Source organism: Pangasianodon hypophthalmus, chromosome 14 (genome assembly GCF_027358585.1).
Source record: "Pangasianodon hypophthalmus isolate fPanHyp1 chromosome 14, fPanHyp1.pri, whole genome shotgun sequence".
NCBI classification, from domain to species: Eukaryota; Metazoa; Chordata; class Actinopteri; order Siluriformes; family Pangasiidae; genus Pangasianodon; species Pangasianodon hypophthalmus.
The window spans coordinates 540,001-660,000 of NC_069723.1; the positions used below are offsets into that span (position 1 = coordinate 540,001).

Below are 120,000 nucleotides of genomic sequence, written 5' to 3' on the forward strand. Positions count from 1 at the left end.
CTGTTGTGCCATGATTATTAAAATTATATATAAAAATATTTCAGTGAAATAACTAATGTGTTCTATTAACTACTTTATTTACTACTTTTGTGTTTACGTTGAAGACAGAGCCTGGCGGAGTAGGGTGGGGTGGAAGGCCCCTAATATAAGCTTTCCTTAGAGCAGCCCACATGTCTAGCATCACCCTTTCCTGTGACACCTGTTGCATATACTTTATGCCATTTCAACATTGCTTCATAACTTCCCTTCTTTTCTTTTTTTTTTTACACTCTTGGACCAGAAAGTAATGTAAGAAGTTCAGCCAATCACTTTACTCATTGCCTGGCCCCAGGAGACGATTGCTTTCACACATGGTGCTGTGTGTGTCCGAGTTCTCCTGCAGTGGGTCAGAGATCGGTTCCATGGACCGAGTGCCAGCGTGAAAACGCCCTTTGAGTGAACTAATGAAACAGCAACATATTAAAAATAAATCGCAAAAATAGTATTTGTGTGCAGCTTCAAATCACGTTATGTTGTAAATGAGCCAAAAATAAAAAAAAAGATCTGATCAGTCTGATCAAAACTTTTTTCCCAAAAAAGGTATTAAAACTTCACTTTAGGTTTTGTCCTTGTGATGCCACTAAAGAGTTAAATACACTTAGCCCATTTAGTTCTTCTTCTTGTATGTCAACAGGCACACCGGATGTGTTACCATAACAACAGAGGCAGTCCAGTTAAAGCAAATAAGTAGCCACTGGATGTATTCTGCTCCAGCGGACAAGGGCTCTTATTGTGCCTGACAGGGTAAACACACACAGCTGTTTTATGGTTCCTTAAAGCTGTGTCTCAAAGACATAATAACAGTGAGCAGACCATAGAGCTCACTGAATTTTGCCCCTGTATACTGCTGTGTATGTTAACATCGTAGACTGGAGATCCATTGCCATTCAGTATAGAGCATTTGAAACACCAGGTTTGATTAAATGCAGTTTGCTTTATTGCAGTTCAGCTTAATCCAGAACTCTGAGAGAAGATAACATGCTTGCTAAGTGTAGTTAAGTCTTTAAAGTGTCTGAATCATTTACATTTCATGTATCCTCAAACGAAAGGAAAATATTGTTGTTCCCATCAGTGCCCCATCTTAAAGTATAGTATTCAATAACTACCATGAATTACGGTGATCTACTCGGACAGGAGTTTAAGTTTAAGCTCTAATCTCAAACTGAACTAAGCTGTGACAGATATGAGAGAGAGAACATTTGTTTTACACACACAGTGATCATTTCACTTCCATCAAACAAGTTTATATTAGATTATATATAAAATAATCAATGTATAGAAATATGTATAGGATTCTTTATTAGTTTTTACAATGATTAAATGTATTGTAATAACATTGACCATTTCATCCATATCACATGATACCTGATGACTAAACCACATGACACAGCTGTTTTTTGTTTTTTTTCTCGAATACACGCTGAGATAAGTTCAGCTTCAGTGGTCAGTCTTCTCTTCCCCAATAATTTTTATTAATGTTTAACTGTCTAGAGCCTCTTGTGTTGCACTTTGACCCCACTTGTCTGTTCATAAACCTTTATCTACATACACTATAAAGCAAACAAGTACAGTGATTGATATATAACTGGTGTGCTGTAATACTGTAATGAACAGCAGTGCTGAAAGAGGAAGAAATAGGAAACTATGAGAACATTTATTTGGTCCACTATAAGAAATATTTTGCTTCTCAGCAAGTTAAATGCTTGATTAAATACAAAGGTATAAAACAAACCGTACTGGTCCAGTTGGTCAGTATATTCTGTTATAGTTAAAATTATGCTCCTTTAAATGCTTTTCCTTTTTTCCACTGAAGTGGAGCATGAAAAAGTGGAAGTAGGTCTCATGCTTAAATGGCATAAAGGAGAATTGCGCAAAGAGCAGAGCGTCATGGAAACACGTCTGCTTTCTGTTCTGCCTGCGCAAGGTGCTGTTAAGGCCTGTCAAAGTGCTCGACTGCCAAGAACAACACAACCGCAGAGAATGTGGAGGACGATGCGGTCAAAAGTATGAGAAAAATAGGGGGAGATGGCTTAAATAAGAGTCCAGCGCTGCCAAATCCATTGCATGTGTTGTGAAGTATTCTCAGTGTGGGTAAGAGGAGCGGTTTCCATCCAAAAGGTTACAATCCCATTTAAGCTTCCTGTAAAATTTGAACTATTTTAGGGATAGTTGCTTGATAGTCACATGATTTTCACTATATCCCAGTCCATAGCAGATGCGTACTCAAACACCCAGATTGAGAAGATTCTGTGAATAATTTGTTGTTTATTGAAAGGCCTTGATTCATGAATTTTCCCCGAGATCATTATGTAACTGCATTTTAAAATTCTGTTCTTTTTCCAGTCAAAAGCAAGGCCGTAGATAAAATCTTTACTCTCCTATACACTCGGGATATATTTATAACTTTTACTTTTCAGAATAAAAGTAAAAGTATGAGGGTTTAGTGGGGGATTTTTCCCTCTTCCACTCTGCTAGGCTACCTCTCTCACAGTGTTTGCGTCATGATCAGGGAGGCCCTCTCTATCCCAGCCTGCTACGACGAGTCCCACTGGAGGAAAAAAATGCACCACAGAGTGAGCGTGGCTATAAAAGGAAATTACTTCCACTGCTATGCATTTGACGTCAGAAGCCAACTATTTCCCATTTTTTCTTTGCAGTTCCTTCTGCTGCCCTGCACTGAGAGAAATGGACATTGCTTGTTCCTTTTTCTTTCGCACATGCTGTTCTCTTTATACATTATAATTACATTAAACAGTGTAGCGATGTATATTTTTTCTTTTCCTTTAAAGGAAATTGATTATGTCTATCCAAGGGTGGTATTAGGTCAATTTCTGTAAAGTTACACATTTATATATTTATATGATATATAAACATGCCAAAACAGCCATATGTGGTTCTTCTCCAAACTGTTTCCACAAAGTCAGAAGCACACAGTTGTATAGAACGTCTCTGTGTGCTGTAGCTTTACAGTTTCCCTTCACTGGAACTAAGAGACTCAAACCTGTTCCAGCATGACAATGCCCCTGTGCACAGAGCGAGCTCCATGAAGACATGGTGTGTGAAGGTTGGAGTGGAAGAACTCGAGTGTCCTGCACAGAGCCCTGACCTCAACCCCACTGAACACCTTTGGGATGAACTGGAACACCGACTGAACCCCAGACCTCCTCGACATCCCAACATCAGCGCCTGACCTCACTAATGCTCTTGTAGCTGAATGAATACTTATCTGCATAGCCACTTGCTGTGGTCTCTATTCTGAACACACACAGCAGACAGAGCAGGCTAGCATGCTAACACTATACAAGCGCATATGCAGTAAATGCATTTAATTAACAATAGGGGAGAGCGGGGTCAGTTGTAATAGGGATTGATTGTAACCAGGTGGAAAGAAACTACATGTACTCTCATTACAGTACTCTAAATCATGGTTCACTGTAATGGTGCATTTTTAAGTATAATTCAATTATAGTGTGTAAAAATATCACCTTTAGTAAAAATAAAAGTGCATTTAACCCTGGAACACTGTAAGCCCATTAATTATGTGCAAATTTAAAATAACTGAATTTCGATGTTTAGTCAGCACCAGTGTGTGAGACGGTGAAGACAGATGAACATTCCAGGGCCAATGGATCAGGTTTCTTCAGTTTTAAATGCTTCACAGATAATTATCTGTATATAATTATGCGAGCCAGAACCTGTGGAGATTTCAGCGTTCACAGCTTAACATCCAACCTGTGGAAACATACACAGGTGAGCCATTAGCTAACGGAGTGAGCTAGACTAGCTAGCTAGATCTTTAGATGTTTTACAGCATGAAAGCTCTGTATTAAGATGCTTAAGATGTCACTTCAGTGTTCAGTAGCGATTGCCTGTTGCTGCTACAGCCTGTAGGTGACACTCAGGTTAATATTAAATGGCATCATTGCTAGATAGCTAACTATGTACCTGGAAAAATGTTTAAAATAACATGAACTAGCTAGCTAACAAATGTAGCAAGCTATTGAACCTGCAACAGTATTTGGCTAAGTTAGCTAGCTAGCTAAGTTACTTCTCTTAATGTTCTGTTGATAATCGAGGTGGTGTTCACTTCAGCATAGCTCACTTGCTTACTTAACATGAGAACAGAATCAAAATAGACCATTTTCACATTAGTTGTGTCAACTGTAGACAAATGAAATAGTAATTTGTAAAGTAATTCCTCAAACAGTTTTTCACCAGCTGACTTATTTACTCTTACTTGTGTGATTTTCTTGATTTCTTGAATTATTGAGTGAATTATTATTGAGTTAATGAGGTATGAAGGTAATATTCTTCAAGAACAATTTGAAGTGCGTGCTCATTTTGTCAATATAGACTCGTTCTGATCTCTGTCTTGTTGACTATCAGGTAGTGTGATTGTTGACAATGCTGAGCTGGTTCAATAGCATATCACCCTTCAAGATGGCTGATCGCATGGAGTCAGTAACAATGCTACTAATACAAGCATTCAGGATATTTAACAAAACACAGAAGAGATTCCACTTCCTTGCAAAATGGCTTTCTTCCTGGAAAACCCCATGGCATAAGGAAGACAAAAACGTGTACCCTTGCATAAAGAAAGTGATTCATCTGGTGCAAACACTGTACAATTACAAACACATTCTTTACCGCATGATGAAATAATTTGCCAAAACATACTCATATCTCTCAAAGACATAATGAATTGAGATGGTACAACTGACCCCTAAGGGACGTTTAAATGAAGCATTGTACAGTTGTTTCAGAAGCTTACAATGATACAAGTGCTGCAGAAGTAAGTGCAAGCAAGTAAGAACAGAAGGATCAACAACAAAACACAATAGTTCATGATTAATTGCTAGTGCAGATAGAAGCTACATACTGTACATTGATCATTATGTAGTCAGTGAAACTTATATGTTTGTTACAGTGAAACAAATAATACCTAATTATACACACTAATAACAACAGTACAGTATTTAATGTTAAAAATGAAATAGCTCATGCCTGGCTAGACACACACTCGGTATATTCAGGTGCTCCGAGAAGAGGTGCGACTTGTTCCTTGAAATATGCAGTGTGAACAATGTTGGGTAGAACCATATTGTAGAACCATATTGTAGAACCATGTTTGAAAAGTGTACAGTTTTAGACTAAAGCCATGGTGGTACTGCCTGGTGCCACTCACTCACTAACCCTTATGTGATTATGATAATGTATTCACAAAGGATGCATTCAACAGTAGTGATTGCTGATAGACAGCAGCGGTTTGTGACCACTGGGGCAGGACAACATTAATAAAGACATAAACGAAATTAACTCAACAGGCTTTTGACTTGCGCTATAGACTACTAGCTACCTGTGTTCTATACAGTGCTTCTCATTGCCAGGGTACGAGGCACACACAGAAGAGATAATATCATTAACCATTCCATAATCCCCCTTTCCTCTCAAAATCTTTCTAATATATCTCACAATACATTCTGTACATCACAGACATGCCATCTGTACGTACAATTTAATATCAATTATTTGCTATAAAACAAGATCTTGGAAGACAAAGAGTATTTTTAAACTAGCAGCCCTGTAAATCCTGTCATATTCTATAATCAGATTTCTGTGAAGCCGCTTTGTGACAATGTCCACTGGTGAAACCTCTATATAAATAAAATTGAACTGGATTAACTGTCCTGTCTGCTGCTCGTCCCCGTGGCCCTGTCCCTGGGCCTCTATTAGTGCTTGCTGTAGTTCCCATTTTGAGCACTAATTTCATAAATCCTGTGGAAGCTAAGCTGAGCAGTACTTTATCAGTCGTTAGTAGTAATTTATAAGCAGAATTGTTTTTTCAGTAAATGTTGTGATGATAAAATACAGGTAATATGGTCAGAATGTCATGTCTGGTTGTTCTAAGGAGGCTAGTTGCTGAATTCTGGACTAGCTGAAGCTTGTTTATACACCTATTGGAATATCTGGAGAGCAAGAGGTAAGAATAGTAGAGGTGACAAAGGCATGAGCTAGTTTTTCTGCTCTAACATAGACATGAACTTTTTTCTGTATCCTATAATGAGACATGTTTCTGAAATGGAAAGACTAGTCCTAGTAATGAGCCTCAAACAAAAGACTAGCATCAATATGTCATGCAATGCAGGAGGAGGGGATGCAATTGCAGACTTTATCTAAGAAACATGCAGCATGAAATCAAAACCATGAAAACAGGAATTAGAACTAGCCCAGAGACCATACAAACAATAACCAGAGCTGGGGAATATATGACAAAGCATGAAGATGACAAGAACAGAAGCTAGACCTTAAATAGGGGTGCAGATTATAGGTAACACGAAACAGGTGTGAGTGCTTGGTAAGCCATGTGACAGGGTCATGTGACATGCTAGGGCTGATGGGTGATGTAGTTCAGCGCCGATTTCGGCATAACCATGACACAATAATTATCCCAAAGTCTTTAACTGCTGCACATGATGCAACTGAAAGGCCATCAAAAGTTACTACATAATTGGAAAGCTTATTTCTAGCTGTCTGTTGGAATAACAGAAATACCCAAGTGCAATGGACACCATCCTGCCCTAAAAGACCAGACTTGCCCTCAAAGGTAGCCCAATTCTCTATGAAGCCCACATTGTTTCGTAAGCACCACTGGCACATCCAGCTCTTCAATGACAATAACCTGCTGCAAGCTACACTGTACCCACAATGCACTGGGATGTTGAGTACGTCGCCTTTGCTAATTTACAAACCTCTGCAATATTACCAATAGTTAGCTCTCACTGATAAGGTGTTCATTATTAGCACATACACAGATGACTATTTTAGAAAACCTGAGCTTGCCTAATACCCTAGGATTACTTAAAATATCAGGCACTCTGGCTCCCAGTATATAGCTAACTATAGCTCCTGTTGGCCCTAAAGGCCTGGCTGGTTTCATGTGTTATAAAATAGGGTCTCATATAACTTCTTCCTAATCTTCCTCTAACTCCACTGAGTGGAGTGGTGCTCCCATGGGGAGCCGCAGCTTTAGACTCCTCCAATAAGCTGTCACCCATTTGTCCTGGTGTGATGGTCCTAATGCAGAGTTGGTGGCTCACTGTCCCTGCCAAAGGCAACCAGAACTTCCTCTACTGAAGCTAGACTTCTCTCACTATCACTGTCTACTAAAATCCTATTCATTAGTGTTAGTATTAGTATTCATTAGTATATTCCTTATTTCAGGCAGGGCTGAATGGGCAGGTGAAAGGGGTCATCACTCAGGGTTCTGTCCTTTGGGGTGGGCCTGCGCTGACTATGCATCAGATAATAACGTGACTGCAGCACAATGCATATTATCATGCAGATACTGATCAAATCTGATGATGCAGTCACTGAACTGCAGAATGTTTTTGTTTTCTTCACATCCATGGCAAATGACAGGAATTCCTCTCTTGGGTTCAAAAAAATCATTTCCTCCCACTGCTTCTTGAAAGCCATGGGAAAGTGCAAATCGCCATGCTTGGAGTCCGTGTCACTCCACAGTTTTGCAGATGAGCATGTGCGTAGTAGATACAGGTTATATGGCTGATGGCAACCTGATCTAGCATGTCAGCAAGAGCAATGTTCAGTTCTATTGATGCTAGCTGCTCACGAAGTATCACCGAAACTTGCCATAGAAGTACAAAATCGAGCCATGCAGTCCCGTGGAATTTGTCTGCTTTCCAGGTAGTTACGCAAAACATCAAACATTGCTTGTGCTGTCTAATTCCCAGGAAGTTGCAGGGAATACACAATAGGCTGGGGATTGCTGACGGTGATCACTGAGGGTGCAGTCTTGAATGAAAGCAATAGAATCGTTTCTCCATTTCACTGCACTACTTGATAATATTTCTGTCTTCACCTTTTGAACTTCAGCCTCCCTACACGTCATTTTAATACGTCATTTGGACACCTGACCATCACACCCATATATGGGTCTGTTGCCACAAAGTCTGAAGCACACAATTGTACAGAACGTCTCTGTGTGCTGTGGCTTTACAGTTTCCCTTCACTGGAACTAAGAGACTCAAACCTGTTCCAGCATGACAATGCCCCTGTGCACAAAGCCAGCTCCATGAAGACATGGTGTGTGAAGGTTGGAGTGGAAGAACTCGAGTGTCCTGCACAGAGCCCTGACCTCAACCCCACTGAACACCTTTGGGATGAACTGGAACACTGACTGAACCCCAGACCTCCTCGACATCCCAACATCAGCGCCTGACCTCACTAATGCTCTTGTAGCTGAATGAACACAAATCCCCACAGCCACGCTCCAACATCTAGTGGAACCCTTCCCAGAAGAGTGAAGGCTGTTACAGCAGCAAAAGCGGAATAAATCTGAAGTGGGATTTCCAACATGCACACATGGGTGTGATGGTCACACGCTCACTAGCTAGGAAAGATCTCAAGGCCCTTTTGTTAACTGTCATGGCTTTTCTAAACTACGTGTTCTGCCTATACGGCTTGTCACATTTTCTTTCTGCTTGCCCAAATGGAATGGTCTCAAAGTGTCTATTGAGTTGTTTGGCTTCATATGGAGAGTACATCAACACACGGCAGACACTTTGGTTATTCTTCCTTGTTTTGCATGATACTTGTAAATCCATACTGAAGAAATGGCCATCATTATTTCTGTGCTTGTTCACACTTTGGGCTTTCTACACTTGTCTCATTGGAGGATGGCACCACTGGGGTGGAGGAAGATAGACAAAACTCTTCATTTCTCTGTCCTATTTTAAGCTAAAATGGCTAAGTATTCTTTACTTACACTAAAGGGTGTGAAGTAAAGTGCTGTTGGATTTGCTGGACTTGCTGATTTAGTCCTTGTCATGTGGTACATTTCATGTAATATCTTCATAAGTGTGAAAGAAGCTCCATAAACATATACAGTGTACACACATACACTCACTCTTTAACAGGAACACCTGTACCTCTGCTCATTCACGCATTTGTTAAATTAGCCAATCATGTGGCAGCAGTGCAATGCATAAAATCAGAATGGGGAAAATGGGATCTCAGTTATTTTGACCATGAAATGGTTGTTGATGCCACAGAGGCTGGTTTGACTGCTTATTGCCCGGGATTTTTACACACAAGAGTCTATAGATATTTCACAGAATGATGCACAAAAAAAAAAAAACATCTAGTGAGCGGCAGTTATGCAAGCAGAGATGCCTTGATGATGAGAGCGGTCTGAGGAGAAGGCTGATTTAAGCTGATAGGAATGCAACAGTAATTAAAAAAAAAACTACTCTTTATGCCCACGGGGAGCAGTAAAACATCTCACAATGCACATCACAGTCAGCACAACGGAATGCGAACCTTGAGGTGGACGGGCTAGTCGAGCGGCAGTCAACGCTCTCCACTGTTCTCTTGAGCAGCTTGTAGCAGGGCGGCAGTCCAGTCTTTGGCTTTGTCCAGAGAGGTGTGACGGGTTAGGTGACCATATAAGGCTAGCGTGTGGCGCCCGATGATGGTGAGGAGTGGTTCTTGCTTCTCAGTCTCAGCCATGAGCTTCCAGATCTCGCACCCGTACAAGAGAATGGAAACCACCAATAACCTGAAGAGCCTGATTTTCATTGGCCAGTTGATGTTGTTGCAATTCCAGATGGAGTTTAGTCTTGTCATGGCAGAGGAAGCTAGGCTAAGACTGTTTTTGGTCTCTTTCACAGACAGTCTTTGGTGAGAGTGGACCTCAAGCCCCTGTCCGTACATTGTGATGTTTAATTGTGTTGAACTTATATATTATTAAATATTGGGGGAAATATATGCTAGTCATGTATACACCTATAAACTCTTATGCTCTGGGCTTTTCACTGTTTTTAATTAAAATGGTTTGCAGTTACGATTTGAGATTCTACACTCAAACATTTCTACAACATTTCTGCAAGAGTTGTTCATATTTCCAAATCAATCACAGATACACATTTTTATTTACTATTTAAGCCTGTGATAGAGATGGCAGCCATATTTATTGTCTGTGTGTTTTAATTTCCTATGTGCCCACTGTTTAATGCTGCTTTGGCTGCTAAACCTGAGTGGAAGATCTGGTGCAGCAGTTAGGTGGGATAGCTCTTCCATGGTGTGCAGATTCTATCTATCAGCACACTGCAAGCAAACACAGGCTCAGTAATGGAGCATATTTATTCTCTCACACTGTGGGACTGTTACAGAGAGGGAGTCTTATGACACTGAGACATTCGAGGCATGAACTCTGCATCGTTACAGAAATAAACCCTTGTAAACAGCTATGGCAACTGACGTCCTTAATTGTTCAACTATTTATTCTTATTTTGCTATGCAGTAGTTTGTGCATTGGTTATGTTTGGTCTAATAGCTTATTAGTATTCACACACCACATACAAGCTACATTCCCCTAGTTCAGTCCTCGCAATTATAAATAAATAAATAAATTCCTCGCTGGGCCCCGCATACTACTTGAGATGGTCGTGGTTTCAGAACAGTGCCAAATGGCCAGTCTTCAAACAAATAATTATAATTATGTTTTTGTTGAGTCTGAAATAATTTCTGACTGGTGTAGACACAGCAGTGTACAGCAAGTAACAATCCCTCTTTTAAGACCTGTGTGGTCAAGTTGGATATTTGAACAGGTGTGTGAATTTTGAGAGGGAAGTACGAATAGAAGTGTGGTTTGAGTAGACCACTTGGACCTCCTCCCCAGATGTACCAGGCATTTTTGGAAATCTACGTTAGCAAATTTTTCATGTCTTGAGTGCAAAACAAGCCATCCTTTAAAACAAGAAGACAGGATGAATTTGAACTATTGACAATACCGTGTAAAATGACATACTACACAATAGATTTGAACACTCAAGAAAAATGGAAAACATCATTTGACTTGGTTTTGATTTAGTCTGACTTTTTAGTTGTTTAACTTCTGGGACTACTAAAACATAACATAAGTGGCTGCTAATCTTGCTTGTGGCTAACTCATCATAGAGATTAGATAGATGGACAGCATGAAACTGACAGGAAGGAACTGTTTAACTTTCATTTTGTAGTGTAAACATAAATACACTCTACATATTTTTCCAAAAATAGCTTATTGTTTGGTGCTGCCTGTCCAAATGCTATTACATATTACACAAAAAATTAATATGCTTATATTATTATAAATCTTTTAGAAATTAAGATTATTTTGGGGAGCTAGCTGCACTATACTTAGGCTTTGTTCTTTGTTTGGACCATTTACTGTCTACACAAATGACAAGGCAAATGCACAACCTTACACATATAAGTCTTCATAGGAAATTTAGATCATAGTGAGAATACCTCTGTTATGAGAATGAAGTAATATTGGTTTAAAGAAATATGTCTATTAAAAAAACTTCTGAAAGGAGTGAGTGAACCTTTGAGGTCATTGGAAAATAAAGGGAAACAATCACTTCTTAAAATATTTTCACTTCTTAAAATATTCTTACCTCTATTTCCATCTGAGGTCTCACTACAGTGTAAACAACAACAACTCTTATTCTAACCAAATACACTGTTCCATTATGGAGTTCAGTGGTTGCATGGCTGTAACCACTTCTGTAACCACTGTGAGCCTGCTTGTCTCATTTGTTTCCATCTCAGTGTAGCAGAAGCATTTCATTCTAGCATTTACCTCAAAAATGACACAGGAGACTAACGTAAGAGAAAAGTATGTCTGCTAACTCATTTTAGTGCATACTTATTTTTAAAGCAAATAAGTATAAGCTCACTTAAAATGCTCATGAACAGACTGAACACAGAATCTGTGAACACAGCCACACAGAAGGAACTTGAACATTTATTTTTAGTCTTTTTCTGTAGCTACTTCCTACTTAAGCATACGCAGTAGAATTCAAATCATGACGCAATTATAACATGTAATGCTGACTACACAACAGTCATTTTCCATGAACTGGGTGATTCAGTCCTTCACCCCCAGAAGCCGATGGGATTCTGGTTTAATCCGTTGGAATGGAACGAGGAGGATAACCTGCCACTGACTCTAGGTTTAAGTGTACTGCTCCTGTGACTTGAGCAAGGCTCTTAATCCAACATCATTCGTATTGTCACAACATCAACATGTGGTCAAAAATACATAAATAGTTTCCACTCACCTTTTAAAGATACAAAATACAGCTGCCCACACAATGCACTAATGTGTGAAACTCAGTTTAGTGTTGACTAGTTGAAAGTTATAGAGTCAGCTCCAGAATTATTGACACCCTTAAAGAAAATGAGAAAAAATGAACATATGAAATAACACAAATAATGCAATGAGTCTAGACATACAGTATAAATAAATCTGGAGAATGAAATGGCTTTCGCACAACATTGATTTTGTGTTCCTTCAGTAATTTCTCTGTTGATTCAATAAGTTTAGACAGAAGCAATAAGATTTTAGCCTAAAATATCCTGGTATTTAGCGGGAATTGTGGTGGCATCAAACGAGACCCCTTTTAATCTTAAATACTTAAAGGATGTAAATTATTTGCCCCAATTTTCATTTATATTATCTTCATATTTTTGTATTTTTCACATATATTAATTCTAGTGAGAATTTTTTTAAATGAAAGTTTAAAAGAAAAGTTTCTCCAGTTGTTTGAGTGGAGTATCAGATCATACTGTACAGTACGTTCATTCTGTACAATAATTTTGATCCTTTTCATGAAGGGTGCCAATAGTTCTCAAGTTAATTGTGTATGCAGATATTCTAATGCAAAGAGATTGCGAATATATTTTTTTTCTTCCAAAGACGAACCCCTTCAGGGCTTGAACTGATATGAGTAATATCTAGACAACGCACTCAGTTCAAGACATATGACTGTTATTCATTGTCATTTTCCACAAGAAAAGGCAAAAAAAGAGTCAGTGAGTCTGTGAGATTGTGGTCTGGTCCACGTCAGGAAGGCCAAATCCATGCTGACATCAGGTGTAAAGTCGCACTTCTGACTTTGTGTTTACAGAAGCAGTCAAAACAGCCTCCACATCGCTACCATTGCTAAGCAGCAAGATATTGCTTGCATCACAATTTCGAATGCTTATGCAATTCCCCCAAGGAAAAAAAAAAGGGCCGTCCCTGGTTTCAGAGTCTTTCAAGATTCCAGTGTTGTGAAAGCGTTATAGGGTCAGTAAAAAGTCAGGAATTAGATAGTGGTCATGTTTAATAATTAACATATATACTGCTTCTATTGTTACGTTGGTTTCATGACAGTGAGCTTATATTGTGGTTTACTTGTACTTACAGTGGATATCACTACCAAAGAAACAAAAAACAAGTATTTCTATCTACCGTGTTGCAGCATGAAATTAAACTCGAAGGTAATCCTTGAGAAAATCTGTGCTGTATGTTTTCTTGTTGCCATGGATGTCTCTGAGCTACAGTACAATACAAACCTGCTGAATTAATTCACTAATCCTTTTATAATCCACTAATAATCACACAACCACTGGTGCCTCACACGTTTTGTGTTTGACACAATCATGGACCTGACAGTGTAGAGCATTTTATTATTCATGCTCACAGTAAGAGTGTTTGAGGTTTAATAATAATAGTAAAGCCTGGAACGGTTAACTAGTGCCACATTTCTCTGGAATCCTGACATAAAAGTTTGAAGATGAACTTATCTAAAGTCCAAATACCATTAGTCTGCTCCGTCAGCTAAGCAGTTTTGCATAGCTATGTCTTATGTTTACATTTCTGAGTAGAAAAGAATGTCCTCTCTCTCCCTCGCTAAACCCCTCTCTCGCTTTTATACACACAGGCGGAGACGATCGTGTACACAAAAAGCCCAAAAGGTAACAGGTTTTAACATTAAGACAATATGCGTGCATTATGAAAACCATGTTTTCCCCACTCTGCATTTGGGGAACACAATTGTGCAATTCCTTCGTGTGCTTTTCAGAATGCCCCAGGCTTCTGGACAAATCTGCACATGCAGACAGAAGAGGAACCGAGAGAGGCAAGAGCCAGAAAATACAGCCACTCCCTCTTTCCTTCCTCTAGGGAGGGGATACGTCGGGGCTGAGACATATGCGGGAAGTGGAGGCGCTGTGCGAGAAATACAAAGGTTGCCATTCAGCTCCAACAGGATCTGAAACCAAACCCCTCCGCCCTCCCCGCCCGCCTCCACCTTCCTGTCCCCTCCATCTGTACACCCACTTCCTTTAAGCAAGGATCTAAAAAAAAATCTAAAAAAAAATCTAAAAACGTTTAACGATTGGGAACAGTAATCTGAATAATTGTCTCATCTCTGTTTCGAAATTTAGTGGATATTAATTGTTTGTGGTTTTATTGCTGGGGGATTTAAGGAACGACTCTCTGTTACGTTGTGTGCATTCTGTTCATTTTTAGGCCCAAAGGGGAGGGAAGAGAAAAGCTCGTAAAGTTCACAGCAAAACGTCATCGAGGAAGCATTGCGCAGTTTCTCAAACTTAACAGCAAATTCCAGGCAAACACTGCATTATTCTTTAGAAGTGCTTAATCGGCAATATTGACTAAGGGCACTTTAATTATTTTGGGAATATACGATTTACATATTATAATAGAATTTGTGTTAAATCAGCTTATTTTTGTTGCTGATGAATAAAGTGTTTCTGACACTACATAAAACACTGAAAGGAGTTACATATTAAACATTAATCTATTAAAAACAAAAACAAACAAAAAAAAAACCATGGCAGAACAGCCAGTCACTTAAGTAAACTCATAGCTGTGTTGAATGTCAGGTCAATCTGAAGTCCAGCTTGAACTGAAGGTCATTTCGGTTTGAACACATCTCTCTGTCCATTATCTGAGATTTCCTGGGATTTCCAGCACACAGTATTTATAAAGTACGGGAACACATTTCAACATATATGCATGAACATGCGTGAGGCCTTTCCTGTGCCTCAGACACCCTGCAAAAACAATGTGAAGCCTGAGTTTGACAGTAAACTTCACTAAAAGCTCTCTTTCACTGGTTCAGTGTGACCTATTATGGCTTTTATAAACCATTAAACTTTCTCATCTATTACCATTAATATTAAACCCAGTCTGAAATCCTGCAAGAGGACAAATTAAGAAACATAAAAGTGATGATGCTGATGTGAGCTCGCATGTAGAAGTAGCTGTGTGTTGTAAAGGTTATAACTTCCTCTTTCGGGGTCTGCTGGTGTGTACGTACACAGGGGAGGAAATTAAGGGAAAGGAAGTGAAACTGGGCACTTGTGGCTAAAAAGGAAGCTCTTGGCCAAACAAACATTTCAGTGAGGCTTCATACTGACGTGGGCACAGACAGCGCTGATGCCAGCTACAGTATTAGTGGTAATCTGCTAGTACTGCTAATCTAGCAAGTTAGACTTGTTTATCTAGTACTTTGGTTGGTTGATGCAAAATTTTCACTCTATCTCCACCAATGACAACTATATGCTGTGATAGTTTTCTTACTAGTATTAATGCTCTTAAATCAGAAGCTACATTATTAGTAGAATGTTTTCATGCACATGCTAAATGTTTTCCCTCCCATATTTCCTACATCATAAAGCTTTCTGTAAGGACTTCACATGAGGAAATATTCCAGTGTATAAAGAAGAAAGACACAGAGTATTTAAAGTTTAAAAATTCATGATATTTCAGTATAGTGAGTTTCTTCTGGTTTAACCACACCTCAAAACAACATGCTGGTAGATGGACTAGCTACAGTAACTTGTCCCTTGGTGTGAATATGTGTGTGTGTGTGTGTGTGTGTGTGTGTGTGTGTGTGTGTGTGTGTGTGTGGTGCCCTCTGATGGACTGGCGTCCAGGGTGTGTTACTTCCTCATACCCCATGTTCCTGGCATAGGCTCTGAATGCACCACAATCCTGACCAGGATTTACTGAAAATGAATGTTTTGAAATACTTTCAAACTTGACACAAGAACCCAAAATAAATATATATCAAATATGATCATATCATGCACACAGCATTTTCATGTTTTCTCATCAGATTAATAAAACGTGGTAGTGTGTACACACCGAGGTGCATCATATTGTGACTGTAAAGTTTCTAATAGATGAAAATTTATTTTTATTTTGGGTTATAGCTATGAGATTACTGTTAGGCTACAGTTTAGCTCTTAATAATAATAATAATAATAAATGAATGTCATTTAATTTCATTCTATGTTTTAAATATATACAGTATTAAAATCAGTGTGTTTACAGTAGAGGCTTTGTTAGTCTGATTCACCAAATTTATTTATCTTTCAAATTTAGATCAGACATTTATGTTCTGTGTGACCTTCCATATGGGTTAATTCCTACACCTCAGTTCCTGTGTCTTAAACATGAGAAATGAGTAAATATTCATCTCACCTTCTAACCTTTTGGAATATTGGACATCTGATTGTGCACCACACACACACACACACACACACACACACACACACACACACAAAACCGTGGCAGCCTGTTGTGCAGTCCTGAAAGCAATTCAGAAGTTCCCATGCCTAGTAACATTTGCTAGGCCACAATTGCTGAATTGCTGCTCATGGGCGGAGTTTTAGTAAAGATTCAATACAGCTCCTCAAGTGAAGCATTTCAAGTTGCCAATCACATGAATCAATGGGTGTACTTTTAACTATGACTTTGTGGTTGAAGTGTCTAATCAGTTCCTTTAAAAACTTGTTTGTTTAAAGATCAGGTGACTGAAGTGAAATGTACACACTTAGAGTTTTACATATTGCATAATTTCTCAGATTTCGCAAGAAGCAGTAGATAGCCCTGCTTCCAGTGACTAACGGAGAGAACATTGCACAACAGCAGAGGAGAACACTTACAGAGGGGGTGACGTTCACAGTTATTATTTTTTTCCTTTTATGATAAATACTTAGAGCCGCGATGCCGTGGGTATCGTTGCTGTCTCACACCTCCAGTGTTTGAGCCTGAGCTCAGGTGTGTGTGGAGTTTCTCACGTCCAAGGTTCAAGGTTCTTTATTTGTCACATACATTACATACATGTAATACAGTGAAATGTTTTAACTTAGTGCCTCATGTAACTGTGATACATAATAAAACCGAATATAATAAAAACTGAATATAATAAAAGCAGAATATAATGAATAAAATAGAAAAATAAAATAGAATAGAATAGAATCTATTAGACAAGTTATAGATGTTATATGTAAAAATATGTAAAAACATGTTTAGCAGCTTGGAGGAATCTTTTAGAGGATGTAGTTTGCTAAAGAGTGTGAGAGTTTTTGTTGGTGTCTTGTGTGGGTTTCCTCAGGGTTCTCCGGTTTCCTCCCACCTCCACAAATCATGTCAGTAGATGAATTAGTGACTCTAACTGGGTGTGAATGAGTGTGTGTCTTGTGCGCTGTGACAGACTGCCATCCCATCCAGTGTTCACACCCAGTGTTCCTGTAAATCCACCTCCACCCTGACCAGGATAAAGCGGTTACTGGAGATGGATGAATAATGAATAAATCAGTGATACTCATTTGTTCTTAAATAAAGGCTGGTATGTAAGATTTCCCCTAATCACTCATACTATTGCACAGGAATCCACAACCCAATTGCTTTTGTCTTGATTTTGCTGCGCAGATTTTCTCCTTTTACAAATAAGATTCTGCTGTCCTCTGGTGGTAAACACACCTTACTACCTCCCACTGGAAATTAGAAATGCACGACAAAGGTCACAGCAACTGTTGAGAACAGCCGTGTCATTAATCATTCATTCATCTCCAGTAAGCGCTTTGTCCTGGTCAGGGTCAGGGTGAATCCACAGCCTATCCCTGGCTGCACGGCGGGAGAATTCACCCCAGATGGGATGCCAGAACATCGCAGGGGACCACGCACACACTCATTCACACCTATGCGGAATTCAGCATAGCCAGTCCACTGACCTGCATGTTTTTGGACAGTGGGAGGAAACCGGAGAACCTGGAGGAAACTCACGAGGACACTGTGTGAAACTCCACACAGACAGTAAGCCTCAGGATCGAACCCGGGAACCCCGGAGCTGTGAGGCAGCGATGCTAGTCCAGCTATTTTTTCATAAGTAATTTTTATTTTTATTGTATAATACTCCACAGAAAGCAGGCTGATAGAAAAATACTTGTGTATATTGTATGTTGTATGAGTATGAGGTTGAATAATCAATTCCAAATCAATCAATAATCAATTCCTTCAAAAGCTGTGCATGTAAAGGTCAAATGTACACTCGTAGTGTTTTACATAACATCGCACTACAGCAGAGAGCACTAACCTAAATATTTTTGTAGATCATTTCTTATCTCACAGGGACTCATTTCTTTCTTGTTTCTTTGTTGTTCAGTTTTGACTCCTTTTATCTCCTCTGTGAGGAACTGATCCGTTACGCAGGAATTATTGTATACTGTGTCTCTTTTTGCTTTACAGTACCAATATGTCTCCACCCCATCTCTCTCTCTCTCTCACACACACACACACACACACACTCGACTCTGAGAGATTCCATTGTATCCGCAAGGCTGGAGAGCATATGTTTGACCTGAAGTCTCGGTGAATGCTGCCATCTGCTCGGGATTCCACATGATCTGGGTCCTGTGTGAGAATGCGGCCGGCCTTTGTGCAGGCTCACTAGGCAATGTGGGAGAATCTTCCTCGTGCACAATAGGGAACAGTATAGCCGTTTAACCCTTTCGCTGTCCCACCTTTTTCAAAAGGCAAGCCTTACCAAAGGGATTGTTTCTCCTGACAAGCCAATGATGAACTGAGTCAGTTGCTTGTTTTGTGAGAATTCAATTTGAGCTCACCATTTCTGCTGTCTGAGATGTCTCATGTGTTGTAGGAGAAGAAAGATGTTACTTTATCATTTAATTAAATTTGGGGGTAGGAGGGCGGTGTATAATCCCTGAAACACTGCAGTTGTAGGAACTGGGAGACATGCAGTGGGAAATGTCTATTACATTCAGTTCACATTTATGATTCAAAGAGCTGTGTAACAAAATGCAGCTTATGTTGTCTGTATGAGATTTACACCAGTGTGTTCATTTATATAGTGTCATTTTGTTTCTGAATTGTTAATTATTTAGCAGGAATGATATTGTTAGAATAGTGCCAGGTCATCATATTTTCTTTTCCAGTCAATCTTTAACACCTCCAAATAACATTTAAGCCTTTAGCATTAACTTTTCTTTTTTAAACTGATCTATTGAAACATTTTCCACCATTATGATTTCGTGGCCCACAGAAAAGTGTTTTGTCCAGACTTGTAAAGAAACAAGCTTAATGTAGAAAAGAAAAAGAAATTGCGTAAATGACTCTGCTGAGTTAAGGCAACGCATCACCAAGCACGTAACGGTTAGACGTAGGAGGGAGAGTAAACTTTGACACAAAAGCTCCATCATTTCCATGCAAGATTAGATTGGCCAACACCACAACCCCCAACACCACGTTAAGAATAACAAAAGGCATCCACATCAACTTCACAGAAGGGTGTCGTTCAGTCTCCGAGCTAAGCCACACCAACCACATCCTCAATACCACAAATACTGAAATTCTACAGTTCAATAAGACTAATCTGTAAACTTACATAAAATGAGGTTCGGTTCGATATGGTGTATTCTGCATTTTTTCTGATGTATCACTCGACAAAAAGCTCAAAATACTTGTAAAAAGTTTTATTTTCAGTACAAAACTGGAGAGAAAAAATATATTAAACTTAACACAAAACATGAAACATTTTCTATAAATACAATAAAATAAATAAAAAAAAAAAAAAGTCAAGCTGCTGGAGATTCATCAACTCTACATGTAACATGGAAGCCTTGAAAACCATCAGAACCATGTCCAAAAAGAAAAAAGAAAAATGAGGAGGAGTCACACAAACACACAAATAGGCCTAATCACAATTTCAGATCTAACAGGTTAAAAAAACCTACAGAATCACAATACTGACTTTAGTCTGAAAATAAACTGAGTGAGAAGGAACAACTCTCATCCCTTTAATAATCCTCTGCTGCCCAACAGTATTCAAAGAACACACAAAAACATAGTTTTTTAACCGCAGCAGTTTCTAGAAGAAACATGTCCAAAACAGTTCTGCACAGGCAACATGAGCAAGAGATTAATCTCAGTATAGAAAGAGAAACACTGAATCTATGGAACATTCATACAAAAAAGGTTAAAGAGTCATGAATTCTTTGGCTTTTTTCTTTTTTTTTTTTAAATATCATCCTTTTAACCGGTAACCAATTTAAATACTGATTACATACAGTGTTTCAGTCCAAGCTCACAATTCAACTTCGCTCTTTTTCAAAGTCATCAATTTTAACATAAAAGGGAGAAGAGTTTAAAAAAAAAAAAACACCATTCCTCCACTTCTTTCTGTATGGCGCATGTACAATTCTTCTTCACAACATCAAGTATTTGGCAAAGATAGTAAAATCTTTAATCACGGTCAGGAGCTGTGTGAGAACGAGAACTCTGGCTCTAAAGGAAGAAACTTGAACTGCCTTCACTGCAGAAACCATCAGGCACAGACAGCTGACTGAAGATTGGCAGCCTCTTGGCAGCGCTGTCGTGAGCCGAAGACACGTCAGAGCCACTCAGACTGCTGGCCGAGCTGCTGCAACGTCCCTCGTGGTCCGAGAGCGATGTGAGCGACAGACTCCGCGGGCCCAGTGACAGGCTGAAACTCCGGTCAGGTGCACCAGGCGCCATCTGAGAGGGCGAGGCGGTAGGAGTCGGCTCGCCGCTGGAGCAGCCGGAGTCGTGTGAGGGTAGGAACTCTGGGAATGCCATGGCCAGGAGGTCAGAGATGGTGCCCGAGGAAGGTGGCGAGGCAGACGGCATGCCGAGGAAGGACGACTGAGAAAAGGGAGGATCGAGAGGTGGAGGGTTGGAAGGAAAGCCAGCGAAGCTAAAGCTGTGTTTTAGGAGGGGAGGACGCTGGGTAGCTGTGGGAACAGACGGCTGTTGAGGGCGGAGGTGGGCATCGTCATCGTTGTTGTGCACAAAGTGGCAGCGGATGCCGTACGGGCAGAACCCGATTGAATGGAACGTGCGACACGGTTCAGTCTTGTACTTGGGGTGGCGGTTGATGCCGCGTAGCTCCTCGTGTCCGTGGGCGAACTGGCACTTGCTTCCGTATTTGCACGTGCCTCTTTCTGTGAAGGTGCGACACAGTTCAGTCTTGTAACGTGAAGAAGTGGTGCTGGAAGACAGCGAGGACGTGGAGCTGGTGAAAGATGTAGTGCTCAGCATGGACCCGGGCTTGTCAGATGCCCAGCCCAGACCTCCCGTGTCACCCTCCACCATACTGACGGCACGCTCCGACCAGAAGCCCATCCTGTTCCACCGCGATGGCAGAGAGATTTCTTTGGTTTGTGCCCAGTGGTTAGAGGTGACTGATCCGGGCTTTTGATAGCCAACAGCTGATGAAGGAGGTGAAGAAGTCTTTGGCAGCTCACACATGTCTAATTTTAAAAGTTGCTGTAGGCAAAGAAAGAAAAAATATGTTGGTGGGCTGGTAAAATGGATGTGAGTGTTTCATGAGTTGCAAAAATCCTTTAATACTAATAGTAAGTTTGGAAGTGGGTTTGAGCAGTTGGCGCATGCGCACACGAGCTCAAACTCAGCTCAATAGACAGGCAACCATTTTTCTAAACAACGCTGTAGCTCAGTTTTCTGATCCAAAGTTTCACAAACCGCTTGAAAAGTCTGCAAAAGTCTGTTTTCCCCTCAATTTCACACTGAGTCGCTTCGCACCTGAAGTTGTTTACATTCAAACTCCAATACTGAGAGTTAGTAACTTTAACAACTTTTAAAAAAATCAAATCAGATCAGATTGTACAGTTCACATGCAAGCTGCAAAAAGCCACGCAGAGGAATGCATCTGAGTTTAAAACCCAGTTTCACCCTCTGCACGACTGAGAGGTCCAGATGCATTTCCCCGCCCGCAGAGCACACCATTCACACACACACACACACACACACACACACACACACACACACTAACTAACACACATTAACTAACACACTCACATTAACCCACTCACACACACACACACACACACACTCAATAACTAACTAAACACACTCACATTAACCCACTCACACTCACACACACTCACTAACTAACACACACATTAACCCACACACACACACACACACACACACACACAGGGAGCTCACGCGCTCATGTCCACTGAGAGCACACAACACTTCTGCTAAAAGTTTGTGCACTTGTCTAGGCTCTGACTTTTGCATGCATATCTGCTTTTCATAATCACACCAAAGTAGCATGACATGAATCACGTGCTGCACTCCAAACACACACACACACACACACACACACACTTAAGGCAAAGCTGCATGCCACAGATACAGCATTTTTACCTTGCACAAAATGTCATCTCTGTCGATAAACTGATTAAAGGCGTACGACGGCATGTTCCTGTCTTCCTTCCTTCCTTCCGTCCAAGCAGGGGTGTACTTACTTCTGCGCTCTCTCTCTCTTTTTCTCTCTTTCTCTCTTTCTTTGCACTCAAAACTTCTCACCTCTCACACCACGTATTTTTAAGCTCGTGCGCTGCACACAGCCACACCTCCACTCCTCCCATTCCCAAACACACCCGGCTGCATCCCAATCAGCTTCCGCTCTCTGCACTGAGCCCCTGCGGCGCTCGCGACTGCAGCCTTCCTGCAGCCTACATAGTGCACTTCATCCCCAACATGCAGCCGTTTCAGACTGTGCGTGACGTAGCGCGCACACACACACACACACACACACACTCACACACGCACAGAAACACACACAGACACACACACACACTCACGCACAGAAACACACACAGACACACACACACACTCACACACACACACAGACACACACGCACTCACGCACAGAAACACACACACACACACTCACACACACACAGACACACACACACTCACGCACAGAAACACACACACACACTCACGCACAGAAACACACACAGACACACACACACAAACACTCACACACACTCACACTCAGAAACACACACACTCACTCACACAGACACACACTCACACACACACACACACACACAGACACAGACACTCACTCAGACACTCACACCCACGCACATACACAACACTGGGCTGAAAAGTTGCACAGAAACACACACAGACACACACACACACTCACACACACACACACACACACTCACGCACAGAAACACACACACACACACACACACACTCACACACACACAGACACACACACACTCACGCACAGAAACACACACACACACACTCACGCACAGAAACACACACAGACACACACACACACACACACACAAACACTCACACACACTCACACTCAGAAACACACACACTCACACACAGACACACTCACTCACACAGACACACACTCACACACACACACACACACACACAGACACTCACTCAGACACTCACACCCACGCACATACACAACACTGGGCTGAAAAGTTGGGATATGTGTGTGTTTGTGTTAGTGTATCTTTATTTATTAATTAATTCATCTACTTTTAATCGAATAATTTAACTGTCGAAGACTCTCTACTTTGTCCCTTCAGTACAGATTTATTTATGAACATGATTTAAAAGTGTACATTAATCTTTTATCTATTAATTAAAGCTTTTATTCCTGAACCTTCCACCAACAAAACACATTAAGTAATACCATTACCTACAGTTTCATTTAGAGTTAAGTGACCAGTCAAACAGGCTAATAACTACTTTAAAAAATAATAAACAAATAAATAAACTCTGATTTAGTGCCTCACATTTCAAATCAAAGCCCCTAAATCAATTATTATTATTTAAATGAAAGCATGTATTTGAGAGTATAGTTACACATCATGCACTGATTCATTATTCTCATCAGTCAAAATATTCTGTGCTTATATCAGCTTTTGTAATATTTTTATTTTCACCAAATTTGCCACCGTCTTCACAAAACCTGGAACCCAGAGAAAGCTAGTCTGCATGCTGTCTGATCAGATTCAGATAAATCACCTCCTGATTGCTTAACAAGCTGCGGCTGTCAGAAGCCAGAGCCGAGGAAACCCCAGAGCGTCTTTGATATGACCGGCTGAAGGTGTTGAAATTTTCACCGACTGGTTAAAGGACTGACATTAAAGGCGTTTTATATCCCTCATGATGGTGACAGCAGACAGGCCCTCTGTGGCCCCACTGTGACAGGAGACAGCGTTGTCTCCGCGTGTCCACACCGGTGACTGTACATATGCAGCTCTGCGTAGGAGAAGTGGCTAGAGGAGACGTGATGGGGCAAAATTAAAGCAGAGAAAAGCAGCATTTGAATCTTGAGTCTGTCTTTATGCGATTCTAAAGCCAACACCTCGGGCTGTGTATATTATAGCTCACAGAACATAATTGTAATGTAACTATCTAAAGGAAGCTGGTGTGCCAGTGCGCTTTGAAAGATGAGCTATGACTTACCTAAAGTCATTATTTACTTGTGTTCGCTCCATAGATTTTGAAGTACACACACACACAGACACAGACACACAACACACAGACACACACATTGGAGACTGTAATTTTACCCTCTTGCATTGAAGTGCTCCACACTAACAAGGTTCCCTCCATTGTTCCCAAAAACAGACAAAAGAAAGAGGGTTAGACTGGGCCAAGATGTCAGCTTACCAGGGCATGTTGAAACATAAGGGTTCTTGTTGTGCGCCGGCTAACCCAAGTCCAGTCCAGCTCCAAACCCCCTGTAACCTGATCTCAGATGAGGACGCATTTAAATGAGAAACCCTAACCCTGCATATGAAGAACAACAAAAGCACACGAAGCTATACTTTAAAAGAGTAAACTTTTCACACTTGATTATAGCTCACATTACACGTAGCTAAACTGTCTTCATGTGTATGCTCGAAATGTTTGATGCTTAACGCTTGTAATGTGTCATTGTGTTTATTCTTTTCAGCACTGTTTGTTAAAACTGGGACTTGTAAGGCATACACATGCTAATAAAGCATATCAATATAATGACACTGTCTTATGTGATGATTAACAGCTTGGTTAAATGTTGCTGAATCTTAATAGCCTGAGATATTTGACTTGTCCTCTTTGGACTAAAAGAAATATCAAATTGAAGCCACAGAATTCAAGATGGATTTTATTGTAGTACACTTTTACGTCACGGTATTCATCACGTGATTCTGTTCTAGTAGAAGCACTTTCGAACAGCTGAGTAACCTTATGTACATTTTTATATTTATAGATAATTTTGTTATTATTACATTATGATTATATAAATGTGTGTTTTTAAATTTATTACTTTATTTATTTATTTTTGCAGCAAAACCTGAGGGCAGTTTAAAACCTTTTTTATCCCCTAGAAAATGCATATCTTTTATATAAACAGGTAAACTAACTTTAAGCAATTCCGCTGTAGTTTGTTTTGGGTACAGGACATTAATTCACTATAGCAGTGGATACAAGATTGTTGCTAATCAGGCAAGTGAGGGCAGGGTGTGTGGTTATGGTGGAGGAGGAAAGGGGGAGATTTGATTGTGTGTGTGTGTGTGTGTGTGTGTGTGTGAGGGCATGGGAGAGCTCTGCCTTCTCCTCCACTGATTGAGCAAAAGGGTATTAGAACATAATGAGTAAAAAGTTCTTGGGCTAACAATGCTTCCACCCCCATCTGAGGGTGAGGGCTCAGGGGTTTTTAGTTAGAAGGGCGAGATGGGGAGGGGCGATTGTTTAGGAAAGAGCAAAGATGGCTGAAGGCCCTCTCTGCTCTAATCCTTAATCACAACAGTGTCATGGGGCAAAGAGGAATGCTGCCCTAAAATACACCCCCACTCACAAAATCACTCATCCTAAATGACTGCACAGACAAACCCCAGAGTGCCTGCCACTCGTTTTTTTGCATGTGGGTGTTTAGGAATTCCTGTCAGGCCAAAATCACAATCTTAAAAAGCATCCAAAATCATGGATCATTGTCTTGTTAGAGAACTTGTCATAAAATGCCAATCATACTAATATGATGTTCAGTTCACGCTGTTCTTTCATTCGCTACATCTCAATGAGACAATATGATCAAGTGCATTCACACACCATCTGAATCCATTCACACATCCAGCACTCTGACATTCCATTGCAAATGATCTGTAAACCTACAGAGAATGATGTCAATCAACTTTTAATGGGTACTGCAGCTGTGCAGTCCTGCTCTTGCTATTGGAAACCATTACCAGACGTTAGGTATTAAACCCGATCCCTCTTTAGCACGCACTGGAGTCAGAGCTTCTGCGCTCTGTGCCATAACAGCACATGAAAAGGATATTTCACACTCGCCTCACAGAACTCTTCTTATGCTAATTGAGAGTGCAGGGAACCGATGTAAGAAAGGCACATGGGTGATGTGACAAAAGGCTTTTCAAAAGCCATTATACACTCCGTATATAGATTTTAAAAAAAGGAAGTCTTATGCATATGATTCATGTAGCTGGTGACTTCTGATGACCTGAACTGTCATATAAGTTACTCTTACATTCCCTGTGCACACTGATGTGATGTCCCAATAACATGTTCCATGTGGTTTTTTTTTAGCAAAAGTTATGATGGAATTTAAAAAAGCTTTCTCCTGAATAATCTATCAACATCTCACCAAGAAAGTAGATTCCATATCCATCTGAAAATCACCCACAATCCTTTACTTACAAAAGACAGCTAGTGGTGTTGTATTAGAGGTACTCGGTTTCCTTCTTGCAGTTATCTTAATGTGAGTCTGGAAAGCCTTCTGAGAAACGTCTCGTAGAAGTGTGTGTTGGTGCTGTTACTCAGGCGCGGAGATGTTCACCTTCTCAAAAAAATAAAAAAACACACACAAAAAAAACAGCCATTCATATATTAAATGTTATACACTGACACCAGTATAGTCTAGAAGCCTTAATTAAAATCCTGAATAAATAAAACAGTGTTTGTCATTTAGACTGTATGTTGTTTAGAATCACATGGTTTGTGGAATTTGCACAGAAATAGAAAGTTATTTATATTATGTATATTTATGTATTTTTATAGTAAGGGAGCCTATTACCTGAAATACACACATGCACATGTGCATGAGAATCCAAAAAAAGCCAGAAAAATGAGGCCTTCAACACATTTAACCCACTTTCTTGCAGTAAAGATGATGCTCATGGAGTTTCTCTTTGTTAATGACTTTTTTTTTTTTAACTTTCCTATTTTTATACTATAAAATCTGGTAGTGGTTTTTACTTTTATTAAATGTTTATTAAAAAGCTCATTCATCTTGTTTTTTTTATAGTTTAATTGCTTAATCAAATAAAAATGATCATGATCTAATGCATATATTTCATACTTTAAACATTTTTTAACACTCACTCACTTTAAATATCTAGCGCAGTCGTGTTAAGATGATGTTTGCGGAGGCATCTGTGTTGTTGTTCCACTTCACACGTCGATTGTGCCGAGGTGGGAACTGGCGTCATTACGACTTGCAGAGTAGCACTTATAAGGCATTACGCACGCAGCATATTAGTAGCCACTTTAGCTGAACTATACTTATGTATCTGTGAATATTTTATCCATTTTAAGCCAACTATAATACATTTTTTAATTCACACCCAGCGTCCTTTAAAGCTGCCATAGCCACCATGTTATTTTAAGAATTGATTACAGAATATTTCATTTACTTGAACAATTAAACATTTGCACGGTGTTCCACCAGGAGGTGCTGCATCACCCTCAGCACCCCCCTTCCATTTTCCAATGCCGCTGGACAGCAGTGATATTTACTGTGTTTAACCTTTTGGTGTGGAGAAGAACCATCAATCTTACAGGTCCTGACACAGCTAGGAGCAGGCGATGCAGCCACACTTAGACAAGTCAAAACGTTCTGGACTTACGACAACCTGAAAGGTAAACCTTCCACATTGTTTTGCCTTTGCCTGAGGTTAAGTGCCTAAGTGTGTGTGTTTGTGTTCGAAGATTGAGAGTGTGTGTTTAGGAGATAGGGGCCAGCAATCCAAGTCCTAGGGGCAACAGGTGTCCAGTTACCTTAAAGGAAACAAGGCCTCCAAAGATCATGGCAAGTTCTCACAAAACAACCACGTAGGTGCAATGAACACCTTATCGTAGGAAACTGTAAAGTTGTGAAGAACACGTCACTAAAACCTCAAGAAATAAACTGGCCACATGTTCCTCACGCTGTACTGGCACACAGACAGGAATCAGACCGGAGCAGCGTTTCATGAGGACTTCAGCTGGTGTCCATAACAATGCTGATATGATCTCAACGCCAAAATGTAGAAAGAAAAGTCACACAGCATGTGTTTGTGTGGATGGAATTAAACAAAATGGACAAAATTAAACTTTGATTAAAGATTAAAATGAAACATAAAATCAAATAACAGTTTCAAAGTGCCCTCACCTTTTATAAAATAAATCAAGCATCCTTTAACTGTGTTAATTACCTAACGTACGGAATAAAAAATAACAAGGCATGCTGTTGGAAATTAATCAATGACGGGGAGGTGTGTTGAGTTACTGTTTCCAATAACAGAACGTCCAAAGTGTTTTATTCCTCTTATGCCACAGGGATTTGCCAAGGATTACAATGTTTAATTTAATAATGAATGACACTTTGAGCTTTTTAACCATTTATGGTTACATCTAACGATATGGAACGAGACAAGTTAATTCCTGTTATCGCTTATATAATAGCAGTTTTAAACAGCCATTTCCCTCTCTTTTGTTTTCTTTCTTTTGAAGTTAATAAGACAAAAACACCTCAGCTTGTCATGTTACTGAGAAGTTTGTGCCGAAAGCGTATAAATACATGGCAAAGAACTTTCTCTCAGCTCCGCAATGCAAGCAGCAAACCCTAGAAATGCCTTAACACGTTTTCCTTATTATTATTATTAACAAAATGTTGCTGACTTTCCCTCATTAAGATAAACACGTTGCTTGAAGCTTTAGAATAGAAAGTGATTTTAGACAGGAGGGTGATTGTCAGTCTCGCATGTGGTTGAAGGAGGTTTGGATCTCATTGAGCATCTGGTCAAAGCCAAGAGCATTTCATTCCACACACAACTTTCATCATTAAACAAGATGCAGATACCATAAGACAGCTGAAGCTGGGATGAAAAACGTTCTAAGAAGTGCTTTAGGTGTTGTATGTAGACTATGTGGCAAACCTGAAGTAGCCTAGCTAAGACTAAACTCTGAAAAGACAAGATTGTATTGATTAAAGCCAGAAGAACTGTGAATTCAACCGGGGGGATTTTTTTTTTTAAATTTAAAGCCCTGGTCCCACAGGAAGTTTATTAGGGCTGCATATTGTGTGCCGTTGTCAGACTCCCTACCAAGGGCCCAATCTTATCCTGGATCGTACAGATTTCCTTTCAAAGTCTGCTCCTTGCTGGCCCCCTTTATAGCTGGGTCTTTAATGGCTATTCAGAAGCATGGAAATGTGTACTTATATGGGGTAGGTGGTGGGTGGGTAGGTGGGTAGGTAGTGGGTGGGGGTGAGTGCACTAGAATAGCTGGAAAAACCCTACACATCCCTCATGTGCGGAGTCTCATTGAGGGTGTATTTGGGTATTGCAACGTTTAATGCCTCACTTAGTGCCTGGAGCTGTTTGGTCCTAGCAGAACATCTGCTTGCTGTAAAGGAATGGAGAACTGCCCCCACCACCATCCCAACACACACACACACACACACACACACACACACACACAGGGAGCTCACCCCCAACTTGTAGAGCTCTCTTCCTTCACTTCCACCAGGTCCATCCACTCATAATAAACTTTAGAAACTCCTCTAATGAGATATGGGGTCAGCCCTGGAGATCTGGCTTCCAGTCCCTGCCTGAGCACCGGCATTGTATTTTTTTTCACTTGCTGAACAAAGCAAGCACAGCTTTCCTCCTGCAGACTCTCCCATAAAGGGTGGGTTTGAACTGCAGGGCAACCCTTTTGAGCCTAGCTTAAAGAAAGATGGAGAAGGACACAAAGATGTATGTTTTAATTGATGCCATTACATTTTCTGCTAAAAGCACTATGAGCCTGTAGCTAATTAGAAAGCTTGTTTATAAAGAACTACAGATTCATTCACAACACAAAAACATGCAGCATTCTCTTTTTACAAAGGGACGCAACATTGGAAATAATCCAAAATGTTTATTAACTAAAAGCTCATTAAAAGTAAAAGTACTTTTGCCTTATTTTTGAGTTTTAGCTTAGCTCACCCAGTGCAGTTTCTCATTTCATATGTGAGAAAGAGAGCAAAAAGTCTTAGGTGGATAATTAAGGAGTGTATGAGTCTTCCGTAATTGTATACAGAACAAAATGGCGGAATATTACTATAAATATGAAACTTGACCACCGTTTGCCTCAAGAAAAGCACTAACTGCTGAATGAGTAATATGAGTAATACCATTATCAGCAAATATGTGATATAGTTAAAATTAAATTTAACAGATTCCATATATTTAATATAAAATATTTAAAACTGAAATAGATGGTCAGATCATGACAGTCAGATTTCCAAACTCATACAATCATTCATTCTTTCTTCAGTAGCCTGATCAGGGTCGCGGTGAATCCGGAGTCAATCCCGGATAATAACACTCTGTGGAAGGCTGGAGAATTCTCCCCAGATGGGACTCAGGGCAACTTTCATCCACTCACTCACACCTAGGGGCAATTCAGCACAGCAAATCCACTGACCTGCAGGGTTTTTTTGGACAGTACAAGGCAACTTTTAGGAAGTCAAAACAAGCCTAACCTACACTCCTGGGCAAAAAAAAAAAAAATGAGCCAAGCCCAAGATGGCAAATATGAAGCTTTTAATGGTCTTAAGAACAAATCACTGGTGAGGAAATGAGCAGGAATGAAGCAGATGCTCCTGAGAGCTCCTGTGCCTCCATTCACTGGTTTCCTTTCGCTGTTTGGGGAAAAGCTAGAAACAGGGAAATTCACTTCTATAGGCTTCTTGTACACAAAATCATGATAATGATTAAAATGTTTGATGTAAAATTCAGACTAACACATGTCTGGGTGTACAAACTTTTCCAAAAATATCTTCCGCAATGTTTTTTTTCTTAAAAGATTAGTGATTATTCGGTTTTCTGCTGCACCTGATGCAGCTCATCAAGAGCCACAAGACTTAAACATTTACAGAAATCAAAGGGAAAAGCTCCCATACTGAGCTCCTTTATCTCTCTGTTTCATTCCTGATCATTTCCTGATCAGTGATTTGTTGTTAAGACCATTAAAAGAATAATATTTTGCCATTTTGGGCTTGACCTGTTTTTTTTGCTCAGGAGTGTACATGGACAATATAGAGTACATTGTGCATTGGCTTTGAGCATATAGTTGTTTTGATGCTCCATAGAACATGGTGTAACTATGAAAATAAATAAAATGGATGAAATACGGGAGAATTCTGAGTCCAGGAGAAGACCAGAAGACATGCTGAATAGTCAGAAGTGTTGTAGTTACTGATATATTTATAGTTCAAAAGTACAAAATTTACCGTAAATTGCTTAACAAGATTAGTGTTTTCTTCTCTTGTTTAATATGAAATGATTCTCTCTTCAGGATGTCTTAAAATGTGCCCTCCTGTTTTTCTTCCACCATTTAACTTCAGCAGCTTGGCCTGCAGATGACATCTGAATCCAGACCAGGCCCAGGTTACGCAGGCTTATCATCACGTTGTTTATTCCTCCTTAAGAAGACTTGACAGATAGTCTGGATATTGCTCTGATTTGTGACTCCTGAGGTGAAAGAAGCGAGTGGGGGCTGGGTGGACATTAAGGGCAGCACTTCATCCGAAACCTCCAGTTGCCCCTCAGCTTGAGTTAAGGCAGATGAGCTATGGCTCGAAACATATGGAGACGTTTAGGTGCTACTGCTCTCTACTTCTCTACACTGCTTCCTATCTGCAGTAACATCTATTTCCCTAGGAGCTGTTTTTCTTTCTCATTATTATTTTTTTTTCTCAGTGGTGATATAAAGCAAAATTGCATTCCTAACATTATGCTGAGCAGGAGGTATAGTTACTGGTGCTGTAAATCTTTCTGGATGATCAAAAATACCGCAGTTTCATCAGAAGTGAGATGACAAGCTCTTTTTATAGTTTAAATGTTGCACTGAGTGTTATCAAGGGTCTACGTCTCACAGCAACTAAGATATTGCTGTATATAAAATAATATTTCAAAGGTCCGGTATCATGCTGCCTGCAGTTCGGTTTGTGAAACTTCTGAAATAGTAGAAGCAGAAAATAGCTGTGATTGCAAAATTTAAATGTCATACACAGCGCTTTGTAACAGTCAGTATGTTTTCCACCATGGGAACATGACAAGCTCCTCTTTTTGTCTCATGACATTCAAAAGAGAGAGAAAAAAAAGGCTGATGAGGGAACAATGTTTATAGCTGCAATAACGAAAATGATCACAAGAACTAAGTTGTCTTGCGGAATTTCCGTAATAAATGAAATGTAATCATTGGTAAATTGCTGTCATATAAGAGAAATAAAAATACTTTAGGATACTCTGGTATTGGAAAACACTCAACTTCTGCTTTGCATCACTGCCGTCTTGTCCTTGATTATTTTCACGTCCTGAAAATTTTAATCCTTATTTATTTAGATGAGATCCCAGTTTTGGTCCAGAAGCACACACACATTGCACACACTACAAAATACCTTATACTCCTACATAAACCTAACTCTCACACTAACTCCTACTGAACAGTGTTTCATTCTTAGATCATATCCTGTTTGTACTAGTGTCAGGACATATTTTCTGACAGAGACTTGAATGAATGCTGTTGAAGTCTCGGGATTCGCTCTATCACTCTTGATAAGATGCTGTAAATGTAAATCTGTTACGCCTCAGTCTAGCACACTGCTTATGATGCACTGGGGGAAAAAAGCAGGTTTTCTTGAGGACTAGGAGTAAGAAAATAATTAAGATACCTAACAAAGTTTTACAAACTCCTCTAAATAAGTAAAAAGTGTTTTGTTGCCTCTAAGCCTTGATCTTTCTGCATGGCTGAGATTAGGTGATGTGAAATCATAGCTGGCAGAACAAAGTCTCTGTGTTCTCTGTGTTTTAATTGGTTCACAGATAGATCAGCTTCTCCCCCTTAGATCCAGCTGGGATCCATTAAAAACACAACTTCTGATTCAGTCAAGATCCTCCGAGGGCTGGACACACATGGGTCATACCCAGCAGGTAACGCCACAGGGTCAGAGGTCACTACTCCCCCCTCCGGCCTCTGCCAGACCCTGCCGCTGTTACGCTCTCCCTAACAGCAAGCCTGTTGATTCATTCAGAATTGGGGAAGGACACACAAAAGGGTCCTGAGCTCCAGGCTGGGTCGAGCAGGAGAGAGTGAAGATGAGGCAAAAGGGGGGACATCACACTGTCCGTCACTACACAAATGCCCCATTGCCATGGAGATGCCAAATGGGACAAGAGGGGAAAAGAGAAGAAAAAAGGAGGGAGGGAGGGAAGGAGGGAGGGGGTCTGCAGTGACTAAGGAGGTGAACAAAGAAAGTTTTTTTCCTCAAGAAGTCCCATTGGCCTGCAGTGGCAGTGACATAATGTGAATCAGCTGTGAAGGACTCTGTGAGCTTGAGTGAGTGCCAGCGTGAGGATTAGCACTGACGCAGCATTTCATTAGGTAAACAGCGATGGATTAGGCAAGAGTTACTAATGCTGTCCTTTCATGCAGAGGTCATGTGTATTTTGAGAACTGGAGCTTCCCTTGAGAACATCTGACTTTTTATTTGTGTACGAACTTTGTAGGAAGTGAATGTACAGTCAGAGTATTTAGTGTTATTACACAGAAAGCCATGACTCAATATTACAGAACTGACTACTTAGGAGACTAAGCATTTTTAGATAGATATGCCCTCGCATAGTCTATTCCTAACAGACTCTAACTCGCAAATCCTTTCGATATCCCCCTACAGTCTCTCTCCTTCTTTTAATCAAGAGCAGGCATTAACAGGGGAAGTGATTAGGTACAAGTCTTTGGTATTTCCCCAACTCCTTTTCAAATTCCTAATCCTTTCACTGACTGCACAAAAGTCCACAGACATCCTGCTATTGCCGTCCACTCTTGCTCTCTAACAAAGAGACTGGCCCTTTTGAAATAAGAGTGACAAATCAGAAGTTATTATTTCCGACTTTGAAATGCAACATTAGCTGCCTGCCCTCCACACAGGTTCCCAGTCTCAGGCTTCCAGTCTTTTCTGCTAAAGATCTTAAAACTGATGGTGAAAACAATAGGAGGAAATCCGCCACACTTCCTCACTTACCTTGGAAAACATGTCGAATTGTCGGTCAGATGAGTTAGTAACGCAAATATTTACAAGTCTTTCTAGTAAACTGGCATAACACGTAAAATGAAATCATTTATCGAGCTGGATAAAAACAAATTTACTATATCAGATATGTTACGGAGCATTTACACGAGGTATTTCTGAAAATTCAGTTCGTTTAGAAAATGTTTGTATACTCTTGAGTTGTGATAAATTTAATGCATAGATTCACTTGTGTACTTTGATTTATCGACTTCAAACCATATCATTGGTCTGTTTTTTAATATTTTTATATACGGATTAAGCTGATTCAGCTGCACACAAGTTATTAATAACTTGAAAGGAAGCAATCCGAAACAAATCCATAATGTAAGACAAGACCAGCCATTCAATAAGGACAAAAGAAATGGCACCCTACCAAAGGAGCACAATATAGCTGAAGCGATGTATAGCGGTGTATAGCTGAAGCGATGCAGTGGCTGAGCTGCGTTACTGGAAAATCTAGCACATGCTGCGTTTAGTTGCTTTTTCACCGTTTAGTCATCATTTTAATGTTTTCATTTTTCTGTGAGATTTGCTTTTTATAGTTTTTTGTGCTTAACTAATGTAAATCACTTGTGCTATAAACATGCTTGGAAATTTAGAGGTGACTCACATTTATCCAGATATGTACAGCGTACAAAGGAAATCAGCATTAAAGAAACTTTCATACATCCGCTTTTATTTCAGCTTGGCCTATAAATTATTTACACACATCTTTACTAAAGGATTGATAAATGAGGCCCATTATTTGGTGTGTCAATCATTTGCCTTTAACACTGTATCACTTCATTAATTAATTAATAAAATCAGATGTTCCACACATCTACAAAGCTTTGGTCTCACTTGTTTCTGGCCCTGCAAGTGCCAGACTGTCTCTAGGAGGAAAACTATTTTCTTAAACACCATAAAAAAAATTCCCTGTATATTTATTTCCTTTTTTTATTAACACACCAATGCAGAAAACATTAAAATCTAAGACATAATTTGTATTTATAAAATAGTTTTCTTACAGCGCTATACACAACATACCAGATCTCACGTATATGATACTGATTCAGCATCGACACCTTCGCAGTTTTGCAGAACAAACAACAAAATCATGTGCTGTATGTACAGCATCTACTGATTATACAAAATGTACAGATTGAAGAGTAAAGTCTTGTAATTGTAATATGTGAATATTTCACAGTATGTAAAGAACACAAAGATCTAAGCTTATTGAAAGTTGAAGTCTAATTGCACTTAAAATATGTTTTCCAACTTCTAAGGTGAAAAACTCTTGGAGTTTATAAGCACTCCCTAAATGGCTTAGATTAGTCCTGACTCCAGTGCACTCAGGAATGCTGAATGGAGAAAGGTTGTGAAGGCAGCACAGTAAAACTGCAGCACTTAGGCCAGTGGATTGTAATGGAGGGGATTTGGTGTTCTGTTCACTGCATTGATGGACCAGCTGCAGCTCGTCTGCTCCTCAAGTTCCCATACTTCCATTAATCCTGCTCTGATGCTACAGGAGACAGCGAGAGAGAGAGAGAGAGAGAGAGAGAGAGAGAGAGAGAGACAGAGAGAGAGAGAGAGAGAGAGAGGACTGAGCCCTGAACTTTGTCCTAACAACCCAACCAAAGTTTCAGTTTCATTCCTTAATAGTGGGGCAGATTTCCGTTATTGAAGTCTTGCTTGAAAGGACTTTGTTATTCATTTCTTTGGGAACAGGCGATTTGCCTACACCAAGGGTTTGCGGCCCCCTTGTGGTCCGTGCCATAGTTACAGGGTGTCTGTGGGATTGTTTCTCCAAATATTTAAATGTTGTAGAAGTGGTATTTTTGCTAAATATTTCAAAATATACTTTAAACATATTCTTTTTTAATGAACCTATATGCTTAGTAATGCAGAGTCACAGCTCTCTCACTAGCGTAGATTAGCTTGCTCATTCTGGAGTGCCTTCGAAGGTTTGCACTGTGTCCAATATTGAGGAGTTAAATAAACAAATGATGATACAGTGATAATCAAATTAAGTGAAATGTTAGCAATAAAGTGTGTGAACATGTTACTGTTCCTCCCTGGCTGCAAAAACTTCGGTTTCAGGTTTAACAGTTAAAATGAAACGTGTACGTTAATGTTAATGTGTAATGTTAAAGCAATGTTAATGTGAATAGCAGGCAGTATATCAAATCTAACTCTGAACTGAAAATTCAGTAAATCTGACACTTGCTGGTTTATGAAAACATGTAGTGTACGCTTCTTATATACTATTATTATTATTATTATCCTACATTATATACACATTATAATTATATAGTGTTTTATATATATATATATATATATTACGTGGGGGTGTGTGAGGATCAGGCTGAATACTCTAGGTGTCCAGGGATGACAGAGGGTTGAGAACCAGCAGCCGTACACCGAGGATTTGGACAATATAAACACAGTTAATACTGTCCAGAGTTAAACAACTGGCAAATGTTCAGTGGCTAAACCACAAACAAGCTGGCATGATCATTCAACAAACTGCTTGTGTCTGTCTTGAGCATCAGATAGCTGAGATAGATAACGGGAGATGGAGACTTTATCACTTCAGCATCAATCAACAGCATGAATGCGCAGGACAGAACAGAGTCTGACCTCATGCCTTTTTATATCATTATTTTATATCAAAACATTAATTTCTCATTAAAGACATACTTGTTAATGATACCCAGAGTGACTACTGTGAATAAAACAAACAAACAAACAAACTTCATGGATTTGTTTGCATTGTATGTCCAGTGGAAAATTAAGAACTGTGATATTCGTGTGTGTCTAAAACTGCTGTTATTTATTTTTTTAACAATAGAAAAAGTCACTTTCACTTATACAAGTTGCATAGATCCAAAGGGGACAGATACAATCCAGAAGAAAAATACATCTAAAACCAACACAGAAACACTTATCAAACAGAAACACTTAAGAAAGATTAATCTAACACAGCAAATGGCAATTACAAGCAGTGAAAAGTTCCGAAATGATACGAAAATAATCCAAACTCTTTAATGGCTTTACAGAGGAGTGACAGCTGGAGCTCTGGCTGAAACACACACTTCACAAAGAGCTCGCACATCGTGCAGCTTGCGTGCCCCAGAACACACTCATTTACACAGGTGCTTCTTGTTTCTTATATCGACAAAAGATTGTAAAAGAAATGAACGTACCTGGAATAATTTAGCATATGATTGAAAACAAATAATCGTCTTTTAAATGTAGCTACACTGTGTTTGCTGAAGGATAAGAAATCCAAAATGTGAGTCATCACAGCGTGCTTACAGACTTTCAGGATTTCTACATCCCTCAATAAAGACGGAATAAATCATGCCACTTGTGTAATTATACATGAAATTCTGATTGTTTAATAAATAATTGCCATAATTTTGTTTAATTTAAACAATGTAAACTCTGAGTGTTAGTAAACTCTGCAGTATTTTGGCTGCACATTTGTTTTTGATAATTTTGTGGAAAAGAGGTAGATAAGACTACATTATAAACGTTATGGTGAGAAGCTGCGTGTTCAGTAAAGACCATCAGGCTGAGGTGGTGAACATCAGTAGAACTTCTGAGCACTTAATAGTACCGATATAACAGTACCTCTTACAGCTGTAGTTTACCACTTCCTGCAGTTCCCGAGTCAGAATATAAACGCAGCACAAACGGCCACTTGCTTTGCGTTTCGTTATTTCCTTCTGCAAAATCAAAGCTCTATATTTGATGAGCAAGCTTCATGTTCACTTTTTCTTACATCAGCTCATCTGATTACCAGCTTTACTGTTCTACCTGCACGCATCTGACTGCATCTGTTTGTGTAAGAAACCTGACTGTAACTTCTGGCTTCTGTCTGTAGGAACACGTGCTGTAAACATCCGGTTCTTCGTAAACATTAAGGATCCGTATTATTACATTCATAGCATTCAGACAGAGCGGACAGGTGTTTTTGTCCGTTTTAACTTTTCTGGATTACAACTTGAAATTTGCCTGAAAGCAAAAAATAAAAATAATACAGTTAAATTCAATTTAAATAGAAGTAAAACTACCAAAATGTAGTAATTTAATTTATAGTAATATAACATATATGTAATTTAAAAAATAAGTGACATAATATACCAAATGTAATACAATTTAATTAAAAAATTGTTATTATAGACATTTTTAATCATTGTTACAGAGAAAACTGCAACTGATAAATTACAAAATAATATTTTGGTATTTAGTTTGAATGATTATATATTTATTAGCCCCAGTTTAACACAAGTACAAGCTGATACTCACATGATGGCATTAACGAAACCTCAGCAGTCACCACGCTCTCCAAGCCCAGGTTAGATAACGCTCCTCTAATTAAACCACATGTGTAGGCCAAATACTAAACACACACACACACACACACACACACACACACACATATATATATATATATATTTAAATCCACCAGTAGGTTTATTGATCATTCTCGTCTTTCCAGCTAAAGACCACAACATTTTGCAGTTTATATGCTACACCTGTAGACTCACTTTAGAGGATTCTTCAAGCTGCTGCTGCTCCTTTCTGCAGGAAACTTGAGTCAACAGAGCAAACTTGTTGTCCTGTAGGACGTACGTTCCCTGTAGACCGACACAAATCACGGTTAGTTTAAACACTTTAAAGAAAGCCACACGTACAGTATGTGTTTACTTCCTCATCCAGTTACACGTCAGACCTGATGGTTCGTCCTCAGGTTGTCAATCTGTTTTCTGAAGATACCGCTCCAGAAGTCTTTACAGAGGAACTTCATAATGTCCAGGTCATCTTTAAAGGTGGGACAATCTTTTGTAAACCTTCAACAGACAGTCAAAGATCATTTCAGAAAAAAATAATGTATTTCTCCAGATACATCATCTGTTGAATATCACACATGCACAGCTGAGCTGAGACAGAAAACAGCACCATCCACCATCATATTATATAATTATAATACAATTTATTTCACATGAACAAGCTCTAATCTAATGGAGAAACAGGAGCTCCATCTTGGCCGAGTCTCATTCTTATGTCATGTCGCCACCTGCTGGACAAAATGTATTTTACTTTGCTAACTTTTTTTAATGGCTACAGAAAATGTGCATGTAAGTGTGTTTTACCTCTCGATTAGACCCTGTCCCACTCTGAAGCCCATTCCCTCCAACACCGACACACACGTTACTCTCTCCTTTAAAAATAATAAACAAATAAAATAAATGTAAGGAAGAAATAACAGGAAACCTGAGCTACACCTTAATTGCTTTATTATACTATTTATAGTATCGTTAAAAAAAAAAGCATGCTGTGTTTTATTGTTTCACAAATGAAATTTACTTTCATTACCACAAGCAACACAAAGTGTTAAATATGTTCCGCTGTATTAATAATGAAGAAAATCTAAACCATGTCGGTTCAGAGTTAGGACTGTGTGTACTCAAATCAGATCTGGAGGCCAAAAGACGCGGCGCAAACTATTTTTCTTTTGTTTTTTCTTTATGTGTTGGATTGTTGTTACATACACATTTCATTTCTGAAGAAATCCTTTAAATCCTTCATTTTGTAGATAAACTATAAAACAGATTTCTTCCTTTCTCCCCACCCACGCTGTAGAAAACTTTTGCACTGAACTAGAAGACCAGAGGTGAGGTATTTCATAATCCGCTTGTTTTGTACCTGTGGCTGGATTCATGAGACTGTCTGATTATTGAAACTTCTCTTGTAGTCTCTCCTGGGTTTTTTTTTTTTTTTTTTTTTTTTTTTTTTTAAATCAGCAGTTTTATAATTATTTTGAATTTGTATTAAATATTTTGTTTAAAAAATACTTAAATACAGTAATATAGGATAAGGTTTCAGGGAGTGGGCTTTGATACACACACTGCTCACTACAACATACTCTTACACCTTAAGTGTTCAGTGAGGTAAACTTCAAGGGCCACAATTTCCTTCAACCCGACATTTTCCACAAAACTCAACCATATCAAGGTGAATTACAAAAAAAATAATAATAAAAACGCTGTATTTGGATGAGTTTTCTACTGTCTCGCTCATCATCTCTGAATTCACAAGAAAAACTGGAGGCAGCTGAATAGAAATGTCACACAGGCTTCCTTCTGATCAGCAGCAGAGAACCGTTTCCAAAGCTCTGGTGCAAATGTTAGAGTTAGCTAACAAACTGTACCTTTTCTACATCTTCCCGAGTCATCTGCTCCGTGTAAATATGAGAGACCATCTCCATGTGAAGAAACTCGAACAGAATGTCGTCTGCCATCATTACTGGACCTCTTCCCAGTTTCTGCAGAAATGGGATTTATTACACAGGCATTAGGGGGGATTTATCCTTGCAAAACTTTCCAGACACTGACTCCTCTAGCAGTGAAACAATGATGATTAGTGGACATATTAGACCAAAAAAAAAAACAAAAAAAACAAAATGTCAGTATTTATCCATAAGTTCAGTTACTTTCTCTTATTACGAACATCAGATGACAAGAAGAGTCACGACCTCCCATCACAACATTTCCAACTGGACACAGCTGGACACACATCCCCTCTAACCACACTACTGTACACATTTAAATAATGTGCCTAAGAGTTTTGTGTAAAATAAATCTGTCCTGACAGGTCTGTGAGATTTTATATATATAAGCTGCACTGCACTGTGTGTTCTGACTCCTTTCTATCAGAGCAGCATTAACTTTTCAGCAGTTTGTGCTACAGCAGCTCTTCTGTGGAATCGGAGCAGACGGGCCTTCACTCCCCACGTGCGTCAGTGAGCCTTGGACGTCCATGACCCTGTCACCGGTTCACCGCTTGTCCTTCCTTCCTTCCTTCTGGTAGGTTCTAACCACTGCACACCGGGAACACCCCACAACACCTGCTGCTTTGGAGAAGCTCTGACCCAGTCATCCAGCCGTCACAGTCTGGCCGTTGTGAAAGTCACTCAGATCCTTACGCTTGCCCATTTTTCCTGCTTCCAACACATCAACTTCGAGAACCAACTGTTCACCTGCTGCCTAATAAATCCCTCACCTTTACAGGAGCCACTGTTAATCAACATTATTCACTTCACCTGTCAAAACTATGAGTCCAAATTCTATAAATCAAATAGAAATTAATCTTTTTTTTTTGCTAGGTAGATTTTATGCAGCTGAAATGACATTTGATCATGCCTTAAAAACATTTCAGTGATATGCACTGAAAGGTGAAACATGCAGAAATATACAACAGGTTTATATACAGTGAGAGTAAAGATGGAGGTGTAGGAAGGTGCTGTACAGAGAGAAACCTGGACATGAACACCTGGATCTCAACACCTGGATCTCAACACCTGGATCTCAACACTGTAACATGGCTAAGCTGCTCCTTCTCCTTCTCTGTTAGCAACTGCTTGTAGTTTAAAAGCAAATCTCAAAGTCCTGAATATTTAAAATTAGCCCAACATTGTTTCAGGGCAAAAGTTAAGGCTATATATATATATATATATATATATATATATATATATATATAAAGAAATACAAAGAGTTTTAAAATGCACGCGTTGTTATTTTACTTACACTGGACATGTAGTAATTAACTAGCTCGCATGCTAGCTTAACAGCATCTATCCAAAACACAACAGCAGGAAACCGCCCCTTCCACTTCGTTGGTTTTTAACGGCGGTTGGAAAACCACTTTTTGTGCATTACTGCCACCTGGTGGTCTGGGGTGAACTCGATCACTTTATCTTCTGACTGCTTCCTTTTGTCTGTATTCTTCATAAAAAGAAAGTAGAGTATTTTGTAAATGTGCAAAAGTTTACTTTCTGGTGTGTCATGACCAAATAAGACTTCCTTCTAGAAGAAATAAATTATTATTTAAGTTCATACATCATAGTATGCTGAATTAAGGCACACTTATTACCCATCATTCCTCACGCCTCACTGCAGGAGTAGTTTACTGTCTTTCCTGCAGCACCTTCACACCATCAGGATGAAGATTTCTCCTTTCCAGTGGCATATAGTTCATTTCCATTAGTGCTTTAAGTTCTGTGAGCAGGTTGCCAGATCTTTTGCAATGTGAAATGTCTGTATATTGTAAAGTGATTGCAAAAAATTAAAAATATGCACCAAAAAAAAGAAAACTATATCTACCTTTTCCTAGGTCTGAACATTTCATGCTAGTTTTAAGTCTTTTGTGATTTAAGTCCTTTTTAAATTTTGCTGAAACCTGGCAACCCTCCCTACAATCTTCCGCAAACTGGCCTTTACAGTAAGAAACCTTTTTTTGTTTGTTTGTTTCATCTTGCAGGATCCACACATATTTTGAAGCTTTTTGGCTAGCTTTCTACTCAAAAAAAATTATTGTTATTGTTTTTGTTATTGTTCTTGTAATCATATTTGTATAAGCCACCTTATCTGCTCAACCTAAATGATTAATTCATATTCAATTATATTTAATTATATCTCTAATATAGCTACATTTTCTTTCCCCACTATCTTCACAGGAAATGATTGACTGGATCAGACTATCTGTTTGAAGCTTTAGACCACAAGATGTTCTTCAAGGAGGTGAAAATACTCGTACCACCAAACTGGACTACAGGAAAGGGCCCTCATCCTTCATTTGGTGATGATCCCTACACAAAGCAAAGGCTGTGGAAGTGAGGCTGAATACGTTCATTTCACCATTCATCATTCATTTTCATTTTTAAAACGTAATTGCATTCATAACTGTGATAAAAGACAACAGGTGTTGACTGATGAGGCTGATTGACATCTCTCTGTTTACTTTCAGGAAGGGTTTTTCAGATGGGGGTATTTGATGAATATAATAAGAAAGAGCCCTTCTATGATTCTGCTCAGATTCTACCAAAAAGGTTTTTATCATCACCTTTCTACACATGATCATAAATTATTGAATGTTAATGGACTTTATACTAATATTTGTCACTCATGTGCTACATTTCCTTTTCACAAGGTGGCCCTGATCTGGATAAAGCAGCTACTGATGGGGAATGAATGAATTTTCTTTTCAGGTGTACTGAAGAGATTTCTAGCCAGTGGTATGAAATTATTAATCAGAGTCTTCGACCTTGCCGGAGTGATGAAGCTGGCAAACCCAAATCCAGCTGCAAATTCTTTCCAGATGCAGTGCAAAAAGAAAGGCTTCAATAATGTACATGCAAAGCGTAGATTCTGTGAGTATAGCAGCTGTTAAAATAGTTTCAAATCAATTTTTAACAAAAGCCCAAATAGTAGTGGAGTTATGAGCACTAATACAAGCAGGAATGTAGTATGTAGTCATCACTTTGATTTGAGCAATTTCTTAAACGTTGAGAGGAATGAATTTTTTTTGCTTGATCCTCTTCTTTTGTCATATGTGCTGTGATTATTTTGTAGGTAAGAGCATTTCGTCAAGAAGAGGAACACAACACTGAAGCCCCCAGTGAGCAGAATGAAAAGTGTTCAAGGAAAGCAGCACGTACAGTAATCTTTCAGGACTCAGTAGACAAAGATTCCCTTCGCAGTCTAAAGCCTCTGACATCCACACCGCCAGCTCCAACATTCAAACTCATACAGAGGGGACGTCGAGTCGTCTGTCTCATCCTTGATCCATTTAAAAATAGCCTCCCAATGCAAAACTCGCTGCTAATATCTGTAGAACGTGCTCACGATGTAGCAGATTTTATCCTTATTTCAAAATAGAATAGGTCGGAAAAATATATCGTTCCCAAAATAATTCCTTCCTACAAAAAAATGAGGCAAACACTGTAACACAGATATTATGATAGTAAATGATCAGAGTAATAGTTCATTCTACTTCAGTAACCATTTTATCCTAGTCGGAGTCAAAATGGCGCTTATCCAGGGAACCCTGGGCACAAGGCAGCAATACGCCCTGATGGGACTCTGAGAACCTCTGAGAACCATTCACACATATTCACAGCAAGGGGCAATCTAGAGTAACCAATCCACCTCGAGGCTTCAGGGTCCCTGGTTCAATCCTGAGCTCAGGTTACTGTCTGTGTAGTGCTTCACATGGTCTCCTTGCATCAGCATGGGTTTCCTCCCATCTCCTAAAAACATTCAGGTAGATGGATTGGCTTCTGTAAATCATGATCATAAGTGTGAATGTGTGTGCATGATGCCCTGAAATGGACCGGTTTCCCATCTGGGGTGTACTCCCACCTCACTTCCCTGATCAGGATAAATCATTTACTGAAGATGAATGAAAGATTTCAACTACCAGCATGTTGGTGGGAGTTTGGAGGACACCCATGTGGGGTACATGTGGAACCCGTGAGGTGTGAGGCAGCAGTACTACCCCTGTGCCACTGAGATGCCTCTAATGGCAGTAAGAGATCTAATAAATAAAATCAAGCCTACAATATATTTTTGTGGTTTTGATCTGTTCAGTAATTTATTATAAGTGAAAATACTTTTCAGTTACTGAGAAAGGGAAGGGTGCGCTTAAAATAGATAACGTGATGATGAAGGAGGATTATCTAGAAATACTAAAACACTTTCTCAAGACATCAGCCAGAAAGTTAAAACACGGTTGCAACTGGCCCTTCCAGCAGGACAATGATCCTAAGCATAACCGTGAAAGGTGTAAAAAAAGAAAGTACACCCTCCTAAAATCCTATATTTTATTTATCAGGGCCTCACCAACTTCTATAAACAAACAAAGAACCTCAACAAAAAGACACAACAGATTTCAATATGTAGTCATATTTTCCCCAAAAGTAAACTGACATTCAGAAACCAGCTGGGCTGAAACTGGGTCATGCAACAGGACAGTGATCCCAGGCACACCATCAAATCAGCATCTGAATGGCTAAAGAAGAAAAAAATCATGGTGTTGGAATGGACAAGTCAAAGTTCAGACCTTAACCCCATTGAGATGCTGTGATGGGATCTTAACAGAGCTGTGCATAAACAAATTCCCTCAAGCATCAATCAACTGAAGCAAAGTTGTAAAGAAGAGTGGGTCAGAATTTCCCCAGAACGATGTGAGAGACTGATAAACTCCTACAGAAAAACTTTACTTCAAGTTATTGTTGCTAAATGTGGTTCTACGTGTTACTGAATTATGGGGTGCACTTATTTTTTTCCTGTTTTGTTTCTGAAACTCTGCAATGCCAGCAGAAATTCTTTAATGATCCAGATTTATTACAATCTAAACAAGATATGTTTACAAGTTTACATTCTATATTACTTTCTGTGGATTTCTGACTCATTCTAAAGGCATATCTTTCTAAATGTGATATAATGGTAATAAAGATGAATAAATGCCCTGCAGGTTGAACCCATAGTCCCTAAAATCAGTTCTGTAAGGGCAGCACCTGTGACCATCTCATTGTCATATGAGCTAGGCGGAAACGGATGCAAATACAATGAGAGTTTATACAGAGTTTTTACAACGTAATCCGAAAACAGGCAACAGTTCAGGCGCTGTGCGAACCACACACAGGCAAATGAGTGCGTGAACCTGAGGCCCTTACATACTGTGAAGTGTGATTATTCTCAGGTGTGTGTGATTAAAAGTCAGGTGACTGTCCATGGTGGCCATACTTGTAGGCCACAGTGTGTTCTGGGAAATCGAGTTCTCTGAGACTGTGGAACATGACTTGACACTAATACATAAAGCTTTTCATCAAATGATAGAAGAGTGCATTTTTGCATGTATATTTTAAAAATTATGCATCCCCATGATGGTCCTGGGGCCCTAAGCGTCTACATATATGGATTATAGCAATAAACGGCCCTGTTTATTTATGAGTAATTGACTATTCTCCTCATATATATATATATATATATATATATATATATATATATATATATATATATAAACAGCTTAAAATAGCTTTAGCTAGTGTAGTGGGATTTGTTTTCAAAAAATGAAGTGAAAGTAAGTGCCACAAGTCTCTTTATTAACACACGTAACCCGAAGCTAGCAGCACGTAGCGAGCTCGAGCTAAACTTTCTCTACCACACAGATGTCAATTTGTAGAAATAATATTTAATTTAAGACAGTATCAGACACCAGCTTTATTACATTACAAAAATCTACTTTATCAGTGTAATATATTTAATAGATAATGCATCCAATATACATTATTACCATCTAGAACTCTAAATAAGGCTCATGTTAGAGTTACATTAATAAATTAATCAATTAGGGTGCATATTTCTTAATTTCATACAAAATGCATTTTGTTTGTTACTCTTTTTATGAAGATAAAGTGCATACTTTTGAGTGTGTAGTAAAACAGTATGCGAGCGCTGGGACACACTAACACACACCTCGTGTAACGCAAGAGAACGTTGTTGCCTGGTTACGCACGCCGTCACCGTAAACAACCTCCTCATCGCATTTCAGCTTCTCTTCATTCATTATTCCTGATATCATTTCTACTGTATCATTGAATTTACCATTCCCTTGATTTATTTTTCCACATTTCATTTACACCGCTCTAACATGCGTCCTTGAATTTGGCGAAGCAAACCATCACAAAACTTTTCCTCCTCCCTCGCACAAGGAATTGTGGGTAATATTAGCTGAAAAAGTGTCCATGGATCCACACTTCAAAAATCTACCAGAAATACTCGACCATCCGCGAACCTCTGGGATCCTCGTTTCAGCAGACTACGATTTGGGACACAATAATTCTAATCTCGGATACTATTCAGGACGGATAGAAGGCGAACTGAGACGCAGCACAAGAATCCCCGAGTGTGTAATAGAGAGACCTCTGTAGTAAAATTCTACCATACAATGCCATCCACCCTCATGTTGGTATTTTGGATATCTCCAAGCCAATGAGTTATCATTTAACATGTTACTAAAACAAAATCTTCATCCTAACAATCTGCTAAATTTAGTAATTTGCTAGCCATCTCCTGCATGCTGCTGTAAGCTGGACGCTCCTCCTCCATATTCAATTTCAATTTCATGTTCAATTGTTTAGCTCAGCATTCGGTGTAGAAATGCAAATGGGTGGGTGTCGCCTAAGTCTTATCCACGCCCATAGCTACTTAGCAAATTGGTGAAATGAAAAGTAAATGTCCAGTAGTCGGCATCAGTGATCATGTCCATGCTGAACATGGAATTGCATTTTTCATTTGATTTTGATTTTGAATTCTCATTTTGTATAGAGGTATGTAGCCTAATGTTATGAAAAATAAAATACAAAGTATGCATTGTACAGGCACTTTCATTTTAATTTTGGCTTTCTATTCTGCGGTTTGTTAAGGAAATAAAAAGCCAGTGTAGTTTGGCTATTCCTTTTCCTTATCATTTTGTTTAGTTCCTGGATTTGATGCCAAAAAAGCAGGAGAAATTGTCAAGTCAAGTCAAGTAGCTTTTATTGTCATTTCAATCGTATACAGCTAGTGCAGTACACAGTGAAACGAAACAACATTCCTCCTGGACCACATAAAACAACACAGAACGAACTAAAGACTAAAGACAGAACTACACAGGACTCCATAAAGTGCATGTGTGCAAACAGAGCAAGACGAGTACAAATTTCCTAAAACAGGACAGTAGGCAGAGTAACAGACAGTGCAGCACTGACTAGAACACAGTTATAGTGTGGATAAAGTGGACAGAGTGCCATATGTAATATAATATAATGTATAATGTAATACAATATAATAGTAAAATACTGTAAATGTAAACAAAACATACTATGACAGTATATATTTACTATGATAAATACAGTGTTAGCAGCAAGAGTGTAGGTGGTCAATGCAGTAATTTGTGTACGGTGTTGAGCAGCATTTTAGGAAAGAAATGTGTAAAAACTGCAAAGGGAGTGGAGTGAGTGGTGTTCAGTTGATCATGAGTGTGTGTGTGTGTGTGTGTGTGTGTGTGTGGGAGGGGAGATGGGGCGGTTGGGGAAAAAAAAAGAAAGAAGCAACAATTTCTTCAACAATTTCTCCTCAAATTCTTTTACTCACTCTAGTTACTTAAAAAAAAAAAATCCAAGACATTCTACACTTTTCTAGTGGGCAACATCCACAGTGACGCAGGAAGTTATGGTACTCATATGACAGTCAACTATGTAAGTAAAAATAAAATAGGATAAAAAATGAAATGCTAAGTAGCAACAAAAGGAAGTAAAGTGGTTGGAGTGCAGGTGATTATAAAGTGACTGTCAGTAGAATATGTGATGGTCCATAAGAAAAAGAATAAATAATAATAAATACAGTACAGAGAAATGTGAAAACTGTTGAGTTATTGCACAGTTAATACGGGGAGGATACAATGCTGATGGCGGTGGGTATGAAGGTCCTTCTGTACCGCCCTTTGCTCTATTGTCTGGATTAGTCTGGAGTGGAAAGTACCCCACATGACTATTTGTTCATGGAGGGTTGAGAAATATTTATCATAATAAGCAGCAGCTTAGCCTGCATCCTGCCTTACAGAACTGATTCCAGGGAACCCAGCTTTCACTTTCAGTTTGTTTATTCCCTGGATTTGATGCCAAAAAAAGCAGAAGAAATTGCAAAGTCAAGTTAGATGGATTTTATTATCATTTCAATCGTATACAGCTAGTGCAGTACACAGTGAAACAAAACAACATTCCTCCTGGACCACATAAAACAACACAGAACGAACTAAACACTACACAGAACTACACAGGACTACATAAAGTGCAAGTGTGCAAACAGAGCAAGACAAGTACAAAAAAATACAAGACAAGTTCATAGTGTGTGTGTGTGTGTGCGTGTGTGGTTTCAGTCCAGTCTCTGAATATTGAGGAGTCTGATGGCTTGGGAGGAGAAACTGTTACACAGTCCAGCTGTGAGGCCCGAATGCTTCGGTACCGTTTGCCAGACTGCAGGATGGTGAAGAGTGTGTGTGAGGGGCGTGTGTGTGAGAGTTGTGTGGGGTCGTCCACAATGCTGGTGGCTTTGCGGATGCAGCGTGAGGTGTAAATGTCTGTGATGGAGGGAAGAGTAACTCCGATGATCTTCTCATCCTATGACTTTCCACCATATTTGACCTTGAACAGGAAACCAATTCATATATGCATTAACCCTTCGTTTGTCAGTCTCCCACTTTTGGTGCTTGCGCCCAGATTTGTGGGTTTCATTATAATTGATCATACAGCAATAATAAAAACACAGATTATCAACTAATTTTGTGTTAATCCTTTTAACTTATTTGTTTCCTAGCCTTTATCACAGTCTTTCTACTTCTTTTTGGAATAAATGGAATATAGACCTTGTTTAGGAAAGATGGTGATATAGGGTCAGACTCACTGTGTAGGTCTGAGTGTGTGTGTGTGTGTGTGTGTGAGACAGAGAGAGAGAGAGAGAGATGGGGAGGTTGGCGGAAAAAAAAGAAAACAGCAACAAGCCTCAAATTCTTTTACTCACTCCAGTTACTTAAAAAAATCCAAGACATTCTACACTTTTCTAGTGGGCAACATCCACAGTGGCACAGGAAGTTACATGAGCTCCACAGTGACGCAAAAAAGTGGTCATGTGACCTCCATATTGTTGCAGAAAGTCAATTGATCTCCACACTGTGGACAGAAACAGCTTAACCTGCTCGATTTACACTGCGCAAAGGGAACAATGCCCACTGACGCTGCTCGATCTGTACTGCTGCTGCATTTGACTAAAACTGGCATCTCCGATTTTGCGACTTTCGACTGGGGAAAAACAAAAAAATCTCCAAATTCCTACTAAATGTCAAATCAACATGGTTGCTTGCAGCATCAACAGTAAACAAAGCAGCACTTTTCACTTGTAGCTATGCTTTATGTACTAGTATATGCTTTAGATAAAGCAAGATACAAACCTATTAGCTTTTTAAATCTGAAACTCTGACTATACCCTTTGCTGAGGAGATATACTATATACACATATCACTCATCATAGTTAGCTGGCTAGAAAAAAAATGAACACGAAGGCACCCATGTTTTTTTCTCCACTTTGTAGCTCGAACCACATGGAGATCAAAATTGTCATAATTCCTTCTTCTGAGTTAAACAGAACACAGATGCATATGTAAAAAGATAGCTACATAGATAGATTGCTTCCTGAGGAAAATTAACAACAAAATTACAAGGACAAAGACAATGCACAGAAAACAGAGATTATGGTACCCATGTGACAGTCATCTATGTAAGTAAAAATAAAATAGGATAAAAAATGAAATGCTAAGTAGCAACAAAAGGAAGTAAAGTGGTTGGAGTGCAGGTGATTATAAAGTGACTGTCAGTAGAATATGTGATGGTCCATAAGAAAAAGAATAAATAATAATAAATACAGTACAGAGAAATGTGAAAACTGTTGAGTTATTGCACAGTTAATACGGGGAGGATACAATGCTGATGGCGGTGGGTATGAAGGTCCTTCTGTACCGCCCTTTGCTCTATTGTGTCTGGATTAGTCTGGAGTGGAAAGTACCCCACATGACTATTTGTTCATGGAGGGTTGAGAAATATTTATCATAATAAGCAGCAGCTTAGCCTGCATCCTGCCTTACAAAACTGATTCCAGGGAACCCAGCTTTCACTTTCAGTTTGTTTATTCCCTGGATTTGATGCCAAAAAAAGCAGAAGAAATTGCAAAGTCAAGTTAGATGGATTTTATTATCATTTCAATCGTATACAGCTAGTGCAGTACACAGTGAAACAAAACAACATTCCTCCTGGACCACGGTGATAAGCAGCAGCTTAGCCCACACCCTGCCTTACAAAACTGATTCCAAGGAACGTCTCCAGGTTACGTATGTAACCATGGTTCCCCGAGGGAACGAGACGCTGCGTCGAAACGCTATGGGAAACGCCTTCAGCGTGACCACGCTCTGAATCACGTGTGTAATCAGTCCAATGGATGGGCGAGACGTCACAGGCGGGGTGACGTAGCGACCAGGAAGCTTAAAAGCACGCGCGGTGGATACAGCAGCAGCTTCAAGAATGAAGCGGGCGCTCGCAGGGATGCCGGAAGTATGGCCCTGAGACGCAGCGTCTTGTTCCCTCGGGGAACCATGGTTACATACGTAACCTGGAGACGTTCCCTGGAATCAGTTTTGTAAGGCAGGGTGTGGGCTAAGCTGCTGCTTATCACCGTGGTTCCTCTTCAGGAACTCGAGCTGCGTCGAAATGCTATGGGAACGAGTATGCCCACGCCACCAAACTTACAAATCCCTGCCTAGTGTAGAAGAGCACAGCTAGGGCGAGAGAACAAAAGAGACCGGAGTGGCTTGCACGTTGAGGCCATAGAACCTGAAGAGAATCAGGGGCACGGACCAACCTGCGACATTGCAGATGTCCTGCATAGGGACACCTGCCAGAAAGGCCTTGGAGGCCGCCACACTTCTAGTGGAGTGAGTCTTGACTCCCAAAGGCGAGGGGAGATCAAAGGACTCATAGGGCAGACAGATGGCATCCACGATCCACCGGCTGAGGGTCTGCTTAGTAGCAGGGAGACCTCGCTTAGGGGGACCATAGCGCACAAACAAATGGTCCGGCTTTCTCCACAGGGCGGCTCTGTGGACGTATGCGTCCAGTGCTCGAACTGGAAGTGTGATGACGATCAGATATCTCCTCTACTCGAAAGGAGGTTTACAGAGAGCCTCCAGCACCACAGCCAGGTCCCACGGAGGGACACGAAATCATACCAGAGGCCTCAGCCTCAGTGCACTGCGGAGGAAACGTGTAACTAGGGGGTGTCTGCCCACAGACTGACCACCGAGGGGGGGCATGGCAGGCTGCAGTGGCCGCCATGTAGACCTTCAAGGTGGAGTGGGTCAACCCTGCGGAGAGTCGGGCCTGCAGGAACTCCAGTACTGTACCAACAGGGCAGATAACTGGGTCGAGCTGGTGGTCTCCGCACCAAAAAGCGAAAAGTTTCCACTTCAAGGCATACAGTTTCCTTGTTGAAGGAGCTCTGGATTGGAGAATGGTCTCAACAACCTCTGTTGAGAGACGGAAGCTACGAGTTGTGCCCCCTCAGAGGCCAACACCCAGAGCTTCCACAACTCCAGGCAGGGGTGGAAACCCGCCTGTGAGAGGAGGTCCCTCCTGACAGGGATCTAGCATGGAGGGCCATCGAGAAGGGAAATCGGGTCCGAGAACCATACTCGGCCCGGCCAGAATGGGGCTACTAACCACAGGCGGACCCCGTCCCGGCACACTCTCTACAGAACTCCCGGGAGCAAAGCAATTGGGGGAAGGGTGTACAGACGAAGCCTCGGCCAAGTCTGTACCATAGTATCCAGTCCGAGAGGAGCTGGATGAATCAGAGAGAACCAGAGGGGACAGTGCAACATCTCCTGAGTTGCAAACAGATTCACCTGAGCCTGGCCAAACACTCTCCATATCTGCCATGTGAGATGGCGGCCACTCCACAGACCGAATGGTCCTGAGCCACCACGGTACATGTACAGCAGGCCAAATGGTATCACGTTGGCCATCAGACCCAGCAGTCTCTGGAACTGCTTTACAGTGAGTGACCGGCCTTCTCTCACTCTCGTGACTTCTGTGAGGATCGACTCAATCCGAGCAGGAGACAGACGTGCCTGCATTGTGGTCGTATCCCCACCACGTCCAGATAAGCGGTTCTCCGTACCGGAGAAAGCACACTTTTCTTGGCGTTTAGTCTTAACCCCAGCTCTTTCATGTGGGCGAGAACAACATCCCGACGCCGAACCCCCACCTGCTCCGATTGAGCTAATATCAACCAATCGTTGATATAATTCAGTATGCGGATGCCCTGGAGTCGCAGAGGAGCCAGAGCAGCATCCACATACTTCGTGAGAGTGCGGGGTGAGAGTTCCAGGCCGAACAGAAGAACCCGATAGCGGTAAGCTTAGCCCCCAAAAGCAAACCTCAGGAACTTCCTGTGTCAGGGAAGGATGGAGATATGGAAAAATTCGTCTTTTAGATCAATCGTGACAAACCAGTCCTCGGACCCAATTTGATCGATTGTGAGCATCCTGAACATCAGTGGCATGACTGAGTGGTTCAAACGACGCAATTCTAAAATGGGACGCAACCCTCCATCCTTCGTTGGAACGATGAAGCACCGGCTGTAGAACTCGGACTCCATGTCGCAAGGAGGGACCACCTCGATGGCCTCCTTCCTCAAGGGAGTGTTTACTTCTTGTTCCATTACCAGAGCCTGCCTTTTTTTTTTTTTTTTTTTTAGGGGAAAGGATGCGGGGTATGAAAGATGCACATTTGCATCTGCTAGCACTCTACTTGTGAGCCCCTGGGCCCCCCTGAGTGAGAAGAACCCCGCAGAAACCGGAGTAATTCGGTAGCCTCTCTCTACAGTATGTAGGACCCATTGAGACACATCTGGCAGAAATTAGAATGTGTGAAACTCCACACTGCCGAGTAGTCTACTAAGGGAATCAGCCTTTCGAGACTGACCTCTGGTGTAATGAGGGTGGCTAGCTCGGTGCCCTGAAGCGGCAGACCAGCAGGGGACGGCCGAACTAGCTGCTCAAGAAGCCTCCGAAGAGGTAGCGATCCTCCCAGTACCGCCACGTTCCCAGGCAGAAACAGAGAGGCGCTCGCAGGAGACCGCTGCGCCCCAAAGAACCATGGGTGGCAGGGTTGGCAGACCGATCTCCTGAGGGCACTGAGGAGAGACGGGCACCGTATGATGAGGTGTACACCGCTCTTCCCCAGAGGGGCCTGCCCTCAGAAGTCCTGGGCTCACCATATAGGTCTGCGTGTGTGTGTGTGTGTGTGTGTGTGTGCTTGAGAGAGAGAGAGAGAGAGAGAGAGAGACCTGTTGAATGGAATTTCTAGGAAAGGAAATCTGATGTTTTATTTGGCTCGGATAAACCTGAAAAAGTAATGTTGAAATGGCCCGCACTATCTACTACTCAACAATATCACACTATCTAGAACTCTGACCATAGTAAGGAGTACAGATTTTAAGCATGCTGCTTACAATCAACGCCATTCTGCTGCTTTTGATGTAAGTCACTCTCACATCTAAGACAATTCAGAAATATGTCAGATATGAGCAGTGGCGTGAGCAGGAATTACTCCTCACAGAGTTGGAGGGTCCATATTGAATGGCATCAGCAACAGAGGATTCAACAATCCCCCAAAATCCTACAGAAAACACTCACTTTGAAGGTGTAATGATGGTTTCTTTCTTGTGACATCTTCAGAATTATTGTGTATGCTATTTCTTCAGTTTTTCAGGGGGACTTTTGGCTCTTTGACTCTAGGCACTTAATAAAAATGACTTTATGTGGAGGTTCTGCCATTAGGGCCCCCTGACTCCTTGGGTCCCTGGGCTTGTGCCTGGTGGGCCCATTCATGCTTGCTCACTAGTATTTATGACTAGGCCCCATACTTGAACTTCTTTCGTGAACAGGATCTTACTCTTTCTCTCTCTCTCTCTCTCTCTCTTATACACTGGCAGTTTTTACACAGGCATGTCTGCTTTATAACTAATATTACATCAGTTACACCAGTAGGCTACGAAGCAGTAGCTTACTAGCCAGATATGACTAAGTTAGTCACAAACATTACTGTTAGCTCACTATTTTACAGTGGCTCATTAGCAATTTATTTAGAAGTAGGTGTATAACTAAAGGACGGCACCTAGCATTAACCACCAAGTTTAGCTTATCAACCATCGAACTAGCATTAATTGGCATTCATTAATTATATGAAATGTCTGTGGTAAGACGTGCTCATACATAGTAATGATGCCTACACGGTCAGAATTGGTTTTGCGCATTGAAATTCTGTTTATGTGTATTTGATCAATGATTCACTGAAGTAGTACTAAATATCATATACAAGATTTGATATTAAGATGACAGAAATGAGCTCTAAGTAGGAATCTGCATCCTCTAACTCACACTGGGCCCCACTCCATGCTTCGGACGGCCCTGTGGGTGCATGGGGTCATCCACAATGCTGGTGGCTTTGCAAATGCAGTGTGTGGTGTAAATGTCTGTGATGGAGGGTAGAGATACTCCGATGATCTCTCAGCTGTCCTGACTGTCTGCTGCAGGGTCTTGCGCTCCGAGACGGTGGAATTTCCAAACCATCCTGAGCAGCTGCATCCCTGCTGCTCTCAATAGTCCCAATATGCGTCATCCTATGACTTTCCAACATATTTAATCTTGAACAGGAAAGTTTAACCAATTCATTCAAAGCCCAGGATAGATGGTGAGATAAGGTCCATATAGGTGTGTGTGTGTGTAAAAGGGAGAGAGAGAGAGACCTGTTACAAGGAATTTTCAGGAAAGGAAATCTGGTACAAAAACACATACAAGAAAAGATAAAAAGGCTTCCTGTTTTTCTTTCATTACTATGGTTGTTCCTCCTCCAGCTGCTCCTCCCATGGTCTCCACCATGGATCAATTGTCCACGTATTTGATTTGGCACAGTTTTTATGCCAGATGCCCTTCCTGTGCAACTCTCCCCAATTCTTATCCTGTTGCAAGCAACTCCAGTGGCTGGTGTTGGTTCCCTGGGCAGGAATCCAACCTGGGCCACAGCGGTGAGAGTGCTGTGGCCTAACCACGAGTCCTCCAGGGACCCTGTCTTCCTTTCATTATTATTTTAGGTAGGAAGATTTGTGTTCTTGGTCCTTCTGTGGCTTTCACCAAGAGGATTGGGCCCACTTCCTCCCATGGGCCAAGTATACCCAGAAGTCTTTGAGGTATTCGGCCACTCATCTGACACCTTTCCAGTGCATCTTTGGTTACCAACCTCCCCTATTCCCATGGAATACCACCCACACAGACACTCCAGCAGTTGACGAATGGTTCAGGCAGAGTAAGTAGGTGTGGGAGGCTATGCATCAGCGCCTAGAACCGGTGGCCCAGAGCAACAAAAAGTTCGCTGATCGACATAGAACACCCCGAATACCAGCCCGGAGATGACCAAGGGTGCCGAAAGCCTTCACACTGATATGTTGGACTTTACAAGATTCTCCAACTTATCAATGAAATCAACTACAGTGACATTCGAGCTACCTAGAAACTGCCGGCTCTCTCCCTCCTTCCACATGTCACGCCTCAAGCCTGCAATTCAAGGTCCATTAGCAGAGGGGATACCTCCATCCACACCACCAGAACCCCTGGAGATTGAGGGAGAACCTGCCTACCAAATCAAAGCCATCCTCGAATCCCGTCACAGAGAAGGAAAGCTCCAGTACTTGATCATTTCTTGCTTATAGTCTCGTCCTCTGAATACCTGTTTGTACATCACCTGACCCTTTGCCTGATTCTGGATTCTGATATTGATATTGTGTTTTGGTTTTGTTTGTGCTTGCTAGTATTTATTTTTAATAAAGGCATTCACTGTAATTGTTGCCGTCTCTGCTGTCTGACAGGTCAATTTTACTTGAAATTTTGTACTTCATAATATGCACCATGTTAAGTTAATGTTAATGGCTTTTTTGAAGTTTGTTTTTTACTGAGTAAAATTAGGTAACTGGTGTAGATTTGACCCCAAATCACATTCTGCAGTTAATAATTATTTTAAGTAAATGGTATGCAATTCATGTGTATTAAATTTATTGATCCCAAAAATCTTTTTTTTACAGGTATACAGGCCACTCGAGTTCTTCCACTCGAGTTCTTCTTGTCTTTATGGTAAGAGTGTTAAAAGATATTTTTAAAAAATCAATTTTTACATTTTTATCATGTTTTCTGATGAGATCAGCAGAATGTGTTGTAGCATGATGTAGCAGATTAATGAAATGAAAGAGAAAAGCACAATATCCTGTTAGTGATCTGCACTGTGAATCATTAGGGCGGTGCATCTTTAGAATATAAATATCACACCCTAGAATCCCTTTTCTCAGTTTTCGCAGTCATGATAAATATGCTAACTTTGGTGTTGCTGTTTTTCAGTGCACTGAGACCTGTTAAATCAATCCAGCTGGATGGAAATGGGTACACTGACATTCTTATAGCCATCAGCCCTGCTGTGCCAGAGAATGAAGAACTTATAAAGCAAATCAAGGTATTTAATTGTATATGTTTTAATGTCTTTAGGAACTAATATATTTAATTGTTAATATGGTGATATACACTTTTCTGATGCTATTGACATTTGTATTTTTATGTAGTATTATTAGAACATTAGAAGAGCCACACTCATGTAGTTCATATATTCTACCTATAACACAGATGTGTCTTTGTATATATATATATATATATATATATATATATATATATATATATATATATATATATATATATAATGTATATACAGTCCTGGCCAAAAAAATGGCCCAAAATGACAAAATATTAATCTTTTAATGATCTTAACAACAAATCATTGGTGAGGAAATGATCGGGAATGAAACAGAGAGATAAAGGAGCTCAGTATGGGAGCTTTTCCCTTTGATTTCTGTAAATGTTTAAGTCTTGTGGCTCTTGATGAGCTGCATCAGGTGTGACAGATAACCAAAGACGTTTTGGCATCTTGACAAGAGACTGAAGTAAGTAACAGTGGCACATTTATATGGATTTCCACTGGAAGGTAAAATTATGCAGGTGGAGGTGGAGCATTTATTCAGCTGGGGCAGGGCTTCTAGAATTGTATTAGCTTGCACAGGTTGGTGTTGGTCCTTCTGGGCTCTATGCATGCCTCACCACTGGTGCCCACTTGGTTAGCTGCGGGGTGGAACATCTCCTGGTGGTGGGCAGTGAACAGGGACGTCTGCCTGCCATCCTTTGCAGCTGTTTCCTTCAGGTGCTGCTTGCTACCTACCCTTTCTCCTTCCTTCTCAGTCATAGCCAAAAGCTTGCCTTTTCTGCCTCTTCTGACAGCCACACTCCTTTTATCCAAGATCCTTGAGCAGACATGTTGTTGCCATCCCCACAAAACCCCTGGCTCCCCAACTCATTTGGGTAGAGTCCTGCACTCCATCCACCCTCCCTCCACTCTGCCACCATGTCTGAGTGTTCTATATTCTATGAGTACTCTATACCTTTTTCCATTGCACTGAAAGCTCAATCATGATCACAGCTTTTTCCCACATCTGGTAGCAGTTGAGTATTGTGGATTTCACCTCAGATGCACAGCTGCCTGCCAAGGTCCATTACCTCCACTTCTCTACTGGTGTCAGAAGTTTGGGTGTTGACCTAGTGCTGATGACATCTGGTACCTCTCCTTGCCTCATTAACTGTATTTCCTGGGATTACTCAAGAATTATTCAGCTAGGCACAAAAATAAAACAACTAGGAATTGGGGCTCATGAGGAAAATGTTTGAATACATCTGCTTTAACTCTTCATCAGTGTCATCTTCTGACCACAGGATGCTGTTGGCTTGTTGCTGGTTGGACTGCTTCTGCTAAATTGTTTCTCACAGCAGCAGTGACATATATACAGTTGGGTTCAATTTTAAGACAAAATACAAATGGTGTTGGGTGCTTATATGTGTGTAATTATGTAATAGCTGTTGTCAAAACATGTTATTCATACCATGAGGCTATACCAGAGTAAGTTTGGAGCCCTTACTACGTTTCCTCACTTCACTGCTCCCATAACAACAATTAACAATGCAAACAGAGATGTCATTAACGTTGTCACTGTTCAAGTGTCTTGCCAATGGAAAGGAGAAATTCTTCATTCAAAGTCTCCTTTTGGTTTTTCTAATGTAAAGCTGATTACATCTCACAAAAAACGACTTCAGTTATGCGAATGAGGATGAGGAGTGATGAGTGACAAAAACTGGGCAATTAGGGCTATTTTCCTCACTTCATTCTCTCCATTGCCCATTGGGATGGCATTTTTGCAGTACTGGTGCTTCACTGTAAATTTAATTAATCAGTCTCATTAGATAAACAGTCTTATAGAATATCTCCTGTTTATTTTAGAATTTTATTTAGAAATTAAAATGACAAACTTTCAATTAAGTCAAAATGAGTAAAACCTCAGTTTTATCTGAGAATAATAATAATCAATGATTTGGTTTGTGAATGTTTAGTTCTGAATAGTTTGTCTTCTTGCAGTAGAAAAGTAATAACCACACCAAGGCAATAGTCTGACTCGAAGTTGCTCAGTTTGTATCAAGCGAGAGGAACGAGGAACCTCGAGGGTCAAACCAGAGATACGTGTGAGCCATGTGTTTGCACCTAGACTGCAGGGCGATCAGCCTGAGAGAGAGAAAACAAAGGCTGGTGGATATTTTTTGATGGTTCGCAAGAGTGACGTATATCTGGTGTTACGTCCATCCGGTTACTGTAAGAGATCTTTAATAAAAGTGCGCCCCCTATCTGTGGATGCATGGTACCTACAATCAACTATGTAGTTCAATCACTTCAATCACATCTTGATTGCTTCATTTGAAAGCCATTGTGAAAATTGTGTCACTGTCCAAATATTTATGGACCTGACTGCACATACATAAATTTTCTATTCCCACTATCTCCACAGGAAATGATTATCAGTGGATCAGACTATCTGTTTGAAGCTTTAGACCACAAGGTGTTCTTCAAGGAAGTGAAAATACTCGTACCACCAAACTGGACTACAGGAAAGTATGACAGAGCAACAACAGAAACCTTTGACAAGGTACAAAGTTCATTCAGTTTTACTGTAATATATACTGGTTGTGCAGTTCAATTTTTGATGAGAATTTATTCTAGAAATTGTGTGTACTATTAATACTTTCTGAACAAAATATACATTTTATTTTTAGGGCAGAATAAGAATTGATGACCCACATCCTGCATTTGGTGATGATCCATACACACATCAGACCCAAGGCTGTGGAACTGAGGCTGAATACATTCATTTCACCCCAAACTTCTTGTTAAACAACAAATATATTAAAGCGTATGGACCTAAAGGTAAGAGATAATCTGTGTAAACACACACACACACCTTTATGTCTAAGCATTTAAAAGACATTGTCATTCTGAAATATAATTGCATAATTATACAGACAGATCAGAATGAATTACTTCTATCTTCTTCTACAGCAAAATATGACATTATACATACATATTTTACTTTCAGGAAGGGTTTTTGTGCATGAATGGGCTCACCTCAGATGGGGGGTATTTGATGAATATAATAAGAAAGAGCCCTTTTACCTGTCTGCTGGTCAGATTCAACCAACAAGGTTTTTATCATCACCTTTCTACACATGATCATAAATTATTGGAACTAAATGCACAGTATACCAGTTGCTGTCAACAATGTGGTATGTTTTGTTTTCAGTTGTAATAATAAAATTTCTGGCCAGCGGTATGAAATTATTAATCAGAGTCTTCGACCTTGCCAGACTGATGAAGCTGGCAAACCCACATCCAGCTGTGAATTCCTTCCAGATGCAGTGCAAAATACAAAGGCCTCAATAATGTACATGCAAAGCTTAGATTCTGTGAGTATAGCAGCTGTTAAAATAGTTTCAAATAATTTTTTAAAAAATGTACAAGTAGTAGTGGAGTTATGAAAGCTAACACAAGCAGGTCACTGAAATATATCAGTATGTAGTCAATTTGACCTGATTGATTTCTGAAAACACTCAATTTATTTTTGCTAGATGCCTTTGTCATATGCACTGTGATTATTTTGTAGGTAAGAGCGTTTTGTCAAGAAGAGGAACACAACACTGAAGCCCCTAGTGAGCAGAATGAAAAATGCTCAAGGAAAGCAACACGTACAGTAATCTTTCAGGACTCAGTAGACAAAGATTCCCTTCGCAGTCTAAAGCCTCTGACATCCACACCGCCAGCTCCAACATTCAAACTCATACAGAGGGGACGTCGAGTCATCTGCCTTGTTCTTGATGTCTCAGGAAGCATGCATGTATGTTAAATCTGATAAAATTAGCTTCTTAGAGTAAAAAAGTCTGCTGATGTCAGTAGGATGTGCTCACATTGTAGCAGATTTATGTCTATAATTAAAGAGAAATGCACAAACTCTCAAAAACATATCCTTCCCAAAATAATTCTTTCCCACACAAAAAAATCCGGAGTATCCGGAGTGGCCGCTGCATGTTACTGCCGCACGGCCATCTTGGATCAACTCCAGTTAAAAACTACTTGAATGTACTTGACTTGAAAATGAGGCAAGACCTGGTTTAAGATATTCATTACAACACACAGTGTAACATGCACATCATGATAGTGATAGATCCTAGGAAACATTCATTCATTCCACTTCATCAACCACTTTATCCTGGTCAGAGTGATGGTGAATCCAGAGCCTATCACAGGAACACTGAGTGAGAGACAAACAGCTCCAGATATAAATGGAGTATCTAAATAAGCCCCAGAACCTCTTTTAGATCTCTTGTGTATTAGTGATGTGTAGCTGACCAAGGAACAGCTTTAAAGGCAATTGTCCTGTTAACTGTATTCCCCTAAAATTAAGGAATGACTGACTGTCTATAAGAAACTGTCATTATTCCTGCATTGCACATCCACTAAAGATATGCACAGAGTGAGAATAAAGCTGATATTATAAAATTAAAAGATATAAAAAAATCATTTTTAGCCAGTCATGTTGTCACTCCAAAGTAAATGCTGGAATATTGATGAATTTATTGCCAAAACAAATCCATGCAAGTGAGAATCATTACAGCATGAGAAATATTCAGCATGAGAGAGTTATGAAATACACAGAATAAAAATCAGTAAAAACTATATTAAGGAATAAAATGTCTTGTAGGTGCATGTGTTTTGTAGAAAATGGCTAATATTTGATTGTTTTTTTGTCTTTAAAGGGTTCGAGAATAAAACTACAAAAGCAAGCTGCTACAATTTTCTTAAACCAGACCATAAATGAACAAGAATTTGTGGCTCTTGTGACTTTTAGCACTGAAGCTCAAATACTAAACCCTCTGACTTTAATAGACAAACAGGCCTCAAGAGACAATCTAATTAGTAAGTTGCCAACTTATGCAGGTGGATATACCTATATCTGTAAGGGACTCAGAAAAGGCTTAGAGGTGAGAGACAAATTCTCAAAACTCCTAATACTCTCTCATACATTGCAGAGATTGAGTCTTTGATTAAATTTCACTGTCACTTTGGTCTAGAATTCTGTCTATGGTGATTAATGACAATTTCTTTTAAATTTCAGGTTCTTCGAACGGATGATAGTAAAACAATAGGAGATGAAATTATTTTTCTGACAGATGGAGAAGCAACTGATAAAGTTCAGGATTGTTTTCAGGAAGCTGTTCAAAGTGGTGCAATCATTCACACCATATCATTTGGCCCAAACGCAGACAATGTGCTGAAAACCATGGCAGATGAAACAGGTGAGGTTGTACAAGTGTAATATTACATAATATTACTTAATAATTAGTCTGTTTTAGCATTTCACCGTTTACAGTTTCAGCGCTAAGCCCAATGCACAGTAATTACCAGCATGCATTGATTAACACTGTACCACTGTTGCTGTATTACACTGTAAAACACTGGATTTGAATTATAATTTAAATAGGGGGAAGGTTTCTCGTAGCCAAAGAGTTTATATGTTCCAACCAGCTTGTGGATGCCTTTTTCTCAATGACAATATGCGATGGAAATTCCATCATGCTGCTCCTTCAGGTTAGTGATACACATCCACTGTGAGAAATCTCAGTATCACAAGTCAATGTATTCACATAATATTTTACTCTTTTCCAAACAGCTTGAAAGCACTGGAAAGAGTGTCACAGATTGGTTCAATGGAACAGTTTCTGTTGACCGGACTGTAGGAAACCGCACCACCTTTACATTAATTTATGAAAGACGTGCACCCACTGTGTACATAAAGTCACCAAGTGGTTTGGTTTATGACCAGAGAGTCGCCACTGACATTGCTAATACAATCACTTTTACTGTTCCAGGAACCGCAGAGGTAAACCATTTACTGTTATTTTAAATAAAAATTTTGTATCACAATACAAATTATAAACCAACAAAAAAAAAAACAATAATGGAAACTAGATAATAACATAATGTACACCATTTTCATGACCTATTTTGCATGGCAGCCGGGAGATTGGCAATACAGCTTCCTCAATAGCGACACATCTGCTCAGCAAATGGCTTTAACAGTAATGAGTCGAGCAGCTCATGAAGATGTTCACCCAGTCACAGTTACAGCCAGAATGAACCAGCAGACCAGCGACGGCACCAAACCCATGCTCGTGTTGGCTGAGGTCCGGCAGAAATACAATCCTGTGTTGGAGGTCAGTGTTTGGGCGTACCTGGAGTCAGATACTGGGATCTCAGTAGAACTGCAGCTCCTTGATAACGGAGCAGGTAACACTTATAAAATGTTGACTTGCATAAAATCATAATTGCTGGGGAAATTATTAAATTATACACAACATTTGCCAAATAGCACGCTTTACATGCTGGGCATAACTTTTACAGGAGCTGATGCTTTCAAAGACGATGGCATCTATTCCAGATATTTCACAAAATTAATACGTGGAAAATACAGTCTAAAAGTGAGAGTGAAAAATCAACATGGAGGAATCCTGTCTTCTCCCCTCAGACACAGTGGCGCTCTGTATGTCCCTGGATATATTGTGGATGGTAACTATTGTCTACTATTATCACTCAGTCAGAACTGACCACTATTATGCAGAGCTTTAGTGTGCTGAAGATTTTCCTCAAAGGGGTGCTATTGGCACTGTAGTGTAGAGAGCTGAATGGGCAACGGGACAGCAGTAACACCGCTGGAATGGGAACATTGAAGTGCATTAACGTGGAATTTTCATATAAAAAGTTGACAAGCTCACTTCACCCCGTGGATCAACACATCCTAAATCTATTTAACTTAGCTGGAGAAAAAGCTCTGTGGAAAGAATTTAGCTAAAACTACAAAACATGCAACCCTAAAACTGGCAAGTTTATCTAATATTATTTAATACAGAGATTAGTATATAAGTATATAAGTATACAAGATTTTTCAGCTTGTTTTTAGATGATTTTACTCATTTGAAGCTTTCAATTATCTTATTCTATTGCCAGATAATTTTGCTTCTTTCTAGAAACAAATGTTTAAAATTAGAAAGTACTGGGAAATACTAGATAAAGGTGAGTATTTTTAAGATATTTCGCTTGCTAGGATATCATATTTGCAGTGTAGTTTTTCACTCAACTTATTCAAACTCACTCAAACTATTTTTTGGCTTCAGCTGCACAGAGACAGTGGATATAAAAAGTTTACACACCCTGATAAAATGGCAGGTTTTTGCGAAGTAAAAGAAAGACACTAGGATAAATCATGTCAGAACTTTTCCCACCTTCAGTGTGAAATTGCAAAGTATACAAATAAGGTGAAAAACAATCAGAAACTTTTTTAGGGAAAAAAAGAAAAAGAAAAAACTTTGACAAGCAATCCAGAACTGCATTTAATGCATTTAAATGCCAACCACCAATGCTTTAAAATGTAATAAATTGTAATATTCGTATATTATAATAACAATAAGTATATACAATATAATGACAAAAATATTGACAAGTATTTACATGTTGCACACTAATGAGTAATGTGAAACAGATTACTTAAAATATGTAATAATTTAAATAACTATGTTTTAAATACTTTAAAGTTAAATAATTTATTGGATGATGCATACTGTACCAGCATGTAACAGAACAGTGTTGGGGGCCTACAGGGACGAGGTGGGGATGGTGTTGGAGAACGTGAGGATGGTGTTGGGGATGGTGTTGGAGAACGTGAGGATGAGGTGGGGATGGTGTTGAGGATGGTGTTGGAGAACGTGAGGATGGTGTTGGAGAAAGTGAGGATGAGGTGGGGATGGTGTTGGGGATGGTGTTGGAGAAAGTGAGGATGGTGTTGGGGATGGTGTTGGAGAAAGTGAGGATGGTGTTAGGGCTCTGTGGGGACCAGCAAAGACATGGCTGATCAGCTGTCTGAGTGTGTGTCTATTCTCTCCTCAAATACAGCAATAACCAGCATTTACATCCTCTATCCAGGTAAAGTGGAATTAAACCCTCCTAAGCCACCAGTAAATGTGCAGCCAGTAGATGTGGGCAGCTTCACCAGAACAGTAACTGGGGAAAGTTTTGTGGTGGAAAGAGATTCAACTTTAAACTTCCCTCCAAACAAGATCACAGATCTGACTGCGGAAATCCAGGAGGATACGGTGCTTCTCAACTGGACGGCTCCTGGTGAGGATTATGATTATGGAACAGGTGAGTCTTGTACATGTTTCCACTGGTAGAGAATAAAATCTTTAATATTGAACATGTTTGACACTATACCTATAACTGTAGATCGCTGGGAAATTACTTTAGTTTGCTGCCACCATGACGGGCAGCACAGTGGTGCAGCACGTAGCACTTCCATCTCACAGCTCCAGCATCGCCAGTCTGATCCTAAGCCTGGGTTACTGTCTGTGTGGAGTTTTGCAGGATCTTCCTATGTCCATGTGGGTTTCATCCCACCTCCCAAAAACATACCTGTAGGTGGATTGGCTATGCTAAATTGCCCCTAGGTGCTAATGTTTGTCTTCATATATCTGTGATGGACAGGCTTCCCATCCAGGGTGTGTTCCCATCTCACACCCAGTGTTTCCCAGGATAGTCTCCGGATTCACTGCATCCCTGACCAGGATAAAGAGGTTACTGAAGATGAACGCTATCAAGAACGCTAACACTTCTGTTTCTGCACATGCCTTTCAGTTGTTCCTGTTGGATTGTGTAGTGCACTGTTCAGTGTACCTATTGTATTGTACTACAGATTCTGCACTGTTTTAAGTCTTTTGCATTGCGCCGCTGTCTTGGTATTGCATTTTGTCTCACTGTATATGAATATACGCATATGATGAGAATAAATCCACATTACCCAGATGATTTGCTTAAGGAAACTGCTAGAATATTGTTAAGCCGTGACCTGTAAGTGCAGTGCTAAATGTAATTTTATGATATCTATTTAAACGAGTAGGTTCATAGGAACGATTATTTACTAAAAACTGTGATACTGAGTATGGACGGTTTTCATATTGAGAAACAAAAGTGATCATCGCCTCGGAGAATTTACTCAGTGTAAATAAAATCTCTAATATTCTTATTGCTTTTTCTTTAAAGCACAATCCTATGAAATCAGATGGAGTGAAGATTTGAAGACGCTTCATAACAACTTCAGCGGCGCTAATCTGCTCAACGCTTCAGCACTTCAGCCCCAAGAGTCAGGCTCAGCTGAACAACACTCTTTCCAGCTCATTATTACAGTTACGCATCACACCACGCTTTTCTTTGCTGTTCAGTCAATGGACCAACAGGCAGAAAAGTCTGAGGTTTCAAACATTGCTCGAGCAACCAAGATTGCCTCAAGTCCAAGCCCAAGCCCAAGCCAAAGTCCAAATCCAAGTCCAAGCCCAAGCCCAAGCCCAAGCCCAAGTCCAAGTCCAAGTCCAAGTCCAAGTCCAAGTACCCTAGCCCTTTCAAATCCAGGCCTGAATCTGACTGCTATCATCGTCTCAGTCTGTGCTGTAGCCATAGTGGCAAGTGTTCTAGCTGTAGTCATCACAAGGGTACTGAAACGAAAAACGCATCATTCCTCATATAATTTAACAGAATAAAGAATTACTGTTTATTCACATTCTGTACTGACACTAGTCAGAACCTAAGATTAATTTCCACTGAGGTAATATTATGATAAACACCGAGTTGCATTGGCATTAAAGTCAATTAAATTCCAGTTTGACCGTCTCATTCTCATATATCAGTTATGTAACTCTTTCAGTACTACATAAACTACATCCAGCACATTTTATAATATACACGTAGCCAGTGCTCTCAAATAGTTAGGCTAAGGAATGCATGTATGGAGAAATGACTGTATGTCCGTGTAATGCTAACAGACCTCTAGCAGTGTTTATTGTGCACACTAGCACACATTCTCACAAATTAGTGTATTGTCAACTAGATTTGAATGAAAACTGTAAAATCAGTCTAAATGAATGATCTCAAGAAGTAATACACTGTAAAAATGAGTTAATATTTATTGTATTAATGCTTTTTATTATTATTATTATTATTATTCATAAGATGTCAAAATTTATTCCACTGGAAACCAATGGCCATTGTTTAACTTCTGCAATATCAAAAGAAACTTTTTTTTCTAAAGGCACCTTTATAAAGGCACATCTTTCTAATTTTTTTTTAAATGCCCCTTGCATTTTCCTTAAAAACGGCAGAAGGCCACCTGTGACTGCCTAACGAATAAAGCTTTTACTCAAACGATAGTAAAGTGTGCTTTTTTGCAAATATATATTTTAAAAATCATGGGGGCCCGTAATGGTCCAGGGGCCCTAAGCCACTGCTTATATGGCATATAGCCAGAAACAGCCCTGTTTCCCTGTTATGACAATAGCTGTCTGTACATACAGGTAATTAGGCCAAGCAAATTATGTATGTGTAAAAAACAGCAATAACACATGACAGACATAACCACAGAGCCATAAAATAAATTCCCACCCTGTTATTGTGCTTGAGGCAGTGAAGTATTTGTATAGCATTTTTAACAGTGAACATTGTCACAAAGCAGCTTTACAGAAATAAATACATTCAGGAACCAGACTCAGAAGGGAACCCATCCTCATCTGGGTGACACGGATAGTGCGATTATAAATCATTCCCTTTTATAACTGTGTACTACACGGACAAATAGTGCAGTTGTGCAACCAGGAAATTCATCACAGTTTTCACGTGAAGTCCGGGTTGTTGAACCTATCCACTGTCCACTGATGGAGTCAAATGTCCACCCTGGTTTGCACTCAGGGGTATCACACGTTTTTTGACCTCTGGAGTACAGCGCCAACGCAAAAATACTTATGGACTGCACTGTGGCAACATAAATAATAAGGAAATAGAGGAAGCACAATATACCAAAAACATGTCTTGATACAGAAAGCCATAAAAGATTCAACAGGTAAGATATCTTCATTTGAAAGATAAGAGATAAGACCTTATCTAGGCTTTGTCTTCTCCCATGGGAATCTGCAGTGATTATTTGCAGGGAATTGTTGTACTAACAGCACAAGTGGCTCATTATGATTTCCGCATAGTTGAGGTTTAATTATTACCAACAGAAATAGTGACATTTTAACTTCTCGAAATTGAAAGTGATTCACTTCTTTTTTGTGGCTCATTAAGGTGGTGCATCTTAGAATATAAATACCACATCCTAGACTCCATTTTCTCAGCAAACATCCAAACATATTAAAGATGTTAGCTATAGTGTTGCTGTTTCTCAGTGCACTGGGACCTGTCACAACAATCAGACTGGATGGAAATGGGTACACCGATATTCTTTTGGTCATCAGCCCCACTGTGCCAGAGAATGAAGACATTATAAATCAAATCAAGGTATTTATTTATTCGTTCTAATACCGTTAGGAAATAATAGATTCAATTTTTAATGTGAGATATAACTTAGTTACACTGTTCTGATGCTATTAGACATGTATATCCCTTCTACATGCAATACAACATCATTTGAAAAGCCTGGTTATCATTATAGGCCACATATAATACAGGCGTTAAAAATGGCCAGGAATGTAAAATGGACCTACCTGCAGTTCAACACTTAAATCATCTCAACGCATGTTAATTATATTCTGATAAATGTTTTATTTATATTTGAATAGTAATATCTTCCAGAATCAGTGTGAATATGCAATTTAGAGGGAAAAAAATGTTCGTTAATGTTAAAACTGTTCAAAGTGCATTAAGTTCATATGTCATAGTATACTCGAGGCGTACTTAAAGATTACTTCTTTATATATGGAGCTGTATGGAAAAGCCTACTAGCTGTGACCGTGGCTGAATTCTGTAAAACAACCAAAAATACGGAGAAAATTGAGTTTTGACCACGACTGGGTTTTTAGCCTAATAATATAATTTGACTTCTGTACTTTAAGAAAGAAATATATTTAACCAAAGCTACAGTACTGTGCAAAAGTCAAAAACCACCATTTTGTTTTCAATCAAATGGCCATTCAGTACTTATTGTTAACTAACTGATGGCAAACAATAATGATGGGAAAATGTAGAGTACATTAACTCCACCTTTTGTGATTTATGAACAATAACAATAATGAACAATAAAGATAGGAAAATGTATTTAACAGAAAAATCACACAAATGACTTCAAACCTACTGTAAAAACAGTATGTAATCTGTAAATGTTTGATTTGTAATATTGAACTATAATATTAACCTGCATAAATAAGTACTGCATGGCTGTGGAATCATGTGCCACCAAATTAACAGTAAGTACTGTACATATTTCATATTAGTTCTGATTTTTTTTTACACAAAGAGGGGTGTGTGTAAAGAGGAGTAGGCCAGGTTGTCTGCAAGTTATATACTGTATATAACTACATGACAAATAAAAATCTTGAATGATCTTGAATAAAGTGCTGAATGGCCACTTGATTGAAAACAAAAGCGTTAGACTACAGTTTTAGCCTTGCCTTGACTCTCTGCCTGCAGACATCACACTGGATTATGGAGCAGTAAATGTCTAAAAGCTTGCTGACTAAGTATAATTTCTTCAGACAATAAATAGCAGACTTCATAAAGTTGTTGAATAGGCAGATGCCATAAGGAAATGGAGAGAAACCCAATCAATTTCATTTCTAATCAGATACTGACTCTGCGATGTTCCTGCACTTGACATGATCAAACCAGAGAAGAGCGCATTCCCACCATGACAGATAACAGCAGATAAAGTTTTAAAATGTATAAATGGCCCAGTACAAACACAAGACATTTTGCCAACAGAATACAGCCGACTGAATTTAATCAGTAATTTTGAACAGAGATTAGTCTGAGATTAGAGTAATAAGGTCAGGTGGATTATGGTGATAATAAAAAGGAATTATTTTCCCATCAGACACTTAGAATACTTTTACAGTCCTGACATTTATTTTACTCACAGCATTATGGTGACTATGATGAAACATTAACCACTGTGGTGCAACTGCTCATGTTGTGTAGGGTGGAGTAGCTTGGAGCAGCTAGAATGGAGTATGTCTTTAGATCTCATTGTCCATTGAAGGAAGTCGTGAAGAGACAAACCTTAATTCTGCTCTTGTATGGTGATTTCTACTGTCATATTTTGCAAAGTGAAGGAATAATTCCAGAGTAGAATGTTGTAAGCATACTAATAATGATGTAAGTATACTAACCACTTACACTGTTAGATGCAATTTGGTCACTGAAAAAAATCTTTGGCATCTTGACAGAGAAACAAACCCTAAAAGTAAGTAACAGGGACAGCAGTGGCGCATTTATATGGATTTAGAGTGGACAGTGCAATCATGGGGACAATGTAAGTCTGAGTATTTATTCAGCTGGTGCAGGGCTTGTAGAATTGTAAGATTTATTATTTACACCTACAATTTTTCTACACTCATTTTGTAGGTATATAATTACTGATTGCATTTCAGAATTAATGAAATGAGACCACCATAAACCACCACTGAGCAGATATTATTTTGGTGGTGAACCATTTGGTGGTGATTTTTTTAATTGATTGATTGATTGATTGTTGCACAGTCTTGATCAATCAATGTTGAAGTGTCTCACCACTGGAAAGGAGAAATCCTTCATTCTGACAAAATGATCAGCAGCCAGACTCCTCTTCGTTTCTCCAGTGTAAAGTTGATTACATCTCACAATAAACAGCTTCTTCATTTATGCGTGAAGAGTTAGGATTGACAAAAACTGATCCTTTAGGGCTATTTTCCTCACTTCATTCTCTTTATTCTCACCACATATGTGTTAATATTTCATTAGCCGTGAATAAGGAATGGAAATTTTGCAGTGCTTAGGCTGTAAAGAGTTACTCCAAGTAAGGAATGAGAGTCTATTGATTTGTAATGGATGGTGGTTTCTGTGGAATCTATTGACTTCACACATCCACTTTATAAGGAACATGTGTACAATCGCTCATTTCTGCTGTTATCTACACACATATGCAGTTATCTGCAGTTATCTTTGAGTTACTACATCCTTCCTGGCATCTGGGCATTTTCCTCTGACCTTCTCTTATCAACAAGGTGTTTCCCCCGACAGACCTGTCGCTCGCTCAGTGTTTTTTTGTTTTTTTCACACCATTCTGTGTAAACTCCAGAAATCTCAGGAGATCAGCAGTTTCTGAAAAACTCAAACCAGCCCATCTGGTACCAACAACCACGCCGCAGTTAAAGTCACAGAGATCACACTTTTTCTTCATTCTGATGTTTGATGTTAACTGAAGCTCTTGACCTGCATCTGCATGATGTTTTGGACATTTCCCTGCTGCCACATGATTGGCCAATTAAAATGCATGAATGTGCAGTTGTGTACAGGTGTTCCTAATAAAGTGGATGGGGAGTGTATATCTAAAAGCATTATGCTTGAGCCAGGGTGAGCAATGTTCCATGTATCTTCTAGGGCTGGGTGGAATAGAAGGGAAAGAGAAAATAAAGGGCTGAATTGTGAACTGTGCATTTAGCAATGCCATACATGTCATCAGTGTACCTAAGAAATAGTGTAGCTACATGTGCAGTGAATTATTCAAAAAACTTTTGCTCAGTAAAGATTGATTACATACATTAAATTACATACATACATACATTTTCTATTCCCACTATCTCCACAGGAAATGATTGTCAATGGATCAGACTATCTGTTTGAAGCTTTAGACCACAAGGTGTTCTTCAAGGAAGTGAAAATACTCGTACCACCAAACTGGACTACAGGAAAGTATGACAGAGCAACAACAGAAACCTTTGACAAGGTACAAAGTTCATTCAGTTTTACTGTAATATATACTGGTTGTGCAGTTCAGTTTTTGACGAGAATTTATTCTAGAAATTGTGTGTACTATTAATACATTCTGAACAAAATATACATTTTATTTTTAGGGCAGAATAAGAATTGATGACCCACATCCTGCATTTGGTGATGATCCATACACACATCAGACCCAAGGCTGTGGAATTGAGGCTGAATACATTCATTTCACCCCAAACTTCTTGTTAAACAATGATCTTATTAAAGTATATGGACCTAGAGGTAAGAGCTAACCTGTGTAAAACACAGACACACACACACACACACACACACATCTTCATGCATTTAAAAGACATTTTCATTCTGAAATATAATTGTATTCATCTACAGTGATCAAGAGGCAACAGGTATTGCATTGACTGATGAGAATGTGTTATTTCTAATTTCCTCTGTAGCAAAATATGACATTATACATACATATTTTACTTTCAGGAAGGGTTTTTGTGCATGAATGGGCTCACCTCAGATGGGGGGTATTTGATGAATATAATAAGAAAGAGCCCTTTTACCTGTCTGCTGGTCAGATTCAACCAACAAGGTTTTTATCATCACCTTTCTACACATGATCATAAATTATTGGAACTAAATGCACAGTATACCAGTTGCTGTCAACAATGTGGTATGTTTTCTTTTCAGGTGTACTGAAGAGATTTCTGGCCAGTGGTATGAAATTATTAATCAGAGTCTTCGACCTTGCCAGACTGATGAAGCTGGCAAACCCAAATCCAGCTGTGAATTCCTTCCAGATGCAGTGCAAAATACAAATGCCTCAATAATGTACATGCAAAGCTTAGATTCTGTGAGTATAGCAGCTGTTAAAATAGTTTCAAATAATTTTTTAAAAAAATGTACAAGTAGTAGTGGAGTTATGAAAGCTAACACAAGCAGGTCACTGAAATATATCAGTATGTAGTCAATTTGACCTGATTGATTTCTGACAGCATTGAGAAGAAAGTCTTTTTGTTTTTATTTATGCCTTTGTCATAAACTTTGTGATTTTTCTTTTTTAGGTAAGAGCGTTTTGTCAAGAAGAGGAACACAACACTGAAGCCCCCAATGAGCAGAATGAAAAGTGTTCAAGGAAAGCAACACGTACAGTAATCTTTCAGGACTCGGTAGACAAAGATTCCCTTCGCAGTCTAAAGCCTCTGACATCCACACCGCCAGCTCCAACATTCAAACTCATACAGAGGGGACGTCGAGTCGTCTGCCTTGTTCTTGATGTCTCAGGAAGCATGCAAGTATGTTAATTCACATAAAGATAGTCTTAAATCAAAATAGGGCTCTGATGTCGGTAGGATGTGCTCACAGTGTAGCAGGTTTTTGTCTAATTAAAGAGAAAAGGTCACAAAAAAAAAATGTCCTTCTCACAAATAATGAGGCAAGACATGGTTCATTCTAAAAAAAACACCGTAATACAAACCTAATGGTAGTAAGAGATCTTTGCCATAGTTCCTTCTTTCAACTTCAGTAACCACTTTATTCTAGTCATGAATCTGGAGCCTGTCCCAGGAACAATGGCCATAAATGTCTGTGAGCTCTTGTGTGCATTAACTAAGGATGCAATCAGCTGACCAAGAAACAACTTTAAAGTTGATTGTCTAATTACTTATAGTCCATTAAAATAAGGAATGGCAAACAATCTTTAAGAAAAGGCCATTATTCTTGTACGGTACATCCGCTATAGATGTACATACCTACTTTAAAAGCTGACATTTCACTGGTTCTTTTTTTTTCAACTTCAACTGCTTTCACACTGATAGATTAATTTAAATTTAAACAAATAAATGGTGTTGCTGCCTATTTCTTTACAAATCAAGTGAAAATCCTTGAGCATAGAATATATAGGAGTCGAACATGTTGCCATTATATTGCTGAATGAAGAATCCCAGTCAAAAGTTTAACCATATGGCTTTCATTCTCGTGATTCAGCAGTTTATAAAATAGCAACTGATCCAGCACATTCTATCATTTCATTTTTTATATCATGATATCTGACAATATTGTGTGCACAGTGTAACCATGAGATGCTAAATGTTTGTGGGATGTAGACTACTTTATCACACTTTCAATGTGCCATTATGATTTGAGAAATTAATAAAATGATGCCATGTTTTTGGTTAATTAGATGTGTTCTCCTATAAAGCAAATATTCCCAATGTTTAAAAGATAATCAGACTGAGCACTCACCTGCTACACCTAAAGCTCACTTTAAGTAAATTGTTCATAATTTTACGCATATAAAAATTACCTACAAACTTATAAATGAGGTTAAAAGAAAACATAAGAGCATGGGAGAAAATCCAAACAAAATAAATATTTTAAAAAGACATTTCAGTGAAAAAATGAGTAAAATAAAATGTCTTGTAGGTGCATGTGTTTTGTAGAAAATGGCTAATATTTGATTGTTTTTTTGTCTTTAAAGGGTTCGAGAATAAAACTACAAAAGCAAGCTGCTACAATTTTCTTAAACCAGATCATAAATGAACAAGAATTTGTGGCTCTTGTGACTTTTAGCACTGAAGCTCAAATACTAAACCGTCTGACTTTAATAGACAAACAGGCCTCAAGAGACAATCTAATTAGTAAGTTGCCAACAGTTGCGAATGGATATACCTATATCTGTAAGGGACTCAGAAAAGGCTTAGAGGTGAGAGACAAATTCTCAAAACTCCTAATACTCTCTCATACATTGCAGAGATTGAGTCTTTGATTAAATTTCACTGTCACTTTGGTCTAGAATTCTGTCTGTGGTGATTAATGACAATTTCTTTTCAATTTCAGGTTCTTCGAACGGATGATAGTAAAACAATAGGAGATGAAATTATTTTTCTGACAGATGGAGAAGCAACTGATAAGGTTCAGGATTGTTTTCAGGAAGCTGTTCAAAGTGGTGCAATCATTCACACCATATCATTTGGCCCAAACGCAGACAATGTGCTGAAAACCATGGCAGATGAAACAGGTGAGGTTTTACAAGTGTAATATTACAGACAACGTATCACAAAGGCTGCTTTAGCATTTCACAATTTACCGTTACAGATCCAGTGTACAGTACTGACCAAACTGGATTATTAACACTGTACCACTGTTGCTGTATTACATTCTAAAACACTGGATTTTGATTATTTAATTAGATGGAAGGTTTGTCAGAGCCGACGAGACTATACTTTCCAACCAGCTTGTGGATGCCTTTTCCTCAATGACAATATCCGATGGAAATTCAATCACGCAACCCATTCAGGTTAGTGATACACATCCACTGTGTAATCTCAGTATCATAGCTCAATGTATTCACATAATATTTGACTCTTTTCCAAACAGCTTGAAAGCACTGGAAAGAGTGTCACAGATTGGTTCAATGGAACAGTTTCTGTTGACCGGACTGTAGGAAACCGCACCACCTTTACATTAATTTATGAAAGACGTGCACCCACTGTGTACATAAAGTCACCAAGTGGTTTGGTTTATGACCAGAGAAACACCACTGACATTGCTAATACAATCACTTTTACTGTTCCAGGAACCGCAGAGGTAAATCTTTTACTCTTATTTTTAATAAAAATTTTGTACCACAATACAATAAATTCTAAACTAACAAAGAAAAAATGTGAGATAACATAATGTACACCATTTTCATGACCTATTTTGCATGGCAGCCGGGAGATTGGCAATACAGCTTCCTCAATAGCGACACATCTGCTCAGCAAATGGCTTTAACAGTAATGAGTCGAGCAGCTCATGAAGATGTTCACCCAGTCACAGTTACAGCCACAATGAACCAGCAGACCAGCGACGGCACCAAACCCATGCTCGTGTTGGCTGAGGTCCGGCAGAAATACAATCCTGTGTTGGAGGTCAGTGTTTGGGCGTACCTGGAGTCAGATACTGGGATCTCAGTAGAACTGCAGCTCCTTGATAACGGAGCAGGTAACACTTATAAAATGTTGACTTGCATAAAATCATAATTGCTGGGGAAATTATTAAATTATACACAACATTTGCCAAATAGCACGCTTTACATGCTGGGCATAACTTTTACAGGAGCTGATGCTTTCAAAGACGATGGCATCTATTCCAGATATTTCACAAAATTAATACGTGGAAAATACAGTCTAAAAGTGAGAGTGAAAAATCAACATGGAGGAATCCTGTCTTCTCCCCTCAGACACAGTGGCGCTCTGTATGTCCCTGGATATATTGTGGATGGTAACTATTGTCTACTATTATCACTCAGTCAGAACTGACCACTATTATGCAGAGCTTTAGTGTGCTGAAGATTTTCCTCAAAGGGGTGCTATTGGCACTGTAGTGTAGAGAGCTGAATGGGCAACGGGACAGCAGTAACACCGCTGGAATGGGAACACCACGTCCTAACTTGGCTGGAGAATAAGCACTACTCTATGGAAAGAAATGAGCTATTATTAGAGAACACACAACTCTACATCAGGCACAGAAGCATTTTTATATGAGGTCATATAAAACTATTATGCATGCACATAGAAACACATTTGTTGAAAGACAATGTATTTTTTAATTAGTGTTTGCCAATAGCCAGTTTTGTCTTGAAAACCAGGAAGACTAAACTTACATTTCTGTCATCTGTCCCTTTGTGTAATTTATACATTGACTGAACAATGTTTAATTAGTCTATTTGCTTCTAGTTTGTCCTCCAAAGGCATTTCGAACAATCAGTTATCACAAAACTAATACACCTTGTTCATGTTCATTAGACAATCTGCTGTAGCTCATGTGCGTATTATCTTCAAATGACAGATTAAAGAAGTGTCAGCCAATCAGGTTTAAATAAATCAGTCCCAATGCATGCAAAATTTTAAGGAAATTCACCAGATATAACCATCTAACACAACTGTCAGTGTCCAGGCAGAGAAAGTAATCAGCCCCAGCCTTGCTTCCTCCTCCAGCTCTGTGTATTTCTAGCTATGACTGCTGCTGCACTTGGTGCCACAAAAGTAAAAATGATCAACATGTCATATTAAAAGATGACATGGATTCCAAAAAGGGCCTTATTTATATATTTTTCCATGAATAAGACTCAACACTCAAGGGGAAAGGGCTTAGCCCAGCTGGCACTGAACCTAAAATGGTTTCTTCACAGCCACTCTATCATCTGGCCATTAAAACAGAATGGAACAACACTGACACGTCCACGTTTAAAAGTCAAGTTTATAAATTTGACAAAGTATTTCATTAAAGCAGTTGTGAAACTTCTTCACTATTTAAAAAAAGGATTTCATTTCATTTGAGATTTGAAGATGAACATCAGCTATACCATGAAATTGCTTTTTTATGCCTTCATTTGCATAAATATAAACACAGGGTTAGGGTTAGGCTAATAGAAATAAAATAATAAATAATAATAAAAAAAAATAATAATAAAATAATAATAATAAAAAAGATGTAATGCATAAAGACAAAAATACTGACAAGCATTTGTTGCACAGTAATGAGTAATGTGAAACAGATCACATTAAATATGTAATAATTTATAGGATCAGACATAACATCAGGGATGAGATGGTGTTGGAGAAAGTGAGGATGGTGCTGGAGAAAGTGAGGATGAGGTGGGGATGGTGTTGGAGAACGTGAGGATGGTGTTGGGGATGGTGTTGGGGATGGTGTTGGAGAAAGTGAGGATGGTGTTGGGGATGGTGTTGGAGAAAGTGAGGATGGTGTTGGGGATGGTGTTGGAGAAAGTGAGGATGGTGTTGGGGCTCTGTGGGGACCAGCAAAGACATGGCTGATCAGCTGTCTGAGTGTGTGTCTATTCTCTCCTCAAATACAGCAATAACCAGCATTTACATCCTCTATCCAGGTAAAGTGGAATTAAACCCTCCTAAGCCACCAGTAAATGTGGAGCCAGTAGATGTGGGCAGCTTCACCAGAACAGTAACTGGGGAAAGTTTTGTGGTGGAAAGAGATTCAACTTTAAACTTCCCTCCAAACAAGATCACAGATCTGACTGCGGAAATCCAGGAGGATACGGTGCTTCTCAACTGGACGGCTCCTGGTGAGGATTATGATCAAGGAACAGGTGAGTCTTGTACATGTTTCCACTGGTAGAGAATAAAATCTTTAATACTGAACACATCTGAGAGTATAGCAATATCTTTTAAAAATAGTCATACAGCTAAACATATTTGATACTGGTACAAAAATGAAGTTTCTTCATATTTTCAGATATATTTCTTAAAATGTATTACAAGATGTTATATAAGGAGTACAGCACTCGGGGTGTGCTGTTGTACGTAGTATCATATAACATCACATCCTGATGTTTTATTCCTCTTATACCACAGCAATTTGCCAATGATTAAAATGTTTTACTTTATATATGAACATCGTGTCATCATTTATATTTACGTTTAATGTAGTTCACCTCGCCTTTTTCTCCCTTGAAGTTTATAAGAAACATGTTGTCATGTTCCTGAGAAATCAAAAAGATCAAAGATCCTCTAGCCTGAAGACTCTTCTGTGGCAAGAGACGTAGTGAAAGTGCTGACAACAGACTTCTTTCATAAACACAATTTGTTTTATTTGTGTATTATTAGGCTTTGTCTATGTGGCATTTCTTCCAGATTCTGCACTGTTAAGTCTTTTGCATTGCGCCGCCGTCTTGGTATTGCATTTTGTTTCACTGTATATGAATATACGCATATGATGAGAATAAATCCACATTACCCAATTTATTTGCTTAAGGAAACTGCTAGAATATTTTTAACCCTTGAACTCGAAGTGCAGTGCTAAATATAATTTGTATGGTATCTACTTAAACAAGCAGTTGTAAATAGATATAATTACATACTGAAAATTGTGAATGTACGGCTATCACATTGTGATTTATTTATTCACATTTCCACACCTACTGCACATTCAGAATAGTTATCCCATGCACTATCGATCATCGCCTCAGAGAATTTACTCAGTGTAAATAAAATCTCTAATATTCTTATTGCTTTTTCTTTTAAGCGCAATCCTATGAAATCAGATGGGGTGAAGATTTGCAGACGCTTCAAAACAACTTCAGCAGCGCTAATCTGCTCAACGCTTCGGCACTTGAGCCCCAAGAGTCAGGCTCAGCTGAACAACACTCTTTCCAGCCTAATATTACAATTAAACATGGCACCACGCTTTTCTTTGCTGTTCAGTCAATGGACCAACAGGCAGAAAAGTCTGAGGTTTCAAACATTGCTCGAGCAACCAAGATTGCCTCAAGTCCAAATCCAAATCCAAGTCCCAGACCCCCGGCCATCTCAAATCCAGGCCTGAATCTGACTGCTATCATCGTCTCAGTCTGTGCTGTAGCCATAGTGGCAAGTGTTCTAGCTGTAGTCATCACAAGGGTACTGAAACAAAAAACGCATCATTGATGCTTATCACATAGTTTAATAGAACGAAGGCTACACTAACACCGCAAGCTTAGACATTTAATTCCAATTTAGTGCTCAAATCCGATCTTTAAATCCGATTACCTGAAACTCTGCAACATGGATGTTATTCAGGGTCTGACATTTTCCTCTTTCATGCTCTATGTTGCTTAACTGATCATATCTCATGTCTATTGTACAATAAATGAAAATTGTAAAATCAATCCATTTAAAGAAATACTCTTAAGTAGTAAAACACTAAATCAGAGGACAGAAAATCATGAGTTAACATTTCACTTTTTAATGTTTTTCTATTACTTATTTAATAAAAGATGTAAAATTTGCTTCAACCAATATAAACCAAGTCATTGTGTCTCTTTATTTTGCAATACCAAAAGAAACATAGCACTCAATATTTTGTCAGCAGAGAATCTGTGATGATGTAGATTTATCAAATTAAAGATAAAGACAAAGACAAATGAGAGAATGAGGCAGACACACATCAGTAGAGAACTTGCAGCAGAACTCGAGAACTTGTTTCCACTTCTCATGTCCGCGTCCGTCCCGTGGTCAGATTCTCTGTTCAGCCCTCTGAGAACTGCCTGAAAAGCGCCTCAGAGCGACTGTCACTAAAACTGGGAACAAAGTGAATCTGCAGGATTTCAGAGAAGCCCTCTGATAGAGTAGGAGCCACAAATTTCTTCCTACACACACACACACACACACACACACACACAGGGGTGTCAGTTATTTTAGGTAACAGGTAAACAATACACTCAGTCCAATGTAAAGTCAAGTAGGACGAATGAAAAAAAAAAGCAGTTTAGTGAGCAGTAACATCAGCAACTCCTCTTAAACATGTTGATTTATCTGAAAGGTGCATTCTGAACACACAAGCGTATTAAAACCTACACGACAGATTTTACCGTATACACAGTGGCCTACACAACTACTCACTCCATTTGAATCGGGATTACGTTATAAAGCTAATTAAATGGGGGAAAATCAAAATAGTTTCAATATAATTTGTAAAATTATTTACAAATAAAAATGTAAGTTGCATCACATGTGATTGACCCTCATTACTGTGAAAAGCCTCAATTATTTATTTCAAATAAACGAGATTTTTAGCAGGAAATGAATTTTAGTGCTCTATATTGCTCCATAGTGGAATAACAGAGACTAGCTCTTTTTATTTTCGGTCTTTTAGTTCAATTAGGGACCATTCTGATTTAGAAAATGGATTCGAAAATCATTTGTTGGGCCGGATTAGACCTTCCCTAGGATAAAGTGTTAATGGCAGAACTGTATTTACTACACAGACGTTTGACTACAGCAGCAGCGTTCACTCACTTGTAGCTGTGGAAGACCATGTCATTGACAGGAGCATGCTTGGTGGCTGAAGGAACCATCTCTCGGAACTGAGAAAGTGAAAAATGAGTGCGTGGATTAGACACAGTTGGACTTAATTATATAGCCAGATGAGGCCAGGAATCCGGATTCCTTCATGATCGCCCCACGTAGTCCTGCTCGTGCAATTCCTGCTGCACAGATCTGATCTTTAATCACTACAGCATTTAATTCCGGGAAGAAATTGTTTTCATTGTTCTCACTTTTTATGGCTGAGCTGCAAGCTCTTTATCACAACAGGTCTAGTCCTTTCAGACTTTTGACCCTGTTTAATAGTTCATCTGCTGGTTACAGCGATAATTCCATACAAATCCTACAAACATTCAATCACTCGTTCTCGACATACTGCGCAACCTGAAAACATAACGCCTCCATCATCCTAGTGGTGGATGCATAAAAATAACATTCCACTGAAATATTTTAAGATTATTTCTCATCATTTTTAGCACATTTTTTTTTAAATTTACAGTTTACTACAGTTTGAAACTTTTTACCAGGAAGCTGTATCCAAAATATTGGGCCAGATAAATAAAGTAAAGGCTAAAATAATCACTCTTCATTTCTGTCATTTCAATGTCATGACAATGTCCATCGGTACCAAGCAGCAATGACACATGACCGATATGACCGATATGACCACGCCCACCCTGTTATTGTGCTTGGCTTGCTCCAAAGAGGCAGTGAAGTTAAAGCATCGGCAGGGAACTCCAGCGCTCTTACTGACATCCACATACCTGTGAAGAGAAGCATGGAGTTGGTGAGACCTTCGTTGTTGCCATGAACTATGAGAATATAGGCTAGAGACTAGTTTAAAAAGACCATTGATCAGTAAAGAAATCAAAATAAGCACCGCTTTCGAGACTCTAGGTCAGGATTAGTGTTGTCCACAGCTACACTTCGGCCTTCCTTCAGAGCACGTTCACATGCTGACACGCAGTGCTGCCATGACCCCAGTGTGTCCTAGCAACAACAACAACAACAACAACAACCACCAACATCATCATCATCATCATCATCTAGCAAGAAGCTCCACTCCTGACAGCCGTTCACTGATTCTCAATATTTGGATGGTTTTGTAATTCATTAGTCCCCTTCCAGTGTAAAAAAATGTGATCACAGAACAGATTAATTTAAGATTATAATCCAAATATTCAACTTTTAGGCACATAAGGAAAATCGGGACAATCCTATTTAGTGGAGGCATTAGAGCTTTTTATTCCTGAGCTTTCCAAACACACACAAAACTATTACACTGTGTTAAAACGTAGACTTAAAACTTTGCATTATATTTATATCATTTTTTATTAAATACTGCAGTCACGTCCAAGCTGACATATATATTATACATTATATAGTATATTCCTTTTTAAATAAACATGTTTTCAGTGAGGACTTCTGAAAAGAATCATCATTTGTGTGACTAGAATCATTTTAAACCCATTTAATAAGTTTACCACCCTGATTATGAGCAGATTTTTGTGCCTAAATAAAAATTGTGATAAAAAAAAATAAAATAAAATAAAAAAATCCCACAACAAAACAATATATCGCACCGCATCAGGCGTGTTTAGGCTGCATTAACCCTTTTCTACTCACCCTGTTCACATACACATATCCCTTGGGAATGATGTGGGTTTGAAAAAAAGTGGATTTGCCAGCTGCAAAAGTAAAAACAGGTAAGAAGATTTGACAAAAATACTGTCACTCTACAAGGGAATAAGAAGCATTTCATAAAAATAAAAAAAATAATAAAAAAAAGCAGACTTACATCCAGGGAAACCAACAGCAACAATGATCTCCTGGCTGGTGGAAGTGAGCGAGGCATTAGGTGGGTCGTACAGACGTGCCTTTGGGTCTAATCCCCTCTGCAGGCCATAAAATCATACCATGAATAATTACACTAATCCAGTGTCCATCATGTGATCTCTCTGGATTGGTCTTTTTGAGTGTTCTGTATTGAACACATATTTTAGCTCATGTCGAAGCTGTCTATGCACAACCATTTTGTTTTTATTTTTATTTTATTGTGCCACAAAGCTTAATAAAAAAAAAAAATCAGTCATTCATTGGTTGCTTAAGCATTTAAGCATTTATGCGTCAGTACTTAGTAGAATCACTTTTGACAGCATTTACAGCTGCACGCCTTCTTGGATATGTGACTATCAACATCTGGATCCTGATATTTTTGGCTATTCTTCTTGGTAAAGTTGCTCCAACTGTCTGGGCTTTGACTGGGCCACTCTGTCATTCATCTAGTCGTGCTTTTGAACCACTTCAGTGTATCTTTGGGAGTAAGTTCAGTATGTTGTTGTCTTTTTGAAAGGTGAATTTCTGCCCCAGTCTTAAGTCTGTTACAAACTGGAACAAATTTTCTTCTAGAATTGCACTGTATTTGGCTCAATCCATCTTCAGCCCTCAAACCTGATCTGTTTCCCAGGCCGTGGTGATGAAAAGCATGCCCAAATGATGCTACCACCACCATGTTTCACTGTGGGGAAGGTGTTCTTAACGCTTTGAGCTAAGGCCAAAAAGATCACTTTGGGAGCATCAGACCAGAGACGCAGTCCACAGGTTTGCAGAATCTCCAACATGCCTTTTGCCAAACTCAAACGGATTTTTTTCCATTCGTCTTGGTCTATGGCTGTCCTGTGAACAGCTTATCTGAACTCTGCATCTTTTCAGCACATTCAGAGTTACCCTTAGCCTACTGGTTGCATCACTGACTTTTACCCGATCACTTCTGGTCGATGGCGATTGCGGTTGTATCATATTCTTTCTATACTATATTCCATAAATAATCAATGTAATGTCGCTCTGCTGGAGGTTCAAAGTTTAGGATTTTTATAACCAAACCCTGATTGATACTGTTCCAGAACTTTGTCCCAAAGCTCGTTTTGATTGCTCCTTGGTCTTCACAGTGCTGTTTGTTTAGATATGTTCTCTCATAAACTCTGGGCCCTTCCATGCACTTATTGACCTCAGTATATGTATTTGTATATGTATCATGTGATTTCTGATGGAAACTGATCACACCAGACCTAATGTACAGGCCTTTAACTAATTCAGCCATCAGGGTGAATACTTAAGCGATCACAAATTTGACAGTAAATAACACACACACAAATACTATAGGTTATTTTGTGTAGATTCATGACATATAACCCCACCCATTTCAGTTCCACTCAAATAAGATCCAACTCAGCTAAACAATCTGAGCAACTATGAGGAGAGGCAAACAGGTCAGCAGCTCACCGGATCAAGTGACGGCATGCTGAAGGGAGCAGGTTTCCATCCCAGGAAGAATTCCTCTGGAGTGTGAAACTGTACGCCAATGTTTAGAGCAAACTAGAAGCAAAAGGAAAGAAAATCACCAAAAATGTCATCCATTACATTTGTCCTCAGGAAACTGAACACTAAATTCGTATCGACTTTCAACTTTCAATAATGCATTAATTTAACATCTTATACGAAGTAAGTAGCAAATAGGTAGTACTACTGTAAGCGAGTTTGTATCCTAAGGCCAGGTGCTGCATTCTCACCAGCCTGTCACTACAGGAGAAGTCCTTCTTCTTCTTCCCTGGAGCCCAGTTTACAGGACGGCCCGCTGCATCTATTCCAGAAAGAAACGTGAAGCGTGCATCATTTACTAATTTACTTTAAATGAAGCTAAATTAACCTTTGAAACTTAGTTTGGCCCAGTACCAGGTCAGTACCCCTTTAAGAGCGCCTGGTAATTTCCCCTTTAAAAAAATGATTAAGGCATCAGCACAAGCAATAAAAAAGGACTTTACATTGCATGAAACAAATCAAACAAATCTAACAAGCTATCAATAATTAAAGTTTAGTTTACAGGTGTCAATTTTATAATGCAGAAAAAAAATTAAAACACTGAATAAAATTGTTCTGTTTGTTGGGGATCCACATGCCAGCATTTGAAAGGTCCTGAAGAGTAGTCCACCACTTCTGTCCCTCAGAATCATCTCTGTTTCTCAATACATTCTGGGTTACAGTTTCATGAAATCAATTTGTAATGCGAAAAGCTGCATAGAAGTACTTACAGGAATTTGCCACAATGAAAAAAAACAAGTCCATGCAACATGTTCTCAATTTTTTTATGCATTCTTAGATGTTATATTTATAAACCCGTTATATTTATGGGGTCGTGGCTCCTGAGTGGAGCAACAGAAAAGCATTCGCCCTATTTTATGGAATAAAATGCACTGTTTTTAATCTGTTCCTTCAGATCCAATACAGCCACTCACCTCCAACATAGACACACTGCGATTTATCCACAGGTACGCCATCGTTTGCCTGGAAAACGTAGTACAGATTATATATTTTTGCAGACATCAGTAAACATTTCCACACAGTGGCCCTTATTCAGTAAAGTTATGTATAGTCACCATTATTTGTACTATCACACTCGCGTCTGTTTTCGTGAGTATTTGTGCATAATGTTTTAACAGCGTGAAAAATGCTTAATCTGCAGTTAAATAATATAAGAAATAATCTAATTAATGTTGATAATCACAATTGCGCATGTAGGACACTGTACTAAAAACATACTAGGTGACAAATTAAAGGAAAAACTTCTATACTTCCAGAGAGATGGACTTACTGCATGACACAATTAAGCAATTACACCGTATCCTGTTCTGTGGCATGTATAAAAGTGCTGAGCAGGCAAAAGGAAAAGGTCCATGTGAGTCTGAGAGAGAGTTCATTAGTGCTGCACTGACTCTCAACTGATGTTTCGATAAGAACAGTGACTAAAGTGGCATCTGCATTTAGATTTATGGGAAGGACATTAATAAATAGGTTTGGAAATGGTGGTTAAATGCACACATTCAATGATTGGCCTTCAGATGAGAGAAAAATCAGAAGCAGGATATCATCATACTGTCAGCAAGAACAGGTCACAGCTACACAGAGAGATATTATATTATAGCAGAGCAGCAATGTCTCATTACAAAGACGGATGCGCATTTAAAGGTTCAGTGGTCAGAAATGGCAGTAATTCATTAATACCACATTAATCTGCCTGATCACTTTATCCTACGATGAAACATTTCCTGATTGAAGTGTTCTTCACAGGGCACGAGGGCTCACTGAATGATTTGATGAGGATGAAAATGATGTAACTCGTATCCTATGACCTTCATGGTCATCACATTTCAACCCAGTTGAGCGTTTATGGAAGGTTTTGGGACCAGTGTGTTACACAGCGCTCTCCATCATCAGCACCAGTTCTTTTGGAAGAATGGTGTTCATCTCTCCAGTAGAGCTCCAGAGGCTTGCAGAATCTATGCCAAGGAACATCTGAGATGTTGTTTTGAGACTTTGTTTTTTTTCCCCAATAATTTGTCTCCTGTCTATAGGGAACGGGGTTTGGTTTCAACATGTAGTTTGTAAATGTGTATCAGAATGCACAGAGGTGGATCTTTATCAGCTTCATTAATCATTTCAGGGTGAGTTAGTTTATTTGTTCAGCGTGGACACTTGGTTCTGACTTCACCACGTCCAATACGCTCAACACGTTAATCAACGTGGCTTTTCTTTGTCCCATGAGCTTCATTATCTAACACACTCCAGTGACATTTCTGTAGAGACGCACGAGATCCCAATCCCAATGCACACCTCCAGCTAAGTGTTTGTGTGTCTATTGGTTTTAATATAGTGCAATATGACACACAGAACAGTTATTTTGCACATTTATTGCTCTGATTTATTTATTTTTGTCTTTAACAATAGCCTGTGTCTTGTATGTCATATACTGCCTTCTGGATGAGTGAGTGTATACAGCATTAGACTGTCAGCTTCATAGATAAGCCATGAATTCATGAAATTTTCTCAATAGGACCAGAATATACAAACTGTCTCACCTTCTCACACAAGTGTTCCCACATTCCTGTGACTGGCTTTCTGTAAATACCTGGACCTGCTGCGACAAACACCTGAAATATATCATGTATAATATAACACACCATACACAGAACAGCCATTAAGCTCACCTGGACAAATTCAGGCCTCTATAAAAGTACTATATTTTACATTATGACTTATATTCCTAACAAACCTGCACAGGCAAATTCAGTGTCTGAAGAACATCCTCAACTTTAGACTTGAAGACTTCTGGTCTGAGCTTGCCTCGAGCAATTCCCATCTGATTGGTGAAAAACACCACCTACACCGAGAGACAGCGAGAGCAAACACTACAACTTCCAGGCTTGATTAATGCGTAAATAACGCTCCTGTTCTTTGTGCAGTAAAGAAACAAGTTTGGTTTTGGTTTTGTTTTTTTTACACACCTTGAACCCTTCCTTTAACAGAGCGGTCAGTTTGGGCTTTATCTCTGGGAAAAGGATCCTAAAGAAAATTAGAGTGCAGAAATATAATAAATTCAAAAATGGAAAAGGGGGTTTCCAAAATATTTCACAACAAATCAGACTTACTTCCAGTCATCTGGGCTGGTGGGAAAGACTTTCCCTGACTTCGTAGTGATAATGCAGCCATCGATGTCGAACCCTGCTATCTGAATTAGAAAGAATGTGAAGCCATAATTAATATAGCTTTAATATAAATATATTCACATCTACTTTATCAGTAGTGTCTGAGTGGTTCTCAGTTTAGTGGTTCAGTAAGTAGTCAGGGTGAGTCATGCACATTTATACCACAGCGATGCCGAGTTCTCGAACCTGATTGGTCAGAAGGTGTTGAGGAATTTTCTGTAACAGCAGCTCTAAAAGGTAAATCAGCTTTATATTAAGGCTCTTGTTCTAACATGCTATTGATTTTATATGGAAAGGTAATTCACAGGGATTTGTCAGACACGCCTCCTAATCTATAACTAATAATAATAATAATCAGATTTAAAAATGTGTTGTTATTTAACAAAAAATACAAATAATCACTGGTGTTGTGAAGCTTTCTATGAAATTTATGGAAGGAGTCTCCACTTTTTGTAACAGACAGCAGGTTTTCTGCCACAGGAAAGTCTTCAGGACGAAAGACTTTGCGCCCTCGAGTTTCTCTGTAACATGACAAGCTGCGTGTTTTGTTTTTGTCTTTTTAACTCCGAGAGAGAACGATTAGAACTCAAAGCCAAAGGTGTTTAAAAGGGTGTCTCCATCACCACCGAGTCTGTTCCTCACTGTTAATATTTTATATGTCTGAAATACCCTTAAAATATATTTCAAACAGGAAGAAAGCTATTCAAGAAAAACCATTTCAGAAGTTTGACCTTGCTCTGATCTTGATCTTGTCTGGATCAGTTCCAAAATCTAATCAGTTCATCTGCTGGATACGATGATAATTCCACATAAATCCTACAAACCTATAAACTCAACCACTCGTTCTTGAGATGTTGCACTAACAAGAATCTCAAATGCATAAACAGAAGGATGGACAGAAAACCCAAAAACATAATGCTTCCACCACCTTGAGTCTAAAAAAGAGTGGCTGGTGAGGAAAGAGCTTTTCAGAGCTGCTATAGCAGTAACTACCTTTACTAATTGTTTCATGGACGATTTTAATTATAAATGGAAGTGCATGATGCCCTTTAATTAATAAAGCATGTCATTAATTTAAAAAAATGGCAAAGTGCTGTGGTAGAAGAGGAATAATACACTTCAGGGCATGCTGCGATAGGAACATAGTCAACTCTGGAACACTGTCACTGATGATTTTTATATGAATATAGCAGCATGACAGATTGTGTTTTATTCTGCACTAATAAAATGGCATCGAGGCAGATGAGAGATTTAGATGGATTCATTAAACAGTATGAAAAGATACCGATCCAAATTTAAGTCAAACTTAATTTCAGACTTGCGTTTGACATATTAGTAGTAAAATTACCACCAAAACTTCTGATAATGATATTTAAGGAGTACTTGAACATGAAATGGAGGTTTTTTCCCTCTTCCTTCTCACCTTGGAGCTTCCGGTGACCCCTGCTGCAGTGTAGAGCATGAGAGTGCCAACCTGCTGCCAGTGACTGTGTAAGCAGGCAGATGGCACACTGGCAGAGGGTTTGGATGGCGATTGCTGTGTGATTGTGCCTTGTGCCAACTGCTGCAGCTGTCTGAGCTTCTCCTCCACCAGGTCCCCTTCATCCTCATCACATTTCTCCGAGCGTCCGCGTTTAGCTTCAGATGCGTCGTCTTCGGAATCAAGGGCTCTCTTTGTTGACTTAGCAAATGTAATATCGCATGATGAAAACCTATTCCTTGCATTCTGTACTATGTATTTTTATTTATTTTTTTGAATCTATAAAAGAAATCATCCATTGATACCTTTTTAGGTGATGCAACAAAGAAATCCTGGATGTTCCTCTTGGACTGAACCTTCTTATCCTTACTATCCGAGGCCTTCTGCTTGCTTTCCTTATCATCTGCTCCTTTCTCCTTCCTCTGGTGAGAAGAAGAGGCTGAAGATGCTCCATCAGAAAACTGCACAGTGAAGGGGTAACTCTGGTTTACGAGGTAGAGCGTGCTGTTTACACTCAGCCGTCCGGACTGGCCGCGACCCAAAGCCTGTCCGTCCACAGAAGACGGGTTTGGACCAAGCTGTAGATAATAAGACCGGCTGCATATGAAAGTGGGCTTCATTACGTTTCCCTGTGAGGACTCGGAATCGAAAGATTCCTATTTAAGATTCTGACACTCTAAAATGTGTTAATAATAATAATAATAATAATAATAATATTACTACCTGGGTCACAAGAATCTCTTGCTTGGCGTAATCAGCCACGAGTTTAACTACGAAAGACAAAAGCAAAGTGAGTGAGTGAACAACCAGCTAGCAAATGTCACGTCAAATTTCTACACAACTATAGCTTTTTTTCCCCTAGACTTGTGTATATATGTATATATACACTCACTGGTCGATTTAATAGGAACACCTGTACACCTGCCAACTGATGCAATTATCCAATCAGCCAATCATGTGGCAGCAACACAATGCGTGAAATCATGCAGGGAAAGATCACGAGGTTCAGACCTGTGAAAAATCTCAGTGACTTTGACTGACTGTTCCCGACACCCAATCAGTCATCAGTACTGTTCTTTGTTCTTGTCTATGTTCCTTTTAGAAATTACAGTATTTAGTAAATACATCTATAAGAAATCTATTATTTTCTATTTTATTTTTATGTCTCCAGAAATTCTTCCTTCTTCATGCAACATATTCTGACACACATTTACACACACACTTACATATTCATGTCATAACGAATCAGTGAATATTCAAAGTGCTCTATGACGTCATCTGGCGACTTGTAGATATGTCTGAGCATGCATTAGGTACTTTTCCCTGAACAGGGTCAGCAGCACTGTGTATACTGCAGTGCATACTGAACCACTTGTGCTGTGTAGGATGTGCAGGTGTCGGTGCTGGGTGTTTACCCTGCTGTCTGGAGCACTTCTTATCCTTCACTCCGGACTCAGGACCGCGGCCCAGGATCAGGGCTCGAGCGTCGGACAGTAGGACCCTGCGGCCTCCTGGACCCAGCAGCACACACTGCATGCTCACACACACACACTGCTCACACACACACACACTGCTCAGAAAATACAAGATCAACAGCAAACATAAACCTCTTCATGTTCACTCCCCGCCTGTTTTCCTGTCCTCTTCCACTGATAGCTCTCCTCTCAGCTAATAAGCATTATAATTATTATTATTATTATTATTATTATTATAAACCTAGCTAGCTTGAGACAGTAGCTAAACACCAAACTGCTCTAGTAGAGATCACTAATGCAATCCTTAGCTCAGCGCATTAACGTTAAAAATAAAGTTTGTGTAATATATAAGAATTATAATTACACTCGCGCGCAGTGGCTGAAATCTTCAGTTAGTCCTAACTTTACTTAATCCAAGTCTATGTGCAGTTCAGAGCTAAAGCTACTGCTACTGAACTGTCCAATCATCTGACTGCTTGTGAATATTAGCCAATCCTATCACAGGAGGCGGGACTGTTGTGCTCTGTTAGCCAATCCTATCACAGGAGGCGGGACTGTTGTGCTCTGTTAGCCAATCCTATCACAGGAGGCGGGACTGTTGTGCTCTGTTAGCCAATCCTATCACAGGAGGCGGGACTGTTGTATTTTAGCCAGGAAATGAGGAAGAAAGAGAGATAAAGGAGCTCAGTATGGGAGCTTTTCCCTTTGATTTCTGTAAATGTTTAAGTCTTGTGGCTCTTGATGAGCTGCATCAGGTGCAGCAGATAAAAGATTAGTGATTATTTGGTTAAGAAAAAAAAATTGCAGAAGATATTTTTGGAAGATTTTGTACACCCAGACATGTGTTAGTCCCTATAGTTCAGTGATGGATGGATGTGATGTCTACAGAACATGATCCAGCCTCCAGAAAGTGCCCTGGGTCTCTGTCATGGAGTTGGGCTGGATGGTGTCATGCACCTAAAGCATGGAATGTGCTCTTTCACACAGCACTAGTCATGATGATATGTACTATACCACAGCGCAAGGATTTTAGTTTTAAAAACAAAAATACAAAGTACATTTAGCCTGCTGCACGACTGTTTTTTCCCCACTGCCCCACAGGAGTCTACGCGACCCCTAATGGAGAAGAAAGAAGTGATAAAGGAAGTTAATTTTGCACATGTGTGTGTTGGTGCAGATTGATTTTGAAATGAGCAGTTCTACATTAGTAAATAAATTAGAGCCAGTGGTATGTCAGGAGTTAAAGCTCTGGGCTACTGAGCTGAGGTTTGTGAAATTCAAGCCCCAGTACTGCCACTGAAGGGCCCTTGAGCAAGGCCCTTAACCCTCACTGTTCCTGGGGTTCAGTATCACCTGCAGAGGTGCAGCAGATTAAAGACTTTCACTGGCAAGTGATTCTGTCCCCCTCACTATTTTGCACCTTGGACATGTCCTGAACTGAGTAAAGCTCACAAATCTCTAAGGGGGAAAACACACATCTTTTTTTTTTTTTTTTTACAATATTGGTTATTTTACACTGACTGAATGGGGGCCCAATCAGAAAGAACACACTGCATTAACACAGTGGCAGTTTTATGAAAAGATAGGGCCTTTTCCCATGAAGTTTTGAAGGAGTGAATTCACTAAATTATAAAGTAGACTAGACTTCTCTAGAAAGTCTGAATATGTAAAATTGGATTATGTTCTCTTAATAAAAAAAAAAAAAAAGTTGTGTTTGGTGCTGAGCACACTTAACTACTAATTTAACTGCCTGATAAAGAAACTCCAGCAAATAAAAATTAAAATAAATAATAAAAAACCAAAATAGTGTTGGTGAGTGATAATGAACCTACAGCTATAGAAATGCAAATGCAACGCTTGGCATCGACTCCAGACCTTTTATCTCCTTAGCTTGTCAGGAACTAACGAGGAAACAGGAAACACCTGGCCATGAAACTGCTCACCAGTCAATTGTCTAATTACTTTTGAGCCTGTGGAAATGGAGGGACTCTGAAAAAATGGCTATAATTCCTAAACAGTTAATATAATAGTATTAACATATATTATTTATAGAATTAATAATCAGTATAAGATCATATTTTTGTTAAACCCTTTGAATTAAAGCTGAAAGTCTACACTTCAATCACATCTTGATTGCTTCATTTCAAATCCATTGTGGATTCATTGGATGTGAAATTACCATATTCCTGCTAGTATAGACACATCACACAAACCGAGCTTCACTTGATAAATAATTATCTTCACATGTATTTTTATGGGTTAAGGTTGTTGTTATGAGTGACGTTTCATTTATTAAGCTGTTTTTTTTTACACCATTTTCCTGCTTCTTTTAAAGCTCTGGTCTTCTGGTGTAGGAGATGCAGGCAGTGGCAGCACCAGAAGAGAAAGATAAAGTAATTTAACTTCTGGATGTTCACATGTGAGAAGTCTGATAAAAGCAGCGTCAGGGTTTAGTTTTGTGTTATGGATTGTTGTGTGTTGAGATTTTTAGGATGTTTAAAATGGCTGCCGTGCTCCTGATCACAGCTCACACTGCGCTCTGACCCCAGATTTATAACCAGGATACGCAAAGAAAAGAATTTCACTGCAGTGTACTTGTGTGTGTGTGTGTGTGTGTGTGAGAATAAAGGCTTATTTTGAATAGGTTAATATCAGAGGCACATAAACTCTCATTTTAAAATTAAGCACAAACACATCACATTTTGATGGGGTATGTGCTGTTTTCAATACAGTGTGTGTTTATATGAATTCCTCAATTCCTAATAAATGCATTTCTCAGATAAATGCATCGTGTCTGCATTGGTGTATCCATTATTGTTGATAAACACATGACATGAGATGTGAATATTAGTGCGTATGTTAATGTGTATAAACTAATTACCAGACATGTGGAATAAAAGCACTCGGCTTTTTTTATATAAAGGAAGGGCTTATTTTGTCACCAAGTTCATTCCAATCTAGTTCATCTGGTTTGTTTTTTACACAGGGAATCATAACAATAGTTATAACCAGTCAGAGTCTATATAAAGGCAAGTCTATATGAAAAGCTTTTATCTGGGGTTTATGACTGAGCACATATGGAGTAAGGTAATAATTCTATAAAGTGATAACTATATGGCAACCATCCACATTTTTTACATTCTGTATTACAACAACACCATAAAAATGAGACACTGACACCAAGTTTGTTGATGACGGAAAAAAGAAAAAGTAAGACTCTTCTCCAAACCTTAAAACAAATCACATTTAAAAATAAATGTTCCAAGGTCTTGCGTTGATTTAAACAAAAAGAACAATTAAAGGGAAAATGTAAAAAAAAAATAAATTAAGTGCAATACTTTGATTTTGTTATATATTTTAAAAATCTATTAAAAAGAGAATCTCCTTGATATTGTTGCATTTGACTCTGAAATTGAAATATTTCTAATTGTGATTATTGTTAAATTTCTTCCCACAAACATCAACTCCTGTATTTCCCATAAATCCCCTACACATTAAAGTCTCTTTTAATAAATGAATACTATTATGTGACAGATTTTAGATATCTGTATCATAATAATATATCTTTATTTTTAAGGCCATGTTTGGTTCCTATCATGTCTTGAATGGATTAGATTTTTTTTTTTTATTTATTGAAAATTGATATGTCAAACTTTCTTTTCATTTAATGTGGTGGAATGTCAAGGTAACAAGTCAGTTCCACTTACTTTATAGCAGCTATAAAGAGTTGTTTCCTCACCAGCTTCTCTGTTTTCTCAGAAGAGTTTTCGGAAAGTGCAAACTCCTCTGTTCTGAAGGCTAATAAAAGTGTGTTGTCACCTATCCTAATGCCTGTATGTTACAAACAAATTGAAATGTTCTGCTGCTATGGAAAATAAGAATGGAGATGTAGGACAATCTTGCCATCTGCCTTTAACATGTTGCACATTAAGAGATGCATTTCTGCTCATCACGGTTGTAAAGAGTAGTTATATGAGCTACTGTAGCTTTCCTGTCAGCTCAGACCAGTCTGGCTATTCTCCTCTGAATGCTCTCATTTGTTTTATGCACTATTCTGTGTAAAGTCAAGAGACTGTTGTGTGTGAAAATCCCAGGAATTAAGCAGTTTCTGGAATACCATCTGGCACCAACAACCATGCCACTGTCAAAGTCATTAACATCATATTTTCCCCCAATCTGATGATTGATGTGAACATTAACTGAAGCTCATAACTTGTATTTGCATGATTTTTTAAAATAGTTTTTTGCTGGACAGGGAGGATCAAGGTTTAGTTGTAGCTTAGCAAAAATACCAAAACCAGTGACTAGATATACAGTTTTAATGAATTTCCACTGGTTAATCTGTGTCAGACTTTAAAATTGAATAACCAGTGTGGGAAGCAATGTTACAGACTGTTACTGGCATTGATTGTGGAACAGCTCTCCTACTGGCGTGTTAGAGTATTGCTGGAGGAAGACAACCATTTCACTCAGTGTGCGCTGCTCAACCAGATTCTTCTCAGTGTTGAGGGCAATTGCAGCTCCACTGCGAATGGGAGAGCCATTGCTATTGATGCAGCAGTATGCGTTCCAGATGTATTCTGGAATGTTGACGCGTTGGACGTTATTCTTGATGATCCAGTTGTTAGCAGAGGGAATGGCACCAACCAGCACGTAGGCCTTGTCACACTGAGCTATGAATATCTTAGCCAGGTTGGACTCATGATTAGCCCAGGCATTCTGGTTTAGTTTTGGGTTCTGAGGCACCACGTTCGTGAGGGTGAATGTGGCATTACGACTTGGCACTAGGTTAACAGAAAAGGGTAAAGTCACAAAATTACCATAGACTGCATTTTCAAAATCTGTTAGATTACTGAATAGTGTAAAGTTACCAATGATATAACAAGGCACAAGGTACTGCAGGCAATTCTCACTGATTTCTACTAAAATTTCCACTAAAGCCATGATCAAGGATTTGAAAACAAAAAGTCTGAGCCAATAAATAATAAAGGTATATAATAGGGGGCAGGTTGCACACAGGAAGTTTGGTTTACCTCAAAATAAAAGTGCAAATAATAGAAGAAAATAAAACTACATTTTTTATATAGAAGTACTTGTATGTCTGTGTTGATATAAATACTGTAAAAGTGCCATTTATATTGAAAACCACTGTACCATCTTTCAACAATAAATTGTAATCAGTACGTACCTGCATGATGTCCATTGGGATTGAGGTGGCCACGGTCAAACCCTGAGTAAGTGTAATCCTCATTCAGAGCCTGTCTCTCACCCTGGTAGATACCGGGATAGTCCTGTCCCAGCCAATAGCCGTCTCTCATTTCCCCTCCCCAGTTCTGATTCACCAACTGGAAAAAAAAAACCATCTGCAGCAAGGCCAATCTACACCAAAGACAAACAGATTCTACTGGGAAAAAAAAATACTAAATACGTAGTAAATACTTATTTTATTTCTTTTTTTTTTTAATCTGTCATCACTCCAATCATAGGAGGACAATCAGAATTTTATTAGCAATATATAGTTATATAGGAGAAGAACTATTTTACAGAAGGTTAATACAATACTCAGTACATGTAAATATCCTGTATCTGTTCAGCCCTCACCTGAGGCTCCACAAACCAGCGCTTCTCTCTGCCTCCCCCGTCACTGGGCTCAAAAATGTACGCTGAGTAGACAGCAATGTGGTGGCGTGTGTCATACAACGTGGCAAAATGAAACCGGTTCTGGAAACGCTGGCAGATTCGGGCAGCACCAGGCGTCTCGGACCCCCATTGTGGCACTTTCCCTTTGTAGAAGTACTTTATGCAGTCAGGCTCATCGTTGAAATCAGACACCACATCACCTTGGGTTAGTCCCAGGAAGGAGCCTACAAGGACACACAGAAAAGCACCGGACAACATGAATGAGCGATTCAAAAATTCAAAGTCTAGTGAGCTCTGCTGTGTGTAGTGTGGCAGCAAGTGCACACTTTCTACTTTCTACACTTTCTCCTCTTCTTATAACAACCTCCTTATCTACAGTGTTTCTGCATTCTTTTTAACATTATCAATGTTTTGGCAAGAGAAAAGAGCAAACATTTGGATGTGGGTGTAGGTAGATAAATAAAACATGGCTACACTACACTGTAGAAATATCAGAGACAGTTTGCAACTGAACAAAAAATAATAATTACATTGTTCATTTGAAACATAAAGGAAATAAGTGTTCCAGTAACAACTGAAAATGAAAAACCTGGTGCATACAATATTAACACAATCTGAATCAAGCAAAGGACCTGATCTATGACACCTTCTGATACACATATCAGATCCACAAAGGTTACACAAATATCCTGCCATGTGTTGCTTTCCCAGCGCTCTATATTTGGAAACAGCTACACAAACCTGATCTCGTGTCACTCTCAGCACACGCAGCAGACGTTTCTGAGAAGAAAAACCTCAACATTTCAGCTAACTAAATGTGAATTTAAAAAAAAAATTAAAAGAAAAATGATCTCTTTTCTTTATCTGCCTTTGTTTGGTGTACAGTTTTAATCAGATTGCTGTTTCTGAGGCGTTCTGGAAAACCAGTGCGACTAAATTCTGAAAAACAGCTATAATATATCATATATTGAATACTTTGACCCTAGTTTAAGAAACATAAATCTATTTTGGGAAAATATGTCTAAATCTTTGCCAGCCACATGTGATTTTCTCACACAGTAAATGTCACACTTTGATAAAGTTGTTGGACAGCTAGATGCCAGAGCTAAATCAACATGACATGGAGTGCGTACACACTCTGTACAGACGACAGTAGACAGATTTAAAATGTTTTAAACCTAAGAGAAAGACATTAAATCCACCAGATCAAGCAAAGAGCAGTAATAGAGTTTGATGTAACCACAATATGTCAAGCTGAAACATATGTTTGGGCTGTAAATACACTCAAAATACAGAATTTTCTGGGGAGTTTAAAGGCGGTGGTCTAGGCACTGTTGAAAAGCTGACACTTCGACTCGTGACACGTGAACTGCAAGCAGGTAATTTGCATAAACTGAATGGTGCACCCAGTAACTCACGGCATTTAAAAACAAGCTTCATTGCTGTCTCTTTACTTGACTTCTTCTTCTTATTCAATCAGTAATGAATTCAGTCAGGTCTGTTCTTTTGGGGAAATTTCTTGTTATGAAATCAAAGTTAAGAACGTAATGCTTAACCTGCATTTCTTTGTTTTGGTCACTAGATGCAGATATTTTGCACCTTTGTGTTTCTTTTCCATTACACTTCTGTGTTAATTAGGGGTATGCGGTGCAAAAAAGTGATGATGGTGCGATTCACATCACGGAAATCAGCATTCTATTAATTATGCATCTGCTGTGTGCAACTGCACTGTTTGGACACCAGAGATCCCAATCTGTGCAACACATAGAGTTAAAATATACGTATAGAGAGCACACGGGGGTCGACAGGACAAGATCACAATGATTAGCATGCATTGTGCATTATATACTTACACAATTTTAAGAGTTAAAAAAGAGCTTTTCAGTAGCTTTCAAACAACACCAGCCCTGCACCTCTGCAATCTACAGTGCCCAAGAAAGAAGTCACAGAGTTTGGTCATTTTAGCCGACTTGGAGCTCTATTTCCGGTTAAAATGATGCCTCATTATGTTTCAATCAATCATTTTCCCCCCTGGGCTTTGTCTGCTTCTAAATTCTATTTATTTTTAAGATTTGGTGAACCTGTAATATATTTTGTTTACAGTATTAAACCTCTGTTCAAGCCATTTTTAATTTTATATTTATTTAGTTTATACAGACAGAAATGCACATTGTTTTGCATTGTTTGAGTCTTTTCAGTCATAAATGTTCTTCATTCAAATTTTGTTCAAATATTCTGAGAATCGAACTGAATCGAATCATTAATTCAGTATCGTGAATCGAACTGAATCGTGACCAGGGTGTGTATTCCTAGTGTTAATTACCTTCCCTGTGTAGATTAGTCATTGTGTTCACCTCTGTTCTGCCTATTTAAACCCTACAACTGGATTTATCTTGTGCTATTTTGGGGATCGTGTGCTATAGATTGGATTCCTTGGACTTGGATGTTTTGTTTTTCAAGCCTCTGCCACTAGGTTTTGTGGCTATCTACAAGAACAAGTGGAATAAATATGGAATTATCACTGTAACCAGGAGATGAACTGATTAGATTTTGAAATTGATCTAATAAGTAATATCCTAACAAAGGACATTAGGATAGAATAGCAGATAACATCAGATAGAATAGGAGACATCATAATGGAAGGCATTAAAATAAATTAATACAGAAGATATCAGAACAGAGTGCAAACGATTACACTGGAGCATTATAGAAGAGGTGACATAATAATAGAAGACATCAGAAGAAAATAGCATACTGTACATGACATCAGTATAGAATAGAAAACATGACACTGGAATAGAATAGAGTGTGACATCACAACAGAAGACATCAGATTTGAATGATATATAGTCTGATCACATAATGCATCAGATTAGAATAATGCACATGACATCAGGTAGAATAGGTGACATCATAACAGATGGACATTAAAACAGAATAATATAAATGACAGAATAGATCATATATCTGTTTTATTACTATTCAGTACTCTGAGCTTCTGTGTTATTCTATTCTGATTCATCCATATTATTCTATTCTAATGTTTTTTTAATTATTATTATTATTATTATTATTATTATGTTGTCTCATATTCTATTCTGATGTCATCTATATTATTGTATTATAATCTCTTCTATTAAAATGTCACCAATTCTATTTTATGGTCATCCTTTCTACTCTATTCTCATGTCATGTATATTATTCTCTTCTAATGTCTTCTACTGTGAGGTCAACTGTTTATCTATTTAACCATTTAATTCTCTTCTATTTTATTCTCTTATGATGTCAGTATTTCAATCTGATGTCATTTTTAAAAATTACATTCTACTGAAATGTCTTCTATATATATTTATGTCCCCTATTTTAGTATCATGTCCCCTACGTTGTTCTATTCTGATGTCTTTATTACGATGTCACCTATTTCATTATAGTGTTATCTCTTCTATTCTTTTCTGATGCCATTAGTATTATTTTTCTGATGTCTTCTAGGTGCTCTTCTAATGTTCTCGTCTAATCCTGATGTCTGATCTATATTATTCCATTGGCATTGTCTTCCACTATAATGTCCTCTATTGTATAATGATGATTCTCTTGCCTTATGATGTCACCTGTTTATATATAATCTTCTTCTTCTTCTTCTTCTTCTTATCTTCTATATAATTCTACTGTAATGTCTGCTGTTGTTATTCTGATGTCCTCTTTCTGTTCTGTTGTTGTGATGCTCATCCTGCATTTCTTTGTTTTGGTCACAGGATGGAGACATTTTTTCACCTTTGTGTTTCTTTTTTTTTTTATTAACCTTATCTCCTCCTATGTTGATTAGTCATTGTGTTCACCTGTGATCTGCTGTTTTTACACCCTGTTTTGTGTTCAGTTCTTACCTCAGTCCTGAGGATCTTTTTAGCTGGGTAGATCACCATGGCAACTTACTCTACATGGCTAATCTGGCGTCAGATTTCCTTGAGGATCCCATGGAGCTCGGTGCTTGTACTGTGAAAGGATCTCTACGACATACAAGTGTTTTAAATATAGACAGTTTTCCAATTCATTTTTATATGAAACATACAGATTCTCTAAAGACAGGATTCTGTATCTGTGTAAGCTCCTTGAGCGTCACACCACAAATTCCACCCACAGAAGTCATGCCCTGACTCTACCGTCAAAGGTTTTGCCCTTTTTTGCAGCTGGCACCTACCAACTGCACACTGTAGGGGTGCAGAATACCTAAGAAAAACAGGAGGCAGAGAGACCCACAAAGTCGCTGTTGCTCTGAGGCAAGTGCTGGATGCATTTGTCATCTTCCCTGGCCACTTGACTGTGCAGTTGATCAAAGAAAGTTTTTATGAAATAGTAGGTAACGAACATGACAGCATAATGCGTGTTAATCTGTTATCTGGTTTAATAATGTGTCTGTGTGTATTAAGATTTCCCAGAGTAATCGCTGCAGTAGACCGCACACACTTCCCAATTACAGAAGCCCTGTGGGAATCTGACCCAGTGAACAGGAAAAATGGCCTAGGTCAGTTCATGACTCGTGGACATTCTAGGAGTCGACTCTATATCACCGTTTTGAGCTTGATATGAACGCTGACTTAATTATGGAGACTTGTTGATACTGGAGCCACCTGGGTCAGAAGACGTGTCCCCCAGCTATGCCCTCCAATAAAGCGCAGCCCTGACTGTTGCTCCAGGCCAAATCATCAGATCACATTGTCCTTACAGTAAATTATACAACAGTTAGTTCCGGTCCACTAATTTGATTGGTCGAGCGGCGTTCCAAGAGTGCTGATATTTCCTTTAACTGCACTGGGCCGTTTCACCGTTCCTCACCCTTCCTCACCGTTCCTCACCCTTCCTCACCCTTCGTCACCGTTCCTCACCCTTCCTCACCGTTCCTCACCCTTCGTCACCCTTCATCACCGTTCCTCACCCTTCATCACCCTTCCTCATTGTTCCTCACACTTCCTTACCGTTCCTCACACTTCCTCACTGTTCTCACCCTTCCTCACCCTTCATCACCGTTCCTCACAATTATGTCCACCTAACACAACCAAACACCATACAGGCCTCCCCAGTGAATAAGGCTGTTAATGTACAGATAATGCATGCTCGGTGCCGCTGGCTCTGTACGTATGGACAGTTTGTTGTGTTGCTGTGTGAATATTAAAACCCATGTGTGTCCTGATGTAGTCAGCTTTGTGTGTATAGAAGCACCTGAGAAAGTAGAATTTATGAAATACTCTGCAGTGCAATACACGTGTGTGTGTGTGTGTGTGTGTGTGTGTGGAGCCCTGCGATGGACTGGTGTCCCATCCATAGTATATTCCCTCCTTATGCCCAGTGTTCCCAGTAGAGGCTCCGGATCCACTGTGCTCCTGTCCGGGATAAATCAGTTACTGAAGATGAATGATGAATATTATTATTAAGAGACAGTGATGCGAATCAGTTCCAGTTCCTCCAGAAGATGTAAAAGGAGACTCAGACCAGTAGAATCTACAGGAAGCTGTAGATATGATGAGGATAAAAGATGCAAAAGTCACATTTAAGTGAGTAAATCCCACTTCACGACTGGCTTGCTTTAGCACATAACGTGCTAATTATTTTGTGAGAAGTCTTCAGATTGAGTCATGGTTTTATAAATGCGTGCTTTGACTACAGAACCTTCCATTCTTTTAAGACCCAAAGAAAATATTCCTGCTTATCGTTGTTATCATGCTTTATTGATTTATTACTCCAGTACTGAACAGTTAAAAAAACCTGTTTGTCCTAAAATTAAGGAATGTCTCAGATGTTTTTATGCTGAACAGTTTAAGGTTCATGCTATATGGTGAACACTAGATGGCAGAAGAGTAGAAGAATTTTGATAAGAATTTTTAGGAACACACACATTACACTCTGTGTGACAGGACTGGTACAGAGACGCATACTAAACACTGGTTTTAGTTCAGCAAGCAGTTTTGGGTAAAATTACTTTATCATAGTGATAAATGATAAAGTAATAAGAGGTGACAGCATCACTGATATACTCTAGTGGAAGATGATATCATTTATGTCAAATTTATTTTTAAAAAAAGTTCAAAAGTCGGTTTAACCCATAAATCTCACAGAGTGGATCCACATTCCACAAATTCCACACTCTTGTAACTACATATTGTTCTATTAATTTTACTGTGTTTACTGAATAATTTCTAATAATAATTTGCAAAAAATAAATATAAAAATAATAATAAATAATATAATTTATTATGGATAACTGAATAGCATGCATTCAGTTTAAGACATTAAAGAAATTATTATTATTATTATTATTATTATTATTATTATTATTATTATTATTATTATTGTTGTTGTTGTTGTTGTGTTTGTTTGTTTAATCAAACTAATTACGTGTAAATGCTCATTTGAAACGTTCTGGGTTTTTTTCTCTCTTGTTTTTGGTACGTCTTTTGCATGTAGGGTGCAGAAATTTAACACGTAATGTATGTCTCATGTATAGACATTTGAAGGGAAAAATGTGTGTGTGTGTGTGTGTGTGTTAGATTCTAATTTAAGAATTCTAATATTAGAATTATTGGTCTTTTCATGTTCTTGCTGTGTCTCAGAGTGAAGTCGATGCTGGCTGCAGTTGCATGTTTCTCAGTTACAGGCAGAATACGGTTCAACATGGAACACCTCAAAACAAAAGGTGTGCCAAAACACCCTGCTGAGATTTTTGGACTGCCCCAATACAGACACTGTGTGTGTGTGTGTGTGTGTGTGTGTGTGGAAAAAAAAAAGACTAAACTACAGCATGTTAAACTCCTCTCTCTGCTCTTGCTATGTATATATAAAGTAAATGCATTCCAAATTTATTCATACATTATATTTATGCATGACTACCCCCAGCCTCCCTCCACACACCCCATCCACTTACAGTAATCTATCACCCCGGCATCATCCGCCATGCAAGCAGGCCCGCCGAGTTACCATGGCAACCGCCTCGGGCCTAGCTCTGCTCCTATTGGCTGGGAGTCAGAGCCTGTCTGCTGGATGTGGTAATTGGCTTGGGGTCTCCAATCACGCTTCAACATACACACAGACACACGTGTGTTTATACACACACACACACACACACACACACAAACGAGTTGCCACATGATGATTCCAGTCAGCCAGAGACATATATGGTGTGAGACTGAGCCCAAGGTAATGATCTGATTTTGGTGCATGTCTGAGTGTGTGTGTGTGTGTGTGTGTGTGTGTCTGAGTGTGTGTGTGTGTGTGTGTGTGTTGGGAAGTGAGATACTGGGGTTGTGGTGTGAGGATTTTTGGACATAATGTAGAATGTCCAGGAATGGGGGGATTCACAAAACTCTGGAACAGATGCAAAAAAAAAAAAAAAAAAGAAAAAAGAAACAAAACCATTAAAATGGTGTAAATAATTTTTTCATTACTACAGAACTGGAATGGAATCATTTCCAATGCACTCTCATATACGGTTCCATAGCACTCATTCAGAAATAACGACACCAGTATGGACGTTTCCTTATCGCTGGGCTTTGGTGATCATTCAGCTCCAATTAAGTACCTTAAATTATTTCTAAAGGTAAAATGATACATGCTAAAAGTACAAAAGATGTACTCTTGATAGTACCAGCCGAGCAATAAGGAAAAGTACAGTGTGGTAGCTTTATTTCTTAAAGCGCACAGAGCTTCGTTTAAATTACTAACTCACATGTCTTTGTATATCAGTGTACTGTACGGTACATATGATAATAATCTGTCCAAGCCATTATAAAAAAACATCTCACCTTGCTGAGATTTCTTTTAATTTTTTCAGTTTTGAGAGACATTTTCACATCCTTAAGCCCCGCTCTGGAATAATAACAGCTGGCACAACTCAGGAATGATGACACATCTGTTTCAAAATGGCAGAAATGAAAAGGGGATTGCATTATTGAAAAGGGAGAAACATGTGACAAAAGTAACATGCAACTTGCCAACTATTTCAGTGTCAAAGCATTTCTACATTAAAGCAAAATCAATGAATCAATTAAAAACGAATGATTAAATGAAAAACGACAATAGCCTGAGCTCAAGCTCATTCCTTTTCTCCACGGTATTTATTTTTTTCACTTTTATTTCTGAACATTGACATGGAATGAATCCATTCACACTCTCTGGCAAAGAAACATCTCTGCATAGAAAAAGAAAAAGCAAAGATCACAGCACAACAAGGAACAGGAAAAACAAAAAAACAGAAAAACAGAAAAACAAAGCCTGTCTCTGTCTTTGACTGGCCACACCTGGGATGTGTAGCTGATAGTGTGTGTGTGTCTGTGTGTGTGTGTATGTGTGTGTAAGAGAGAAAGACTATAAGGACTATATTTATGATTTACCAATTAAAAAATATTTATTTCAGATATTTTCTAGCCCAAGACATACACTTTTAAGTCTTAAGTAAGCACTGAAGGTTTTTGTGGAACTTAAGAAATGACTCTCATCGGACACAGTATGGCCGAAAAGCAGCCGATAAACACCTTCTACTGTACATTTACTCACTCAAACACATATTACTTCATTCAAGATATGAATACAATCAGATCACATGACCAACCCCCACAGTAAAGGCCAAAAAACTAACAAGCTTCATTTATACTAATCACGGACCCCTTCTGGAAGGCATCAGCCACAGAGCAAAACACATTTTTACTTTTTACTTTATAGTTCAAGCAGGGAACATCATTCTCGTCCTTTCTGCTCAAATACTGAGGCTACGTCCACATGTATAAGGATATTATTGAAAACAGTTTAAACAGTTTTTTTTACCCCTCCTTTTAAAAAAAAATCCTGTCCACATGAACAATAGTATGTCATAAAATGTAATGTCGAACACCTCAAGAATAATGTTCATAGCACGCACACTGAGCGGTAGAGAAGGCAAAATGGCCAAAAATTCTAAAAGCAATAATGACAAACATGAAGTATATGAATATGTGTCGAGTCTGCACGCAGGTGTAATAAGAAACCAGTCTGAAATTAAATTGCAAACACTTTATCGAATAAGAAATTACAGACCACAAGGCAACAACCTGGTCAGCAGTCATGATAAACTGAGTCCTAGCACATTCATAACACAAGCAAAACCGCAACGTCCATGCACAGGTTGATGCTGCGATGTCAGCGCTTTCAAAAATCTGTAAAAACCTTTCTTTTTTAAATGTAAAAACAGAGTTTTAAAATGTTAAAAATGCTTTTAAAAAGGGCAGTGATCCAAAATGCTGTTTTTGTGCGAACTCAGAGAAAGAAACAGGTTTTCAGAAATATCCGTATACATGTGGACAGGGCCTGAGAGTATAGCGTGGATTTTGTGAAAGGGAAAGAAAAACTACATTCTGTTTGTAATTCTGCTGTAAACTAAGGCATCACAACATGCAAAGGTTTGGCTGTATTTTCATTGCTTTTGTTGTCAAGTCAAAAAGAGTCACACTCAGTGCAAAATAGTTAAACAAGTACTCAAAAGTACTCAAGTACTCAAAAGATTGCAGTACTAAAAAGGGTCGGTAAAAGTAATAGTACTGATGGAGAAAAGCTCAGACTTGTAGCTAAACATGAAACGCTTCTACCCATTTTATATTGTGTTCATAGTAAGCAATGACCATCTAATGGTTAAAACCACAGTTTTGGAAAATACAAAAATAGAAATGACCCGACAGATTTTATATTCCAGGAAGATTAGTTTTCACATTTTAATGTATATGAAGTCATAACATTTTCCAGGAGTCATATGGCAAGTACGTTCCATTCAAAAATAAGAGAGCAAAAGTTTATGTACAGCAAGTGTCTCCCAACTTAAAGCTTGTGGGCTGAAACAAAAAAGCAGACAGTTCTTTCAGGTAGGCCACAGATGGACGGGACTTTGGGTTCAAAATCGCCTCAGCACAAAGTCACATACACATGCTGGCATCCCAGTAATACTCTACTGGGTTTATTTACTTTTTTTTTAAGCACACTGCAATTACAAAGTCCCAGAACACAAAGCAGACTTACAGATAGGAAAGAGCTCATTGTACAAAAACGAGGCGCGATAGTTTGTCTCAGAACTGGCTTTCAGTTTGTCCAGAAAATAGTAAAAAGGGAAAAAAAGATGTGAAAGTGAAATACGGTGCCGTCATGGAGAAGTTCGAGCTCCCAAAACCCTGCGCCTTTCCAATACGATGCCTAGTTGCACAGTTCCACAAAAAGTGTCGCACATACATACACACACAGACGCAACGTCCCCCATGAGGGTCACAAACACATTATTGCGAATTAAGTGTGCTTTCGTAGGTTTTTTTTTCCCCGCCCATTCTTAAAAGTTTAATTTTTAAAACAGTATCACAACATGCATCCAAAGTAATAATAATATAAAAAAGAACAAACATTAAGGCCCTGTTTTTCAAACAAGGCTGGACATAATTCATTACTATACACCCTGACAAACACACAGAGAGAATATCTTATATTGGCTTTTTCAGGAGGAAAAAAAAGCAGGGGGATGATAGCAGAAAGTTTGATTTTTTTGATTTTGATTTTTTAAGTACCACCCAAGCTGAACGGCATGCACCTCAGACCTCCTTGAGCTTAAAGGGTATCCGTTCAAAGAAAACAACTCGCAACACCAAAGTTTGTGTGTTAAAAATAGACTCGTATTCCCAGGCAAATCCAACCAAGTCTCTTAAGACTGCAGGCCATCAAATTTCTTCTCATCAACATTCGATCTGAGGGTGATGTGTTGAGCTCCATAAGGTGCACCTCAAAAGGAGCTGAATAATACATCGATTCATTTATCTCTCTGGAGCTGAAATGAGCTCTTCTCTTTAGAGTCTGAATAAGACCTGGTGGCTAAATATGGTCATGTAACTTGCTGGTGTCTACCTCTCACAGTGGGCTGCAGAGAGTGGGCGGCACGACAGCTGAAAAATAGTATTAGCGGTGCTTCACGAACCAAAAGCAACTATGGAAACCGGGAGATCTCATGGCGTTTTCTTCATCAGCAGTCAATGTGTTTTTCCAATGAGAACACTCTGAGTCTCTTGCCATTCAAGTGCCCTCTTGAGCCACACGTTAAAACTGACTCTTCAGCGATGAGTCGCTCAGCGCCTCTCGACTAAGTACCGCCAAATAAACGTGTGCATCAATAGAAATCACTCCCTAGTCATATAGCTGGAGAAAATGATTAGGGAGATGTGGGAAAGTGTGTTTAGGACTGAATAAAGAGGAGGCACGTCTGCTGTGCACCAGAAATGAAGAAGGAACCTGTTCTCTCCATGAAGTGGATGGTTGCAAATTCCCTGCAGGACTGATGCAGTGTGTATTTTTCTTTCATGCGAATTGAGCGTCTCTTTCAATCTGCCATGTTGGTTTGTCATGATGAGGCTGTGCAGGCAGAGGCTGGGCGGCTGCAACCCAACGTGTAATGAAGATTAATTCAGCATGATGTAAGCTGAGGCTTTTTCCTTTAGTTGCCGCAGACACAGGTGGCAACTCCAGCTCCCTGTGGAGGAGAGGTCACAATACATAACTGTACACTTTATAGTACATTAACAACATTATACATTTCTACAGTTTGCTGTAGACAAAACAGTCATCTATAGAATAGGGATGCATCAATACCTATAGCTATGGTATTGGGTATCAGTCTGATATAGTACTCATTTACTTCTACTCGGAAAAAATGCTCTGATATGAGCATCAAATACCGCTTGGTACTATGTGACATAAACCCAGTGTGTATTGTCAGGTAATGAACAGATCACACACATGATAGTGATCTAGACGTATTTCACAATTACAAGTAACTTTTTATGATATTTAATTGGAATCTTAACTAGAGACCATGAGATGCAGCTCATCTGAGAGCGCAGAGCAGTATCAGCGAGCATGGTCATTAAAAATCAGTGCATTGAAGCGAGTGAGCACTTCAGTTCTGCGAGCACTGAGCACTGATACTGTTCCATGCACTCACCCTTTCTATAAAACATACTATTTAAACGGCATAAAACTCAGCACGTGGAGTTCATTGCTACCGGCACACAGCAGCAGCCAACATAAACACAGCTAAAACAATGTTCATGACACCCCAATTGCTTAATACGAAGTAGATTACTAATTTCCGTATCATACTTGTACTCAGTTTGAAACAAACAGTGGTATTGCTGCATCCCTACTTTAGATTGACCATATTATTCTTATTCTCTGTTGTCTATAATAGCTTTAGACCTGCGTACCCTCTGGAGGTTCTGCCATAGGTGGACTTAGACAGTACATATGATATCCTCGATCGCAATCATCACAGAATAAAAGTTGATCCTATAGCCAGGAATTTGTAAACACAGATAGAAAAAACATCAATATTCTGGATATGCCAAGCCATCTGGAAGTGTTAAGAGGTAATAAAAAGAATTAAAAGTGAGCAGGTGAACAGTGACTAACGTCATTCTCGGAGGTGCCACACAGGCTGCATGACTTGCACTCGATGCACTGCCAGCGGTAAGTCCTCACTGCTGCTGTCATGTTGACTGTGAACTGCAGGCAGGACGGGTGGCCTGGACACAAGAACATCCAGAGGTTCAAGTTTTATATCTTTCAGAAGATCCTTCCAGTGCAGTTCCACAGACTTGCAGAACCTACGCCAAGGTGCAGTGAAGCTGTTCTGGCCGCTTGTAGTGGCTCAACACCTTACTAAAGAGCACTTTATGTTCGCTTGACCTTTCTATATGTTCCACAAACTCTAGGTGACCTTTGTGGTTTATTTCATTACAGGATTGTTTGTACAGTTGTTTGTAGCATTTGAATATGTTGTAATACATGTGTAAACCAACATCACTGTTAAAACTGACATATCTTTGCAGCTCATAAATATTCTTTCTACAACTCCACACCCCTCAATCAAAATGTTTTAGATATGTAATCTACAGCATGGAATATACCACAGCCCGGCTAAACAAATGAAGCTTTAATGTGTTTATTTCCTACACACAACTATATATGAAGGTATTTGTGAAATGTATAATATGTGTAAACATATACAGTTCCCTAAAGAATTATTGGCACTCTACATGAAAATCAGCACATGTAATATATATAAAAAGAATTACACACAGGGTGAAAAAGATTTCTCTTTTCAATTCAGTATCAAGCTTTCAGTAGGGTTCAAATCTGAAGATTGAGATGGTCATCACATGGTGTTTCCATAACCATTTCTGTATTGCTTTGGAAGTATGTTTGGCTCATCAGCTTGTTGAAAGCTGTTTATACTGTATATGGCCAAGTCTAAACCTTACGGCAAAGACAACCAGGTTTTGGGCTGAAATATCCTGAAACCTGGCAGACTTCATGATGGCATCAATCTTCACAAGAGCCCCTGAACCACCAGCCACAAAACAGCTCCAAAGCCTCGCTGATCCACCTCCGTATATTACAGCAGGGGTTTCAGGTGCTTTTATTCAGTCACCAAACGTGTTGATGGTGTTCATGACCGAAAAGTTGGATTTTGGTCTCATCTGACAGCAACACATGATGCCAATCATAGTTCTGATGAAGCAGACATGTAGACATCGGAGACATGATGAAGTTCAGCCTCTGCATGATGTGAGATGTTCTCAGGAAGTGCTTCTTTGTTACAGTGCTTTCAAACAACTTGTTATGAAAGTGCAGTTTAACAGCTGATTTTGAAACTGATTTATAAGCCATTATAAATAAACTGTGCAATTCTACTGTGATCTTTAGGCTTGTTTTTCCTCCTTCACCACCACCTCCGTCTCCTCACTGTGTGGGGGCGGTGTGCAAATTTGTCCACCTCCTCGCAAATTTCCAACTTTGTCAGACGTGTCAAACTTTTAGTTATGAAAGAAGTCTAACTTCTCCTCTTCTCTGCACACACCATCAGGCTTGCAAGTCAGTGGAAGTTCTTTGGGCTCAAAAGATGCGTTACCTTGAAGTACCACCTTATTTTCAAAATGTGGAAAATCTAGTCTATAGTCTCTGTAGCCTAAAGAACTTACAGCCTAAAGACTCTAAAATACCCAAGTTACTGTACAACATTACCATCTTCAGATTATATATATATATATATGTATATATAAGGGTGCCAATTATTCTGAAGGGCAGAATTATATGCAATATATTACACACATACTGTATATTATATACACATACACTATATAGCCAAAAGTATGTGCACCCTTGACCATCACACCCACATGTGCTTGTCGAACATCTCATTCCAGCTGTTATAATGAGCTCCACTCTTCTGAGAAGGCTTTCCACTAGATGTTGGAGCGTGGCTGTGGGGATTTGTGTTCATTCAGCTACAAGAGCATTAGTGAGGTCAGGCGCTGATGTTGGGATGTCGAGGAGGTCTGGGGTTCAGTCGGTGTTCCAGTTCATCCCAAAGGTGTTCAGTGGGGTTGAGGTCAGGGCTCTGTGCAGGACACTCGAGTTCTTCCACTCCAACCTTCACACACCATGTCTTCATGGAGCTCGCTTTGTGCACAGGGGCATTGTCATGCTGGAACAGGTTTGAGTCTCTTAGTTCCAGTGAAGGGAAACTGTAAAGCTACAGCACACAGAGACGTTCTATACAACTGTGTGCTTTAAACTTTGTGGCAACAGTTTGGGGAAGAACCACATATGGGAGTGATGGTCAGGGGGGTATATACAGTATATAGTGTATATACAGTCAAAAGTTTTTAAACACTTCAAGAATTAGGTTTAAGATGGGTAGTCAAGAATCAGATAATCTAAGTAAGAAGTAGTTGAAAAATATGTGTGACTGGATAAATATGTGTATTGGAAAAATAATCTAAATGTAACTGGAAATGGCCAGGCTGAATCACTCGAATCAGACTTGTGTAGCACACAACAGAAATGTGTCTTACAGTTACAGTCTTATAGAATCTGGTTTCCTTTAACAAAGCACTCGTTTAGAGCCCCAGAAGAATCTGAGAGTGGACAATGAATAAATCTTTAAATATTATAAAGTCTTTGGTGGAGCTTTTGTCCTTAACACACACACAAATGTATATGTGTGTATATATAAGTATTGTTTTATATAAGTATTGTTTTCACACCTGATCGTCCGCAGTCTGCGCAGGAGATAAGATCCTCTGGGCAGCCCGTCTTCTTAGAGCCTCCGAGGCAGAAGTCACAGTAGCCGTTGGGGATGACCGAGCCATCTGCTGCTTTTTTGGCTGTGGTATGACAGAAAAGGGGGGCAAAAATTAGTACACGAGAGGTCAGACTCAGTCTTCATGTCTGTTTGGGTTTAAATAAGCCTCCATGATACTAAAACCATGGATCATCATGTGCACCAATCTATATATCTAATGAATGAATTTAAGGGTGTATATTTATATTATAAAGTTACCTGCTGCACTATAACAGGTGAAATGTAAGTTAAAAATGACTAGTCTTTAAAAACAAGTGAAAAAAACTGAAAAAAAAAGAGCTGCTGTCACATTCGCTCCATCTGTCATTTCCACTCCCCTGCCATCAGGCTTCCGAAAGGGTGGAGGGCTTCTCTTGTAATAGAGATGTTTTTTTAATGATAATAAGATATATTGTGTATTTTACAACTGTATTAAAAAAATAACAAAAATGACAAAAGGCCAATGTGAACGCGGCGAACAGCACATCCATTGCAAAGTAATGAACATTCACAAATCATGTAAGGAAATGAAAGGCAACAAGAGCGGAGCGGAGCTGCGAGTTTTCTCTCATGTGCGAGTGTTCATTACTGAAGCTTAGCCTTACGCTGCACTGCTCACTTACTGTACGAGCGTGTAGTGGGGGAGGAGACGAGTTTCTCTACACTGGGAGGCCTGCGGCTCTGTTAAATATTGTCACAAGAACAGAGGGGATGCTGGGAACTGAGAGACAGGTACGCCACAGGAGGTTACTACGTTATATCATTAACAAGGAAGACAAGTTAGTTGGCAGCTTTCACACCCAGCTACTTACACACTGGCTTCACATGATCACAGCTGAACGCTTCAGTCTATCTCCCAGAGGGAGAAGTGAAGAGCATTGCAAGAGCGGCTTAAAGCGGCTAAATATGAGAACAAAAACAACACTTAGGTGCACTAATAGATATGTGGAGATATGCTGTGCTCCTCCAGAGAATACCTAATGTTCAGACATCAGCTCTCTCTCACACACACACACACACACACACACACACACACACACACATACAGCCGGATGATTTGGAGAGCTTGGGTTCTCTCCAGTGAGGTCATTAATCCACCCCATCCCCTGAGATTCTAACATTGGAGTGAAGCGTGTGTGTGTGTGTGTGTGTGTGTGTGTGTGTGTGTGTGTGTGTGTGTGTGTGTGTGTTGGGGAGGTGGAGGGACTGTTGCAGTGTTTCTTTTTTAAGATTCCATGGGTCTGTTCTGCTCTCTAATCCCCAGAGATAGAGAGAGAGAGAGAGAGAGAGAGAGAGAGAGAGAACCTCTGATCTGGATGAAAGGAAGACAGGACTAGTCAGTGCAGTATTAAAAAGCTGTGATCCATATGTGCTGCATGGACCCCACACTCTAAAAACAGCGGCGTTCACACACTACACCGTGGATTTTATCACAACACAGAACCAGCACCAGAGTGCAGGAGCGGCCATGGTGCTGTCCAGGGTCCTGAAAACTTCACACTATTGGCTGCATTCAGAGCTGAGTGAAGAGCGCATAGTGAGGATTTAAAGGGGCAATACTTGATTTTTTTATTCCTTACTTGTACACATTGCCTTTAAAATATGCAGTACATGACAGAAAAAAAATGAATTAAGCCATGGCATTTAGAAAATTTATCAAGTTGCTAAGAAAACCCATTTGGAAAACTGACTTCTGCTCGTTTGTGTTCAGATGTGCCTCCTGTCAGTCATTTTATAGACACTATAAAGGCCACCTAAGATCTTGGAGGTGAAGCTTCATGAACATGGACAGGAATCATTCACATGTCAAACCTATCTAACCCTTACAGACCTTGAAAAAAAAAGACTGATCTTACCTAATGCACCTTTAATACAGAAATTGCACGCATTGGTATTCACACCACTGATGTGACTAAAGTGATTTAAGTGCTATTAAGAAGTTGCGTTTAAACTGCGCATGCAGAGTGGAGTTTGCCTAAAACAGAAGTGTGTCTCATTTATGCACAATTCAGACCATGGACTTAAGTGCACTTTTCTTGTGTGAATTTATGTTTCGGACAGTAAGTGCACTCAAAAAAATACTATGGAATGCCATTCAAAGCTAATATTAAATAAACAAATGTAGCACTATTAATTATTTAATATAATCATCCCTTTAAAGTCCATCAAAAGGTTTTTTATGGATGGAGACAGCTTCTTAATCTGAGACACATTGCTTATCTCGAGGACCAAGTTGTTATGGATAAAGTTATGAATTAACTCAATTTTTTCAGGTTCAGAGGCAACTGCTTGTGATTAAAGGCAGTGGGCTAGACTCTACTGAAGCTTCCTGAAGCTTCTGCTCAAGAAAAATCTGGAAGGCAATTTGCATAATCTCAATGGTACATCCAGAAAAAACACTTAAGCACCGGTGTAACCCAACCCTGAATACAAGTACCTTTACCTGCGTAAATATTGGTGTATTAGACGTAAGTCATAAACTCTGAATATGACCCTATATAGCTAATAGTTCCCCAGAAGTAAAGAGTTTAGCCACCATTAGTAATAGAAGCTTTAATAAACTAAGATAAACTGCTCCATTACTGCAGAGAAGTGACTCAAATGTGTATTTTGTATTATTTCTTTTATTTCAGCTCATAATGTGGATACTGCTATCTGCGATCCTGCAAAATAACAAAACAATGCTGCTATTAGACAGTAGACAGCCTGTACAGTTTCCATTTTTATAAATCTGTTTTATATATATAGCCTTTCATACAAACTATTTTATAGATTTTTATTTTATGACTTCTACATTATCGAGTGAGCACAATTTAGATTCCAAACATTAGTTTTCCAGCACAAAATTAAATGTTACAGAAAAATGTTTGCATGTCAGTGATGCTCAGGGTTTCGCTGCAGAAATAAGAAGCGAGTCGAGAGTCAAAGTCTCCAGAAGAACTGTGGCTGCTTCTGCAAGATGCTCAGTAACACTTCCAGCTCATTTCCTTATAAAACTGCACACACTGCACCTGAGATACATATAAAATATACCTGAGACCACATACAAAATCCCATAAATTACACAAATAAAACAGAAAATTTTACAGAACAATATTCACTTGTTTACAGTCTGCAAAGTGGTGAAAAAAACCCCACACTGATGCATTAGAGAGTGGAGCTGAGCTTTTTGGCATCAAAAGTAAGGCATGTTTAGAAGGAAATGCTTGTTCTGTAATGTAAACGGTTCATGTATTTATTACTGAAAAAATACACAGAGATTCAGTATAATCCAAACAGCAGAGGAAGTCTGCATTTAAAGCAATATGCTTCATAAAGTGAGACGCTAAAATGCAGGAGGCAGGTTTGGAGGATATGGAAAGTGTGTAGAGAGAAGTGAAGCAGTGAGAGACAGAACAGGGTTGCAGCACACAGTAAATAAGAAAGTGAACAAATCTCCATGGCACAGTCGCTGAGAGCAGAGCATCTAATGTCTATAATTAGAACAGCAAGCAAGTGCTAATTGCTGAATTATCGTAAACCTATGTACTGTACATGTATACCTGTGTACAGTATTAGGCTAAAAATTGTACAGCGCTATGGATCTGTCTTCCTTTTTCTCATTCATTTGCTCTGTTTCACTCTCACTGAGCAGTAAATATAGCAACAACTGCACCATCTCTAGTATTGTATAACATGCAATTCAACATTAAAATGCCATAAAAACAACATTACAAAAGGAACAAAGGAAAATGTGCAGGGAACGCATGCAAAACAAATGATCTGCATTCTTGAACAAATATGCTCTAATTCCTCAAAAGCAAAAACACAATTTATCACCAGTCTAGAAGGAATTTTCATGGAAAAGAAGTGCTTGTGGAAATCTGCTCTTTTGTCTTGCTGTCATTTATTTCAACTGCAGACTGTGCTCTCTATTCCCCACGGAGCAGAAGCGAGTGCATGCACACACGCCGAGACTCTGTCTCTGCTTTCTTTCTACAGGATGACAAAATGATTTAACATATACTGTGTGTGTGTATATGTGTGTATATGTGTGTATATACAGTATATTATATATATATATATATATATATATATATATATATATATATATATATATATATAAGGAACTGCCTAACTGAAAAGCACTTTAATGGATAAATGCCAGCGGCTCTAATGTCTGTCTGCAAGGTACAGTCTGAGAAAGAGAAAATAAGAGGAGAGAGGAATAGACAGATTCCATGTGTTTCTGTAGTCCATGATCCTTCCCATCTCTCTGTTTCTCTCCATATCCCAGTGCTGCACTTGTCCAATTACAGGGAGAACACAGGCAGAACAGCACACTTCATAGCTTTCAAGTGTGTCTGCATCCCCATGGGAATTAAAAAAAAAAAAATAGAGACAGTGAAAGACATTCGTAAAACACCCCCTCCTTCAATCTCAACTCTCTCTGACTGGCTGGTTCTTTCTGTCTGTCTCTGTCAGCCTTCCATGTCTCTTTTTTTTCAAATGGTTCCAGAGGAACTAAATCAGATTCTGGTCAGATCGGGCCGTCCCTAGCTGGTCGATAAGGTCTTATTGAATTAGCACTTCCACAGGAATTACCCACAACCACCTGTTCCACTGCCCCATGCCATATACTCAATATAAACTCACACACAGTCGCATTGCGGCCATTACCCAAGACCAACAAAAACACCACAGTGCAGCACTGCTGTCTATCTGAAGTGTACCACGAGACCCACAACCCACAGCAAAGCAACCTGAAAAGTGTAGAAAATACAGCAGCAGTCACAGTTTGCTGTACATGCACCTGAAGCCAGTTTTTATATTTTAAATTGTTTTTATCTTTAGAGCTCATTATGTGATGGTCAGCCTGCAGGCATTTTAGGCAAACAGGTTATTGCTTCTTGCAATTTGAGGTTTTAAATGAAAACATAAATTTCACAGAATTCTTCGGTCACCCATTAGACAAGGTAAGTTTAGTCTGAGGAACATGAGGAAGCTGAAACTATTTAACCAAATATCTCCATTACTAAGTACCATAAATACTCACCAGCCACTTTAATAAGAACATAAAATCATGCAGATACAGGTTAAGAGCTTCAGTTAATATTCAAATCAAACATCAGAATGGGGGGAATGTGATCTCAGTGACTCTGAATTGACTGTGGCATGCTTGCTGGTGTCAGACGGTCTGGTCTGAGGAGCTCAGAACCTGCTGATCTCCTGGGATTTTCACACACAGCAGTCTCTAGAGTGTTACACTGAATGATGCAAAGAGAAGAACCAGTCCAAGCTGACAGAAAGGCTATGGTAACTCAAATAACCACTCTTTCCATCCGTGATGAGCAGAGAAGCATCTCAGGACTGACAATACACAACTCTCCTGGTGTGATGAATCCTGATTTCTGCAGATGATCCATTGACTGAACCTGGCTTGTGTCAGCAGTTCAGGTTGGTGGTGGTGGTGGTCTAATGATGTGGGGAATGTTTTCATGGCACACGTTGGCCCCCTAATACCAAGTACGCATCGTTTCAATGCCAAAGCCACAATCTGAAGCAATTATCCGCTGCAGTCTTGTCAATAGGAATGTGTGTGTGTGTGTGTGTGTGTTTACCTCACAATATATTTTCTGAAATCATATGATAGAAATGTATCTGTTGGCACTACCAGATAAATATATACATCCCTCCTACATCTTGCACTTACATAGCTGATGAAGGACGTGCTGTTTCTCTGGAAACTACCACGCTTTTTTTTTTTTTTACTATAACGCCACATGTATTACTAAAATACGCTGCATGCATAGCCATGTGACGAAGGACAGCTCTCCAAAGCACCTGTTACTTAATCTCTCTCTCTCTCTCTCTCCATATATAGTATAGCATAGTGTAGTATATAAAAAACATCCAGTGAGAGTCCCGTCTGTGCGCCTTGTTGATGAGAGAGTTCAGTGGAGAATGGCCAGACTGGTTCAAGCTGATAGGAAAGAAGCTACGGTAACTCAAATAATCACTCTTTACAACCGTGGTGAGTAGAAAAGCATCTCACCACAGAACTGCTGCTCTGTGGATGTTTTTTTGTCTTCCACACCATTTTTATGTAAACTCTAGAGACTGTTGCATTTGAAAATCTCAGCAGACCAGTCTGTCTGACACCAACAACCATGTTTCCCCATTCTGATGTTTGACGTGAACATTAGCTGCAACTCTTGACCTGTATCTGCAAAAATATCTGCATTGCACTGCTGCCACATGATTGGTTGATTGGATAATTTAATGAATGAGCAGAGGTGAGCAGGGAGTGTTCCTAATAATGTGGACAGATCTATAAAACAGATCTGGTTGTGTAAGTATAAATAATAAAGAAGAGTGTGGGGAGAAGAAATGTCACTTGTCAGTCTGTCACGTACTTGTCACATAAACCCGTTTCCACTTTAATATCTAAGTGTTCCTTCACACATACGCTGCTGCAGTCTCAATAAAACCTCCCACAGAAATGTGTATAGAACATATTGGCATTGAAACAGGGCACCCACTGCAACACATTAACAGATGCAGCCATGCAGATTAATTCAGACAAAAATCCTAACAATCGCACAATCTCTCTCTCTCTCTCTCTCTCTCTCTCTCTCTCTCTCTCTCTCTCTCTCTCACACACACACACACACACTATTACACTGGGCCTTGAACAGTCTGACATTGCAAAGGGACAAAATGAAGAGCTTTTTTTGTGCTTAATAAAAACTCCATCCATGCACTGCACACACACACACACACACACACACACACACACACACACACACACACGACCTTACAGAGTGCATACTTGCTGTATAAGGAAGCATCCTACTTTGTGCACACATCCACAAGGCATTTGAAGGGTTGTGGCGCTAAACAAATGTTCAAAAACAAAATAAAATGAAGATAATATAAAGTTCAGATTAAAATTCATAGGAAAAAAAACTACTAAACCTAAAGCTTATGATGAATCTGTGTCTCCTTATACGGATTATCCTCACTGAATTATGCCTTACTGTTATCCTTTAAAGAGTGCAGTGTCATTTGAAGGCCTCTACTACATTAGAACCTGTCCAGAAGAGGACTTCACAACAATCCTGCCTCGATACAGTAGATGTTTCTTTGGAATGCCTTGTTTTGCCTCCTGTCACTGAGCGATGTGTGTGTGGGGAGAGAAAGGGAGAGACAAAAGACAGAGGGAGACAGTATGTTGGATGGGGGTGGCGAGGTTATTCTGATATAGCTCAAATTACTTTCAGAATCCATTCCCAGTGCTGCAACCCCCCAGCCCTCCGTCTTGCTCTTAATACGGAATAGCAAATGAGCCAGACTGCAATATCATTCACCCCCTGTACTCCCTGGCCTCATACATATGGAAAATCATAAAGAGAATTTTCATTCTCTCCATCTCTTTTGCGCTATCTTTCATGTTTATTTCACACACACACACACACACACACACAAATACATAAAAAAACTCCTTGAAGCTCAGGCAAGTTGAAACTCTGTGGCCTCCCCTCTCTTTTCCCTGAACTTGATGTACATATAACAATGTATTCTTTATACCGGGAGTTGGCTAGCTGGCTGGTAGCCATGGCAACACCATCGCTAGGCAACGGCCGCTGCGCTCGCCGCTTTGTTGCGTATGGGTGTGTAAAGGAGTGTGAGGAAGGAGCTGGCAGCAGCAGAAGCTCAGCAGCTCACGGCTCGGGCCACGTCCCAAATGTACTCTGCTTATTTCCGGGAGCTAATGAGCATCAAGCGTGGATCCGACAGCAAGTGATAATTACAGCAAGTGCAGAGTTTGGGTTGGTTCAGGATGTGATCCTTTTTTTTTTTTAGAGAAAGTAAAAATGAAAGTAGAAATGAATGCCTCAGTGAACTCTGACAACGCTGAGGTACACTCCAAGGCTTACAAAGATAATGTCCAAAAACTACTGTTCATAAGGCTTTATATAAACCCTTCACAGCAACTGGAATAAATATACAAACATCTGTGAAGGCTTATTAAAAAAGCATCAGCTGACCTGAAGACTCTGACACACCAGAAGCACATCAAGCTCTAAAGTGAGCTGTCATGACATTCTAATCTGAGCCAACCCGTAAAATGTCATAACCTCATGTCAACATGTATTAAGTGACTGGGCATTTTGTCAATAACTGGGGCGTTATGTCAACATATATTAAATGACTGTGGGTTTCATGTCAATTTCAGCAACAAAACTGACAAAAGCCGTCGTTATGACACCTGACATCTATTGGAATAAGCTTTTAATAAATGTTTATGTACAGTAAGTTTACGTTGTTATGCAGCACTATGAACACTACCTTTAAGTAAAGGGTTAAATTGTCAAAAAATGGTCTGTTTCTCCAGACTTCATGCATCAGACTTTATTCACACTACTGCCTTTGATTTCCACTAAAACCTTCCTAAACGACACCTTACGTTAATACCTATCAGCGCCATAGTGTTTCTGAATAAGATATTATGATGGCAGTTAAATAACGTTCTCTTGTGCTATTTTTAACACATTTTATCAATTTATGTTAAATATGTATTAAAACTACACACTGGTCACATGTAACTTCCATTCACACATCTACTGTAAAGAATTCTGACATGGGTTTAGATGAGCATGATGCAGATAGTGTAAAGAAGCTTTTATTGATTTGTGTTAAACAAAATCTGCCTGTGCTAAAACACTGTTTATGATAAAATATAAGACAAACTGACAAT

The 120,000-nt window shown here is 39.3% G+C and overlaps 7 protein-coding genes and 1 long non-coding RNA gene across 9 annotated transcripts in view; 2 read left to right on the forward strand and 6 right to left on the reverse strand.

Moving 5' to 3' along the window:
* Positions 1 to 111: 111 nt before the first annotated feature.
* On the reverse strand, positions 112 to 16,484 carry LOC128320164 (uncharacterized). Its single transcript, XR_008303626.1, has 3 exons — positions 16,382 to 16,484; positions 12,165 to 12,273; positions 112 to 3,771 (listed from the first exon to the last, which is right to left on the reverse strand). It is a non-coding gene; the product is annotated as an uncharacterized LOC128320164 (long non-coding RNA).
* Positions 16,485 to 20,169: 3,685 nt separating this feature from the next.
* Positions 20,170 to 22,725, reverse strand: zgc:114130 (uncharacterized protein LOC570332 homolog). Of its 2 annotated transcripts, none has more exons than XM_026943510.3 (2): positions 22,394 to 22,725; positions 20,170 to 21,487 (listed from the first exon to the last, which is right to left on the reverse strand). In XM_026943510.3, the coding sequence occupies exons 1-2, from the start codon at positions 22,445 to 22,447 to the stop codon at positions 20,486 to 20,488; spliced, it is 1,056 nt and encodes a 351-aa protein (XP_026799311.3). In that variant the 5' UTR covers positions 22,448 to 22,725; the 3' UTR covers positions 20,170 to 20,485. The 2 variants fall into 2 exon arrangements, with proteins under 2 accessions (XP_026799311.3, XP_034166367.2); XM_034310476.2 differs by lacking the exon at positions 22,394 to 22,725 and adding an exon at positions 22,190 to 22,358.
* Positions 22,726 to 37,193: 14,468 nt separating this feature from the next.
* On the reverse strand, positions 37,194 to 42,056 carry trappc6bl (trafficking protein particle complex subunit 6B, like). Its single transcript, XM_026943306.3, has 7 exons — positions 41,975 to 42,056; positions 40,600 to 40,713; positions 39,542 to 39,609; positions 39,121 to 39,238; positions 38,936 to 39,025; positions 38,694 to 38,787; positions 37,194 to 38,399 (listed from the first exon to the last, which is right to left on the reverse strand). The coding sequence occupies exons 1-7, from the start codon at positions 41,981 to 41,983 to the stop codon at positions 38,368 to 38,370; spliced, it is 525 nt and encodes a 174-aa protein (XP_026799107.1). The 5' UTR covers positions 41,984 to 42,056; the 3' UTR covers positions 37,194 to 38,367.
* A 15,176-nt stretch (positions 42,057 to 57,232) lies between these two features.
* Positions 57,233 to 66,943, forward strand: LOC113544546 (calcium-activated chloride channel regulator 3A-1-like). Its single transcript, XM_053239500.1, has 14 exons — positions 57,233 to 57,375; positions 59,798 to 59,935; positions 60,063 to 60,213; positions 60,383 to 60,488; positions 60,587 to 60,749; positions 60,947 to 61,177; positions 62,097 to 62,321; positions 62,456 to 62,636; positions 62,822 to 62,928; positions 63,011 to 63,220; positions 63,357 to 63,627; positions 63,742 to 63,906; positions 65,317 to 65,535; positions 66,430 to 66,943. The coding sequence occupies exons 1-14, from the start codon at positions 57,235 to 57,237 to the stop codon at positions 66,921 to 66,923; spliced, it is 2,802 nt and encodes a 933-aa protein (XP_053095475.1). The 5' UTR covers positions 57,233 to 57,234; the 3' UTR covers positions 66,924 to 66,943.
* Positions 66,944 to 68,253: 1,310 nt separating this feature from the next.
* Positions 68,254 to 79,861, forward strand: LOC113544571 (calcium-activated chloride channel regulator 1-like). Its single transcript, XM_026943425.3, has 15 exons — positions 68,254 to 68,275; positions 68,500 to 68,712; positions 71,996 to 72,133; positions 72,261 to 72,411; positions 72,622 to 72,727; positions 72,826 to 72,988; positions 73,200 to 73,430; positions 74,615 to 74,839; positions 74,974 to 75,154; positions 75,327 to 75,433; positions 75,514 to 75,723; positions 75,849 to 76,119; positions 76,234 to 76,398; positions 78,026 to 78,244; positions 79,180 to 79,861. Exons 2-15 carry the CDS (start codon positions 68,572 to 68,574, stop codon positions 79,578 to 79,580), a joined length of 2,709 nt encoding a protein of 902 aa, XP_026799226.3. The 5' UTR covers positions 68,254 to 68,275; positions 68,500 to 68,571; the 3' UTR covers positions 79,581 to 79,861.
* A 1-nt stretch (position 79,862) lies between these two features.
* Positions 79,863 to 91,129, reverse strand: pnkp (polynucleotide kinase 3'-phosphatase). The gene is made up of 18 exons (XM_026943428.3): positions 90,816 to 91,129; positions 90,392 to 90,527; positions 89,700 to 89,746; positions 89,282 to 89,554; positions 88,920 to 89,177; positions 87,440 to 87,519; positions 87,296 to 87,353; positions 87,064 to 87,171; positions 86,870 to 86,941; positions 85,250 to 85,298; positions 84,527 to 84,597; positions 84,240 to 84,332; positions 82,756 to 82,852; positions 82,584 to 82,645; positions 81,838 to 81,947; positions 81,634 to 81,721; positions 80,931 to 80,998; positions 79,863 to 80,281 (listed from the first exon to the last, which is right to left on the reverse strand). The coding sequence occupies exons 2-18, from the start codon at positions 90,510 to 90,512 to the stop codon at positions 80,161 to 80,163; spliced, it is 1,776 nt and encodes a 591-aa protein (XP_026799229.3). The 5' UTR covers positions 90,513 to 90,527; positions 90,816 to 91,129; the 3' UTR covers positions 79,863 to 80,160.
* Positions 91,130 to 94,756: 3,627 nt separating this feature from the next.
* On the reverse strand, positions 94,757 to 96,432 carry si:dkey-243k1.3 (endonuclease domain-containing 1 protein-like). Its single transcript, XM_026943526.3, has 3 exons — positions 96,053 to 96,432; positions 95,640 to 95,796; positions 94,757 to 95,235 (listed from the first exon to the last, which is right to left on the reverse strand). Exons 1-3 carry the CDS (start codon positions 96,347 to 96,349, stop codon positions 94,847 to 94,849), a joined length of 843 nt encoding a protein of 280 aa, XP_026799327.1. The 5' UTR covers positions 96,350 to 96,432; the 3' UTR covers positions 94,757 to 94,846.
* Positions 96,433 to 104,165: 7,733 nt separating this feature from the next.
* dpf1 (double PHD fingers 1) overlaps positions 104,166 to 120,000 on the reverse strand; it is a 49,005-nt gene continuing 33,170 nt past the window's right edge. Inside the window, exons 9-12 of the mRNA XM_034310647.2 lie at positions 111,184 to 111,303; positions 108,545 to 108,657; positions 108,340 to 108,421; positions 104,166 to 107,606 (exon numbers count right to left, since the gene is read on the reverse strand). Of these exons, the coding sequence (XP_034166538.1) occupies positions 107,536 to 107,606; positions 108,340 to 108,421; positions 108,545 to 108,657; positions 111,184 to 111,303 (386 nt within the window). The 3' untranslated portion in view covers positions 104,166 to 107,535. The remainder of the gene's footprint in view (positions 107,607 to 108,339; positions 108,422 to 108,544; positions 108,658 to 111,183; positions 111,304 to 120,000) is intronic.

Excerpts from the sequence above, each read along its gene's own strand:
- zgc:114130 (XM_034310476.2), bottom strand. The coding sequence starts at position 22,300 with ATGCTACTTTGGTGTGATTATGAAAAGCAGATATGCATGCAAAAGTCA. Across the intron at positions 21,488-22,189 it reads CTCTCAGTGGACATGAGCGC|CAACTTTTAAAATTAGACAT; the intron begins GTGAGCTCCCTG and ends CTTTGCCTACAG.
- trappc6bl (XM_026943306.3), bottom strand. Across the intron at positions 39,610-40,599 it reads CTCGGGAAGATGTAGAAAAG|GAGAGAGTAACGTGTGTGTC; the intron begins GTACAGTTTGTT and ends TTATTTTTAAAG. Across the intron at positions 38,400-38,693 it reads GGTTTCGTTAATGCCATCAT|GCAAATTTCAAGTTGTAATC; the intron begins GTGAGTATCAGC and ends TTTTGCTTTCAG.
- LOC113544546 (XM_053239500.1), top strand. The coding sequence starts at position 57,235 with ATGCTAACTTTGGTGTTGCTGTTTTTCAGTGCACTGAGACCTGTTAAA. Across the intron at positions 62,322-62,455 it reads GACTCAGAAAAGGCTTAGAG|GTTCTTCGAACGGATGATAG; the intron begins GTGAGAGACAAA and ends TTTAAATTTCAG. Across the intron at positions 62,637-62,821 it reads AACCATGGCAGATGAAACAG|GGGGAAGGTTTCTCGTAGCC; the intron begins GTGAGGTTGTAC and ends TAATTTAAATAG.
- LOC113544571 (XM_026943425.3), top strand. The coding sequence starts at position 68,572 with ATGTTAGCTATAGTGTTGCTGTTTCTCAGTGCACTGGGACCTGTCACA. Across the intron at positions 75,434-75,513 it reads CAATCACGCAACCCATTCAG|CTTGAAAGCACTGGAAAGAG; the intron begins GTTAGTGATACA and ends TTTTCCAAACAG. Across the intron at positions 76,120-76,233 it reads GCTCCTTGATAACGGAGCAG|GAGCTGATGCTTTCAAAGAC; the intron begins GTAACACTTATA and ends TAACTTTTACAG.
- pnkp (XM_026943428.3), bottom strand. The coding sequence starts at position 90,512 with ATGCAGTGTGTGCTGCTGGGTCCAGGAGGCCGCAGGGTCCTACTGTCC. Across the intron at positions 89,178-89,281 it reads TTGTTGCATCACCTAAAAAG|TCAACAAAGAGAGCCCTTGA; the intron begins GTATCAATGGAT and ends ACATTTGCTAAG. Across the intron at positions 87,172-87,295 it reads TGTTAAAGGAAGGGTTCAAG|GTGGTGTTTTTCACCAATCA; the intron begins GTGTGTAAAAAA and ends CTCTCGGTGTAG.
- si:dkey-243k1.3 (XM_026943526.3), bottom strand. The coding sequence starts at position 96,349 with ATGTTGTCCGGTGCTTTTCTGTGTGTCCTTGTAGGCTCCTTCCTGGGA. Across the intron at positions 95,797-96,052 it reads GCTGGTTTGTGGAGCCTCAG|TTGGTGAATCAGAACTGGGG; the intron begins GTGAGGGCTGAA and ends TTTTTTTTCCAG. Across the intron at positions 95,236-95,639 it reads TCCCAATGGACATCATGCAG|TGCCAAGTCGTAATGCCACA; the intron begins GTACGTACTGAT and ends CTGTTAACCTAG.